The 143,583-nt window shown below is 48.7% G+C and overlaps 1 protein-coding gene and 1 long non-coding RNA gene across 4 annotated transcripts; one reads left to right on the forward strand and one right to left on the reverse strand.

Annotated features, from left to right (window-relative positions):
* Positions 1 to 350: 350 nt before the first annotated feature.
* FLI1 (Fli-1 proto-oncogene, ETS transcription factor) lies at positions 351 to 113,531 on the reverse strand. 3 transcript variants are annotated; one of them, XM_068555620.1, is made up of 9 exons: positions 113,465 to 113,531; positions 51,554 to 51,765; positions 42,527 to 42,681; positions 38,100 to 38,303; positions 29,925 to 29,990; positions 6,993 to 7,058; positions 5,269 to 5,328; positions 3,335 to 3,382; positions 351 to 2,271 (listed from the first exon to the last, which is right to left on the reverse strand). In XM_068555620.1, exons 1-9 carry the CDS (start codon positions 113,477 to 113,479, stop codon positions 1,742 to 1,744), a joined length of 1,356 nt encoding a protein of 451 aa, XP_068411721.1. In that variant the 5' UTR covers positions 113,480 to 113,531; the 3' UTR covers positions 351 to 1,741. The 3 variants fall into 3 exon arrangements, with proteins under 3 accessions (XP_068411721.1, XP_068411720.1, XP_068411723.1); XM_068555619.1 differs by lacking the exon at positions 113,465 to 113,531 and adding an exon at positions 112,620 to 112,967; XM_068555622.1 differs by lacking the exon at positions 113,465 to 113,531 and adding an exon at positions 81,145 to 81,204.
* On the forward strand, positions 113,413 to 115,692 carry LOC137771879 (uncharacterized). Its single transcript, XR_011075415.1, has 3 exons — positions 113,413 to 113,924; positions 114,130 to 114,280; positions 114,826 to 115,692. It is a non-coding gene; the product is annotated as an uncharacterized lncRNA (long non-coding RNA).
* Positions 115,693 to 143,583: the final 27,891 nt, after the last annotated feature.

Raw genomic sequence — 143,583 nt, forward strand, 5'->3', positions numbered from 1 at the left:
GCAGACCGGGGGACTTCTCAGCCTCTAGAATCACATGAGTCAAGTCCTCATAATAAATCTCCATATAAATCCCATTGGTTCTGTTTCTCTGGAGGACCCTGACTAATACAAACAACGATAAAAACCACATTGAGCCTATACTTTCTGCTGTATGTACATGTGAAAAAGTTTTCATGGTGCCAGAAGAGGTCAATAGGAAACTTCCCCTGGGAAAACCCTTGGACCTGAGGGGGGCAGGGGAGAGAATGCTGGTTGTAAATAAGAAAACGGTGTCCTTGGTTCTGAGAGAAAAAGGCACAATTTATTTAGTCAAATTATTGTACAACATAGTCTTCATTGACAGTTGTCAGCTTAACACTTAATATAGTTTAAAAAAGTCAATGATTACCTGCAAAATTATATATATTTTAATATCTAAAAAATATATTGCATATATAAGGCAGGAAGATCCCTTGTATCCACAAGGGAAAGTTTGGTTGTTCTTTTCCAAGTTATGACTGCTGCAGTTCGGTTATTTACAAACATCTCCAAAGCAGGAACGGTTTAAAGAGCTTGCCTTGATTTGCTTCTGCTCACTTGTTAAATAACAACACCAGTGATTCTCTTTCTAGTAAGTCAGTGACTTGAACGTCCTGTGTTCTTTTCCGCAATAAGTCACATTATGCTTTTCAAAAACCAGCTATAAAAAACATACAAACAGCCCAAATGTACAGATTGACAAAAGATGTACAAATTACATTTAAAAAAAAATAGCGACTGATTTGATAGTTAACATTGTATTTGTGACCGAGGTCAACTCGTTTCTTTACTCTTTTTCACTTTTTAATTATTTATTTTTAATACTGCGAGATATAGGAAAATAACTCTGCATAATTTATACAGTAAGTTGCCTTCTGGTTGGTGGACCCTGGACCGATCTGACAAGCGCACAGCACTTGCGAATCTGTTTGTGTTTAGAAGTCCCTAGGACTTTTCAAAGTTCTGGGACCCACTGTCATTATTTAAAAAAAAAAAAAGTTATTTAACTCTCCGGCTTTCAGGAATGTCTGCATTTGCATTAACATTTCTTAGTTCATATCTTGACTATTTCCAGAGAGAATGGTCAGCCTAGTGCATACTTACTGCCCACTGAGAAAGATTTTGCAATGCCCGTGGCTTCTTAAATACACACTTGTTCTTTCTCTGAAATTCCAGTTGGGTGAAAACTTCACTAGCCTTACAACCAATGTTCCAGTTTGCTATCCACTGAGTTAGGTCTTCCTAAGATAAGATGATAAGCTTCCTGCCTCTATTTTCACTAAGTCTCAAACCAGAGCGTAACTGGTTAAGTCCATGATTCTTTATCATATGAACCCTTCAAGGTCCAAGACGAGACCCGTGTGTCGATAAGTAACTGCTTTGGTCCTAAAAATATAAATCTACAGTTTCTTTCCCAGACCCATGACACAACTATCCCAGTAATCTAAATATTCAACTCGTAGGCTGACGGGAGATTGAGACTCCCGACTGGCATACTGGCCCATGGAATTATCCATCTCTTTGTTCAAGGTAGAGGAAGCAGGAGTTACCGACGTCAAAAAAAAAAAAAAAAAAGAAAAAGAATCGCTTTTAAAGAACAGGTATAAAGGTTCTATCCGACAAGAAAGAGCATCCAGTTTCGTTTTCTCTTCAAGGCCACGTACGTCCAACAAGAAGTGTGAGGAAGGGGACTTCAGCGAGAAGGCCACCGGTGAGGAAGCGGCTAGTAGTAGCTGCCTAAGTGTGAGGGCACGTGGGTGTTTGGGTGGCGGGGGACATTGGGGTTGGGGTAGATGCCACCCGTGGGAGAGGTCCAGTACTGTGACGCTGCCCCAAAGAGGCTAGAGGAAGTGACCGGCATGGAGGACGGGGGGGGAGGGACAAAGTTCACCTTCTGCGGGTGGGTGTGGTAGGAGGGCATGTAGGAGATATCCGAAGGGTACTTGTACATGGACGACTCGGTGGGGTGCGGCTGCAGAGCCTGGGCGATGCCGTGGAAGTCAAATTTGTAGGCGTACCTCTTGCCGTGCACTTTGGTCATAATGTTTTTATCGTAGTAGTATCGGAGGGCTCGGCTCAGCTTGTCGTAATTCATGTTGGGTTTGCTCTTCCGCTCCCCCCAGCGCCTGGCCACCTCATCGGGGTCCGTCATTTTGAACTCCCCGTTGGTCCCCTCCCAGGTGATGCAGCTGGCGTTGGCGCTGTCCGACAGTAACTCCAGAAGGAACTGCCACAGCTGGATCTGCCCGCTCCCTGCAGGCAGCGAGGCGCACAGGAGGAAACAGAGGCTCAGCCTGGGAAGTCAGAACCTAATTTCCTAAGGGCAAGGGTCCTCTCACCCTGGATAAGAATCCCTTGGTTTCTTTTTACGGTCAGAGCCCACTGGCCCCTGACGCTGGCGAGATCAGCAAGGTTAGATGGTAAGATAATCTGCCCTGGGCCAGGTGACATTCGCCCAGAACCCGCGGTGTGGCTTTGGGCGAGCCACTCCCCACCCTTCTGGGCAAGATACTGACTCTCTTCCTCTATAAAGGCCTGAATCACTGTCTTCTCTTTACTCAGTGCTGAAGTCCCTCAGAGTCCCTGGGGGAAGGTGTGACAACGCTTTAGGCTGATGGGACCTGGACTGCTCCTTAGCCCTCGTGCTTGGCTCTTGGCTCTAAGTTCTACAGACAAGAACTTGGGCAGAGAGGAAACAAGAGGGGAGGGAGCTGGTGGCTTCCCAGCCTTCTGAGCAGGGACGGCCTGGAGACACGGGCCGCAGGAGTTCCCTGGGTGCCCGTCTCGCTATTGCAAGGGCCTATTAGCTCACACAGGAGGTGAGTTTCGTTGAGAACTCGCTTGAGAGTTAGTTTAATCACAAACTCTTAAAATACACTGTCAAGTTTATTTTAGCTGCAACCTCTTTCATGTAGCCAGATAACGCTGCAATACTTTCTAAAGTCAGGACTAAAGCGCCTTTGGAATACGTATTCACTTGCGTGAGGAAGATTGCCATGAGCTGGCTGGAACTGTTTCCTGGTCTCCCACCCCCCATCTTTCCCTACTGAAACTTATCTCAACCTCAGTGCAGAGACACAGGGCTAAAATGTTTGTTGTCCAGAAGCATCTTCAGCTAACGGACATTATCACCACCATGACGAGTCCTGTCCTCTCCTGTGTGCACCAGAGAAACAGGGGCCGAACATTTCAAGGAAAGAAGCACATGCTACTCCCAGGTCAGGTGTCTGAACTGAGGACACCTAAGAGGTCCCTGTGACCTCACAAAGCTATGGAACATTCTGGAAGACGACCTCTCAAGTCAAAGGAAACTCACCGGGATTGGCTAGGCGACTGCTGGTCGGGCCCAGGATCTGATATGGATCTAAGGAAACAAGAAAGGAAATTTGCTTCACTGTTATTAAAAATATAGAAACAAAAGCGTTAACAATGACAATACCCCAAGGGTTTATTTACACTTTTATTTCAATATCATAGGAAAGCCTGATTTCAGAAAACTGCCCTGCCTTTTTTTGCAGACCTCAAAGATCTTGACCAGTTACGGTCCTTATCCCCGTAATTACAGAAACAACGTGAAATAGTATCATTTTTTCATACTTGGTGTCTAAAATTTGTAGGTAATGCTGTCATTACCTAAAACAGAAGAGTAAAACCACTTGGAAGGGAGCTAGCTAATATTCAATCGTCATGAATAAGGTGAAGTATGGCTTATTAAATGGGCTTAAAGAAGTCTAATGATGACTGGACTTTAATAGCTCTAACTATTACTGACAACTTTACACGTCTCTCTTTTTCTGACGTAGCAGAAACACAGGCCCAGAAATCAAGCAGCCTGGGTTCTAGCCCAGCAAAGTTATAAACTAAATAACTCATTGGACAATCTCTGGGTATCGGATTTCTCATCTGCAAAATGATGGGTTGGGTTCCTGGATTCCCCAGTTCCCTTCTAGTATAACCTTCTCTGATTTTAAGCTTGGAAATGTCAACACCAACCAGAATTTGGATTTTAGCTATAAAATGATGATTCTTAATATCTCAGTTTGCTTAAAACTTATGTGATTGTTATAGCCATAAAAGAAATCTTTGCAATATTGACTTATGTGAGGTTTATCTTCTTTATTTCAGGCGAAGGAATCACGGTAGAGAGCTGGATCGCAACTTGGCCATGCTATCGTACGTTTGATACTTTACAATTTTCATAATTATAATTGTTAATTTAAAAAAAATCGACATGATTTTGGGGGTTTTGCTTACAACCACAAATTAACTTGAAGAGTCCTTTTAAGCCCTCTTAGTCTACCCCTTTTTATCCACACGGTATGACAACTAAAATATTTTGGGCAGGTAATGTCTAATTTCGTTGTTGTTGGGGATTCTTTAAATCCCCTATGTCAAGTCCTCTCTGTCTGACTTGTGTTTCACAGTCAGCAAGTTCTCAGCCTTCCTGAGGAAATGTAGGTCAACTTTCTATCGCTTATCTTCAGTGCAGATGGAAAACAATGTCTGTCCATCCCAAGGCAGTGGCTTGTTTGGAGCTCACTCTTAGCTGTGTCCCACAGAGAAGACCAAGCTGGGCTTGGAAGGGGCACAACAGCTGTCTTCAGATACATGAAGGACCTTCACAGAGAATGGGAGGAAGACCTCTCCTGAGGGCAAACTGGGAAGCTCGAATGGAAGATACAGGGAGGGGGACTTTGGCTCACATGGTGGAATTGAGCCTAGCCAGGTAGTGAACTCCCCGTTGCTGTAGGTATTCAAGTGGAGGTGAGGTAGTCATAAGACGGAGATGTTACAGGAGGATGTTGTAGACCTAGATGTCTCTAGGTTCCCTTCCCATACTAAGAGTCTCCAATTCCATGGTTTTAACAGTTCCTCTGCCTTAATTGTTAAGTAGATCCACCACAGGGAACGTTTGGTCAAGCAACTGGAGAGTCTGGGATGGTAGCTCTAGTTCTCCCATAAACCAGCCGTGTGGCTTTTCGCAAATCACTTCACCTCTTTGGGCCTCAGTTTCTTTATTTTACAACATGAGGCATTCTACTCTTTAGGTTCCTTTCACCTCTGATATTCCACGAGTCTCTATGTGATTCCAGTGTCAGGTACCCAATTCACAGATCTATTATAGTGTCAAATATAGGATTCTATGAAAGACACAAATGCCGTATATTGTCTAAATCCTCCTCCGCTGACCATGTGGGACCAATGGCCACATAGGAAGCAAAGGAGGGTTCGCACATCATGGACAGGTACCTGGTTGGGGCCGCTGTTCAGTATTCTTACTCATTGTTTGTGCTCCTGCAAGGGGGGGACCTGCAGCAAGAAGAGAAATACGGTAAGTGGGGCCATTCTCCACGAGGGGAGGGGAACACCTCGTCCAACGCCGCCCCCCCCCCCCCGGAAGGAGGACAAATGTGCTTTCTCATTCATTCACTCGCTCACGCTACTCATTTATTCATTCTATTTTATAAATATTTATCCAGAATCTACTCTGTGCCGGCACTGCTCTTGATACTAGAGAACCCAGCACTGAACCAGTGGTTCCTGCTAGAACTTACGTTTTAATGGGAAGACAATGATACACAGCAGTAAGTATGTAGTAGAGCGTGTCTAACGGTATCAGGGCTGTGGATTTCATTTTTAATGAAAATTTAGAAAGGTCCTGAAGGAGAAGGTGACATCTGAGCACAGGTCACCTGCTCCTGCGTTTCCATGTTTGTGAGCTCCCCTCCGTGGCATCTCTTAGGTACACCCCTTCCGCCCCTGTCATCATGTCTCTATGTTAGAGCTGCGTTGCTTCTTGCACCGTCTACGGACTCATCTGACTGGCGTGCTCGCCACTTCTCTCTCTTCCCACCGACCCATCAGATGCTATTTAGCCAGTTTCATCTCCCTAAACCACTACACCCCACCATCCAAAAACTTTGGTGACTCACTGTCGACTAAAGCATTGAGCTCTATCTTCCTGGCATCTTTGCGCCCCCTTCCTTACCTTTCCAGACTTATTCCCCTTCGTGCATCCTAAACCCCAGGAGCCCAAGTCCTCCTGACTGTCAGACACGTCAACCTTGATGTCTTTCCCTGGCCCCGCCTCTCCTGGGAGGCCCAGTCCTCCCCACCTCTGTGGGTCCAAATCCTGCCTCTCCTTGCAGAGACAAATCATATGGCCCGAGGTCCACTTGGCCTTCCTGATACCGCCCAGAGGGAAAGAGTTGTATGTGCGCACGACTCCTCTCCCCTGCTTGAGAGATTGGTCCATGTCTGATTCAACACTGTGTAGCCCATAGGGCCAAGGGCTGGGGGCAGAGTAAACAAATAATGCATATTATTAAAAGGGATGGTGGTTATTGCTGGCATTAGTTTTAGTCCCAACCTCTTTCTTGAAAGAATTCCCTTCACCATCCATTTCTGTGCTTGATATTTTACTTCCTAGAGATAGCAAGATTGACACATTCTGGGTCAGGACCATATGAGTCAGTCTTTCCCGCTACTCCCTTAATGGGAGATTTTGGGTCAGATTTCAACACAAATTGATGTGTCAGACCCCTACCATCCCCTCATCAGGTTATCCTCCCTCTCAGCCTTTCATGAAATTGGGGTAGAGATGTTGGTATAACTACATCTTGACAATTAGAAAAGCAAAGCCATAGAGGGTCATTATCATAACTTAAGTGACAGAGTCCGAATCTGGTGATTTTTCATTCATACAGACCTTGTCATGAGAGAAACCTTCCAACTTCGAAAATTCTACCGCCAAATGCAATGAAACAAAACTCACAGGTCTGAGTGAAAATCCCATATCTTTCCAGAACTAGGTATCACTGACAGGTCCTACATTGGCAATTAATTCTGATGGCCATTCAAAAAGTAGGAAAACAGAATGCTCACTCCTGTCCTCCTTTATCTTATGACCCTGTTCTCCACCCCGTCCTCAGAAAAAGGTTTTCTTCCCAAAGAATAAAGTGACGTTTACTTACTTTTGTTGAGACCAGAATTCATGTTATTGCCCCATCCTCCTCTCCTGACTGAGTCATAGGAAGGGTCTAATGGAAAAAACAAATAGAGGCACATCAGCATCTCCTGCTCTTTAGAAAGGTTGCATGAAGATTATCGTTCAGGGACCTGGAGAATTCTGCAACAACTTTTCAAGCATCACTAAATTCCAGAAGTGCACCCTTCCCCTGGGGCAAAGGGGAATGAATGGAAGGAACATCGACACACTGATTGGGAGCCCAAGTAATGGAAAGAGCCCTGAATTTGAAGTCATAGGGCTGGTTCAAATTCTGGCCTTCCACCATTTGTTGTGAGACCTTGGACGAATCCAGACATCCTTGGGCCTCAATTTTTTAAAATATGGAAATAAAAATTTACATGATTTACCTACCTTACAGGGTTGTGCTGATGTTATCAACGGAATATTTGTGTCCCCTGCGCAAATTCACACATTGATGTCTAATCCCCTCAGTGGGATGGTATTGGGAGGCGGGGGTCTTGGGAGGTAATTAAGTCATGAGGGTGGAGCCTCCATGAATGGGATTAGTGCCCTTATAAGAAGTGGTCACAGAGGTAGCATGTCTGCCTGCTTCCTGCCATATGAGGGCACAAAAAGAAGTCAGGTGTCTGCAATCCAAAAGGGAGCTCTCACCAGAACCTGACCATGCTGGCAACCTGACCTCAGACTTCCAACCTCCAGCACTGTGAGAAGTTTGTTTCTTTTGTTTGTAAACCACCCAGCCTATGGTACTTTGTTACAGCAGCCAGAACGGATGGAGACAGGTAATGATCAAACGAGACAGCATATGTGAAGCATCTTATAAGGCATTCTACAAATACCATCTAAGTTTAGCAAGAAAAAAATGTCCGAAGCTGTATAGCAAAGCCCTTTAAGCAGCTCTGGAGAGACGGGCCATGTCCAGATTAAAGGCTCACGGGCAGACTGTCTCACAGCCCCGGCCGTGAGGACCCTGGTGGCGGCTCCAGCCCCTCACTCCAGCACACTGGTGCCGTGGGCACATCTGGGCTCTCCTCGGCCTCTCATGCTTTTCTGTTGATAGTGAAGAGGGCTGGGTAATGACCACAGAGAAAGGAAAAAGGCCAGAGGTATGGCTGGAACCAGAAACGAGGGGCTGGAGAGATGCTTCCTGCCTGGAAGTGCAGAGAGGTTTCCAGATCGCCTTGGCGGACACTCCATTGACATGGAACATTCGTGATCCCAACCCCTTTCTTGAAAGAATACACACACCTCCCTAACCCTGTTCAGAAATTGCTTAACCGACTGGCTGGAAACATCCTCTTTTCCTTTCTCATGGTGTGAGTCCCATTGAGACACGGAGCAGGAATAGCAGAAGAGCTTAAGGATACAGAATGATGACTTTCAACGTCTTTCCATGGACAACAAAGAAACCATAAAAAACATCTGAACAAATGGAGCACAGACCTCAGCAAACAACGGTCAGGCGGGGTGAAACGCAAACCATCCCCCTCCGCCCCTTCTGAGCCTCTCAAACGAATTAGAATGAGAACTGCAAAGACGGACCGGCTGGTCCCATGGCTTGTTCTTGTTGTTTCTGGCTAAGAGGAACCAAAAGACAGGAATGATTTCCTTGTGGAAAAATCCACGTGCGGATGCACATTCCTCCCGGCTCTGGAAAAGCCAGTGCAGTTTTAAAATTACAGTCTTTAGCAATTGGCATGAAAAGCAAAACAGAAAGTGAGGGGGATGCAGATGGGAGGAAGGGGAGGGAAGGGGGCAAAAAAGAGAGACAAAGCTCGGCTCGTTTGAGTCGTCTGTTTTTATTTTTCTTTGACTTGTTTTTTTTTCTCACAATTCCTCCTGCAAATAGATTCTTGTGCTTGCTTAAAAACAAAATAAAACAAAAACAAACAAAGAACCTAAGTTGTTTTCAAGCTGGGGATGCGGTTGTAGGTTCTCATGGGTATCTTCTGGGCTGTCTTGCAGGCGTCTGCAGAGTGTGTGCGAGGCTGGGGTATCCTCGAGGAAAGGCTGGGTTCTTCCAAGATTTCTCTTTGGTGGAGGGGAATGCTGGTTAGGCCTCCAGCAATTTATCTGGGACTGATTTCTGCCATGTATGGTGTGTTTGGTGGCTATACAGTGGATGTGAACGAATATGACACAAGTCCCCAGTGCTTGCCTTTAAATAGGAGACGATAACAGATTGTGAAGAAATACGGGTCATGTACCAAAGGAGTGCTGGAGATACTGGGGGTGACGGAGGGAGAGGCTAGTGTGACTGGGTCTGGGGTGACTTGAGCGAGGCCTCTTTGGGGAGGAGAGAGTGTGCATCCCCGGCGGGCATACGTCGGAAGTGAGCGGTGAGATGCGAACGTGTCGGGTGCGGGGAACCACACGTGGGGCTGTGGGACTGCAGCGGGGGGACACGGAAGAGAGGGCCGAGGCCAGGTTCATGGCCAGGTCCACGGCCGCTCAGCCAGCTTAATGGCTCTGGGTTACAGGCCATGGAAACCAGGAGAGGCTTGGGGCAGGTGGCAATACCATGATCCCAGGGTGTGGTGGAGAGTGCAGCTCGTGGTGATGTGTAGGATGGATGGATGGGGTGGGTGCCGGGGGAAGGAGATGAATCTAGCAGGAACGGAACAGAAAGTGGAATAGAAAGTGACAAATTCATGAAAGAGAAAAAGCAAATCGCTAAGTTCCAGGAATTGGTGTGTGTTATCTGAAGTTCTGACTTGTCTTCTGACTTACTGCACTGATAATATCTCTGACTCAGAGTTTTCTAATCAGAGTTTCTTCTCAATCCTTAGTTTACCGGAGGCTTCCATCCTCTCTTGCATCTTCTCTAAAGCTATGTTACATTCGTTCAGAAGAACCTGTTTTCTTAGTCCAAATTATGGCTTTGGCTATAGTTATCCTTGACCTCTTGCCAACTTTTCCTCCTATTCTTTTATTCTAGCTCTGGGGGCACTGCAGACAGGCAAAAGTTAGAGAATGCTTGGAAGAATTCCCTCTAACCAACAGAGGGCGGGTGGTGGCTGGATTTTTCTCTGAGTGCCCAATCATGTTGGAAGTTGATGCTTTATCAGAGAAGTGTCTGGCAGCCCCATCTTTCCCGTGATGCCTTGGGGGTTGGGGGGGAAGCCTGACCGGGAGGACTTTCGAGGTCCCAACCAATCTTAAAGTCCCCTAGTAGGTGAAAAAAGCAAGGGACAGAAACAGAGAGGCCACCAGCAATCAGCCTGAACCGTGTCCTCCTGTGGAGTTAACAGAACAATAAACAGCAGTGGGCCGTGCCGTGAGCGGGCGTCTTTAGCCAAGGGTCCCGGAGCAGAGTGTACAATCAGAGCAGCAAAGACCACAAGGCTCCCTCCCATGTGCTCTTTCATTCCTACCCACTTGCATGGAAAATCCTGCCACTGGCACCTGAGTCTACAAAGGACACCTGGGTCCATTTACTGGGGAGTTTAACAAATGCTCTCTGTGGGCCCTGGGGTTTGTGGGGTCATCTCCTAAATGGAAGATTGACATGAAAGCCAGTGTTTTTGGAGTAAGTCCTACTACAAGGACAAAGCTGAAGATGGAGAAGGCCAAGGTCAAGAGCTAAGGTCTGGCATTCTGCCTTAGAGATTGGAAGTACCGGGGCAGCCTTGCAGATTAAATTAGATATCCAAGCAAACAGCTGGCCCAGCGCCCAGCACAGCATCAAACTCGGTAAATATTAGCAAGTAACGTTATTACTGTGTTTGCATCACTAAATACCTTAAAATGTTCAGACCCAGAAACACGTTTGCCAGCCCTACCAAATACACATTAACCCCCCTCCCCTGCTTCCATCCCCCTTACCCTGCTCTGCTTCTTATTTTTCCACTTATCACCTCATTTAATCAATAATTAATCCATGACGTTTATTGTCCACATCTCCCACCTGAATGTCGGGTCCATAAGGGTAGGGACCCCTCTTTTGTTCTCTGATAGAACCAAGCACCTAGAACAGTATCCAGCCCAGAATAAGCACCCCATAAATATTTGTTGAATGAATGAATAACTGGGCCTATATTTTCTCCTTCTTGCTAAATATACACACCTCCTCTTGTCGTTCACTGTTTTCCTAGCTGGAGAGAATTCAAAGCCTCTACCCCAGCTGCTCCCCACTAAATGAAGTCTTCAGGGGATTCCAGTCTGGGTGACGGGTGATGGATGAGTATAGACTGTTAACCCCGGCTGCCCTCCGAGCAGAATGGACAACGGTCCACGTATGACAAGGCGTGGGCTGAGACCTGTCCCCACAGGAAGCCCAGCACCAGATGCCATTCATTCAAGTGGCCTGCTTTTTGTTTCATATATATTTTAACAACATCATTGTTGAAATGAGGGCTTGTTTTCCTCCTAAAAGTCATACAAGTGAGAACTCAGCAGTGTGGTCAGCTCTAGTCCCAGACACACAGACAGAAATATGTCTACAACCAACATGGAAAATCCTGGACCCGGAGCTACCCAACGACTCATATTCCTGCACAAACACTCTTCCTCCCCGGGCCTGACTCCTGGCTGTGCCAGAGCTCCCCGACCCTCGGCTGCCGGTCAGCACGTGGGTTGCTCTCCTGTGGGGCATGCCTGGCCCACAAGGCAGCCTGAGCATGCCCTGGGCCCCCCACCCTGAAAATGGTGCATACCGTCTGCTTTCTGAGAACTAACTTCTCAAAACACACACTTAAGGGAGTGGCCAAGGGCACAGAGGGCAAAAATGTGACCGTTAGGGACCCACAGAGCAGCTGGTCTCAGAACTTCTGGGTGGTGGCAGACGCTTGAGCAGCAGAAAATTACCCCAATTCTGACACTCACTTTTTACTTCAGTGAAGGCTGGTACCCCTGGCTTGATGACGAATCTTATTGTGATGCTTTTTCAGAGGAGTCCTCCCAGAAGGGCTTTGCGTGGAGCTTATGGTTTCAGGCGGTCCTGAGATCAATTTTTGCCAAAGCAAAGAGAGACCAGAGCCTTATTCTGGGGAATCTGGGCACTGCCAGGCATTGTGGATAATTCAGCTTCAAGTATATAATGGTCTGAACAGTATCTCCACCATGGGACGCCCGGTGCGGCTGACCTTGACCCTAAATGGCCTCTTAGATTCCAGGAGAGCCTCCCGGGGTGGAGAAATATGAGCATGGAGATTTTTTTCTGAAAAGTCCTTGTTGGAAGGGGAAAACTTTCTCTGGACGTGACTTTCTCACAGACATCCCAGTGTTAACTCAGCTTCTGTGTGGAGCTGTTAAACGGGTCCTGGAAACCTGGCCAAACATCTCAGGAAAGACATTTCTTTCTGTTCTGATGCCGACGGTTCACTGTCTGAAAGCCCAATGTCCCAGGCAACGCGCAGCCCCACACTTTGTCATGCCCTCACCTGGAGGCCAAAGATGCAGAGACACCAGCACAAAAGCCTCTCTCTTCATCCCGTATGACATGAGACCGTGCTCTCGATTACTGGATAGAAAAAGATGAATTTTCTCTGAGACTTCTCTTCAAATTTCTGGTTGGCAGTACCTAGTCCTGTTTATCCTTGGAAAGCCTGGCTTCTGAATGCAGACCTTTCAGCAGAAGAACGGGCAAGGCCACTCCTGCTCAGGGCAGAAACTTCTCTCAGTCCGATCCAGACCTCTTTTCTTGGAAGAGCGAGGGTGCCAAAGGAGAAAAGCTCTAACAAAGGGGACCCCGAACCCAAAGCCCCAAACTTCCCAAAAAAGAGCCAAGTCTGCCAGGAGGAAGACCCACCGCCCAGACTTCCCCCCATACAGGGAAGACTGTACATGGGGGCAACATCCTAGCTGTTGGCAGAGGACGAGCGAGATGGTCCTCCAAACCCCTCCTCCCTCTGAGGCCCTGGGTTAGAAAAGGCCCAGCCTTTGAGGAGGGCCCTACTGGCCACCAGCCCCATTCTGCTTCCCTCTGGGCCTTCCCTCCGGCGATGCCCACCTGGGACAGCCTGCCCTGCTTCCCGAACCTTCTCAGCTCAGGACCGGCCCCTCGTCTGCCACTGTCTCCCTACGACCCCTGCCGGCGACCACTACCGGATGTCTGACCAGCTGGCCTGGCCTCCCACTTCCAAAGCTGTGCAAAGGCGACTGGCACCCGGGCTGTGGAAGGGCGTGGAGGGCGTGGACGCCCTGGTGCAGACATCCTTCCTCTCTGGCAGGTCGGTGGTTACGATGTGGCGTTCAGAATCAGTCCACCCTGGGTTCAGACCCCAGCTCAGCCATTTACTCTGCCAAACAGTCTCTGTCAAAAGGTTCCTCTTTTTGAACCCCAGGTTCTGCTTCTCTAAGTTAACCTTAAAAACGCATTCCAATATACATTAGGTGCAGACAAATACCGTTTGATTCCACTTCTACGAGGTACCTGGGATAGTCAAATTCATAGAGTCAGAAAGCACACTGGTGGATGCCAGGGTCCCAGGGGGAGGGGGAATGGGGAGGTAGTGTTTGACGGGGACAGCGTTTCAGTTTGGGAAGGTGAAGAATTCGGGAGACGGATGATGGTGAGAGTTGCATAGCCATGTGAATGTACTTAGTGCCGCTGAACTGTACAGTTAAGTATGGTTAAAATAATATGTTTTATATTATGTGACTTTTACCACAATAAAAAAAAAGGATTAATAACAAATGCTTTATAGGATTGTTAAGGGGATGAAATAAGCATTCGATAAATGGCAACTTAAAAATATACACAGCATACACGTAGTCTATACCATCTTGCTTGCACCTCTAAGATGCTGACCTTGGTGAACTGAGGTTAAAAAGTCATTAGGGGAGGCCCTGAAAATGAAGAGAAGCGTAAAGTAGGAAGAATAATTCCTGTGCTCTGAGATCAGTGATTCCCAAATCAGAATAAACTCTGGCTCTCTTTTAGAAGAAGAAATGGATTATCCTGTATCCCAGTTTAGAATCGCCAGCCGGGAAGCTGGCGAGGGCTGGTGGCTCTGGCTGCCTGCTGGTATATTACCAGGCTGAGGGTTTACCCGGCATCCTTCCTGCTCCCCTGACTGTCAGCTCCCCCAGCTCCCTGCCCAGCCAGCCCTGGAGCTCCAAGCTGGGTCCTCACCTCCTTTCAACCCCGTCTATAAGGGCAGCTCGGCCTTTACCTCAGGGGCATCTTATGTTCTAAAGAACACCAGAGGATCTTGGCTTCCACGGAGATCTCAGGAGGAGGGCAATATCTAGGGAAGGCTTTCCTTAAACTTGGAACGCACAGAAAAAAAAACATCCTGGATCAGATTTCCTTTGCTCAAGGATCTTGTCCTGGAATCCAAACAGCCCCTCAGCCTCAGAGCCGGCCCCGCTGCGTGGAGGAGAATAAAACTACTGTTTAAGATATTCCACGTGCAAAGGGAAGAAAGGACACGTGAGGGAAATGCTTGAAGAATGGATGGCTTTCAAAGATGAGAATTTGGAGAGGCCAGTGGCACCCTTGTGGGCACAGACTCACCACGGTCTCAAGAGGTTCCCCACCAAGCCGGGACCCTCCCTTGACTTCGTCCCTCCCGTGGGCTCTGTGTCTAAATGACACACAAGTCTAAACGACCTCTTTATTTTGATAAGGCCTCAAAGTGGGATTTGGGGGCCAGCCTTGTGTGGAAAAGCACTTTATACTGACTCAGTTAATTGGGTGTTTGCCCAAACTCCCCTCCATGTTGGGCCATGCAGACGCAACTAAATTGCAGCCTTCCTGGGTCAAATCTGCCTCAGGTTTAAGAGGATTCTGGGTCAGAAAAAGAAAACCTAACAGCTGACTTAGGTAAGAGGGCTTGAAGATGAATGAGGAGCAGTCTGTGTTCAGCCCCCTGGGCTCTGCTGAGAGCCCGGATCTGACCCTCTCCCGTCCGCGTTCCTCAGCTGGGTTGCCCTCACTCTCTGGTGATACGGGATAGTCTTGCATCTGTTGCATGATTCAGCTTTTGCATCTTTTCCTTCCAGAGTTCTGCAAAGGCTCACCGGTGAAGGTCTCGTGTTTATTGCCCTCATCTTGTTAAGCCTCCCGGTGTAATTCTTTGTGCACTTATGCCCCTTGCTTGGTGAGCATCTTTGGGAAGAGACGGACTGTATCTTATCACCTTGTTTCCTTCCCTTGCCCCCAGGTTCTTCCTCTTCCCAGCACCAGCTATTGGGCTTAGCTAATACCTCGCATCCCACTCACATTCATTCATTCAACAACATTTTATTGAATGTCTACAATTGTGCTAGACCCTGTTCTATGTGCTGAGAATACAATGGTGGCCAGACATATATCCTTGCTCTGGGAGCTGACATTCAAAACAAATAGTAAGCGACATCGTATATAAGAAGGTGGTGAGTGGTATGGAGAAAAAGAAAACAGGTGAAGGGGAGCAGGTACAGGGAGGGACAGGGAGGGCCTCGCTGACAACACAATTTGAACAAAGACTTGACCTATCTAATGGTATGAAAATAAAGCTCTCCATAATTTTCTTATGAAAAGTGACTGGGTCGTCCAACACTGATTTCAAAGCCCTTCTGGAAAGGTAATCCCTTGTTATCAGTTCTTTACCTTGTTGAGAATTACTTTATGTTGGAAGACGAAAAAATAAGCTAAAAAACTTGACAGTATCGTTTTGATGTCTGGGTGAGAGATAGTAAAAGGCGAGATGAGCTTAGTTTATTAAAGAGTTCACCAAGTTTTGCATATTTAGAATCAGGGTAATTGCCAAATCTGTTGTCTTAGAATCACACTGACTGAGGAAGGCCATTCAAATGAAGAAACTTAAAATCCCAGCACTTCCTCTGATTTGTTTTTGACCTGCCTCTGAAGTGTTTTGCAGGAAAGGGTGTTTCTGAGGGGTCAGTGTGGTTGAGAAGAGGACAGGTGAGTTCTCCCTGAAGGAACACTCACTCCATCTTTGTGGCCTGGCAGTTGAGCCCTGGGACACTGCCACCTCTGTGTCCTGCACCCACACATCAAAAAGCACAGGAGTTAAAGACAACCATCAACTCTGGGCAGGTGGAATGTGGTCTCACTTATATAATAGAATCCGAGGTTTCTTTTCAGGCTGGAGGGGACTTCAGACATTATCTAAACCAGACATGCAAATTAGCACAGGCCTGGAGGCCCAAAGCCTGAGAGAAAGCCTATGTGGCCATATAAGAATTTTAATAGAAATTGAAAGTATGACTCATAGCAGAAAAACTGCCTTTCTCTCAACTCCTCTAGGATATTGGGCAGGCCAAAGACTTTTGAAGCTTGAAGTGTTTTCAAAGTTATACCAAGAACGGTTTTCATTTCTTTGGAAGAGGGGTACCTACATCTTATCAAGTCTAAGGTCATTTGTGGTGTTATTAAGGGCTCTTAAAGATTTCCATGGGAAGGAATTCCATGATGTCTCTTTAATCCATTCCAAACAGGGAAACAGTTCACTGCCATGGAAAAAACTCTAGATTGAGGTTCAGAACTCCTTGGTTCCCCTCCCATCTCTGCCAGTTATGAGCTGTGTGAACTTAGGCAAGTGACAATCTCTCTGACTCTGTCAACCTATCTGTAACAGGGGAAACATCGATTCTCCTAAAATTTAAGAATTTGGAAAAGCAAATAGCCTATTTAATCCTCCCAGGGTTCTCTTGAGAATAAATGAGATCATGCATGTGAAAATGCTTTACACACTCCAAATGTCTTCTAAGATTATAGCTGCTATTCTTTTCCAGAGTTTTATTCCTTGGAAAGAAGTTAATCTCTCTTGTGTCAACCAAGGCTAATTTCTTCTGGTTCTTTGTTTAGGGAAGCAGAAGGATTGAGTAAATATTTAATTAAATTGACAAACTAGATTTTCCTTCCCCAGTGAATCCATCGACTGTCAATGTTATTTACTGAATATCTACAGGGCTGGAAAAAAGGGATACAGGACAAAACTCACCATTAAAGATGACAAGATAAGCTGTAATTAGGTCCATTGACGGCTAGTGGCTGAGATAGGGTCCCGATAAGAGATTGTAGTCTTTGTGGGTAAGGAAAAAAAATATCCTGATGAGAGTGGGACTTGAATTGGGCTTTGAAGGATGTCCTGGATTTTGAAAAAGTAATAATCTCACGTAATTTACCACTTTCCCTTTAGAATGTGCCTAACACACGAATTTGAACTTCATCAGCGGTGTGTTAAACTTTTTATTGATCCTCACATGTGATTGCTTACAGATCCCTGAGGCTGGAGGGGAGAAGCCCACGTGGGTTAGTGTTTCTAACCAGAGTATTTCTTCCTCAAAGACTTTGTCTTCTCTCGAAAGGATATTTCATGAGAAATAATTATTTATTATCTTAGATATGGGCTTCTCTGAAGAAAGTATGATGTTACATCTATAAAAAGAACTTGGGAAAGGTTTTTATCTTAAGATAACAAATGGTGCTATCTATGCCTTGGCTTTTCTCTAGAAGATTCCCCAAGTCCCTATACCTCTGTCTGGCAGGAGAAAAGCTTCTCTCTTTCTCCGGGGTGGGGAAGGGGGGGAGGGAGAGAGGAGGGAGAGAGAGGGGGAGAGAGATGGAGAAAAATTTGGTTTATGAGCATGGGACTAAACAAACTTCTTTTAAATACTTTTCAGCAACTACTGACCCTCAAACAACCTCTCTGTAGAACTTCTAAAAATCAGTGTATTTTGCAAAACAAATGCATTTGGAATATTCTGTGTGGAGGTGGCCACCAGTGGATTACCTGGAGCACTCGTGGACCTCGCCTTTTCTTCCCAAAGTACTCTGGGACCCCACTCCTCGACACAGCTAACAGCGATCACTTCCAGTTTCTATTACAAACCAAGACCCTGCGGTCATGGAAACGGAGTTACATCAACCAAGGCCAATTTCATTTTGAGTCGGAGCTCTATAATCTGGAATGGGATGAAATGTCTGAGTCAAAGTGAAACCTGGTAGGGACGGGAGGGCTAACATGATAATAGTCAAGAGTCTGGAGATGAATTGGAAATGCAAAACCCAAACGGCCCACTCAGGAAGTGTGAAACGCCACTGACAGGTTGGTGGAGCTGTGGTGGGACTCCACCCCACGCACCGAGTGCCCACCGTCAGGACACCCCTCCCTGGCATCGGTGGGTGGAGCAGCTGTCTGGCCGAGTCCAGTTGCAAGGGTGCTCTGGAGGTCCAGTTGGCCCCAAATACCTTTCCCACAGCCTTGCACCTCTTCCCCTCCCCCTCTGAGGTTTACGTAAAGCATTTTTCTTTATTAAGGTGCAGCAGGGTTCATGTTTTCACTGTCACCTTCACTGATGTTGCAGAGCAAGGTGGCGCCTATCAGATTCTTCAAGGGAGCATGTCAGAGCAGTTTTGATAAACATGACGAAAGATGCCCAAGGGGGCAGGAAGGCCAAAGTGGGCACTTCTAAGCAGCCAGGAACAATACCAGGGGCCAAGATGCCTGCTGGCACAGGGAAGAGGAGAGACCAATGTTGCAATGGCAGAAGGGATTCCGACGCAGAGCAACGAAGGCACATTTTGTCTCTGTTAAGTATTCAAGTAAAACCTGGCTCTCCGTGGTGGGGTGATGTGTGGGGAGAGAATTTCAGGAGCAATGGGAGATGCCTACTCTCAAAACACTACGCTCCAACTTCGCCTCCCAAGGGCACCTATGGATTGAGAAGGGGGTGTAGGCTGGGGTGCTGGAGCAGCCTGGCTTGTGTCTTGAAAACGGTCCAGGTGATGCTGATATCCTTCCTATTCCTGGAGAGCCATGGGTCAACGAAGCTTATTGAGGCAAGGCTTTGCTCACCTCTGGTAATTTGAGGAAATTTCACAACTAGATTTATCGAGCTGATATCCACCGTCTTTGTTTTTTTAAGTTTACTGCAATCCTTATTGATCAACAGAGTGTTACTTAGGATAGCATTTCCTTTTCTAAATCTCTTCTTTTTTTCTTTGATTTTTAAAAATGTAATATTAAACACACAAAATGTATAACGTTGTGTAAATTATAAAGCACAATAATGAAAAGGACATCCGTGAAGCCACCTAATATACTTCTTGAAATGCAAGAACTGAGTACCCTGAATGAGGGTCCTAATTTGAGGACCACAGCAGAAATCAGTGAATCTCACCATATCATCTTAACAACTAGATGACATCAGCTTCCTGGAAGAAATGGGCCGTTCCATGGTGTGCTGGATGGAAGAGGGAGATGCAGTTGTGGGCCTGGCACTGCCTGGGTGGGGAGTGGGCTGCAGTAACAGGCTCTGTGCTGCTTTCTGATTCCTACTAGCTTTGCCATTTGAGCTTAACGTATCTGTGCCCCAGTTTTCTTATATGCAAGATGGGAATAATAATCATACCAACTACATAAGGTGGTTATGAAGCGTAACAATGAAGTGAATAGAAAAGTTTTTGGCACAGAATAAGCCCTCAATCAATGGCAGTTGTTATCGTTTTGGGGGGGGGGGCGTTGATAAGAAAGGTAAGGAAAGGAGGGTTGAATGAGAAGGAGTTAACCTTTCCTGCAATATGACTTTCCCTTGTCTTGGTCCTGCCCTTGGCCTCTTTCTCAGTGGCACCCATAGCAAGAGGACTCAAATCTGAAGGGCCTCCAAGGGGAGCCTAAGCTGATAAAAAATGGGGCAAAAGGGGGTGATGTGGAACCATCGCCTTGTTACTGAAATCTGCTCTCGGCAAGCTCTTCCCTCTACTTCTGGGTGGGACCAATCACAGCCTGGGAGGAATCACGATGGGGTCAAATGAAGGGGAAATTGTGGCAGAAAGGGAAAGGCAAGTCCTGAGCCCATCTTTGCAGTGGACGAGGCCAAAACATCACTCTTGGATTTAGAAACATCATGAAGGGTGAGTTTTACAGTAAGTCCTTGGGGAGTAGTTTAAGGCAATTTGTCTATAATTTCCATCCATCCATCATCCATCCATCCATCCATCCATCCATCCATCCAACCATCCATCCATCATCCATTCATCCAACCATCCTTCCATCCATCCAACCATCCATCCATCCAACCATCCATCCATCCATCCATATCCATCATCCATCCATCCATCCATCCATCCATATCCATCATCCATCCATCCATCCATCCAACCATCCATCCATCATCCATCCATCCATCCATCCAACCATCCATCCATCCAACCATCCATCCATCCATCCAACCATCCATCCATCCAACCATCCATCCATCCATCCATATCCATCATCCATCCATCCATCCATCCATCCAACCATCCATCCATCACCCATCCATCCATCCATCCATCCATCCATCCATCCATCCATCCATCCATCCATCCATCCATCCAACCATCCACCCATCCACCCATCCATCCATAACCATCATCCATCCATCCATCCATCCATCCAACCATCCATCCATCATCCATCCAACCATCCATCCATCCATCCATCCATGGCCTTTTCTAAGGCACTGTCCCTGCCTCCAAGATGCATCAAGTCTTGCAAGACCAAAGGCTGTTGGATAGACTCTGTCGGATGCTTCACTGGGAAGACAGTGGGTACAAGCAAAGCGCCGTGGGGCAGGGGTGGTTGAGGAGACATCGTCTGACCTGGGCCACCAAGAGCGAGTGTGGCTCATAGGGTGTGGATTGGGGTGGGAGTGAGACAGCCGAGGAAGGTATGTCAGGCAATGGGAGAACGGGAAACATTCAAAGTTCTGTTTGAAATGGTCTAGACAGGAATCCACTCACATTTGAAGGACACATTTTTTTGGTCGGAACCTAAATGGGTAAAAACTGTGCTGCTGGCCAAGCTGTCACCCCGCCCAGACCCCGAAGTGACCCAGGCCGCGCTGGACGGTGTCTCTGTCCATCCTGCTTGGTGGGACCTGGATGGCCTGCAAACATGCACACTCCGGAAAGGGCGGGTTTTGCCTCACAATGCCTCATGAGGTTGCGGCAGTCAACTGATGTGAGTGGCTGGAGACAGGAGAGCAGTGCCTGCTTTACTCCAGGGGGTCACCCAGTGGTGCCTGCCTGTCCCTAACCCTGGGGGCTCACAGCTGACACCCACCCAGCTTGGAATTCCCTCCCCGAGATGAGAGAGACCTATGGTGGTAGATTTCTTTAAAAATTATCAATTAATCGATCAAACACAGAAACTGAAGGGAACGATCATCGGAAGATATCTTTATACATATTTCAAAAAAAAAAAATCTTCGAAGGAATAAAATGTACACAATTTGAATTATTCCTGAGATGGAAGAGCTTCTCCAAATAAGGGGATTCGTGCCGTAACTGGGACTAAACAAAATGCCCCAGCGAAATCCCTCTACCTGCCTCTAACGAGCAACATGGAAAGCCGTTCGCATCGTCATCCTGGAACAAATTTACACTTGTCTTAGGAAACAGGCTAAGTGTTTCCAATAATTTAGAGAGAGTGTGTCCTAGTCGCTGTGGAACCCACACGTGCGGTAACAGCGCACACAGCACACCCGCGGAACAAAATAACAGTTCTTTTACTCAGAGAAAGGAAGGATAATGGTTACTTAGAAAGTGTCCCAGACAAGCTGTCAAATTGAATTCAGAGAGCTGGAGTCTGACTCCAGGACAGGGCTGGCTGGCTCCGCTCCCTCGGGATCGGGGTTTCCTGCCTGCTACAGCTTACAGACAAAGATTCTTTGTTTCCAGCCCTCTCTCTCTCTTTCTCTCTCTCTTTCTCGCTCTCTCAATCTCTCTCTGGTGAACACACACACACACACACACACACACACACACACACACACACACACACACACACACAACATGTAGCTCTCCAAAGAGGGTCAGATTGAAAGCAGACAAAACATTAAGTCTGGAATTTCAAAGGAAAACAATTAAAAAAATAATAAAACGGAGAGAGCAAGCTACTGTCTGTTCTATAATCATAAATCTTGCCTTTGGACACAGAAACAGCACACTCACACACACACACACACACACACACACACACACACACACACACACACACAGCAATCATCCCTGCTTTTGCTAAAAATGGATTAGGGGTAGTTCATCATAAAGGAAAAACATATCATGACAAAGTTCTTAACAGGCCCTCCTGGGAGGCCTGAATACCCTCAAATCTTAAGTGCACATTAGCGGACACAGACAGAACCTGCTTCATGAGAGATGTTATTTACTCCGTAAAAATAACAGGCGATTACCTCACAGCATTACAGGCCTTTTCCTCAGGCACACGTGTTCCAGACCAACCCGCACTGGCCATCCCGCACAGGGCAATACGCACACGGCCCGAGGCCCTGCCAAACACACGATCACCCCTTGAGACTCTGACTCAGGCTGCTGCCTCGAGCCCACCCCCCGTGCTGGGCCCCCAACCTGCCACCCTCATTCACTGCCACACGCACAGGGCACAGGAATCCATATTCTGCACGCATCTACATTTTCTCCATCAAAGCAAAACTTCTCGGGGCATCTTTTCAATCATGGAAAATTTTGAAGGTGTAGGAAAGCAGAGAGAAAAGTCTACTGCACCCCGAAGGGCCCTTCGGCTTTAACAAGCATGAACTCATGGTCAACATGACTTCAGCTGTCCCCCCACCCATGCCCCCTCCCTGCCCTGACTATTTTGAAGCAAATCCCTGGCTCCTTTGCTGAGCTTCCTGTCACACCGTGACACTATACCCGTCTTTCGGTTTCGTGTAAACCACTAAGAGTCCCGCCCAAGGCTCCCCCATCACGCTCGCGTCACACACCCGGGCCCCGGTCCTCCCAAGGGTACACTCAGGTATACCCACGGGAGTCCACCTGGTCCCGTCCCCCAAACCCAGCCCGAGCGCACGCAGCCCCCGCACAGGATAGACCCAGACATGCTGGGTCTTTGATGCCCACCTTCCCTTCATTCGATACCCATTTCCAGCACCACTGTGCTGGGTCCTTCCAGAGGCCTCCCATCTTTCACTACGACCTCTATCATTAAATCGTCAAGGACACCCAATAGGTGATGAAAATGCAGGGGAAAGTGGCGAGAGGTGGTGCTGTAGCAGCCATAGCCAATACACAGCACTGACTCACAGGCCCACCTGTATCTCTGACTACATCCTCTTGAGGGTAGCGCGCTGGGTACCACGTTTCCGAGGCTCAGCCTAGCGTCCCATACATGGTAGGTTCTTAATAAATGAAGACATGCGTGAACAGGCTGGAGGAGGGCACGAGTCCTAACTAAGGTCCTGAGAGAAGCTCTTCCCTTCCTGTGTGGTCTTGGGGGGACCCACACCTTCCCTGGCCTCCTATCGCCTCTGTTCCATGAAGGGTTCGGAGTGGATGGTCCACTTTAACATTTAATGATTTTTCATCTCTTCATTTCTCTTAGGGAACTTCTTGTAGGTCACAGGCATTTTTCTATTTGATTATATGCAGTTTCATATTATCCCTTAATCGTTCCATATGTGAATCTCCCGAATAAGATTTTAAACAACTTGGCCATCTCATCTACGGTGTTACCACGCCATCTGATATGGTGTCTTTCATAACCCTGGGCGTAGTGTCAGCATGTGGTAAACCCTCAAGAACATTCTAGTGATTTTGTGATAAAATCCTAATTCCTACTGTAATCCATGGAGCAAACATATTGTGTACTTACCGGTGCATCAGATACCCTGGTAAGTGATTTGTAAGTATAATATCACTCCTGAAGGGGCACTAAGATTGTCCTCATTCTATACATGAGGAAACTGAGGCAGAAAAAAGTAAGTGACTTGACCAAAGTCACACAGCCTGTTTGAGTCCAGAGCCTGGATTCTGAACCAATATGCTCTAAGGCTGAGATATGAGATAAATACCTGCCTTGGGGAAATGGAGAGCATTAATTAAAGAAGGTTTAGGATGTTTGTTAGATGCTTGATGCAAACTATTATATAGAGAATGGATAAACCACAAGGTCCTACTGTAGAGCCCAGGGAACTATATTCAATATCCTGTGATAAACCATAATGGTAAAGAATATGAAAAAGAATATGTATAACTGAGTCACTTTGCTGTGCAGCAGAAATGAACACAACATTGTAAATCAATTATACTTCAGTAAGATAAATTTTAAAAAAAGATGTCAGATGCTTGAATGAAATATGTGGAGATGATGAGGTGAGAAGCAGCCTGGAGGGAGGAGTGAACAGCAGAGACCTACGTTGGAGTCCTGCTCTGTCCTAAGACCTGGGTGACTTCAAATGAACCCTGTAATCCCTGTGCCTTGTTTCCATTATCTACAGAACGGGGATAATAATAATACCAGCCCTGCCAGCTCACAGGGATGGTGAGGGGCGCAAACGACGTAATAGATGTGCAAATGCTTGGCAGACAGTGAGGGGCTGCAGCACCGTGGTCCTGGCTACGTGCACAGGTCCCGCCATCTGGAAATCTCCTTAAGAGAAGCAGGGCTCTCATTAGCATAATCTTCAGCACCGGTTAGGCATTTCACTCTGAAGGACATGGAAAGGTGCTTTCTCCCCCTCTCTCTCCCACACTTAGCGTGCAAGAAGACAGGCTTTTTATCCATTAGCCCAGGTGACTGCAGGCCAGGGCTGCACCCACGGCCGCCGGCGGCCTGCGTGGAGGAGCGGTCTGCATTTCACAGCGGGTCCTGAAAGGCTTCCCGGGCGGGGGCTAGAGGCTCAGCCTGCACGGGCCGGTTTATGAGTTCCAGGAGTTAATAAACAAGGAGCTCAGTATCCTCTGACTTTTGGAGAGTCAGAGGTATTTAAACAGATCCAGCACGAGAAGCTAAGGAAATGAGGGTTTAGGATGCAAAGCAGCTCTGAAGCAGAGCGCTGCCGCCCGTCCAGGGGATGCGCTGGGAGGGCCCAGGGCAAGGCCGCCCGGAAACACGGTGGAGCTCTGACCTGCGTCCCGGGTGGACCCACTCGTCCCTGGGCGTGGAGGTCGGAGCTCGAGGTTTAGGGAAGCCTCAGTCCTGGCCCCGGGGCTCCTACGTATTGGGTTGGCCAAAAAGTTTGTTCAGTTTTAAGTAAAAATAAGACATCTTTCATTTTCACCAAGAACTTTATTGAACAATGTATTCATTAGCCGAACGAACTTTTTGGCCAACCCAATACTTGGAACGGCCATTTTAACTTCTAGAACCCCAGTGCTCTCCGGATAAGATCAGGTAACCGACACCAATCCCAATTACTATTTAGATACACACGATGAGAACAGATAAGAATGGGATTTCTGAGAGCTGAAGTGATGGACTCATGTAAAGCTGTCAGAATCAATATCAATAAAAATTATAACCTCATCAATGACAAGGATGAAAAAGAACGAATAATCCAGTGGTCAGTTCAACCTGCTCTTCCATTAGTATAACAAGAGGTCCTGCTCTTCCTTTTCTAGGTCAATTTGGGGCCAGGAAAGATCAAGATCAACCGCCCAGTGTGTCTCCAAGAAAACCTGGGTGGCCCTGAGATGGGTCTCCCTTTCCTCTTTCTGGTTCCTGTGTGCCGTGTAGCACAGCACTTCTCCATCTTGGCTGCAGGTTTAAGAGTCACGGGGAGAGCTTGAAAAAATTCCCAATGCCCAGCTGTCACTCCTAGAGATTCTGAATCAGTTGGTTGTGTTTGGGACCTTGGCATCAGTGTTTTAAAACATTTTTTATTTTTACTTTTGTTGTATTTTTTTCAGATATATATATATATTTCCCTGTATTATACAGTAAATCCTTGTTGCTATTTTATACATAGTGGTGTGTATCTGTTAATCCCATACTCCTAATTTATCCCTTCCCCCATCCCTTTCCCCTTTGGTCACCATAAGTTTGTTTTCTATGTCTGAATCTGTTTCTGTTTTGTAAATAGATTCATTTGTATTATTTTTTAGATTCTACATATAAGTGGTATCATATAATATTTGTCTTTCTTTGACTGATTTACCTCACTTAGCTTGATAATCTCTAGGTCCATCCATGTTGCTGCAAATGACATTATTTCATTCTTTTTTTACGGCTGAGTAATATTCCATTGTATGTATGTACCACATCTTCTTCATCCATTCATCTGTTGATGGACCCTTGGGGTGCTTCCCTGTCTTGGCTACTATAGCTAGTGAACATTGGGGTGCATGTATCTTTTCAAATTAGCGTTTTTGTCTTTACTGGATATATGCCCGGGAGTGGATTGCTGGATCATGTGGTAACCCTATTTTTAGTTTTTTAAGGAATCTCCATCCTGTTTTCCATAGTGGCTGCATCAATTTGCATTCCCACCAACCGTATAGGAGGGTTCCCTTTTCTCCACACCCTCTCCAGCATTTATGATTTGTAGGCTTTTTGATGATGGCCATTCAGACTGCTGTGAGGTGATACCTCATTGTAGTTTTGATTTGCATTTCTCTAGTAATTAGCGATGTTGAGATCTTTTCATGTGCTTTTGCAGTTTTTATTGTGGTAAAACATACATCACATAGAATTTACCATTTTGACCATCTTCCAGTGTACATTTCAGTGGCATTAAGTAATTCATGTTGGACAACCATCGCCATCAGAACTCTTTCATCTTTCCAAACTGAAACGCTGGGCCCATTAAACAATAACTCCCCATTCTTCCCTCCTTCCAGCCCCTGGCAACCATCATTCTACCTTTCTGGTCTCTATGAATCTGCCCACTTACGGACCCTCCTATGAGTGGAGTCATACAATATTTGTCCTAGGGCATCAGTAATTTTAAAAAGCTCTCCAGCTCATTCTCTGTGAGGTTAGGAATAGAGGGTAGTGCCAAGCAGGGATTACGTATGAATTCATCTTTGGGAAGAGAGGATAATGCAGGGATGTGGATGGAGATGATAGTAGAAAAACTGCAGGGACAGAGAAAAATAATGGAAAAAATTCACATCTCCGCCCACACGACATTTAGGCAAGGTATTGCTTTCACGAAAAGCCAGCTAGAAGGGAAAGGCTGTGTTTGTCCGGGAGACTATCTGAAGTAAGGGATTTTGAATCCTACACCCTGGGTTTGAATCCTTGTTCTGTTGTTGAAAAGCTGTGTGCCCTTCAGGGAGCCATTTAATAGTCCTGAACCTCACTTGCTCTGTCTGAAAAATGGGCCTAATTCAATCTACCTCTCGGGGATGTTGCCAGGCTTAAAAGCAGAGGCAAAGCATGTGAAAGTGTCTGAGGCATTGCAGAATAGTATACATATGACAGTGGTGGCTGCATTGAAAATGGGTAGCAGTTGCTTCCATTCTAATTTATTTTCTTAAGTGCATTAGCCTTGGTATCAGGTAGAGAGAGCGTAATTGTTCTAGCTGGGTCCAATCTGTGACCATAGAATATTTAATTTTAGAAGAAGCTTAAAAACTGCTACAAATTAATTTTTAAAATCTAGCCTTACTTCTTGGGCACCAATAACCCTTAGAGAGTGCAATTGTTTTCAAGCGACAAGCTGGAAGGATGATTGTGCCATTTTAAAGTAAAAAGACATACTCATTTGATAAGCACATTGAAGAAGCATTCATAGAAGCATTTACCTCTTCAACTCCTTTCTTTTGTGCTTGATGCCAGCACCTGTCCTTTGTGAAATAAACACGTACACTTATGCACACACACACACACACACACACACACACACACACACACACACACACACACACAGAGATCTGGTCCTCTTGTTGGACTCCGGGTTTGTTTGGGGTTGTGTGTGTGCCTTATTCAAACAAGACGGAGCTAAGGTTGCATGACGTCTTCTCTTTATTTTTCCATTTAATATTTTAAGGACCCAAGAGAGCTATTAGAGAAAAGCAGAAGGGAGAGGTGGGGAGGAGGGTGAAAAGCAGGGAGAGAGGAGCGTGGCTAGCTTTGTCTTGCTAATGTACTTTGTTTTGTGGATGATGGGCCGTGTAGACAGATTCAGACCACCTCAGGAGGGGAAGGCGACAGAGCAGCAAGACAGCTCAAGTGGAAAGCTTTACTGGGGACAAAAGCTGCACCTGCAAAGCGCAGACGTAACCGTTTCTGGAGGCCAGGGCCGACGCTGGGAGATAAATGCCCGGCACCACCTGACTGAGGGCCTTGCAGCGCGCACTTGCCTCGATACTGCAGTTCATTCATTTCAGAAGAGAGGCAGCTCCTGCAAAAGCCCCAAAGAGCCCAGCGTGGCATTACAAACGCACAAAAGGACTGAGGGAAGGAACAGCAGTGCAGGTAGAGGAGAGGCTGAAAGCTAGGACCCCTGGAGGAGTAATGAATCGTGTATCAGAGCAGTTCAACCCAGACAAACTTGCTTCTTAACGAAAATCTGTATTTTAAGTCCAATATCAGATATTCTCTCATTGGCTCTGCCCCCAGAGTCTCCCTGGTTAATCCTGGTGGTGTCAGCAGGTCTCAGCCTGCAGAACTGGAGGAGCTTTCAGGGATCTCCTGCCTGCCTTCCTCCCTTCTTTCCTTTCCTTCTTCCTTCTCTCCCTCCTTCCTTCCAAGACATGGATCCCTATCTGCAGATGAAACGAAGTTCAGTAAGTGAACCAGATCAGAGCAGAGGGGCCCTGGACGAAAGCAGACCCTCACCTACAGCAGCCAAGAGCTCGACAGTCAGGGGTGACTCTTACTGGTTTAGTTTGGCCCTTTTATTTGACAGGAAACTGAGGTTCAGGGCATGAAATGATTTCCCCAAAGTAAACCAGAGGTGCTCCGACCTCAATCTAATATGTTTGACACTGTAATACATTTTGTCTCTTATGGACGTTTGCAACGTGATGGTAAATGGGTCACCTAATAAAATGTGGCTTGGACCGTATGATGAGTCACTATGACTTCAGATTTTTTATGGCAAAAGCCAATAACTCTGACTTCGAAAGAAAACAGTAGCAGGGACTGGCCCAGGGTGGGGTAGGAGGTGAAGAAAGTCACAGAAAACCAGGAAAGTTTACAAACATATTCATTATGTTGAATTTTTCCTGCACAGACGTGTCTGGTCGTCATCTGATTATAAATTGTTAACAGGAAACAGGAAGTCTAATGTGATCGAAGGTGTGAACTTGGTCAAGACACCCAGGCTCACTGGGTCTCTGTTTCCTCCATAACCCAAGACAGTTTTGAACCAAATGTCTCTAAGATTCTTCCCTTAGAAGAGCTTTATGTTTCTCTGAAATATTATGCTGTGCTAACTCCATGCAACCAATACTGAAAACTTCTGCCTTCATTCATTCTATGCAGCAGGTGTGCCTTAAAGAAAAAGGACTGAAGGAGAGAGAGCCAAGGAAGAGAGTGCCCTTCATACTCCTACTCATCCTTCAAGACCCCACTCAAAATGCCCCTCCTCCATGGAATTTTTCTTCTGCCTCAGGCAGAATTTTTTCACTCACATTTTTTCTCCCTTAAACCAGGTACCATGAATTATTCACTTGTTTAAATGCCTGGAATCTAACAGTGTCTGGAGCAGGAAATCTCCACAACGTTGTTTCATGAATAAAGATGCTGAGAAATGTATTGTAATGTTTTGCTAAAACCCTCACTGGCGAAAACCATTTGCTGAGACCATTTTCTTTCTCTTTCAACCAAAGCAAAGCAACTAGACCAAATCTCCAAATCACCACTTTAAAAATGAATTGGTATCGCTTAAATTTCTTACCAACAACCCCCTGAAAATATGACATTGCAAGAATCCTTGAAATCTTCATTTCATTTCCTTCGACAAAGAAAGCCCCCGCCTTTTGGCTTTGAAAGTGAGCTGCATCTATTTCCTTCCAAGAGCAACACGCTTTCGTTCATGGAGTAACAACCTCAAGTCGCATCTTTATGGAATTATCACAAGATATTTTACAACCTTGTCATGTTTTTGCAATGAGTAGTGTAAGGGGAATCAGCTTAGGCTTCTAGAAAAGCTGAGTGGACAAGAGAGTTGGGACACACACCTGAGGTTCCCCCACCGCAGTCTTACCATCGTGGACTGTGCCGGGCTGGAAATGAGGACAATTCTACATGTGGGAGAACAGACTTACCTTCTTTGACATTCAGTCGTGAGGACGGGTCCGTGTGGGAGGTTGTGTTATAGGCCAACAGTGAACCTGAAAGGCGAAGCAAAAGCATCAGGTTATAACCAAGACACTCTTCCGAGATCAAGACTAGGAGATGGGATGAGAAGTGAGTGGGGAGGCCAGGAGACAGGGAGAAGGATGGAAGGACAGATGACTGACTCCTTGAGAGACAGAAACAGTTAATGTCACCCATTTGGGGGGCCAATCACGCAGGACCGTAATAGCTTCCTGGAGTTAGGGTCCGAGGAAGGTAGGACAGAATGCTCGTGGGCGGGACACACACAAGCCCTCCCAGCAACCACGTTTAAGGTTCTAGAGTTCTTGGGGTCCACACTGTGTCACAGCAGGAACACAGGGCTGGGAACCACGTCCTGGTCCTTCGACCGACTTCCCGTGTGACCGTGAATGAGGGACTTTACGTGTCTGGCTCTTGATTTCTTCACCTTGAACTACAAGAGGGGGTGGCAAACTTTTTATACAGACCAGATAGTAATTATTTTAGTCTCCGCGGGCTGAATATGGCCTCTGTTGCACATTCCTCTTTGCTTTTGTTTTGTCTTGTCCACGGGCCAGCGCTGGCCAGATTGGACTGCAGCTTGTATTGCCACGCCCTGGAGGAGAAGCCCGGCCACTTTCTTCCCACTGTGATGTCCTTTGGGTTTACAGGTGGGCAAGGTGCTTGGAGCCTCACGCTTGGTGAAGGGGGTGCTAGGAGCTGGGAAAGGGGTGGGGCTGGCAGTGCTCCCCAGAGTAACTTTTGTCTCCCTTTACGCATAGCTAAGAGAATCACAACTCAACGTGAGGCATAAGCCACTGAATTTTCTGTCATCACAGGGTGCTGATATACAATCCTTCAGAATTAAATGCTCATGCAGAACTACTTTTAGCAAGCACTAAAAGTAGTTCTAGTCTGGGCATTTTCTAGTAGATTTAGTCCGGGCATTTTCGAGGTTTTTTCTTTTTTTTTTTTTTATTGTTGTTGCATGTAAAAAAACTCTCCCTTCTTTCCTACAGCTAGACTTGTGCCTTTGTTTCCAGCAAATCCAAGAGCTTTATTTTGGAAAACGTAGGCATTTTTGTCATCCTCCTTGAGGCTCTCCCGTGGAAACTCTGAAGTGCGATCAAGAGGGCTGGGATCTGCTTTTACAAGCTTGACATGGGTGTTGGAAGCTAAAAAATCTTTCTAAACCATCCTTTGCCTGCTCCCTGGGACCGAGTGGACGGACTCGGGTGCCAGGGCTTGGAACAGGGAATGGGCTGTCAGACACTCCTATTTTTAGTCTCAAGTCCCGGAAGGGACACGGGAGTGGAGCGGCTGCCTCACCCAGCTGTGGGCGTTTGGTTGTGTGTGTGCCTCAGAGAAGCTGTGTGCCCTTCCGGGCCAGACGACGAAGAGAGAATTTTGGAAGAGTCATCCGACTGCCTAGAACCTCTGACTTTGGACTTGAGCAACTATTCCTTTTAGCTCTGCAACAGTTCCAGACAAAAAAAAGCAGAGGGGTGGTGATGGTACTGAGAGAGCTCTATGCCAAAGCGTGGCTGTGTGGAGACACCTTTAGAAAGGAGGCAGTCACGTGCCTGGAATAGCCGAGAACCAGATGCGTTTGGTTCTTCCATTCTCAAAAATATCAAGGACAAAGTGATTTTTTGCACTTCGTTTAATATAAATTTTTATGCACATGAGAGTTCAGAATTAGGCCTGCTTCTTACCACTTAGTAGCTTGGTGACCTCCATCAATTTACCCAAGCTCTCTAAGCCGTAGGGTCCTCCTACATAAAACAGGCTAATAATAACACCTACCTGAGAAGGTTCTTATGAGGAGTCAATAAAATAATACACACAACTGCTCGGAACAGACCTTGGCTCAGAATGAATGTTCAATACACACTAGGTATTATCACGACTATTTTTATATCTTTTCTCCCACAGACACCACGATGACACACAATGAACTCTTTATAAAAGAGCTTGCTGGGCATTTGCCTTGTTCTCTGGAATTACAGTTATGAATGGGTTCTGCTGCAATAAGAAATAATCCTCCATGACTGGAAGGAGGTTAAGAAATGGAAACAAGCGTTCCAAGGGAAGAGAAAACAGTCTCTGGAGTAAGACCAAGAATGTCTGCCTCTCTGTCCCTGACATTCTCGGCCTCAGGCGGAAACCTCACGGCTGGAGCAAATAAAGAAAAATGATGGTCTCGGGAGGACCAAACTGCCTGAGTCATTAGTGCAGATGTAGCTGAGAGCACGAAGCTTAGATAAACCGCACTTATTAAATTTCCCCCTCCGTGAAAGTTCTTCCTTGGGCACACGTGAATTCCAGAGGAAACTCCCAGAAAGCCAAGAGGAAGGGTCGTTTGACCTCTGCAAAGCTTGCATGAAATACATATTTCATGGTAACCTAGGAGAAGGATTTTGCCCTGAAGACTGTTCTTGGTTCAAGTTTCACTCCTAGAAGGAGAGGCTGCCTTCCCCGTGGAGGGGCTGATTTGGGGTGTCTGACCTCCTTCCCAAGCGACCAACTTTCCCTTCTCTCCTCCCATTTTTTACTTAACCAGTTCCTCGGGCTACAGAGAGTGGCAAGGCACACTCTTTCCTTAAAGGACTTCGTTCAGATGCAAGGAGGTCCTCCCTGGAGCCGGGCCCCTCACTCTGTGGCTTTGGATATCTCTCTCTCCTTCTTTGAGGCACTTTCTGCGTGGGGCGAACACCACCTTGTCAGAGGAGACAGGCTGTGATTCTAGGAGGGAAGCCAGCACTCTTGGGATGCTTGTCGTCGTGCGCCGGATGCTTTCTGTCTATTCGCTCACTTATTTCTCACACAGACGACGGAATCAACATTCAGAGAAGTCAAGTAATTTGCCCAGGATCACGCAGCCAGAAAGCCCAGGAGGCAGGATGCCCGTTCTGGTCTATCTACAAAATCTGCTCTCAGCCCAGCAGACCCTGCGGCCTCCAGGCTAAATCGAAGAAACAGACAACACTCACCTATGGTGTTGGAATCAAAGACAGTGGCTGCCTTTGGGGAGGAAGAGGGGGTGATGGAGGGGGGGCACTCGGGGGCCTCTAGTCTCCCCCCCTTGGACTGGAGGGACTCATATGAGTGAGCGGATTCACTTTGTGATAATTCCTTGACTTGTGCATTTATGATTTTTGCACCTCTCTCTATGTGATACTTTAATTAAAACGTTTGTTGACTTATCTGTTTATGTATTTACATACGCATGCGGGCTTCTACGCGCATCTGTGTATTTGGGGCCCCGAAAAGCACGGAGCAGCTGCTGCTGAGAACGGAATAGGCTCCCCAGTGTGAAAGCACAAGGACAAAATAATTTCCCACTGTCGCGTCCATTTGTCACTGGTACAGTATTTGGGACCTCACAGAGGATGGAAATGAACAGAGTGAAGCTTGCAGGTGTGGCTGGAGCCCCCAGCAATCGGGCTTTCTCCAGCTCCACATTCCCACGAGTGGACCTGGTCTTCCTCTGGGGCACCTGCAGACGAGACAACGGCCGTCTGAGCGCCAGAGCCTTTGTCTCCCGCCTTGCAGACACCTCGCCAGCCCCGCTGCCAGACTCTTGAAGCCGGGCTTCCTTTTTTCTGCGCTGCCATCAATGGCTCTGGCTGGAGGGTGCAGGTGGGCAGGGAGGAGGAAGGAGGCTCTGTGTTCTGAACAACAGGCCTGGCTGACGACTGAGTCCCGGGAAATCTGGCCTTTTGTTCTCCTTCACCGGTCAGACCCGGCCTGGAAGGGATAATACTTCACTGGCTTAATTGCCCGGACCCATCACCTTTGCCCGAACATCTGAGGCGGCCGGTGGGGACACCACAAAATGCAAAATGTGTTTTCCATTACGTTTAAATTAAAAATGGGAATCAAGATAGATACCTTTGCTGTGGTCTCCCTGTCACCCAATATATTCCATTTCTCTAGTGCTGCCACTACTTCCAAACGCATTTTCTTAGCATTTGTCACGGGTCAGAGGCAGACAGACAGACTGAACACAACTTTCTGTAAAATGAACAAAGGCTCTTTCCTTCTGCCTCTGGCTGCCCCACCCAGGACCTTTTGGGCTCCCAGAAACCCCAAACTCCCCCCAGCGGCCCTGGGTCTGAACTGCCGTTTGGGGACAGCTCCCACTTCCTTTGAGGTCCGTCCCAATCTTGCCTTGTGACACCCAATCTCATTTCCCGCAGCCCGAGACTGTAAATACGGCCTCTGCCTGCGCGAGATACTGATGGGGCCGCCCGTCGGGTCCAGAGTATGGGGCGCCGCGCGGAAGAGAGAAGGGCAGAGTTGGCGTGCAGATAGGTTTGGCTTAATCGGCCTCATTCCAGGAGGCCACAGGGAAGTTTTCGGAAAGCATTTATCTCTGGGCACAAATGAAAACAGAAAATGCCGTGGGGAAAGTGGCCTGGCCCCCCACACGGGAGCCCCAGGGGCGTGAGGCTAATTCCACAGCAGGGGAGGGAAAGACCGGGTGGCCCAGGTAAGCGGGCGCTGTCTGTTCGGCCTGGCCTCTGCCCTCAGGGCGTGAGGCTGTGGGCACAGCTGCAGCCCGGGCCGTAGGAGGCCTGGGTCTCAGACACCAGGCTGGTCTCCGGGGGCTGGGCACGTCTGAACCAACTTCCGAAGCACTCCAGGCCTCATTTGCTTTGGCTTTAAAATGGGGATTTATAATTAGTTGTCCGTGGCGTCCACAAGGGGGCATCCTGCCCGTCCCGTAAAGTGAATGACACCTGGGCAGAGGCAGCCTGAGCCCGGGTGTCCCCAGGAGACTCCAGAATGATCCCAAGAACTGTGGGCATCTCCCCAGACCCGGCCCCCGCCGTCCTCCTCCCATTTCAAGTGCGGGTGACATTACAGAGGGGTGGTATAGGGTACAGCCACTCGGTCTGGGCCAGCTGAAAAGCCAGGGGATGGAGAACCGGAGCCTCCAGGCAGGTAAATCCCAGCACGCCAGACGGGGGCTCAGGACACTGCTATTTCTTCTCCACCCTGGAAAATACATTTTTAATTTGAAGTTTGGTTTTTAAAATTTGAAAGTATAGCTCCTGTCCTGACAACCCGAATAAATACTCGAGCACCTTTGGTGAAAGTGTAAATCTGGTGTCAGAGCTTCTTAATCCTACCATGTCCTTTTTTCTACTAAAGTCCAGAAAGCTCAGACGCCTCTGGAGAGGTGCAGCTGCCTTGCAGTCTTCTGACCCGGGGCTAAGTTAGAAGGGCTCCAGTTCTCTCCTATCGACTCTCCTTAGCCCCACTGCACTTCCTCCCTCTGTGCTGAGGAGCTCAGCTCTTTTCCTTCCACCTCTTGCCAAAGTGGAACTGTTTGAACGCCACCCCCTCCCCCACGAAAGGACAGATGACATTGCACGAGGCTTAGCACCCTTCTCCCGGCCTCAACTCAGCTGCCCCAACCTCTCCCCAGAGCCCTGGCCTCCCTGCCTCCGCACAAAACATCCGCTGGAAGTAAGTCTGGAAAAACAATACAGTGTTTGAAGGCAAGTCGGTGGGCCTTGCGGGGTTCCCAGCGGTCCTGAGAGCAGACAGCTACCACGCACGTGACCTCCTGCAGGCGTCTCAGTGGACGCCACCCCCCCGCAACCGGGGGTCCCAGAGGCTGCAGCTGAAAGTGGACCCCAATTAACAAGAGGCATGAATCAAAAATTGTTTCCATGATAGCAGATCATTTTGTCTAGGTTCCTCAAAAGGCCTCTAGAGTAGTACAACGCTATGCTGGGGCACGTTTTTTTGAACCTTAATACAAGTATTTTAATTTTTGCTTTTGCAGGCAGACATGGTTTTGCATCGTTGCGCAGACCCCATTATATTTTGCTGTTTCACTCAACATTGTACCATATCTCTGCTTTGTCCATCTCCACTCAACTCTGGAAATTTGCTCTGCTAATAAGCTCCTTTCTGGAAACTTCATATTATTATTGCTTTGGGGGCATCTTCCTTAATGTCTACAAATACTCTTAGAAAGAACGAAGAGAAGAAATCCACCCTTTTTCATGCCCTGCTACATATACCCACAAACCCAACCCTCTGGCGTCCACTTCTTCCCAGCCTGCTTTTTCCTTTGCTCTTTCTTATCTGTTCTCCTCCGACAGAAAGTCTCCTCAACAGTTACCCACGACCACCTTATTAAATTCCTTGGCCTTCTGAGCAGAGGTTGGTCTTGCTTCAGGGTCTGTGGCTTGGGTTCTTCTGTGAGAGGAAGTCCCAGTGGGGACTTTAGTTGTTTATGGACCCGCCAGAAAGCAGGGCCTGGGATCACACGGCGTGAATGGGCTCTCCCCACATCAGTCAGAACGTGCTTGAACATTCCCTCAACAAGGGCATCTGGTAACTGGGCCCTTTCAGTGCTCCAAGCTCGCTGCCCACACTGCTGTCCATCTCTTCTCCCGCAAAGCGATTCCCGGACCTCCCGCCGTATGACACCAGGAGGGGCAGAAGGGCAGAATCGGTCAGCGTTTTTGCTTTGCTGGTCTCTCCTTCTCATGCCCAGCTTCTGTGTGCCCACTTCCACCTCCTGCCCTGCCCAGCTAGCATCACTGCGGGACTCTGTGCAAAGATCCTTTCTAAAAAAATTCTATAAACACTTAAAGAAATACAGATTGTTAGAAAATGCTCATTCTCCAAAGCTCAGAAAAACCGGGTGGAAAACTGCCCCCGTTTTTGAAATTGTCATTTCTTGGGCTGACCTCATGTTGCAGCAAGACTCAGACATGAGGTCATTCCTCTGGTGTTAACACACACTGCATCACCCACACAATCCCACTGCTTACCAGACGCCTCGGAGGGGTGACTGGGGAGCCCAGAGGCACCAGTGGAAACTTCCGAAGGCATTTTCAAATTTTTTCACTTTTACACCCAGTGTGTGTTGCCCCTACCCCACAGAGTGCACCGTTGCAGAAGGAGACAGAAGATTACAGGAACGGTGAGCTGAAGACCCACCGAACAACGGAACACAGATGAAGAACTAACCGACCCAGAGCCCAGGAGACCAGGGAAAGCGGCCCGTGGGCACTGTCCAAGGATCTCAGCTTTAAAGGACCTTTAAAATCATCAACCTCCTTCTTTCCGAAGCTGAACTCCTGCAAGACTCCCAGCAGCCACGGACAGCAAACACTGCACCCTGAGGCTGCCAGTGGATCTTTGGGCAGGACTGACTGTTAGAAAGCCCCCTTGTAGAATGAATCCACAACTGTTTTCCTGTAGCTTCAACTTGCCCATCTTAGGACCATCTTTTCTGGCCACAGAACAGTCCTTCGGTACTTGGGGTCACCGATATACCACCTGTATTTCTGGTGAAGGGTTAAGGCTGAGGTTATTAGCAGGTTTATCAAAATTCTGTTCCTATGTGTATGTTTCATATCAGATGAAATTCATATCAAATTGATGGGGCTTGGCAACAGAGAAGCCTCATATTGGATAAATCCTTTGGCAACTGTGCACTTTCTTTCATAAACTCTCCCTTTCCAAAGCTCTTTGCCTTCTGACTCGGCCAGGAGAAAGCTTCCAACAGATCCTAACCCACCTGTAGCATCTACTACACTTCCTGCTTAGTTGGGAGGGGTGTGTAGGTAACAGCGGGTAAAGGTGGGTTAGGGGGGTGCCAGAGTGACCCCAAGAATAAGAGGAACTTAACGTGTAAATACTCAAAAACGTAAATCTAGAGTTTACTGTAGGAACTTTAAATCATCGCTCAAGACAATACCAGCCAGGGTGTCCATCTATTTATAGTTTGGGGCAAAGTAGTTTCTGGAAAGTGGTTCTCATGCGAAGAGTGTGACTCGCCTCTGGCAGACCCCACGGGGCTGCAGCTCTCTACTTTTTCTCCATTCCTTGTTTTCCTTCCCTTGTCACGGCACGACTGGGTCAGCCCCCTCGCAGGGTCTCTGGGAGCCAGTGCGACCTTGGCAACTTGACACCCGGACAGGCTGCTCCTGTAGCATCTGCCCAGCATAAACCGACAGCCCGGGACGCTATCTCCTTTCCCTGGGTTGGCTCCGTGGGAACCAGTCTTCATCCTGCGTGGCTGGGCAGAATTCTCTCCCAGCCCTGGGGACTTGGGCTGCAGCCTCTGGGGGTGTTTTGCTGCCCAGAAAGGGAAGGGACCAGGCACTTACTTTCCCTGAGGTAGCTGAGGTGTGACAATAGCACTTCCGTGTTGTAGAGGGAGGTGGCTCGGAGGATATCCTCCTTGTTCAGTTTACACAGTTCCTTGCCGTCCATGTTCTGGAAGAAAGATGTGTCGATCTCCATCAAGCCGTACTCCTTTATCGCCCACTCCAGCCACTGCCTCACGTGCTCCTGCGTCCACAGCGTGGGGTCTGCAGGGGAGACGGGCTGTTAGCAAGGCTGCAGGACGCAGGGCTCCACCCCTCCTCTGTCTCTGCCTCTCTCCTCTGTCTTTGCCTCTCTCCCTCTCTCCCCATCTCCACCTCTCTCCCCTCCCTTCCTCTTCCCCTCCCTTCCCCCTCCTCAATCCCCCCTCCCCTCAGTGAGAAAGTGGTTCCCTCCCAGATGGTCCTCCCAGAATGCCCATGCGGCCCCGTCACATCTGGTGCTGCCTGAACCACTTAGCGCTCTGGAAAGGTTCTTAGACGCCTCACTACGCATCCGGACAGGACATTCTCTTTAAAGTCTTTGGAGGGCAACCGAAACCTCTGCCTGAGAAATGGTGGCATCAAAATGAAAACAAGCACAGTTTCCAACACGCAGGCACCAATGTCTCTGGAAAGGGCCACCATCCGTGTCTTAAGAACATCGGTGATTTCACGGAAGAACAGTGATGTCTCCGACGGCTGCAGAAAAGAAGATGTGCGTGGACACTTGGACCACAATTCCACGTGTGCAGTTGGAAAACCCAGTGGTGTTAGTCTTAATAACTTAACCCCAATCTGGGTTTTCTCCCTTTGGAGAGAGCTGTGTTGAAATTTCTTTAAAATCATCCTGACAAAGCTTTTAGGATATTTAAATCCCCAAAGATGGGAAATGGGGCATTCCCTGGTGGTCCAGTGGTTAAGAGTCTGCCTTCCAATGCAGGGGTCACGGGTTCGATTCCTGGTCGGGGAACTAAGATCCCACATGCTGCGGGGCAACGAAGCCCTCGCGCAGCAAAGAAGACCCAGCGCAGCAAAAAAAAAAAAAAAAAAGATGGGAAATGGTGTTGGAGGGAGAAAACATTTTAGCTCTCAAGTGAACATACATAATGTAAGGACTGAGGTTGTAAGGTCTCCACTTGGGACCCTCAGACTCCTCCCCAGCCAGGTGTGTGTATATGGGGAGCATGTGTACTTTGAGTGCTGGTGATGAGTTCTAGCAGGTTCCACGGTAGGTAGAGCCCTTATATCTTATCACACATCACCATGTCCTTCCTTGGCCCCCAATTATTAGAGAGTCCAATATGCAGTTAAATATGCTTATCATAGAAGAAAGCTACATGGGTCTTGCCCTTATGGAAGATCATCCACACGAAACACTAGGGCAGGAAAGCACGGAATTAAGCAGCAGATTTTTCTTGTGGCAGTTCAAGAACTCGTGGGCAGAAGGGGTTACTGTGAATTTGGAGTCATGGAAGGCTTCCTGGAGGAGGGGAGATTTGATGGTCCCCAACTTCTACTGGGCCTGTTTTATTGGACTGCTCATTTGGTAGGAATATCTGTGCTACCTCTCAACCACCTCACCCTCTCATTCTAAGGGTCTGTGAAGGCTCTTGGCAAAAATGGGAGCAGGTTTGAATGATTAGGAGGGGTTGTGGGGAAAGAAACAAGGTTCATACCAACCACCCAGAGCCCGGTAACTCATAACAGTCCAGATTTTGAATGCCTCCTAGGTGCCCGATGCTCCACGTGTGCTATTTTTCACTCGTCAAGAAAAGCCTGCAAAGTGGCTTTTCTCTTCGTTTTGCAGTTGGGAAGTGGCGTCTTGAAAGGTTAAGTCCCCAGCTCAACCTTCAGTCCCAGTCTGAGCTGGAACTCCAGTCAAAATCCTCCCAGGACTGCCCTTAAGTTGAGGGTCCCCCACCCCAAGCCTCCTCTCCTCTCCCCTCTCACCATCCTGCCTTAGCTCACCCGGGAGGTGCTCTGCCATCACCCCAAAAAGCGGAGCTACTCGGGGCTTCATTGTACAGGTCTGTATCTCTCTCTCTCTGTCTCTCAGATAAATTTCTTGCTTTGTCTTACTCTTCTGCTTTCCAGGAACAATCAGGCACGGACCATTGGTAAATGGAAATAATTTTGCACCATTTCAGAATTCTAAAGAAAAGTGTCCTGGGGGAACTTGGATTACGTAGCATATTATTTTTTTTTTTCATCAGCTTGCCTCTGCCTCTCCTAATTCCTCACTTTGAGTATCCAAGTCCTCAAATACAATTTTATACTGTAGATTTTATTTATTTTATTATTTCCTCCCTTGCTTTGGGCTCTGTCACAATATTATTTCTCTTCCTTTGCAGCACACTGAATTATAAATCTTCCACTGTGGAGCATGCTAAACTCTTCCAAATATATTTCCTGGATGATTTAGTCCTAGTTTCTTCCCATCTGAACCTGGAACTGGTGATGAGCTAGGGACCTCGTTTATACTTGTCTTAAAATCCCACCATAAATTCAATTGGTTGTTCCACTGATGTTTTATTGCCTTGATTTGTGGACTTGCCCAAATGAGACTTTCTGTTATGGCCAGAAGGCTGACCTGGAGGAAGCCAACATGTGTGAGGGTAATGCTTAAAGATCCAGCCAGAGGTAAAACAATGACGTGAATCCCTAGGTAGTGAACTCATGACACGAAGTGCTTTGAAAAACCCTTTGATAGGAATTTATGCTATTTTCATTATTACTGCTGTGGTTACTTTGGCCCCCTAAGACTGCCATCTTGATACTCCTTTTGAAAGTATTTCAACACCATTTCGGAGCTGAAGGGTCAACCAAACAGTCTGGTCATTTCCCCCCCCCCCCCCCCACCCCTTCCCTACCCCCGCCCAAAAGTGACTATGGAAATGAAATGGTGTCAACATTTGGTTCAGAGACAACCTCTGGCCTCCTAACTCTTCTGTCCTCAAGATTTCCTCCCCATGCTGGCCACTGTTTAGAGGAGCAGTGCGGAGGTGGGAGGGTGGGGTTTGATTCCACGTCAGCAAAGGCCTGGAGAGGTTCGGCTCCAATGGGGGGAGTCCAGAAGTTTCCCTCCAGGCCAGCTTTAGCTCAGCTTCATTTCTGCCTTCTTTCTGTATTAAAGGAGAAGCCACCGTTTTCTTGCCCCTCACAAATGCACCCGAGCTACACATGCCTAGCTGGCGTTCCCGGGGAGGGGAGATCGGACGTTACAAGATAGAAGTAGCGTCACAGGGATGAGGCCATCCGCACAGCGCCTGGCACCGAGAGGCACTCAGTATACGGAGCTATTCTTCCCCTTCCTCTCTGAGGTCACGCGCTTGTGGAGAAAGGAAATAAACATGCTTTCTGAGCGGTTTTCAAGTCCTGCAGGGCACAGAAAAGTTCCCGCTGGTCCAGCCCTCTCCTGCCTCACCTGTTCCCACACCTCCCGCGCCTGCCACCTTGAGTTTGGGCCAGGATACAAGCATGTGGCTGTGTTCCTAGGAGACGGTGACACACAGCTTCCCATGGAAAAGAAATACAAAGAGCCTAGGACGGAGCCGCCCGTTACAAAACCACACCTTCTAGACCGAGCCGCAGATTCCTTTGGATTACCTCAAAGAGACATCTAATCCTTGGCTCTCAGACACAACTGCATTTACACTTTTCCAAATGGAAGGGGTTGGCCTTCTTGGTAAACTGATTTTGGTAAGTCATTCACTTTGCTTCAGATTTGGACACTCTGGCTCCTTCTACCTGGCATGGACTCTACACCTGGTGGTTTTTCCTCCCTTTTCAACCAGGCAGCTGAGTTCACCAGCCGAGGTGGAGTGTCCAGCCAACGCACGGAAGGCTTGAACAATGATTTTATTTTCTGTAACCAAAATCACCAATACCTAGGAAAAATCGCCTATTTTTACCTCATGACATAACTCGCTGCACACATGTTCAGGCTCTCCTTTTGTTAAATATAGTTATTTGTGTTTTGAACCTGGAAGAGCTGGCTGTAATTTTGGAAAGGTAAGACCCTGCAGATGCCAGGAAGTGCATGCCTGATGGACGGGACAGACCTCGGTAGCCACTCTTCTCCTTAAAGGCAAGGGTGGGCACAGCTGGGTGTCCCCAGGCTTCCTTTTGGGTTCCGAAGGCCTTGCCTCTCCTCTCTTTGAAGGCCTCGTCCTGTGGAACAAGGCACCAAGGGTAGACTCTGTGATGTGACCTGTTTGAGGGCAGGGCTTCCAGCATCTGCGCTTCAGGGCTCTGGTGACATTTGGGAAACTGTCTTGGAGGGCAGCCAGGGAAGAAGGTGGGAAGTGCAGCTTTCCCAAGTCAGCATTTCCATAGAGAACAGGGTACCAGGTGAAGGTGTAGGTGCCCACTGGGACCTGCCCACTGGGACGACTAGCCCAGAAGACTGAGGACGCGGGTGGCAGCCAGCGAACTGGCTCCCAAAGTACCTGCGGGGACGATGACCCTCCTCTCGTTGGTGGTCATGTTGGGGGGAGGGGGGCCGTTCTTCTCGTCCATGTAGCTGTTGTAGCTCATGGCGTTGGACTCGCCTCCGCCCACTAGCTTGCCGCATTTGCTAACGCTGCAGTCCACCGGAGACTCCCTGGAGCAAGAGAAGACAAAGCCCAGAGGAAGTCATCAGTGTCACCGCCACCGCTGCCACCGGCACATCCGTGGAGCCGCTGCCCAGCCCCATTTGGTGGAATGACGCGGACGAGGGCGCTGCTGACGCTACCCTATTTCTATCCACGCGGCCACCAGAGTTTTCTCCAAATCCCAGCCCAATCCTATAATTACGGTACTTAAACACTTTCTGGCAGCCCCTCGCTGCCCTCAGACTGGAGTCTGGACCTCTGAGTTCGGCGCTGCGGCCCTCCCGCTCTGCCTGCAGCTGACGCTTTTAGCCTTGTGGCCAGGCGACCTACGGTCCCGAGGCGCGTGCACTACACCTCGCTCCCAGACAGGCCTTTCCCCGCTCCCAGAACACCCTGCTTCTGCCATGGCTCTAGGACTTGTCACATCATGTGATGCTTAGCCTGGCAGGTGCCCTCCCCCTGGCTGGATTGGGAGGTTCCTGATGGTGGTGCCATGACTTTTTTTTTTTTTTTAAGTTATTTTTTATTGTGGTAAAAGTCTCATAAAACATACTATTTTACCCATATTCAACTGTACAGTTTAGTGGCACTAAGTACATTCACAAGGCTGTGCAACTCTCACCATCATCCATCTCCCAAATTCTTCACCTTCCCAAACTGAAATCCTGTCCCTATCAAACACTACCTCCCCATTCCCCTTCCCCGCCCCCCCATCCCCCGGCCCCTGGCATCCACCAGTGTACTTTCTGACTTTATGAATTTGACTATTCTAGGCACCCCGTATAAGTGGGTTTTAGACAAATACACCTTTTTAAACCCCCTCTACAGTGCCTTACAGAGGGGGTAAGCCATCACTGTTTTTGGAGTGAGTTATTTCTGTGGCATGTATATCATCTTAACGTGTTTCTCACACCATGTTCTATTTGAACTTCCCAATCACCTGCCAGGCTAGGCATGGCAAGGGTTAATATCTCCTTTCTACGGTTAAGGAAACCAGGGAAGCACACGGCCGGGTTAGCCCCTGATACTTTACAGTGTGGGAGCACAGGGCTTCAGCTCAGCGACGAGCATCTGTCTGGTGACTGAGCTGACATCTCACTTGGGGCCTCCTGGTGCCCACAGCAGCCTGGCAGAACACTCTGCCTACCCCGAGCCCAGGGCCATGGAACTGCCCCCATCAGGCGTGCCCAGGCAGTGCCAACCTACCCTGCCCTCACTTCCGCTCAGCCTCTCCAGCAGCGGCAGGACTGAGGGAGATGACTAGAGGCCAAGGAAAGGCTGCAGCCCTGGTTGTCTGGAGCAGGAAGCATCAGTTCTGGCAACCTGGGAGACAGCCAGTCCTCGCAAGAGCTCCAAACCAGGCTTTCAGACCCAGGAGTTCAGATAAGGTTCAGATTACAGCCGGCCAACTCCAGGCCGCAGAACCTCGCAGGGCTTTCCAGAGGCCTGGCCGCTGCCCTCCCTCACTCTGCTGTGGGCAGGAACAGACCATCCCGAGGCCTTAAGGACCAGCGTTGTGCCAGATCGACCCGCCCGTCCTGCAAAGGCCGAAGCCCGGCGGGCAGGAGAGCAGTCACTGAGCCAGGAGAAGGGAGTAACAGCCTGGGAGGGCGGGGACTCGGCAGGGTGGGGGAGGCCAGAGCACATTCAATAAAGAAAATTAAATGAATTTGTTTCTTAATCTGAAAGGAAAAAAATATTGAAGATCACTTATCATAGCTGGGAGATAAATGCCCCACTGAGATATTAGAAGTCAGACGGTAATTTTTTCCTGATGTCTTACAGAGGGGAACATGGGCTGAAAATGAAAATAAGATGTATAACTTACACATGTTAGAATTTAAGGTTTTACTATTCGCCTACTGTTTTTCCAGGCAGAGAACCAAGAACCAGCCGTCAGAGCCCCAGATTGTTAAAAGGTTTAATGTCCCCATAGCAGTCTGAGAGGAGGCAGTAGCACATCGGGGCTTTGCACCAGAGTTTGGCCCTTTGGCTTCTGCTGGAGAAGGACTTGGCCTGCGATGAAGCAGTCCCAGAAAGACCCTGGTGCTGCGTCTGAGCTGAGCTCTTGCGGAGCTGGCGGGGTCTCCTTCAGCCTCCTCAAGGCTAACCGCAAGTGGGCGCATGCGCACACAGGCGCATACGCTACCCACGCAGGCACACGCACCCACGCACGCACATGCAGGCACACGCACCCACGCACGCACATGCAGGCACATGCACACATGCATGCATGCACACACACGTACACACACCACCACGGCCTGGCAGCCTTTCCCAGCATACTTGAACATGGTGAAACAACCCAAGTGCAGCAGAAGTTTGGAGGATTAAGTTGGCCTTTAACCAAGAGAGCAACGGTTTCATTGGCTGGGAACGCAGTGCAGAGGGTGAGGTTGCCAGAGCACACACTTCCCCTGGCGGGGGCCAGAGAACTTTCTGCGAGGGGGCGGTGTCGGGCGGGGGCGGGCGTGGCGGAAGGGGACTTGCCCTTCGCGGGCTGCGCCCCACTTTGGAAACATCGGGGAGACGAGTTGTGAAAATTCTTTTCCACGTCAGCTGGGCCTCTGGAGATTTCTGTGCCCAAAACGGACCCCTTGCCATGCAGAGGTGAAAAGTCAGACCTCAGAAAGCATCGCAATGAAATGACCCCTTATGCCATAGGTGCCTGGGGCAGGGCCAGTCCCTGGGGCCAGGAGGAGAGAAAAATAAATATGGAAAGAGGAATTGTTTGGTGAAAGCTGCCTGGTGTGTCACCTGGTAAGGAGCCTGAGCACTGCGGTGAGAGAAGCACCTGCGTGGGGGGCGGGGGGGTGGGGGGGCGTGGTCAGGCCAGATCCCCGGGGAGGACATCTGAACAGGGTCAGGCCCCGGGTTCTCCTGCTAGGGTGACCACGGGGGCCGGCCAGTAATGGGAACCTTCTCGTTTCCTATCACAAAGAAAGCGGCCATATTTCAGGGTCCAACCCCTCCCCCGCCCCGTGTTCGCACCTGCTCCCCAGCGGGGCGAGGTGATCTGCTTGCCCTGCGCCCGCCTGGCTGCTTCTCCTTCGGGAACAAGGCCCTGTCCTTGGTCCCAGACCCTAAGATCTGCAAATGGGCGCCCTAAGGGAGAAGCCCTGGCCACCACCCTGGCCCTCCTCCGGCTTCTGGGACAGAAGGAGGGAAAGCCACGCCCTCACCACCCACCTGCCGCGCTCCCCTCCGCGCTGGGGCTCTCGGCTCTGTGACTCTGCAGACAGCACAAGCCTGACTCGGGGCCTCCCCAGCTACTGCGAGGCGGGGGGCGGGGGGTGGTTAGTGGGGTACAGGTGAAGCACAGCATAAAGGCTGCTCTTTAGTGAGGCAGCTGGCGCCCGTGAAGAGGCCCGATGAAAACAAGGGGGGGCACGCATGGAGGGGGAGAGGTTTCGCCATTCAGCTGGCCCATACTGCTGCTGATTTGTATTGAGGCCTGTACTTACAGCTAGCATGGGGTCAGGGCCCACAGGCAGCTGACAGCACCGGGACAGGTGACAGGAGGGCCTGGGGCTGCCACGGTAGAGCGGGGGGAGGTGATGGCTCTGAGAGGGTAACTCAGAGCATCTCCCGCTCAGAAAAGCCACGCAGCGGAGGCCACAGCAAAGGCGTTGTGGACCCTGCAATCTTGTCCTTTATTTTCACCACTGGACATAGGCTCTTTACTCCTCTGGTTTTATCTGTGTGTGTTCAGGGAGCATTGCTTTAAAAAGGCTACTACTGGTTTCCAGAAGTGCCTTGCAAACTGTCAAGTGATTTAAAACAAGATGAGAAATCTTGAGTGTTTGGATAGAAGGAGATTTCAAAGACTTTGCCCAAAGATAACCCCTTCAGACTATGCAAACATCTTCTCTACCTTCCCTTTCAACTCAGAGCAACTTAACTCAGGGTATGTCATCCAGACCCACCGATCTGCAGCCCAGGCTTACTGTCAATGGATACGCAATATCCACACAGCTAATGTGAGGTCCCAAGGTCTACTGGAGCCCTGTGGTTGCATTAGGACTATCAGGTGTGTCTTCCACATCCTGTGTGTCTTCCACAACATGTGTACCTACACTGTGTGGAAATTAAACAAATCTGTGCTGTCTTTAGGATTTCCGTAGGAGCCATGCAGAGATGTGTGCATATGTCTTTTTTGTTTTTGAAAAGGAGATGCAATATGTTAAAAGCAAATTTCAAGACAAGAAATTGCCTGTAGTAAATCCATCACCCTGACTCATACGTAGTAGATGCTCATAGCTTCTCCAGAACCCTGAGTGCGCCTCCCACCCAGCTTATGTGTGACATGCTTCATATTGTGAGGTTCAGAATTTTAGGAAGCACCTTAGGAAGGCACTCTGCATTCGGAGGCAGAAGTGACAGGGTGTGTGGGGCTCGTCTTCCTGTATGTAGAACTGAAGTCTGTAGGTGTCTAATAAGGGCATCCGGATCCTGCTGGCCAGTCTAGGGAGCGTCGGGGCAGACTAATGCTGAACTCTGGTCCAGCAGGTCAGGCAAGCGAGTCTTTGCATTTCCCCTCTATAAGTTGACATATTATTTTTCCTTCATGGGATGTTATCCCCAAAACCTGTGGTTGGGACAGGATGAAGCTGAGAGTTAATTGCAGACCACAGCTTGGATCGAGATGCTGAAGTCTACATCCAGCACAGAGCCTATGTGCCACACTGTTTGAAGAGCAACTCATGCTAACAGATTCAACCACAAGGGGAAGGTACAGAGAAAGAGAGCGGACCTTCCTCAACGCGGGCAAGCTCGAATTTCTATGAGCTCCTCAGACCTCCGTCTCTCCACCAGCCCCTGTGACTTTGCCGGCGGCATAAGAAGCAAGAAGGGTCTTGTAGCTTTAGGTGCACAGAATACCTCCTCCAGTGACACATGTATCTGTGGGGTCTCTGATAAGCATCAACTAACTCAGAATCCCAAGTTAACAAAGAACATGGAGAGAATTCACAGTGAATCACGGGACGGTCCAAAACATTCTAGCCCAGCACTGTCCAATCGAAGGGGCCACATATATAATTTAAAATTTTCTAGTAGCCACATTTTTAAAATAAAAAAACAAGGTAAAATGAATTTTAATAATATATTAAAATGTATTAATATATTAATTCAATACAGCCCGAAGATGATCATTTCAATAAAATCAATATAAAAAATTAATGAGATATTTCACTTTTTTTCTACACTAAGTCTTCTAAAGCCAATATGTTAAAATATATTTCAAGCACATGTCCATTTTGCATAGGCCATAGTTCAGGGGCTCCAAAGCAACCTGTGACCAGTGGCTACTGCCTCGAAAAGAAAGCACAGATTCAGTCTGTGAGCCAAGAGATCCCAAATTTTACACTCTGGTTTTTTCATCTGAAGTTAGGAATTATCTTTTGCATTAAAAGTACCATCATCAGTGTTACTTGGAGGATAGAAGCACAGAGTGGCAGGTGAGAGATTTAAATAGGCCGGCATCTGTTTCATCACATTGTTTCTTTTTGAGTTTTCAAATAATGGGATCTGACGTGGTTCCATCTTAGGAAAAGACATTTTTCTGAGAATCCTTGCTCCCTGCTGCCCACAGTCCAGTTTCCATGTGAGCACTTAGAGGATATTTATGAGGTGCCAGTGACGGCTGTGCCTAGCCTTCCTGGCTCTGAGAGTGCACTGGATCTTCTTTGTTTCCCAGGAGGGGTGAGACTACATCGGTTTCAGAACCTGCTCTGTCACCGGCTCCTAGCTCTGGTCAAGACCGGCAGATCAAAAGCAGGGGCTGCTTTGTGTAACCAGAGCCAGGTAGATATCACGTCTGGTCTCTGGGGTCTTCACACAACTCGCCTCCAGCTGGCTTCTGGTGTGACCGGAGCCAGGGACGAGCTGGCAAGGGGGTTCTGAAAACCGATTTCCTTGGGGGGACCCTCTTTGCCCAGGATTAGTATCTTGCAGTGCTTGAGGCTTCCCTGCAGTAGGGGAGGGACCGGTCAGCTCACAAATGCAGGCTCACCTGAGCACAGACACAGGGTCTTGGGTCTTGGGTCTCTGTCCCGGCTTGTACACGGATGACCTACATGGCTATAGAGGAACCTCTTCACCTTTGAATCGCGTTAGCCACGTGTTCATTCACTTATTTAACAACCGCGTGTTGAACAGCCAATGATCACGTGCCAGGTGCTGCTCAGTAAACAAACGAAGCCCTGCCCGCACTTTAGTGAGGGGTGTGCCGAGAGCCGGGAAGGACCCAAGCAAGATAAACACTGGCGGGTGCTGTTTCAGATCCGGTGGTCGGAGAAGGCCTCTGAGAAGGGGACATTCTGGCAGAGACGTAAAACAAGTGAAGGAGAGAGTCAGAAGACCAGATGGAGTAGGAATGTTCCAGAAAGAAGGAACACATGTGCTTGGCATGCAGGAGCAGCTAGAGTCTTGTGTGGCCGGTGTGGATGGAAGGAGAGAGATGGGGGTGGAGGGCGAAGAGGGTGTCAGAGGGATGGTGAAGGACTTTGGATTTTTGTCATAAGCCATTAAAGGATTTTGAGCAAGAAAGTTAAATCTTTTGAAAGGAGGACTCTGGTTGCTGTCTGATGACGAGATTTCAGAAAGGCAAGAGGAAGTGGGAGGAAGAAGGTTGCTCCCAGGTGGCCTAGAAGGAGAGGTGCTTGGATGGGGCGAGGGCAGTGGAGGGGAGCGGGGGTTGGATTCAGGCTACAGCAGACCAAAGCCTGTCCAAGGGTGGATCTGGATTGTCGGCAAGCATCGGGAGCGCCTGTGTTCAGGCCAGTTTGGGAGGCCCTGCTGAACGGCCCTCCGTGCTGCGGGGTGGGTGTCGGCAGACACGAGACGGTGGCAGAGGCACAACACGCAGGCCGAGGGGGCGGAGAGGTGGGCCACGGGGCCAGAATCCGAGAGCCTGGGCTCCGGGGCCAGCACTGCCTCCTCTGGATCCTTAGGCAAGTCATTCACCACCTCAAAGCCCGCTTTGCCTCTGACGTCAACATGCAATTACAATATGGACCTCATGGGAGAGTGGGGGGGAGCAAACGGTAACGTGGAAAGGTGTTTGACAAACTCCGTCCTCCCTGCACTGGGGGCAGGTCATTACCCTCATTCTCTCTGTGGAGAGACACTCACTCACTGGAGGGGCTCCTGGCTCGGACCCCCTGAGCTTCCCTGAAATCCTAGAGGCTGGGGAGGTGGCTGGGATCCCAGCGGCTGGTTTTGGTTAGTGGGGTTGGAGTGTGTTGGGGTCGGGTGTTTCCACAGGCAGGTCCGAGACCAGGGCCATCTGGGGGGTGCCTCCCCACCATACGCGTACCCCTCCTCCTGCTCTCTCTAGACTTGTTTCTAGACTTGTTTCCTCCGTGACCTCATCCACCAGCTCAGTTAGAACTCTTCCACGATGATGCCCAAACCTAAATTCCAAACCCCAGTAGTATCTGAGCTTCGGTATCCAGGGCCCCGTAGATGTTTTGATCTGGATGTCCTACCGATTGCTCCCGACGCATCTCATGGGGAACGTTGACATCCCAACTCAAAGCGTGTCCTCCTCCTGCCCCCTGTGACTGCTGCTGGCACTGTCCTTCTTGGAAACATCCAAGCTTTGCCAATCTTCAATTCTTTCCTCTCACAAACCCCTCCCCCCAGTGCAATATTTATCCACCTAAGCCCCGTGAATTATACCCCGGATATGTCCCTCACGTGTCTTTCCGCTTTTATTTCCACAGTCAGTGCCATCACTCTAGTTCAGAACTATCTAATTTCCTACCTGGGATATTTCACTAACTTCTTTACTTATCTTTCCGACTCTCCTCTCCCCACTCTCTGTGTACAGTGATCCTTAGCTTTCAAGTCGCAGCTCTTATGATGTTCAGATGTCACGTCTATGTTTCAAGTGGGCGTCTGCATGTGGAATAAATTCCCTATTTTCTTAGCCTGTCCATCAGGGCTCTCTCTTAATTTCCATTTTTATCTCCCTGTGCCGTAGGCCCCTTGGCTTGCCTGACGTTTCATGAACGAGACTACCATTTTCTCTATTTTCGACCTTGGCTCATGATGGTCACTACTGGGATATCCAGCACTTTCCAAGTCCAGGGCCCTGTCCTGGGTCCTTTCTCCTACAGCATCAGTGTCGACCCTTGTAACAAGCCTACGGAAGAGTAAATGCTCCAGCTGTGCAGAAAGGAGGCTGCTGGTGCTCAGAGGGGCCCGTAACTGGCCCACGTTCAGAGGCAGGACTGGACCCGGGCCACCCGCCCCCCAGGTGTGCTCTTCCTCGTCCCTGTGATTTTCTTCTCGTCGGTCCTCTCCTGTCCTTCTCTATCTGCAAAGTCTTACCGGCCCCGGGCGGCATTAACTCCCAACACACTTTCCAAGCGTGACATGTCCTCCCTCGCACGGGGAGCCCTCAGATGTGTTCACCCTCGTCATCATCCTGGACTTTTACTCCAAGAATGGTTTGGTCATCTTTGCTCTAGTGAGACCCACCCAGAGAGGCCAAGTATCTGGAACAAGACACGGAAGAGTATCTTATTGCTTCGTTATCCCTAAGAGGGGCTGCACCCGGGCCTGACATAAGGTAGATGCTCCGAAAGTGCCTGTTAGTGTCGTGGGCCTGAGGGCTGCCTCGGAGCCCAGAGAGCAGGGGGGCTTCCGGCCCTGCTCTGCCCCAGCCCTCAAGTAACTCTCTCACCCCAGCTCTCTGGGGACTGGCTCGGGCTCCCCGGCCCAGCATCAGAGCCCCATCTGCTGCAGACACCCCTTGGTGCCAGATCTGCTGACTCAGCCCCAGAGGAGCGAGCTGGGGTGGGGGCGGGGGAGGGAGGGGGCCCAGCCTCCCCCGGCCCCCGACCCTGGGCAGCACAGGCCTGGTGGGCTTACCTGGACCCATTCATGTGGTCGTACTCCCGCTTGACACTGACCCTCACGGGCTGATTCATCCACTCCTGCTGCGGGGGGAGGGGGTTGATCTTGTGGGGCTGGCCGTAGTCGGGACTCCCGGAGGCGGTCATGTCGGCTTTGGGAAGATGGGCCGCCGGTCCGTAGGCGGAGTCGAAGAGGGATTGGTCGTCGCTCACCACCGACAGAGCCTCCTGGAGGGCAGATAGGAGACAGAAGCCCGGCGTCACTCTTCAGCCAGCACCGCTCCCCACCTACCCTCCCTGGGGATCGGCGGGCTGGCCCAGGGCTGCCCAGTTACGCAAGCTTGGTGGGTTCTCTGCAGGTTACCCTGGGTGACGAGGCAGTCTGGGCAGTGGAGCGGGGATGCAGACCCCCGGAAGTGTGTCCATCTGTTGGGTCTATAGGCTGGGACCCCCAGAAAGGAGGGTGGGGAGCGGGAGACCAGGAAGAATGGTTACACAGAGCGCACACGTGGGTTGGGGTGGTGCTTGAACCCCGGGCTCTCTCGGGATAAACAGAAGTGCCCCTTACTAGGTGGGGAAGCAGTCAAGCTACGGGGCATAGGAGTGGGGCCATTTCTTTTACAGGTGAGGCCAGTGAGACCCACCCGAAGAGGTTAAGTATGTGGCTCAAGGTCACACCAGGGAAGAAGGGTGAGGCCCAGGGTTGTGGTCCCCTCCAGTTTCAGTTTCCTTCTCTGCAGACAGGAATAAGAATAGCTTTTTCAGAGTCGATAGGTGATTGAATGAGAAGACCTAGGTACAGGTGTCTAGCTTGTTTGCTTAGAGGCACTCTAGGATGTGCTGGGGCATCTTACACATCTGAGATGCTGATGGGAGGCTGCCTGCCTCCCCGGGACAAAGTGCTCCGTCATCCTTTCCTGCCTGATTCCTTCAGATGACAGTTTCCAGTCCTAAATGTGAGGATTCAGCCTGCCCAGGAAAGAGGGCGGAATCCCAGCTATGTGGATGGAGGAGTCAGGGCTGATCTTCCCATGCCTACTGTCCCATCACCTGCCGGGGCAGGTGGAGACGGCGGACGAAGAAAGGCGGCAGCATTGCACTTTCTGGAGGTCTACCAACACAAGCAGGGTAATGAGATTCTCTCATCATCCAGCTCGGGGCAGATCACAGCGACCCAGGTCGTGGACTGGGGTGTGATGGTCACTAGATCACACAATTCCACCAAATTAAGTTGACCACGTTTCAGAAAAGGTAGTAATTCACCATCTAGAATTAATTATAATCAATATAATCTAAATATAATTACACAATCTGTAATCGTGGAGAGGTGATGTAATATTACAGGAGAAATGTCTAGCACAGTCTCTGGCACATTGTGACACCCAGTAAAGTTAGCTTTGATGGTTATTAGCTTCAAGTAAAGATTCTCTTAGGCCACCTGCTATGGTCTGAGTTGTTCCCTTAAAATTCATATGTTGAAGCCCTAACCCCAGTTCCTCAGAATCTGACTGTATTTTGAGATAAGATTTTTAAAGAGATGATTAAGTTGAAATGAGGCCTTTTGGATGGGTCCTAATCCAATATGACTGATGTCCTTATAAGAGGAGGATATTTGGAAACATGGAGAGACACCAGGGGTGGTGGGCACAGAGGGACCACCATGTGGAGAAGCAGCAAGAGGGCAGCTTATCTGCAAGCCAAGAAGAGGCCTCAGGACCCGCCAGCACCCCATTTTGGATTTCCGGCTTTCAGAGCTGTGAGAAAATACATTTCTGTTGCCTGAGCCACACTGTCGGTGGTATTTTGCTATGGCAGCCCTACTATGGCACCTTTACTTTAGCCCCCGCTCCCATACCTCTAAAATTACAATCTGCTCTACCAGCTAAGTGTTGCCCTTTCTCCCACGGCTGTTCTCAACCCCAGCAGGAGGACAGCCATACTTCAAAGGAAGAGGCTCTTCTGCAGCTGTTTCCGGCTGGGATCAGGAAAGAATAACTGGAACATAGTCCGGGAAGTCTGCTCCTACACCAGAAGGCTTTGCAGAGTATAGACATGGCCGGAGATGGCAGTTTCGAAGCTGAGCTGCCTGCACAGTATGGAAAGGACAGGGCGGGTCCCTTGATTCAGACCTAAAATCTACTGGGATCCTTCACTTTCCACCTGCTGCCCTGTGTCATACTCCGAGGAAAGCTGTGCTTCTTGGAACCATGTGTCTGTTGGTTATTATATCCATTGTCCATTTCAGTTAGGGATCCGCGCTGGCTCCACACCCCGAACCAGGGGTCTGAACTGTCATCCAGGCACACAGTGGTCCCAAGTTGAAAAGTGTGACACTGTCATCTTCCAGAGGCCTGAATCTGAGCCCATGAACCTCCTGGGGTTCTACACTAGGAGCGGAGATGCATTGCCAACTAGGACCCATAAATGCCCTTTTGGTGATGGATGAACAGTCACCAGTTCTGCTACAAAAAGAGACTACCCCTAAGGAATCAGGTATCATCTTCTGCCGTGGAGAGCGGCTTACATGCTTGCTTGATCATGCGCAAATCTTGGAGTTTCCAATTAAAGTATTTCTTCCATCTTCTTTCCTCTGGGTTGGGGGAGAAGATGATGGAATAACGGAGGCCAGGAGGCCTGGGAAGCAGGACCGGAGATAGTGATACTCGGGCGAAGATCCCTACCACCATTATCCCCAGAGATGGCAGGTCAGGGAGCAGAGAGGCAGGGTAGTCAAGTCAGAGGGACCAAGCAGATGGCAAAACCAGGGTTCACAGCAAAGAGGCTGCAACAGAGGCCAGATGAGGCCAAGCTGGGATTTCTGAAGGCTGACCAAGGAGAGACTTCTTAAGTAGATGAGAAAAAATACTTTACAGAACAAAGTGCAGTGTGGTAAATGGTACAAAACCGGTTTGAACTCATTTTGGGAAAAAGTTTCCTTCAGTTCACAATCAAAGGAAACTCCAGTCAAGGGGCCACATCACAGGAGGCGAGGACGCTGGTTTACTCCAGAACGCCTCTCCTTCCCCTTTCTGTCCAGTCCCGTCCTCGGCTCCCTCCGCTGTTTTGTTCAGACTCTTTCCTCCATGATCGAGTACCTAGTCCCTCACCCAGCCCACCCTGCACGTTCCCCCGACAGATCCACTCCCTTGAAAGCTGTAAATACCGTCATCTGCCACAACCCGGGCTCAGATCCCTCCGAGAGCACCCTCGGTTTCAGCCATCGCACATCTGTTCTCATCTGCCTGTTTTCCAAGAGCTCAGCTTCGCCCCGGCGGCCCACCATCCACGTCCCCCGTTCACGATGTCCAGGCTGCACCTCCTGCCCCAGGCTCGCTGTTCCCACTGCTGCACTAAACGGGCCTTCAAGTGCCCGCCTGTGTCCTAGACTTCGTGAGTCCTTGCGCTGGGACCATCCTTTCCTTGCCCCCTGCTCCGGACGCACATCCAATTCTTCCCATTTTGTAGGTAAATGAAATCTTCCTGATAATAATGCCCTGTGACTCATTTGAACTTTGAAAGGCCAAGTGAGACTACTGCTTGGGTAAACATACACATACACACACACACACACACACACACACACACACACACACACACACTTTTCTGTTTGCAGCCATTGTTAGGGAAAAGGCTTTTTAAAAAAGTTTCATCACATGGTTGAGAAAAGAATTGGTGGCTGGGAGAAGCTGGGGAGAGAGAAGATGCAAGAGAACGGTTCCTTGTCTGGCCTCCTGGACTGGGTCAGAAAACCTAACATGAGCAGGGGAGGGAGATGAGGACTGTTAAGTGGGAATCGTAGATTTGGGGAGACCAGGCCCCAAACAAGCTGCTTTGGGATCCTGGTGGAGCGTGAGAGCTGGGGAGAAGATTCACACTGGCTCCGAAAGGAAACAACGGCGTTTTGCCATGTAAGGCTGGAGCTTTGGGGGTGTCCCGAGACCAAGCCCACGGCATGTTCCCAATGGGCAGTGGCGAGTCTTTTCCAAACTGCTTTTGGGGCAGCGGCGCATTGCAGGAAGACGGGCGTGGGGCAGGAAGAGGCCAACAGGAGCGCGGTGTGAGGTGAGTGTGGCCATTGTACTTGTATGACAGAATCTTGTCCCCACTGGGGGTCCCGGAAGTCCCTGGGGGTGATTTGATGGGGGCGTCGGCACCAAGGAGCTGCTTTGCTCAGCTGAGAAGTTGTTGAGCTGGCAGACGGATCAACAACACGCCTGTAGCTTGTTACACGCTTGTGGCTCTTGTTATTTTCCCTATGTCTTAGAAGCTGTTTACTTTTACTTAAATTCTTAAAACTTATAGAAGTTTCAACATGAAACTCTTACTTGTACTTAAAACTCTTTATAGGAATGAGTACACAGTCGGGGTTCAAGACCTTTACATTGAGGGATGGTTGCTAAGTGTTCACCTCCGGGATGATGGGCTGAAGACAGAGAGAACATCAGCATAAAAGTTCACACACTGTTCTCAGGGTGGCTGGGTTCCTTCACTTCTCCTTTTGACTTTGGACCTGACACTGATCCCTTCATTCAGAGGAAGTCAAATGATCCTTTAAAGACTTGCTGAGTCCGGGTTGCTGTAGAGCACATGGCAGGGAAATTGACTTCAGGGGGAAGGACAGAGGGCGTGGCTCTAATCCCGTGTGGTGCTCAGTCTGGGGTCTCTCTCGGCCCTTGTCACTGTCCCTGTGAAGTCAGCCCTGACTTGCTTAGTAACTGGATCCTGAGAAGCACATCCCTTTGCTCTGCTGAGTGCTGGGAAGGAAAGGCCTGTCACTTAGGATGCTCTGGTCCCTCAGCCACTGAGACCTAGACCCAGAGGGAGGCCCAGGGCCCCTTGACTCCAAGCAGAGAAGTGGCCCAGCACATCAGTATCCCACTTGACCCGTTTACCAGAGCACTCAAGCAAGGGCAACTACTTGGATTGGCAGCTTGATTTCCGAGCTAAGCGGATAGTCATACTGGCCGTAGAAATGCTGACCAAACTGTGTCAGCTTTCCTTCCCAGGATGCCCTGCTGGCCCAGGGAGCCAGCAGATGTACACGGCCAATGGGCACTAGTCTTGGTGCTTCTTACCCAATTTGTGTAAGGTGCCTTTAACACATCACTTATAATACATCCCTGTTACCATTATAGAAGACAGATCGAAGTAGCAGACAATTATCATAGCATTTATGAAGTGCAAATCAAGTTTCCCTGAGCGATCTAATTTAATCCTCCCTGCAATTCTACGAGGGATGTACTGTTATCACCTCGATTTTTCAGATAAGGAAATGGATATTCAGAGAAGTGAACTAACTAGCTCAGGTGACGTAGCAAGCGAGTGTGACCTGGGATTCAAATTCAGATCTGCTGTCTGGGCACTGAACCATTACCATCCACCTCCCAGTTAGACTATAACTTCTTTGAGGGTGACTCTTCATGTCTGTTGAGATGTACACAGAGCACAATCTTTGGAGTCAGAAAGATTTGCGTTCCAGTCCAAGTTCCATCAGTTACTCATCAATGCACCACCTGGTGCAATTTATTTATACTTTACAAACTTCATTTCCTCATCTGTAGAATGGTGATAATAACAGTACCTAATCTGGCAGATTTTGAATAAATATAAAACGAGGTAAGTGAACTCCCTAATTCAAGAGCCTAAAGTTCTTAGGACACAGCAAACACTAAAACAAAAAAACAAAAAAAAGGTTTTTTTTAAAAGAAGCACAATGCTGAGAGATGCCTTGGGACCCTTTGGGTTGGAGATGGGGGCAGGGGGAGGGGAGACAGATAAAGCCTGAGAGATTCCTCCTTCTCAACTGTGTTGGTTACTTAAAAGTAACCAAGGTTGCCCAAGGTTCAAAATGAGCGGGTTTGAAGATAATAGTTGGATTTGAAATGCAGATTCCATGGGCTTCTAGAAAAGAGAACCTACTTCCTAATCTATGTTTCTCCTTCTCCTTGCAAACCATCAGATTGTTCTATTGCAGCTTCAGCCCTCTCTGTCTTTCTAGCTTCTGAATTCAGGCCTCTAGGAGGCACAGATAAGGCACTGAAATAATCCTGCAAACGATGGGAGGAGGTGGCCAGCGCCCACTCATCCTGCTGTTCCTACATCAGGCATGTGGTAAATATCAGAAGAATGCCACGTGCATAACTGTGAATTCACTAATAAATAAACTTCCCTTATTTTGGAATTTGCCATATATACTTTTTTTCCCCTCTCTTTTCCTTTTTTTAAAATGCCAGCAGATGTGTCTTCCACCATTTGTTTCCCTTAGATTAAGCAAAGGATATTTTCCACGCTCACATCAGTTGAGTGATGGGGGATGTGGTCAGAGCATGGCCACATGATGGCCTGGCTGACATCAGTGGTGAGCCAAGAACTGCATCTCTAAAGACCTTAGCAGAGATGCAGGCAGAGAGGGAAAATGCTGGAGAGGGTGCCGTGAGGATCTCCCCATTCTCTGCAGGAGCGCATGGAAGAAATGTCTGCCGTCGTCCATGTGCAGGAAGGACACACACGAGCCACGGTGATGGGCCAAATGGAGTTAGAGAAGGAAAAGACACAATTTTCCCCAACCCTTTCCTGATTCTTACAATTAGGCTGAGTATTTATTTCTAGCACAGGGAATGACCCAAAAGATGGGCCTGAGAAGAACTGACCCTACGTTGTTTCCTTCCCCTCCTCTCCCCTGTCCTGCCCCGAATCTTGTAAGGACAGCTTTCTGTGGCTCAGGAACTCTGCTGGAGCAAGTGAAAAAGATGTCAAAAGCGACCAAACTGAGTTCCCTGCCTCTGCCCCTGCTCAGTGGGTCCATGACTCCCAGACCAGGCCTCTGGAAAGCTAATCCCCGGGTCACCGCAGGGAGCCCATGAGCTGTGGCTTTTTATTACATTCTTTGCATAATGATGTGAAGTCCCTTCTCCTGGCAGCCAGAGAGCATACAAAATGCAGACAGGATTCTAGGGGGCAAAGTCCTCTGTCTTCTCTGTTTTGGGAAACCAGCAGGCTCTGCAGCAGTGTGTGTGTGTGTGTGTGTGTGTGTGTGTGTGTGTGTGTGTGTGTGTGTGTGTGTGTGTGTGTGTGTGTGTGTGTGTGTGGCTAGGGGGGTGGTCAGCACATTCTCATCTGAAGTGTCAGGAGAGGTGGCTCCTGTGAGTTTGCTCAAACCTTTGGCCTCTCCCTCCCTTCTAATCGCCAGCCCTGTGCCCAAATTTTGCCCGTTATTTCCATCCCACAGAGGGCAGGTGCCAAAGGGAAAAGGAGGTAAATGTTCTGCAAAGTTGGACAAGGAAGAAGGTGGAAACATTGATCAGTCACCCAACTTTAACTGAAAGCTCTTCTGCGCAGAGCAGCGCAGGTGCCCTGCTCAGTCAGGAAGGTTGCCTTTGCCCCAAATCAGCCACAACAGTGTTTCCAATCTCTGCCACTCCCCACTGAGAGGCTGCGTCTATTTCCCTCCCCTTGAACCCAGAAGAGACTTTATGACGCCTCAGCAAGTGGAAGGTGGCAGAAGTGACCTTGCAAGACTTCCAAGGCCAGGCGATAGACGCATTACGACTTCCACCTGTTTCTTGTTCTCTCTTGGGCCTCTAGCCCTTGGAAACCAGCCACCATCCTGTGAGGAAGCCCAAACCAGCCCGAGCAGAGAAACTACATGGAGAAGTCCACACACAGAGCAACTGAGGCCACCAGCCACCAGCCAGCTTCAGCCTCCAGGCCTGGGAGTGAGGGACCTTCTGCGAAGGTTGACAGAACTCATAAGCATAATAATTGTTTTTTGCCACTAGATTTGGGGGTGATTTCTCATGTAGCAACCGGAACATCTCCTATCACTTTAATCAGCAACAAGAGATCCATATCCAAAGGAGGCAGAGGAGGATTGTGTGAGTATCCTTCTCACTATGGTTACTGGCAGGGCCTGGCAGGAGTCAGCACCAGGACAGACGCCGTGGGGAAGCTGAGGCCCAAAGCCTAACCTCACCAGGTTCGCACAGTGAGGGAGGGTCAGACTCAGCCATAAGGCCTGACTCCTCTGTTAACCATGTAGGGGAATGACCCCAGACAAACAACAGTGAGAAAACAAACAACCGACAAGCAGGGACCACTTTTTAAAATTAAAGAATAGACAGAACAAGTATAATTTGATAACATGAAGCTTTCAAGGAACTTCTGCAACCATCACCTCATTTAGCCTTTAGGATGTGAGTTAGGATCTCCATATTATTGTAAAGAAAACTGAACTAGTGACTCTCCAACCCGTAGCTTGACTGCAAAGCCTATACTCTTCCCTCCAAACTGTTCCCAGTTTGCTAACTCTGTCTAATACTATCCTGGGCTCTGCCGCACAGCCAAATTGGCCCTGGAAACTCGGAGTGTTTGGCTGATTTCTAAAGTAGCTTATTGAAATTGCTAACCTCATCCCCGCCCTGCCCCCTCGTCCTCCATCCCCACTCCTTGTCACTTAGATCTTCACTAACTGGGGAGGGGGCTTCTGCTGTGGCCGGCCCAGAGAAAGGCAGCCAGCCAAGTCCCTAGAAGATGGAATTGGAATCCTTTGCAGATGAAAGTACTTTATTTAATGGAGTTTAATAAATTAAGGGAGTGAGCCTAAATGAGTTCAGAGGAGAGGGTCCTGGCGTTCCACAAAGATGGCCATGTAACAGAATCCAGAGCTGGAGGTCCCTGTTAATCACCGTCTCCCATTAGACGCTTCTCCACGTCTCCCGTGGGTATTTACCTTTGCCTGTTGACATTGAGTTTTCACAGTCACTTTTTTGACCATAACCACATTTAAAGGGCATCTCTAAAGATCAAAGTTACATTCTCCTCCCACAGAGAATGATTTTACTGCTGAAAAGAAGAAAAGTGCTGAATGTAGACACTAACAGGAAGGCAGATAGAGGTTAGTCTGAGCTCCAAGAAGGGAACATTTTACAGTGTGTTGTCCTTTCTGTTTCTTTACAATGGGACTGACCACTCTTCAAGCTGCTTTTTCTCAATGACAGTGGGGAGTGTGAAAAGGCCAGCCATGATCTGCTGTGTATAACTTGTTACATTTGACACTCCGGGGACCAAGCCCCTCTCTAAGAATAAGGAGTGACCTGACCACAGAGGTGGACCCCGAGGTTCCCAAGGGGCAGGGTGGCAAGAGGGTGGGATGTGAGGCCTCGCTGTGGCTGGGAAGCTTAGATGTTCTCTTCTGTGCAATCAAGCCCGTATTCTTCTGCCAGTTCTGACTGGCTGGAAGGGTTAAATAAAGCCCTGCCAGGTGCAAAGGGGTGATGATGAAGAGGGAACTGTCAACCATCAAAACACACCCCCAGATGCCATGGGGAGAAGCAGGCGGGCAAGGCGGCCGTCCTGGACACTGGACCAGCTGTAGTTCCCAATGGATTGCACTGCTCTTCCCTTGCACTGGGACGGTATTCTGCCTAGTTGCACAGCAGTGGCCGTACCAGTCACTAAAAATACAGGATGCTTCCTCACTGGTGGCTGAGTGCTGCTGCTCTGAGCCCCCTCCTGCCCTTCTCTGCCCCGGGATGACGGCAACTAAAGGGTCGAAGATTGGCACCGCAGGTCCTCCGGGACTCCGCTCCAAGACCAAGAGTTGGTGCCCTGGTGCCCCCGTGGCACTACATGAGTGGTTATACATCAGAACGTTTTCCTTGCCCTGCTTTTCCGATTGCGGAGGTGGTGGCATGAGAGGATGGCTGAGGATCTGGATGGGCTGGGAGCGGCCTTGTCCCCCAGAGGGTCCCTGAGCATGTCTGCTGCAGGGGGGGGTCAAAGACAAAGGGCAAAAAGGAAGCAAACCACTTCACCGCTCTCTTCACTCCATAGGGTGCCATTGTAAAATCCGTTCCAATAAAAGGCACAGGCTGCCAGCTGGGTCAATGCGGGGCTTTATCGGCTGTGCAACTTTGGGCAAATTACCTAACCTCTTGGTTCTTGGGAAATTTTAACTGTCTTCTACTGAACGTTTAATGCTCTTTGACGATGATGAATGGTTGCCCTGCCCTGATCACGGAGAGCTGAAAGCTTGGAAGAAGCATCCTGGTGGGGAGAAGCTGCAGTGCTTCCTCACAGAGTCTGAATTTCCCCCATCGCGGGGCTGATGGGACAGCCAGGGAGATGGAATGCAGTTCCTGAGACTGGGGAGTGGGGGGCTCTAAGAGTTTCCCTTGGGGCTTGGTCTTTATGGCTCTGGCCTGCTAGCTGGACCAAGACGAGCTCAGGCTGGTCTGTGGTGACAAGAGAGTGACGAAGGGAAGAAGGGGGCGGAGGCAGTTCAGGTCTGAAACGATGGGCTTCCCCGGGGGAAGCAGACGTTTGTCTACCAGTCTGATGACGCCTTCTGACATCTTCTGCAAGCGTCTGGGAAGGGAGGAAATGTAGATGGCATGTATCCTTGGGTGCTTCTCCAACGCCACGGGTCCTGGGAACTTTCCCATCCTTTCTCTCAAAGACCAGTTTTGCTGCTAGAAGCAGCCCAAAGAGAGGGACCACGTCAATCTTAGTCACTGTCTGCATCCAGCAGCTTGCACAGTTCCTGGCACCTAGTAGGTGTGCAACAAATTCTTTTGACAGATAAGAACCCCAGAGCATGATGGGAAACACCGAGAGCCTCCCTCTCCCGCCAGCACCTCTGCCGCCAGCCAGACCTCCCGCTCACTCTCGGCCACGAGACATTAAGCCTTGCACCCAGGCTTGTCCATTTTTTTAACCCACCACACCCAGTGACCGTTTCTTGTTCAAATTTAAACACGAAGCTACTGACTACTCCGGCACCACCCCCCCCCGCCCCCAAACAAGCACTTGAGGTCCTTTTCCTAGAAGCTGTGATCTTATCTGCCGATTTCCTCATGTGATGGTTTCCGTGGCAACGGGTGCCCTCATAATCACAGGAAGCCAGGGAGGAAACAAGCACGTAGGGGCCCTTCGATCTATTCTTCCAGCTACACCCAGGGAGCATCCTGGCAGGAGGGCGAAAGCAAAACTAGCCTCAAGAAGCAGGGTGTCCATATCTGTGAGCCCCGCTGGCCCTGGCCAGGGAGAGGGGAGAGTCCACTTCACCTTGATGGGCACCCGGGGCCCAGCACGAGTGACTCCGTTTGACCTCACTTTCTCCAGGGCGTTGGGCAAAGAGGATCCCGAATCCATTTCCCAGTGCTTAATAGCTGTTTGCTTTCCGTGATTCATGCCCAAGGAGCCACGCTGGGTGACCTCAGGCCCATCTAGCCCTGAGTGTGCAGGATTTCCAGCTTTCACATCTGGATGAGCTATTCTAGCCAAGGTGTTTAGTTCTTCTGTGGCCCCAGGGCATATGGTTACCAGATTGCTGCAGCAGCACAAGGATGGGAGTGACCAGAGGAGGTGCCCGCGGAGGTCCGTCTTCTGGGCCGGCTCAGCCAGCCCGGCCCCGTCTCTGCCCACCTCCTGGGTTTACTGTACTCTGCTCCTCCACTCCATTTGTACCTTCTGTTCGTTTTCCCCTTTCTTGTTCTTTCTCTTGCATTTTAATGTCCTGTTTTTTTAAATTAATTTTTATTGGAGTATAGTTGCTTTACAATGCTGTGCCAGTTTCTCCTGTACAGCAAAGTGAATCAGCTATACATATACATATATCTCCTCTTTTTTGGGTTTCCTTCCCATTTAGATCACCACAGAGCACTGAGTAGACTTCCCTGTGCTATACAGTAGGTTCTCATTAGTTATCTATTTTATATAATACAGAGTAGTGTGTATATGTCAATCCCAATCTCCCAATTCATCCCACGGCCCCCTTCCCCCCTTGGTATCCACACATTTGTTCTCTACATCTGTGTCTCTACTTCTGCTTTGCAAATAAGTTCATCTATACCATTTTTCTAGATTCCACATATAAGTGATACTATACGATACTTGTTTTTCTCTTTCTGAGTTACTTCACTTTGTATGGTAGTCTCTAGGTCCATCCACGTCTCTGCAAATGGCACAATTTCGTTCCTTTTTATGGCTGAGTAATATTCCATTGCATATATGTACCACATCTTCTTTATCCGTTCCTCTGTTGATGGACTTAATGTCCTATTTTAAATAGTTTCTCCTCTTGTTATATAAGACCTGCCACCCCTTTCTCCCCAGCACTCTTGGCCTGTAGACATCTCTATAATACAGATTTCTGATTTCTCTTTGCGTGTCTGCAAACACCTATCTGGACACCAGCTTTCTTCTCCCTTTGCTCTATCCAGATGTCCCTGCATAGACCCTTCCTCATCCCCTCTGCCTCATTGAATCTCAGCTTTTCACCAAACCTTTACGGAGGACCTTCTACATGTCAGGCATTCAGTACAGGGGATGCAAAGGTAAATAAGCCCCAAGGTGTTCAATCTTCTTCTGGGGAGAAGGTTGACATAAATACAGGGACTTATGTGTGGGGATGGGAGGGCAGTGAGTGACGGCCTTGGGGGTTGGCCTCCCGGAGGAAGTAGAGCCTGAGGTGGGTGGAAGGGACCTTCTAGAACACCTGGAGTTCCACCACGTCTTCCAGGAAGTTTTGCCACTCTGCAGCTCACCGCAGTAACCTCTCACTCTGCTGAAGTCTGTAGTACTTTCCATCTCACCCCTGATTCAGCACTTTATTCTAGACTGCCTTGTCACGTTGCTTTTATTTGTATTTAACTCCCTCTGGATACTGTAGTTTTTCATAGGTTGATGCTCTGTCTCTCCAGAAAGTAAATCCCGCATGGATGGATTTTCTTTGTGGTTTTCCACAGACGTTATGAACACTTACGAATACCTTGGTTTCCTCATCCCTAAAATGGGCACAATGACAGAACCTACTGCAAAGGGTTAATGTGAGGATGGGGTGAGGCGAAGGGCTCCCCACTGTGTCCTTGCTCTGAACGGCACAGTGCTGGCCCCTTAGAGATGTTGCTTCTGGTACCTCTTGTTAGTCCTGTGACTTTAGGCAAATCCATCTCTCTGTGCCACGGTTTCCTTTTCGGTAAAATAGTGATGATGACATTAGTATGCTGACTCATGCCTGTCACACAGCAAAGCTCTCCTTCAGCTTAACCTTCGTATTCTAATCCACGGGTTTTAAGATAGGAGAAGCACTTCATTTCTCCCGGCCTATTTCTTTACCAAAACACAGAAGACTGAACTAGGGGAGAGCAAGATCCCTGCCGGTGCTTCAGTCCTATCATCCACTAGTAGATCGATCCTATAGCCCCGTTTGCCTGCGACGGTCCCAACTGATGCTTTTTGTGCCAGAAAATGCTTAATAATGCCTCCTTTGACTCTCAAAATTCTCCTGGTTTGGCTGATGCACTACGGGGCTGCCCCGTCTATGGTCACTCAGAGATCGCGCTGTGCCTCAGCTCCAGGGGCCCACTGCCTGTCATCCTCGCCCTCCCCTCCAGGGAGGAGGTAAGGGGAACCGAGGACGGCCTGGTCTCCGCACGAGAAGCCAGGCATCGCTCCTCTTGGAGCGCAGACTCTGCCTCTGGAACACAGCTGGTCTCTCGGTTGGCAACCACCCTCAAAGCATTCACCCACTGGGTTGGCCTTCATCCTCGTTTGACTTGAGCGCCAAGCCTAGGCACTCTGGCACTGGGCCTCCTGTCTCTCGGCATCCATCTATAGGAAAAGCAGATATTTTGTGAACAAGTCCTGCCAAGGGCTTCCAATGAAAACATCTCAGTGGGATTACATGGAGGTATTTTCTTTGTCACTCTCAGTAAAGCTGGTTGAGCAGAAAACCCAGCTGAAGCCCCCTGACAGTTCCTAGGGACTTGGGACTGATTTGGTTACTTTCTCTATAAAGGGTACTTAGTGTTCGACTCTTGGAAGCTTCTGGAGGGACCGGCCTTGCGGCGTAGAAGCCACACCTGTCTGTCTGTCCCAAGGACAGCAGTCATGATGGCAGTAAGGCTTAATCCTTGACGTTCCAAAAACTTATGGGAAATGGGAAACCGCTCTCCTAGGTGGGAAAGCCGTGAGGAGGTGTCCAAAGCCTCATCAGAAAGCCTCTCAGCTCCTTTCCCTGTTTGGTTCCCTTTACTTCAGGATCCACTGTCGATGACTGTCAATTCTCATGCTGCTACTTCTGCTTGGGTTTCTTCACGGTTGGCATCTCCCACGTTCTGTAGGCCTTGGTGATTTTCACGAGAAGGCCAAAGCCAACAATGTCAACCTTCCCAACCCTGCGCTTCTTGGAACCCGTCGTCACCTTGCTCTCTCTAATTCCGAACCAAGAAAGGTTTCAGGTCTCCCAGCCTGAATGACTTTTAAAAAGTGTTAGGGATTGTGGAAAGGAGGAACAAGGGTAGGTATACTCTTCAACCTAAGTCTTGTGATAAACTCAGAATTAAGAAACAAAAACTGTTTACATAAACCTATGATCCTTTTACATAGAAAGAAACTGATCTCTTGAATTTGGTCCTTCCGACCAGCCCTGTCCAGTAGAACTTTCTTCGAGAGGAAACGCTCTCCAGTCTGCACTGTGCAATGCACAGGGCACTAGCCCTGGTGGCTACAAGCATTTGAAATGTGGCCCGTGTGACTGAAGAACTGAATTTTAAAATTTTAGTTAATTTAAATTGAAATAGCCACATTTGCTAGGGATTGCCATATTAACCAGCACAGGCTCTAGACACTCGGGCTTGGTGGCTGGTCTACGTACTACTCAAAATGTGTGACGGTCACTTTGGATATTTCTTGAACACGTCCTGTCTCATTATGGGATCGTGAAACATATTTGTCACAAAAAGCATTCCTTCTTTGAGGCATTCATTCATTTGACGAATATTGGTTGGACATGTGCCTTGCTCCAGACACTGTGATAAAAAGTCAAGTATGTGTCTGTGGAAAATGACATCAGAGAGTTTTAATAGCATTTGTTGATTGCAATGGAATTAGGAGATTTGTAGAAACTTTCCCTTCTGCTGATCTGGCTGTGTCTGTGTAGTGAAGTAAATGCCTGCAAGTGATCTTGTGAATAGAGGGTCCCCTGAGAAGTGAGCAGCCTCTCCAAGTCTGCTGTGTAATCACGACCGTGCCCAGGGCGGGGGAGGTGATGGTGGGAGAGGGAGATGGGGGAAGATCCTGAATTAAATACGGTAGGAATTACGGTATGTTGTGAGGACCAAATTAAAGAGGAGCGAGGTCTGCAAAAGAACTCTGGAAAGTGTAAGGCGCTGCCTTTTAACGCTACCGTGAGCTCATGCAAACCATCCAGGCCGATGGCTTTCCCAGATACCCTCGTGTAGCATCTCTGAAAGCGATAAAGCAGCTGAGCAGTGCCTCCCGAGAAAGAGGCAGGGCGTGAAGTAGACAGAAGGCAACTGCCAAGGCAGCGGGATTTCAGAGGAGGGGAGAGCAGTGAGCTGAGCAGGAAAGCAGCAGTGGGGGAGGGGAGGGTGTTAACACTCTTATCGCCTGTCAACAAATGTACGGCAGGGGCTTTCCTGGTCACAAATAGCCAGCTGGGACCTCACGGAAACATCTCATCCCGTATCTAAAGAGCACACAGCAGGGAGAAGGGGGCCTAGACACAGCACCCCGACCTCCCGACCTCCGGAGGCTTCTTCCTAAGGGATTTGGAAGGACACCGTCTCCCTTTAGAAAAAGGTTGTGGCTTTCACTGCAGGGCCTTCAAACAACACCTGGGTCTTGAGCGATCTGGAAGCACGGTGGGAGGACCCCACAGTAAGATTCCCTGCATCCTGGCAGGCTGCTCAGCCCCAGAGCCCAAGTCCCAGTGCGTGGTGACTGTGCTTTAAACCAGAGCTTCAGCCTGTGCACTCTTGGCCCCGTGACACATCACGGGTGCTTCTGGAATGCTTAGCCCTTAGGAGACCGGCAACTCTGATGGGTGCAGCCCAGGGCTGTGGGTGCCAGCTCTGCCTGGGAACCCTTCTTCCCACAACATCAACATTTGCATGCAAACAGGATCTTTGCCGCTGCACCTTCTCTCCCCTCCTTTGTGGCCACGCTGTCCCCATCCTTCCCAGGCCGTGGCCCAACCTCAGCTCAGCAACCAAACCACACACTACCCCAGCTCTAAGCGGTGACCCGACCATTAGGACGCCTCAGATCACCTAAGCCTCTGAAGGGAGGACCCTATGCCATGGATCCACTCCAGGTCCCAACTGTCAACATTTGATGGTCTGAGCTCATTGAGAAAGAGTTAATCTAAACTATTTACTCTTATAATCCAAAGAGACCACTACAGTTTTTAGAGGGGTTTCCCCTTCCCTCCCAGCAGATAAATCCTCTTAATAGTTTTTAATAGAGGCACATTTTTTTTTTTAAAATGCATCCTCTAAGCACACAGAAAACTAACTGGGACGATTAGGGGAAGAGGAGGGGGTAAAAGCATGGTGAGCCCACGGTCAGGCCGGCTGACAGGAAATCAGGTTGACCACATGCATGGGGTCTTGGTCTTTGACAACCCAACAGCGTTCAAGGATTTCTCTGGCTTCATTTCAGGACTCCCAATGGGCCAGTCCTTCTATAAACACCAAACGTGAGCGCCAAGGGGAAAAGGTAGGAAAGATGTCGTCTTTAGATACCGTTATTTGTTGTGATCGCAGATTTACTCTTTCAGACCCTGTGTGGGTCCCTCGACAGCTTTCCGAGCACACCTTTCAGATAGAGACCATCTGATCACCACCCTCCCTGTACACGTGCGTACACATATCCCGAGTACTTATTTCAGTATACAGCTGCTCTTCCCACTGCGGGTCAGAGGGTTTCTTGGGAGATTAGTCTCTGCACTCACGGAGCACAGCCATACACGGAAGCTGATGGCCAGGACGCCTCTGTTTCCCTCTAACACCAGAGCACGTGAATCAAGACCCACGTGTCCCTCACACGTGGGGACACGAGGCGTAGCCAGAGGGTCTGGCCAGACCTGATGCAGCTCAGACGTGGCCCTTTGCTCCTGCGGCAGGAGGAAAATCCTGTCAAAACGGCTTAAAGATCTTCTAATATTTCCATGCAATTAAGGCCACATCTGTCTCCCAGGCCCCCGCACTTCTTTGCTAGTTCACAGACATGAACCAAACAGTCTGTCTTGTCGATCTGGAAGGTAACAAAGAGCTCCATTCATAACTGTAGGCACTTTCACCAGTTTTTTTTTCAAAGTAAAATAGAGTTTTCACTTTGAGAATAACCTGTGTGGCAAGCGAGCGAAGGATTTTTTCCCCCCTAATAAATCAAATTCAACAGCCTAATAAAATGCTGGCTCCCCCCTCTCCCCACCCCCGTTCCCTCCCTCCCTCCCTCCCAAGGTCCCACTGGGCTGACAACTGCTCTGCATTGAGAGCTGTGGGTGCCCCCAAGGAGGTGGGGGAAGGTGAGCTGGGAGCAAATGAAGGGAGTTAAAACACCTTTGGAAGGTGCGGTGGGTTGTTTGGCAGATTAAGGTCTGGGTGGGCGCGGTGGGGTGGAGGGAAGGTGGGGGGGCTAGTCTGCCTGCCCCTCCCCAGCTTCACCTACTTTTTCAGCCTTTCAGAGCTTGTTTCAAAATATTCCTTTTCCTCCACAGCTCCCTCTACCCCAGTACCCATCCCTGAACATTGGGTAAACCTTCTGCTTCCCTCTTTTGCACGAGGAGGAACAAAAGCTCCATGTTCCGAAAGATGGAGCAAGGGCTCTGGGACCACACCTGCAGCCGAAGCCCTGCAGAAGCTTGCCCCTCCTCAGAACAAGGCTGAGAGATCTCCCCTGTCTTTGAAGCCTCCAGAGAGTGAGTTTGCAGGAGATAAGTGCTGATAAACATCGGGTTGGGTGCTTATCCGCAGTGAACACAATCTTTTGAGGTTCTCTCTGCACTCACAGGCCGTAGAGACTCTAATCAGAAAACAGAAGGGAAAATGCAAAACCAAGCAGTATTTGCTGCTGCTTTTTCTTCTTCTTTTTTGTTTTGTTTTGTTTGGTTTCAGTCTACACACTGGAAAGCCCAACACGGATGCTGTAACACAGGGGACTCCAGAGCAGAAATGCAGCCCTGGGTCTTTGCTTTGTTCGACGTTTTTGTTCTGACATCAATGGAAGAAATATTTTCAGTCCTGTACATAAGAGGATGAGTCAAACATTGATAACAATGATTATCTACCTCCAACATTTTCTTTTCCAAAGTGCTTTTGCAGGCGTTGTGTTATCTGGCCCTCATGACAGCCCTCTAAGGAGGACAGATGGTTTACAAGGGAAGAAAGTGAGCCTGAGCTTGGCTGTATGATGTATCCAACGCCACACAGCATGAAGTGGGGTGGCCGAAGGAAAACCCAGATTTTTCTGGCTATAAAGCTGGGTTCTGTTCCTTCTATCCCACGCAGTGGCTCAGTAGCTAGAAGATACTCAGAAATCAGAATGGCCTTGAGCCTGGGCATGGCATCTGGAAGGATCTGGAAAGCTTGGGTGGCGGTGGATGAACCAGGGTGGAGGGGAGCTCTGAGCTTTGCAGCACTTGAGTAATGCCAAAAGGGCAGAGACTTGGCCGTCCTAGATTTCAACGTATTGGTGATGCCTGATTTTTTTAGTATGGGATGTTAGCAAGAAGCCCACGGTGAAGACGCGGTGTAGAGTAGAAGGAACACAGGACCAGGGAATCCACAACTCTGGCCTCTGCTCTACCACTGACCAGCTATGGGGTCCTAAGCAAAGGTTGCTTCTCTGATTTGCCACTTCTCCTTCGTAAAATGAAAGAGTGGGACAAGATGGCACCTGATGCAGGAGGGTGGGGGTCAGTGAGGAGAGCACGGAGAGCGTTTTCTCCCCCACGAGCACATCCTCTTAAAAATCATGCAACCACAATGGCAATACTAGGGTAACATGTTGACAAGGCTTGCCAAGACTAAGATGGAAAGCTCAGTGGTAGAACCTGGCTATCCCTCCCAGCTCCCAAGTTCTAGGGTGATGATGTAGAAGTCTTTAGCTCAAGGACCCACAGATGGCTATTTATATCCATAAAGATAATGAGTTATTTCCACACAAACTTTGATTAAGCAATTCTGCACCTGACTGCCAAGCCCCAGTATCATATGTACTATTGACCATCTGCAGTTGGATAGAAAGTAAACTCTCCACAAAAACCTCACAAGTCACATTACAGCAAAAGTAACTGGAACTCAGCCAAAAAGAAAGTTTCCTAAGGGAAAAAGTGATATGTCATTTGTACAATGCGTCTTAGGCCCCTCGATAAACCCTCCATGGCCACTTCTAGGATGGGAAGTGAGACCGGGGTGTGGTCTCACCCCAGACTCAGGGGGCTCTGACTTTATTTGATTTGTTTTTTTTTTTACAGGAGTGTATTCGTGTTATTTATTTAATTAAAAATCAAATTGAAAAGAAGGGTAGAAAAAGGAACATCTTGTCCATGGCTGGATTCATGGTTTGGAGAGGAGGTGGAGGGGGTGGGGCTGGATGAGATCCCCACTTAGGACTGAGTCAAGATTGCTGACCCTGGGGAGAAGCCCGGTGTTGCAGAGGGCCGGTGTGCAGGTACGGTGGAGGCCGTCTGGAGAGATGCAAATGTGCCCCGTTTGTGTCTGTCTTACCAGCCTCACTCGTGAATACCTGACTTTGTGCTTCATAGTCTAGCTTTTCAGCTCCCAGTTGAAGACAGACCAGAAGATAATGCTGGGAGGTGGTCAGAGAGGCCCCCTCCCCGCTACAGATGCGGGGATGGAGCTATGCTGGCCCCAGGTCCTTCCCTTCCCTTGGTCTCTATCTCCTGCTCCCACCGAGAGCCCACACCATCATCACTACGTAGCTGGCTGGATTCAACAAGTTCAGTTAAGGGTTTTCAGAAGTCCCTGTCTATAGAAGAGCTAAATCTACTGCAGAAATATGCCTCTAGAACTCAGACCCCCATATTCGTATACATACACTTATCCTTTAGAATATGTTTGCTTGGGGTTTGGGGAGGGAGACTTATCTGGTTAGTATTACCCTTTGGAAACTGGGCTGGACTGGTCTAGGGTGCTGCGTCAGACTCTACCCCCAACGACAAGAGGCCTTAGTCTTTTTCACTGCCCTCCCCACACCTGCGCACGCACGCACACACACACACACAAACACAGATACCCACAAATTACAATGCATTTTGAAACTACTAAAAATTGAGCTATAAATATTTAACGTATGCAAATAGCATTACAGCAGAAAGAATGCACGTAGACAAAGTGGCAGTTATCTATCTCTTCTAGAATCAAGAAAATAACCATTCTTTCTAGTTTTCTTCTGATCATACAGTATTTGCTGAACATTTGCCCTGGAAAGCCAGTAAACAACACAGTTTATTGGTGTACTATTAGCCATAGGCTTCTGTTTTTAGATGACATACCTTGAGTGGAGATTTTTATCTGTACCTGGCACGTTTTGCGAGTGTCTGAAATGAGTGTGTCTCAAGAACTCTCTCCAGGTTCTTGCCTCTCCAAAGTTGGTCAAGTGACAAACCAATTCAGGGTATCAAGCCAACAATCGGAATTTTAGATGTGACGTGCCTGCTACAAGTACATATTCTAAGAATTTGTAATATCTACGAATTGCTAATATCACCATCAAAAGCTGTAGCTTATCAATTCGTATGACCCCTTTTGCTGGAAGTTTCCTGAGAGTAAAATTCCTGAGGGTAAGAATTATCACTGGGTCTTCTTTTTCTAACAACTTCTGATTGCATTGCATGAAATGAATGTACACATCTCACCATAATGAATGGAAAGCGAAGAACAATGTACTTATGCTGGGTGGGGTGGCAGGGGGGCCCTGGGGGGCGGTTGCTTGCTCAGCTCGAGCAGCTTGCACTTCCTGTTTAGTGGGGTTGGGTGAACGATTGAAGTAGGAAAGTCTCCGTGCTAAAGTAGATAGATGGCCTCCTTGGTGATGCCCAAGGAACTGAGATTTGGCCTCTGATACCAGATGGAAGCTTTAGTATTAGGAATCTTCAGCATCAACCAGTCCCCAATTCTAGCTGTTTGTTTCAAGTGGCCTTTGTCTTCCCTTAAAAGTGGAATTAAATAATTTCTCAGACCAGCACGTGAGATCCTTGAAGGAAAATTAAAAAAAAAAAAAATCTTATTCTTAATCCTATTTTCTGTTTGTGGGAATCAGATGAATTTCCAAGGGGATCTAGCACATAAGGGTGGTGAAGGCTCGGGAAGGCCTATGAAATTCATTAACATTTCACAATTTATTCTCCAACTACAGCCAAATTCAGACTCCTGGTTCATCTAGCTACCTAGGAAATCATAATCACACAGATGTCATAAAGTTACCTTATATTTGCCTCTCTTATCTAGACACCTAATAATACTGATAATCGCTATGATCATTTCTTGATCATCAAACTGACCTCTTAAGGAATTACACCAACTACACGGTCACAAAGTTCTACTAAATTGAAGGTCAGCTCCCTGAAAATTAAAACCAAATGGTGTCTTAGGAAGTATGTTATCTTCTTGGATTTCTCCAAATCTTAGACATGATAAGTTCATCTTAAATCTTTCAATACAAATGATAACCATGATTACCTTTAAATTATTATAGAGGAATTAAGCAAAGAGTGAGGGGCTAGAACAGAGTCCTGGGCTGGTTTAATTCCTGTACTCAGCTCAGTCTCTGCCCCTCTCTCTTTTTAGTGGAAATAGCAGAAGATGCATCTTCTAGACTGATTTCCCTCCATGCTGTTACTATAGCATTAATAATAGCTAAACCTTTAGACTATTTTATAGTGTAAGGCATTTATCCTAATAGAAGCCTTCCCACACCTATAATCGTATTTAATCACCGTAATAAACTAAAGAAGTAGGTAGTATTATTCCCCTCCCCCATTTTGCTGATGAAGAAAGGAAGGTACAGAAAGACTAAGACCTCATTTCTGGTCACAGAAGAATGTGAGCCCACCTTCTGGACCCCAGAAACCCAGCCCTCCCCGTGGGGCCACCCTTCCTCTGACGCATGCTTTGCCCCAAAACACTGTAGCAATGAGCACATTTATTATTTTTCTGTTAATGCCATTTTTCCTTCCCTTTTGATCTCGCGCCCTTGGTTAGATGGTAGGCAGTCTTGAGGCGAGATCTTTATCTCTTAGTTACCGTTTTAACTGGCAGTGGGCTCCTTGGGGGTCCAGAGACACTTGCTGATTGATGGCATGCACCGGACAGGAGGCTGCTGGCTTTGACATTTTAAAACTGCACACTTCCTGCAGTGACACAGTATGCCCAAGCGACAGGCCTCACTGCCATTTTCTCAAAACCAGGAAGTGAAACTGGCCACCAAGAGCAAATGACCACCAGCTAGAGCATTAGTGCAAACCAAGCAAAACACAGCAAGATGCAGACCGTGCGGGTCAGAAAGACAAACACATTCAATGTGCAGTTATCTTTGAGGAAAGGTACTTCACTTCTTCTCTCACCATGGTTTGGGTCACAATCACCCTCAACTTTTAACCAGGTTCTGTGTATGTGTTCTTACACAAAACTCATCTTTAGACCTGCCTTGCACAAAAATCTTGGTCTCTGGCAAACACCCAAGTACAGCCTTCCCTAAATTTTTTGGCTGAGTGTCCTGAAAAGGACAAGGCAGGGCTGTTGAATGTGCAGGAAAACACTGTTTTTCCTCACATTTTTCTTTCTGTGTCTCCTCTTCCCACCTCCGGTCTCTCTTTTAACCAACTCAAATCTCTGGCAAATTGGGCTTAGGAGTGACACCGAACGTGTTTTCTGTCTGCAGCTGTGGAGCACTTGGAGCTCTGGGGGGTTACTGGGGCCCAGGTGAGTAATCTGAACCTTGCCTCTCAGCAGCAAGCCCTGTCCGGTCACGTGCTCGGTCACCCCTCCTCGGGATGCTGATTGCAACCCAGATAGGAGGGGCCTGGAGAGTCCACCCCCCCACCCCCCCACCCCCGCTGCAAAGAGCCCCTTTCTCCAGCCTTTTTCCTTCTGTTGACCACGACAGGAGGGAGAGAAAATAAAAACCACAAACTTCTTTTGCATATGAATGCATCAAGAAGTGTCTTTCTGAGCACTTTTGTTCCATTTGAAAGCAAGGGAGGTGGCTAAAGAGCCAGGGCTAATTATACAGAGACAGGTTGGCCATCCTGCAGAAACAATTTTGCTGGACCCCGTATTTGCACAGCTTCAGGAATTTTCTATGTGCAGCATCGTACATATGCCACACATTGTATACCGCACACGTGTTCCTGCCAACCGAGTCCAAATGGCAAAGGTGGTCTTTGTAGCTCCACGTGTGACACCCAACAGATACTAGACCAAGGGCAAATTTGCTGTCCCTGACTTATTTTGCTTATTATTATTACTTTAAAAAAAGTCTATCCTGGCCCAATAACGTAGTTGTGTTCACGCAGCATCAACCAGATTTAAAGGAATACAGGGAGCCAGGAAGGCTGGTCACGGAAATAAGCAGAGCTGCTGAGATGCTCTTCGGAATTCTAGCCCTATTAGTTTTTCTCCAAGTGTGGTTCCTGGATTTGCTGCCTCAAAATCACTTGAGGTGTTGATGAAAAAGGAAGCTTGCCAGGACCGTTCTAGATGGAGTGAATCAGACTTTCAGGAGCCAGAGCCTTGAATCAGCATTTATTATTCTCCCCAAGTGGGTCTTAAGCAGAATCAAATTTAGGTTAGGTGCTCATCGAAAAAAATTGCTCCTCCATCACGTATTTTTGGAAAACACGGCAGAAGGTATTGCCCCTCTCCTTCCCTTAGAGATTCATGATCTACATCAGCGTGCGCAAGGTTCTGATAAGTCCTGAAACATAGGCAAGGTTCTGATGAGTCCTGAGACATAGGCCTCTGTATGTGTGCATAAGCCAGTACTTCCCACACTAATCTGAACACAGAATCCTGTTTGCATAAAGCACCTGTAAACATCTCCCAGACTCACTCACTCACTCCCAGCAATGATGTGCCCTAATAGGACTTTTATCACAAGTCATCGGCAGACCCTACCTCCTTGCGTCTCATTTTTCCCCTCTTTTCCTGCCATAAACCACCTCCATTATTGGGAGAAGGAGGCATGGTTCCCTCGGTAAAGACAAATGCACTTGAGCTCAAGAGAGCAATCATTTCTCTTTTTTTGGTAACTAGTTGCTTCTTAGAATCATAACTTGCTTTGGTTTTGTGTTGAAAAAGCAGTGATGCCTGGTCCTTCCTTCCATCTTTGTCATTTACATGTAAATATCCTATCTTCAGAGGGCCTTGCTGTGACTCCTCAGACTACCTTACATCCAGCCTTGAGTTCTTTCTCTCTACCCTTCTGTCATCACAGGAACCACATTTAGAATTAAATACTCATTTGTGCAAAAGTGGGATTAATGTCTCTCCCCCACTACACGGAACTTTTTGAAGGCAGAATCGCTGGTCTAGTCTGTTTACTCCTGCACCCAGGACTTAGCACCAAGCCCGGCAGACAGTAAGCACTCAGTATTTACTTGTTGCCGTGGTAAATTACAGCGTTTTAATTTAGCAATTCACGTAGAACATGTCAGGCGGAGTGACTGAGAGCTACAGTGATTCTGTCTGCACAACAGAACTTCCTGAAAAGCTTTTAAATAAATGTCAGGTTCCACCCCAGACCTCCTGCATGAGGAGCGGGGCAGTGCCCAGGAATGAGGTGGCAATCCCTGGCTTAGCAGATGGAGAACGGTGGGTCCTGGTGAATTTTATGCCGGTCCCTTCTCCTGACTTGCTCTAGGTTTGGGGCAGGTCTCTGCAATTTTGGTGCCTACATTTCACTGCTTAGTAAAGGGGGAGTCTTGTCTGCAGCTCCAAAATTACACTGTGAGATGTCTCCTCAAGCATTTGAAATCCTAAGCTGAGAGGCCACTCTGAGAGTCCAATCATGGCTGCTATTCCTGGCATTGTGGGTTTCTAGCACGTGGCTGTGAGCCTTGGGTTTCGCCAAATGATTTTTAATACAACCTCACTAAGGACGTTTTTACTGAAGCTGCCCCTTTAACAGAACAAGGGCCGCTCCATCTGTTACCACCCTTTCTTACTTGACCCCTTGTTCTGTGGTGCAGGAGTTACACAAGCAGACCGTTAGACACGCATGTTGGCTGCCGGCTTTTTGGTGTTTTTCGCACTGCCATCTATCTGCAGCGAGGCGGTCGGTACCAGGGAGGATGGGAGTGCAACTTGCAGACACCTATAGACACCCCAAGTCAGGTCTTGGGGGCTCCCTGCCGCTGGGCAGCTCTGAGCAGTGCTGGGCTGGTCCACCCGGGCAGTCAGCAGCACAGGAAGTAGAGGGCACGGCTAATGTACATGTCACCGTGTGGCTTATGGTCACGGCCTCACCCCACCTTTGCTGTACAAGCTGCAGAGCAACAGGAAACGGCCGCGGTATATATATAGCCACATTGTGTTTATCCAAAGGTGCTGTTTTGCACAGATTCTTATGCGCTTTTTCACCGGGAGAGGACATGGCATTCGCCTTTTCCTCGGGCCCTCCTAGGTGCTTGTAAAATTAATCGCTCCACCTGAGAAGGAAGAGGGACATTTCGCCTCTTTGGTTTCTTCCTGTTCAAGGTGAACAGACCCGTGCATTTTCTTTTCCAGAGGATTTCCGGATCCGTTCAGCTGAGGCTCAGAAAGGGTGGGAAACAGCAGTGGAAAAATGCAGGATTTCCAGGAGCCTCTAAATACAGCCCATCTGGGAAAATCATTCATTCCACAGATTGAAACTCACTAATTAGGCTTTGTTTCCTCCCCATGGCATCTTCCTGGCAAATAACTAAGCGCACCCCTTTGTGGCGTGTTCATCACACAGCCTTGGTCTAGTCCACAGAAAGCTAGCAGAGGCAGGGCCGACAGGGTAGTCGTGGTGTCAAGACTTGGGGGGTCCCCTCTGCCCTCACCCAAGAGCCGCCAAAGGGAAGGAGAAAGACCTCTCAGCCCAGGTCCGTCCTCTGAGCAGAGCCCCCTTCACCGCTTTGGAAGTGGCTTCCTGGGAGTACCAGCTTATTTATCAACCATCTAGGCTGAAACGCATGTTCTTGAGCCGGGCCATGGCTCTAGCAGCAGAGGTCCGCCCTTCACCACGCTCCTCTCCCCGCTGAATGAACACGGGACGAGTATTGGGACAGTGGAGCTATTGAAACACCCGTCCCACGAAGCATGGATGGAAATGTTTTGGTCCAAAATGTGCAATGGGGGACCTTGGGCAAGTTAGGAAACCTCTCTGAGACCAGGTTTTCGTCTGTAAAATGGGTATCACGATGTGGTGAGAGAGGATGGGTGAAGTTTTCAGCACGGGACCCATACAACCAAAGACATACACAGCAGGCAGAATGGAGACGGCAAGAACAGAAATCAAAGTGGGACTTCAGAGCAGGAGGAATCCTGCAGCGAACAGACCCTGATTTCAAGATCTTCAACGTTTCTATGACCCACACCTTCTTGCTCTGAGTCAGTTGGCTCAGCTAACACAGATAAACTCTGTGTTGGGAGATGAGAACAGCTTGGGAGGCCAGGTGTGGTTCAGTATAGCATCGCAGAGCTCTCCCTAGCAGAGTGCCACTCAACAAAGGGGGTTCCTGAAAGTCTTGGTTCTTCCTACTCTGAAAAGACGCTGAAGTTACAGATGCATTTTGAAAAACCAGGCATCCCTTTAGCGCAAGCATTCTGGAGAACAGTTTACAAGTTTCCCCCATCTCAGAGTCCCCCAGCCGATGCTGGGACGTGTTCTCCAAGCAGGTTCAAAAGAACCCAGCTCGAGAAGCAGAAGTGAATGCCTCTCGTTTCCATCCTTTAAAAAATGGTGGGAGGTATGTGTGTCTCCTTTGCATACTTTCTCCTCGGTACATGGAGGCAAAGTGAGTAAAAGACCTGAGTTGGATGCAGCCGGTGTTCCTACTTAGTGGGCCTGCATCTCTCATGGAAAGCCCCAGATCCCTCAAGCCTCCCCCGGTTCTTTTCCCACCTCTTTAGTTGTCCTGAGTCCCGAACCATTGTTCAGTCTCATTACTGAAAGTCAAGCACACAGTGGCAGGGGCCGAGGCCTGTGGCTGTGTGTGCCTGAGATTAAGACTTTTATCTGATCTTTGACAACTTGCAGAGGAAATCCTGTTCCAAAACCCGGACCCCTGAGTGAAAGGTTGCCAGCAGTTCCTCCCTCCCACCTGCGAGATGAATCAGGACACCTGAAATGCGAACATGGGCTCATTGTTTATAAATATAATAAGCTCACTTCCTGTCGCTCTATTAATCCCTCCCCCTACCTCTTTTCTTTTAAACACGGAGCCTAACAAGGTCTCTTGGCAAAGCCTGGCCGAGCGTCCTTCGTGTCCTCGTGCACACGGGGTCACAGAGTGAGATGCCGGCGCTAGGCAGATGCTCCCTGCGTGACACTCCGAGGCTGCCCATCTCTAGCGCCTTAGGATTCGCACAGGAGCCCAGCCACCTCCTCGTGGACCGAGACAGGCGCCGGCAGCTCTGCCATCACCGTGGAGCCCAACGCGGGTCACCTCGAGGAATAAGAGAACACCAGGCAGAAGACATGGCCCTGGGGGTTGGAGTACAGGTTCGGGGAGTGGTAGGTTTTTCCCTCAGCCCACCCCCCCAGCTAGGGGGCTAACTGACTGTGGTTAGTTTTCCATGGTTTGTTGCATCCCTCAGCACGGTGTAGGTGACGCAGGCACACCTGGTATTCAGGTAGAGTTGGTGATGCCCGCTGGGGTATATGGGGCGTGGAAACAAGATACTTCCGGTAACTGAAGGAAGGAATCCCAAGCCGGAATTTGCTGGGGCGTCTGCCCCGATTCTGCTCCTTTTCCCACCACTCCTATCACTCCCTTTACTGCAAACGGGAGCAGATCTGCTCCTCAGCTAATCCACGAGTCTGCCCAGGGCCGTGCTGGGTGCCTGCGGGGACCACACACACGGAAGAGGAGGTTTGCCTGAGGGAGTTCACACCTGCAGGGGCCACAGGAATGAAGGAAGAAGTGGTTGAGGAAAACACGGGCAAGAAAGGGAGGTCTGGGTGTAGACCCGCCCCAGCTGAGGGGGTTGACCCCGTCCATCCCCTCACCTGGCAGCAAGTAGGTACACAGACCATCCCTAAGACCATTCCTGAGCCACTTGCAGCTCTGGCGTCCCGGGAACCTGTGCCGGCTGCTGCCGGATAATTCACGGGGGACGAAGCCAGATGCTGCGGCCACTTCGCACAGGACATGGGTCCTCATCAGCTCCCTTGGTGGCCACTCCAGCTCAGGGAGCGCGAAGCAGGGGGGACGTTTGCTCCCAGAACAAGGGTGGTGGCTCTGGGGCCTGCACCTGCTGACCCCTCTTAAAGCAGAGCTGAAGGCCTCCTGGAGAGAGCGCTTGTTGTGTTTTGTTTTGTTTCAGCTTGTGAGGAAAATGAACTTGCTAGTCAGGATGGAAGTGGCCTGAGGGGAAGTGGGTCCTGGGAGGGAAACTTTACTTCTACTCAGTGGAGGACAGAGGAGACGGCAGGGATGCCGTTCTCCCCCTTCAACCCCTCACCCTCTGCTTGACAAACAAGAAGCAAAACCAGGCCGGCCCGGGGCGGGGGGGGGGGGGGGGGGGGACGGGCGCCCTTCCTGGCACCTGGATGGGGACGGAGGAGGCATGGATGCTGGACCAGGTTCCCATCGGGAGACCTCACCGCGCGTGTCTCTTCCCAGCCCCAGGTTCAGTGTCATTGCTGGCAGCTTGACGGCGGCCACGGTGGGAGCGTTGACACCATGGAAACAGGTGACACACCCTGCAGAGCTGGTCGTTAAACATGTATCAGCACGTGTGGGTGGGGGCGTCTGCTTCGCAATCAGACGGGACTTGAACCCTTGCCCCCGGGGCCTCTGGCTGCAACAGGCCAGCGTTTGAAGCTGATGTGTCAGCCCTGTTCACAATCACTGCTGTGGACCCAGCACTCAGATTGACTCAAATCTTGGCTGACTTCACCCACCGAAAGGTTGACACAGGGCTGACCTGCTGAGATGAGCAAGAGTCCAATTGCTTACACTCCCTCCCTCGGGGACTTCAAGCAGTTTTCTGTGGCTGCCTTTCTAATCTGTGAGCTATAAAATCGATACGACCGGTCACTATTGACTTAGGAGCTGCTCTTTGCCAGGTACAGAACCAAGCACTTTTTGTAAGTTATTTCATCGAATCTCATCCTCACCATAGCCTTATGAAATAATTCCCTCATTTTATAGTTCGGGAAGGTGAGGCTTGGGCGGTTCCCCGGCTTATCAATGGCAGAGCTAAGATGGGAACTCAGATGTCTGATGCTAAAATGTGCTCCTTCCGAAGTCTACGTTCTTGCTGCTACATCGCAGGACTATTGCTAATAAATCATTCTTCCTGCCTTGAAAATATACCCAAATGATATTAACTCTAGGTGGAACCACCAAGCGTGGCCCAGCTCCCAGGGCCACCAGGCAAGCAGCGTTCGCCCTTCCCAAACCAGCCCCTCCCCCCACAGGACACACTTCCTCTTCCCCCTCCTCTACCCGGGCCGTTGTCCCTCCCCTCCTTCAACCTCTGCTCAGAACCTACTTCCTCCTTGAAGCCTTCTGTCATTCACCCCACCCAGTGTTGATCACTTCACCAACTTCGCTTCTCCTCAAATACCGATACTCACACTTACCCTGGATTTCTCTGGCCTTGTTTTCACAGCTGGAGTCCACCCGGCTCTTCTGCACGGAGCGGTGCCTTGCCCCCTCTCTTTCGTCCTTTCCCACAGGGCCTGGCAATGAGTGTGGTCCTTGGGGGCCTCTCGGGGTTGGCCTCGGTGGTCTCTGTCTGTGGGTCTACGGATGGCCCGCTCTTGCCGTCCGTAGCACATCTCCCAGTGATCTGGCCAAAGGATGCGAGCAGCCCCTTTATTCTGGCCAAAGATGATACTGGTGTGGAGTCTGGGCAGGAGGTCAGGAGAAGTAGCCCAGGTCAGTCAATGTCACTCAGGAACTCTCCTGTCCAGGCTAAACATTCAATGAAACTTCTGAGGACTTCTTCTTCCAATCGTGGGCCAGAAAAGGACTTGATTGTCTCTGAAACGGTCTTAGGATTTTCCTGTCAGGTCCTTCCTACTCCTTTACCTTGAGTGGTAGGTTGAAACTAGCAACTAGAGTAGGAGTTTGGGGCTGGGTTTGGGGAGGTACCTTTCTGTTTAATCAGGGTGTTCCAAAAGGTGTGAACACATAGGTGAGTGTGAGTGGGTGTTAGCTGGGGATGATGGGACGGAGACAGGCCTTGGGACACATGTACAGGTGCTTCAGAAGCTTCCGAGTGGACTTAGGGTAGAAGCCGGGCCTCGGGTCTTCTGGAGGAAGGCGCCAGTAACGTGGTGGCAACAGCTGGTCTGATTTGCATTTGGGAAGCCGGACTGTTTCAGACAGTTCATCCAAGGCAGACAGCCGTTCCTGAGAGCCTCCCTGGCCGGTTAGGACTCTGCCCTCCTCCAGAGGCCTCTCCTGCCTTGTCCCTGACTCCCCCCGGGCCCTGGACACGTTACAATTCCTGCCACTGGGAAGACCCAGCCGTGATCTTCACGCTCCGTGCTACTGACACGTGAGCAGGTTCTCCTCCCGCACGGCCTGCCGCTTTTAGACTGGCACACACAGTTTTCACAAGACGGGTTTTTGTGGTTTGGGTTTTTTCCTTCATAAGTTTGCAGCTGCTAGTTTTGAAACCACCAGCCCTGAGGCAACTCAGTCAAAAAGAGAGCAAGAAGAGAAAAGAAAGAAAAGGAGAGAGAATCCAGAAAGGGAGGACAAGCTGTCTTTCTACAAACCGTGCACTACACACACAAGGTCTGTGCAGCAGTCTCGGCCTTGCTTGGCCAGCTCTGCAGGCTTCTGTTGGGGACAGGCTCTTAGGGGGTCCGTGGGCAGGGTGGATTTGAGGAAGTGGGCTCTGGATCCCCTGCCCCTGGCTGCCTGTGGTCACAGGTGAGTTGTGACAGGCCAAGACTTTCGGTTATGATCTGAAGGGGACCTGCCAGCTCCCTGGCTCTGCTCAAAGGTGCATGCATGTAGGGACAGCAAGGTGTGCGGGCTGGGGTGAGAAGGGGGAGGAGGCGGGAGACACAGGAAGACCCTGATTGAGTTTCCCAGTCCAATTCAGGGATGCTGTCCAGGCCCACCTAGTGGGTGCCTTTGCATATGCAAACAGAAGGATTTAGCTGAACACAGACTCCAGGCAAGAAGGAGAGCCAGAAATAAACGAATCCAGAAACAGCTATTCACATACAGGTCTCCCCCTCCCCCTCTCACATTCACGGTGTTTGTGGCAGCTAATTATAGTTTTATCTAAACCGAACGCCTAGAGTCCCAGCCTCAAGTCATGGCCCTGGGCTGGGCGTGGAGGCCAGTCAGGGCAGGGAACTGTCAGGCTTATTCTGGGGGGGGGCTTTGGGGAGTCCCCTATTTGCTGGCAGTCCGACCTGAACCCCACAGTTCTCTGGGGGGCTGATAAAAGCACTTATGCCGGAGGGAAGAGGGAGAATCCTGGGGCTATTACTAAGGAAAGGAAATGGGAAATGGTTGGGCCTCGAAATCAGGCCTGATCAGGCAGGGACAGATGGGGCTGCTGGGAATCTCTGCCTCCGTAAACCTGTGTCCCCTGTGGAACAATCTTGCATCTAAGTTATCTGTGCTCATTTCTCCTCACCCTCTCCATCGCTCCTCTCCACAATTATTGGGGGTCCCTTGAAGGCTGGGAATATGTTTTCTCTGAGTGACCCGTAAAGCTATCCAGCACAGTGAGTGAGTGTAGTAGGCGCTCTATAAATGCTTATTTCACAGAATTGAATAGAATATTGCTGGTCATACTCTCTTACAAAAACATGTACCGATGTTCTTGTTGTCTACAACATAAAATCCAAACTCTCTAGAGCCTGATATAAAAGTTACAGTTTTTTAGGGTCAGGCCCTAGCTATGTTCCAGCTTCCCCGCCAGCTGCGCCATGCCTGTGGCGCTCTTACTGGCATTCTTTCCTCCGTTCTTGTTCCCTCTCCCTGGAATACCCTGCCAGGTAAATTCCAAGTCACTTGAAAACCAACTCCATCGTGAGCTGCCCTCTGCGAAGCCCAGCTCTTTCCAGCAGAGTTGGTGGTTTCTTCAGTTGGTCTCTTGTGACATTTAGTACATAGTATTGTGAAAGCACTTGCCCTTCTTTAGAGTGAGTATTCAGGTCCGCCTGCGTCCATCAGGAGACTCTGAATTCATCAAAGATAAGGACCACGACTTATGCATCATTGCATTCTCAATGCTGCAAGGTGCTTGGAAATAGCAGATGCTGAATAAATGTTTGACGGTTAAATTAATGAAAGAAAGAATGGGTTCCATCCATCTATTCCTTGGAAACCCCAGCAGGGTCTTCCTGCACCTGTTCTCCTTCCTTCCTTCTCTTTCCCACATGTGGCCACCTCCTGGCGCTCAGCACACAGATGGCAGCAGGAACACAATTCTTTTATTTCCACTTCTGAAACGCCTCTATCCTTGTGCACAAGCTCCACAGAATGATCCACAGCCATTGCTGCTCACCACTGCTCACGGGCCGCCAAAGTCTGTAAAGATGTTGATTCTGGCCCTTTATTACCCAATGGTATAGACTCCCATGAAGATGAGCTTTTCTGGATCACAACACACCTCCTCCAGGAAGCCCTCCCACACTAGTCCAAACCCACAGGGACTTTCCTTTTCTTCTGATCTTTTTTGGCTTATCCGCTTATACTGCCTGATCCCTCACTTGCTCCTCTGTTCCCTTTCACTGTTCCACTGTTATTTTGGACTTGCATGCAGTCGTCAATGGATATGTCTTTTCTCCCGATTCTTTGGAGAGTCCCGCCACCACACTTCACAATACTTGATACACGATCAGCGTACAAAATGAGCGACTGCAGTATATGCTCCTCCACTGTTGACATTCACCTTCCTCAGACTGTGGGTTTTCCCAAGGGAACTTTACCTGGTCCGACTAGCCCCTCGTCAGGCAATAGTAATCAGCAACATCTCAATGACTCGTAAGTCCTGCGGTGGAAAAAATCTCCAATAACTGGCACGCTTTTGACTCACATAGTTGTGCTTTCCTGTGGAAGCCATATTACTTAGTCCCTTGGTTCAAATACTGATAAACATTGTAGAATCTTCCCCAGCAGAGAGAGCTGTTCTCCCTGGAGCTTGATCTGGTACGGCCCTGCAGAGTGTGCTGGGACCCCGGGGCCACAGGTATGAGAGGGAATGCCCCATGTGAGGGCCACCTGTAGCCAAGTAGGTCAGGTGGTTTTTCTGGAGTCTACACTCAACCACAGTGGTGTCTCCAGCCTGTTCTGTTCGTTGTCTGAACACCCCCTTCCTGTGCTCCCTTCTCTGGCTTGGGCCTCTCTGAAAAGCATCCCTGGACAACGTCTCCTGTTCTCTCCCTCTCCACACCCAGTCAAAATTTGCCAGGTTTGCCGTAGTCAAAGGACCTTGCTAAGATCAGCTCAGACAGTCATGTCAGTGAGTAAGTTGCATTTTGACATGAGCTTCCTGAGGCTCAAAGGAATCAGCTCATGGTGATCATTTCAGGCAGATGGGATACTGGGGATGGAGACTTTAGGGGATGGATCGTTCAGAGCCGCCCAGCACAGCTACTGGGATGCCTGCATCTAGGGCCAGCAGTGGACAGGGGCAAGGTCCCCGCACCCCATCCCTGCCTCAAGATGACCAGGGAGTCTCTGACTTTAAGGTCACTTGGGGGGAGTTCAGTCTGGAAGGGTAGGAAAGGAGGTCTCCCCAGTAGATACCTAGCCTGAGTCATCTGGTTTGGAACTCAGGGTTTGGAAAGTCACCCGAATGCCTCATTCCCAAGTCCGACCTTCTAGAGAGTCTGGAGCTGGCAAGCTTCAGATTCATTTGCGTCAACATGTTGTTTGGTTAATGCAGCTGAGCATCTAAGCCCATTTTCTTAGAAACAGGAAATCCCAGTGTGCCAAGAGTAAACAGATCCCAGCCCCCAAAGTTCGAGTTCATTTAGGAACTCCCTGACCACAAGGGTCTGTGGGGCTGTGCGCTTGAGCCAAGGCGGGCTCTCCTCCTGCCCATAACTGATCTCGCACAAAGAGATGGTCTCTCTGCAGCTCAGCGGCTGGAAGAGCTGTGTGCTCACGAGAGGCTGCGGAGGCGGCTAAGGGCAGGGTCCCAGTGTGAAACCTAAGACAGAGGGGTATCAAGGGTCTTTCGTCACTTGGCAGGTGTCTCCCCTGAGAGCCCCACCATAAACTCGTCAACTCTAGTCGCTTCCCTTTATATTCTTTGTGTCTTCCATGAGAGCAGGGGTCTGGCCTCTTTCATCCTCCATCCTGTCGATACTGTCAGCACAGTACCTGCAACAGGAGGCACTAAATACTTATTGGTGGAATGAATGAATGATGGACAAAGCAGCACCAGCTGAGTCCAGGATCTGAGGAAGGGCTCGGCTGGCCCAGCTCTGCAAGGCATCATGCTTGGGTGAAGTGGCATAGCTGCTGGTACTCCCAGAAAATTCTCCCTCACACACCTCCTGGCACCCAGCTGGGGAGGACAGATTCTCCGGAAGCTGCCGGAAGGTTCAAGCTTCTCAAGGCTGGCCGAGTGAGCTCAGGTTTGTAGGGGCTGGAGGAGAACGATCATTGGCTGGGTGGAGGGGGACAGGCAGGGGGGTGGCCAGAGGGGCTCCTGTTGCAGAGAGGTCCCGCTCCCTCACTAGACAAAGAGCCCTCAGAAAGCTACCTTCCCAACCTCCAGCACACATGGAGCGGGCGGGGAGGGCCTGGCCTCTTTCTGACAAGCAGCCCGGCTGACCCTACTGCTGGGAGGGCAGAGGTGTGGCAGACAGCTGCCCCAGACGCGGAGTCGCTGAGCAGTCACGGCGGGGCCTGACGATGGAAGAAAAGAGGCAGCTCTTCTATTATTAGTGGCTGCTTTCCACGTATGTGTAAGTCAAACAGCCTATGCAAAAAAGAGGCCTCATGGTAGCAGGAAACTCAGAGCTGTGGGTGTCCTGGCGCTATCAGCTCGGGCCCTGGGCTGGGCCAGCTTCCATCTGGGCTACGCAATGAGCTGAGCCCAGGCCCTATTTTCTGACTCAAGGGGGATCCTGTGGCTGCTTTAACATCCCATTTTCAGCATTTCACGTGGGCTCATTTCTAAAGCCCATCAAGAAGATTTTACTAAAATGAAAAGAAAGACGTCTAGCCCTGTTACAAAATGCCATCCCAGGTCCAGAAGTTGGGGAGCAGCAAGATGACACACACTATCCAAAAGCCCAGCACTTAACATTCATGCGTGGTTTAACCGTACATCCATTAGACATAGCGATCTACAATAATACCTAATGATATAGGAAAATGGCCATAATTTAATACGAAGAGAATAAAAGCAGACTACAAAACAATACGACTCTGGTTATATAAAAACAAGACATGTATGTCTATATATTTGTATTAAAACGACTGGAAGGGAATGCACCAAATATTAATAGGTTGTTTTCTGGGTTGTTAGACTGTTGGGCGCGCTTTGGTATTTTTCTATTGTGATTTTTCTGTATTTTCTAAATTTTATACAAAGATGACGTATTGCTTTGGAAATTATTGTTTTAAAAAATACGTAAGAATAAGCAATACATTTAATGAGTGAAAGAAAAATTTAAGCCAAAAAACAGAGAAGGAAAGAAGTAGCAGCCTATGCAGCATAGGCTTTTGCTAAGGCAGCTGATTGGTCAGCGTTGGGTGGATTTAATGCCCTTTACCTTCCTGTCCCTGACTCCCTCTCGCTCTCCCCTCCTTTCTCACCCCTACCCAGCTCTGCTCCTTCCAGCCAATGCCTGGGCAGGGCTCCGACAGCACCTTGCTTTCCTACTGCACCTGCCTGCCTGGCAATCCTGCTAGCTTGTTCCGGGAAACAAGAGGCCCTAGAAGCAAACGCAAATGTGATGAACCTAACTCAGCTTCCAAAGTCCAGAGTAAGTCTCACTTGTTACTCCAAACTGCCTGAGATCTTTCCAGGCCCTCAGAGCTCTCATCCATTTTGCATCCAGAGCCCTCAGTGCCTGGGTGTGGAGGGCCACTGGACAGTGAATTAGGGAGACCTCAGCGACCTCCAAATGCCACATCCATCAGACACTGGCTGCCTTAGACCCCTGGGGGAACTTATTCAAGGTATAAATGAATAATACATAGACACGCAGGCACACACACCTCTATTTGGTATACATGTACACGTAGACATGTATGTACCATACAGCCATATATGCACACATCATACACAAACATGTGAGCAAAGAGGAGAGAGCTTGAGCGTGCAGGTTTGCACGCACGCACGCACACACACACAATTTTGTCCTCACAACATTATGAAATGGTATATTTTCTTCATCTAACTGGTGAGGAAACTAAGTGTCTAAGAGGTTAAGTCACACGGCCGGAAGTGGCAGGGCTAGAAGCTGAACACAGCCCTGTGTCTCCCAATCCCGGACCCTTCAGCAGAGCGCCTTTCCCCCTCCTCTATCGCCATCCTGGCAGGCTGCTGTGGTCCTAGTGAGCCCGAAAGCTCCATGATTACTGGGTTGGACTTGGCCTCCAGAATAACCATGATAAAATTTGTGGAAATGTTCACAACAGCTCTTTACTTCCAGGTTCTGAGATCAGAAACGGAAGTTTCAAAATACCGAAAGTTCGTTTATGTTGAACACACTGCTTGGGTTAGAAGCAGGAAGTCCAAGAAAGCCTGATCTCATGAGATTTTTCAGCCCAATTCGGATCCACATCTGCACTGCCGGATTTTCCACTGAGTCCAACTTCAGCTGCTCTGCCGCTTCTCCCATTTCACTGACTCTCCACCTACGGGGGGTACAGATAAATAACACAGTCTGTGGCTATTAACTAAGATTGATCCAGAGATCGGCCAGTTGCAAGGTGGTGAGCTGGGGCAGGCAGTAGAGGGGAACAACTGAAATTTGAAAAATCTGCACGTTTCTTTCTGTACATTTTTTAAAAAGCCAAACCAAAACAAACAAAAGCTCCAAACAATAAGTCATCCAAATAATGGCCTCTGTGCTTGTTTCCAGGTGCAGGAAACAAGTGGAAAGGAATCCTGCCACCTACCCCTTCCCGCAGACCTGGACCTGGCCTCGCCATGGGTCAGACCCCAGCCGGGCTGGGAGAGGACGGGAAGGCGGTGGGCTCAGCAGCGGGCCTGGGTCACCAGCTTTGGGGAAGCTTCAGAAGGTGGGGAGAATCATTTCTGTATCCCAACTAGTCGACGGCAGGAGCTGGGATTAGAACCCGGGTCGAGGGCTTCAGGCTGCCTCTCTTTCCAGCTATACTAGCTGCCCTGGCCACCTCTCAGCATTCGAATGAGTGAACAGCATCACAGGGTTTTTAAGTGACAGAGGACAAAGGGAACATTAGCTGTTATAGTATTTATATAATGGGTGGTTACTACAGCCGATGCTATTTTTCACTGGGGTCCCCTTCCATTCCAGAGTCTCCTGGGGACGCCAGTATCTCTGAGACTTCCCTGCTGGAGGGTTCAGAGGCTCCCAGGGACACCTACCCTCAGCACCCCCGCGTCACTTCAGATGCCCCCCAGGGCAACATCTGGAGGACTTCTGCAAAGCGAGAATCCTCAGTGCCGTGTGGTCTGGCCTCCTCTGCTCACGGACTGGCGCACACTCTCTTGAAGTGCAACTTTGAATCAGCCACACCCAACTGAAACAGGCCAGGAGAGGGGCAGACCGCACCTTACAGCCACCCACTTCACCCCATTTTCAGTTTGAGGAGCTCAGGCACACGTGGGTCCCTGCCTCGCCTTGTGAATCTGTGCAAACTGGGTGCAGAGGAGGGGCAGCGTAGCAAATGTAGCCGCTGTGTGGCCTTGAGTGAATCACTGAACCTCTCTGGGCCTCAGCTTCCTCCTCATAAAATGCTAAGTGCAATATCCACCTCGTGGGTGGGTGTGGGCCCAATAAAGTCCCCAGGGCACACGTGGGCGCGGGCCCTTCCTGCCTGCCCTGCGGTCCAACCCCACCCTTTGGGGTAAACCCTGGGGGCCTAAGTGTCTTGGAAGCAGCCCTTCTGTGCTCCAGAAGAACTGCCAGAATCTGGAAGAAGAAGGCCTCAAATCTGCAGTGCACTTTTTAGGGGGAGGAATTTCCTACGCTTAGCAATCATTAAATAAATGCCGCCTTAGAGCACAACCTTAATAAGCCTGCTTATCTACTAGAGAGGGCCTTGTGGGCATCGCCTCTCTCCTTACACAGGTCCTGCTCTGTTTCCCTGGCCACATAGCAGGTGCACATCCTTCGCCGGGTACCCTGGCCTGGGTGCACCTGAAGCAGGATGAGGAAGGTAGGCTTCCCCATCCCTGGAAGCTGCGGGAAGGAGGACACAGGGCCTTTCATGTGGCAGGGGCGGGCGCTCTCCCCAGAGCAGTTTGTGCCCCGGAAGTCAGGCTGGTGGGCAGAGGCCGCGGCCGCTGCTGCTTCCTCCCCACCTTGGAAAATTACACAGAGTGCCACTCTGCCCACTGGCTGCCCGGAGATGCCCTGCTGCTTTCTGAAACGATCCCACCTCCTTAGAATCAAAAACAACAATGTGCCTGCAGTGACCAGCTTGCCCTTTCCTCTTCCTCCTCCCTGCCCTGGAAAAAGTACAGGATCTGTAAACAAGTCATTAGATTCGAGATCCTACCCAATTTAGACCTTTGTCTCAGTTTTCTCCAGAGTAAACTCGTGGTCACACCCACCCAAACCAAGCAAAGCCCAGAAGGAATGCAGAGTCCTGCGGCCAGGCTAACCACAGCCGACCACACCATGTCGGGGCTCGGCGCACTCCCGGGGCTGGGAGAGGACGGCGGGGAGGAGAGAGCACCGCGATCCACCAGGGAAAGAGGCGTGCGCTCCGACGTGCCAGTGGCTGAGACCTTGGTCTCTGGGTTCAATTCCCCAAAGCGGTGTTCATTTTGCAAATGCCTCCCCAAACTATCAAAACCCAAAAGTCTACCTCCTTTGAAGTCTGGCAAGAAAACCCCCTCAGATCAGCTTCTCTTTTATTCCTGTACTTCCCGTACAGGCAAGCTTCTAGAAAACAGAGGTTGGAGAAAATGAAAGTCAATGCCAAATACTAACCAGACAGAAGAATAACTGCTTTTCCCCACAGCCCTCCACCCCCAGCTCTGGCATTACGGGCTGGGGAACTGGGCCCCTCTCCTGCCGCCGTAGATCTGTTTATTCTGCACTCCATAAAGGGAAACCAGGCCCTTTGCTGACATTTTGGTTTGGAGGGGGTGGGGAGAGACGGAGGTCCAGAATTTAAACTCAAAACCAGATCAACTTCTCTAAATCTCCTGGTGCTTTTCCTGCAATTCCTCAATGGGCCACATTGTACGATTCAGGCTTTTAACCCTCCCAGCCCGTGCGCCCCCATCACTAACAGTCTGGCTCCGGACTGCGATGAATGCCATAAACTGCAGTGACCCCTTCTTGACTTCCCACCCCGTCAGGGCTCCCCAGATGAAATTCGGGAGCAGCCAGCTCACGAGGAGCTGGGCAGCTCCCTGATCTCACTGCACCCCTGGTTTGTCTCTGCCTCTCCTGCCCGCCGACATGTGCCCCAAACCTTGCTCTCCCGAGTGGACGGGGGCTTCCTTTGAACAATGAAACAGGGAATTTCCTTTGTCCTGGAAATGTTCCACTTGTCATCCACGTTATCCTTATCAGCAGACCACAGGGCAGTGAGCAAAGGCCCCTTCATGCTCGGAACCCGGGGGGTATCATTGCAAAATGTTTTCTTCACTTTTTCCTCTGCCTTGAATTCAAAGCCTGACCTTTACGGGTGGAATTCAATCAGGTCATCGCTCAGATTCCCCAGTGGGGAAATAAAAGTAGCACAGGCAAAGTCTATTGTTTCCATTTCAAGAAGGTAGAAATGTTGTCTTCTCCCTGGAGCATCCAACTAAACGCGGTGGGATGGGGGATAGAGGAGGTAATAAAAAGACCCTTAAAAATGGTTTAAGGTCTTGGTAATAAAATGTAGCCTAGATCCTCCCGTTCTCTCTCCTTTTACGCAATCTGTTCTCATCAAACGTGATTGACACCTCAACTTTGGTCCTTCACGGCTGGCTTTCACTGGTTTTAATGCAATTCATTTGTATTTGGACAAGTCTGAAAAAGATTTTTTTTTTTTTTCCGCTTTAAACAACAGGAGAGCAATACAGGCACACCTTGTTTATTGCCCTTCGTAGATACTGCATTTTTTTACAAATTGAAGGTTTGTGGCAACCCTGCATCAAGCACATCTGTCAGTGCCATTTTCCCTACACCATTTGCTCACTTTGTGTCTCTGTGTCACATTGGCAATTCTTGCAATATTTCAAACTTTTTCATTATTGTCCTATTTGTTATGGGGACCTCTGATCAGTGATCTTCAATGTTTCTTCTACAACTTGTTGCAGGCTCAGATCCTGGCTAGCATTTTTTAGCAATAAAGTATTTTCTAACGAAGGTCCTCAGACACAGTGCTATACACTTAATAGACTCCAGTATAGTGTAAACGTAACTTTTCTACACACTGGGAAATCGAAATATTTTGTGACTTGCTTTACCGTGATACTCGCTCTATTGTTGTGGCCTGGAACCGAACCCGCGACACCTCGGAGGTCTGCCCGTACAGTTAGGAAGAGGCATGTGGAACACCAGAAGGCCAAAGGAATTGTAAAAACAACTGCTAATGTTAACACGCTTGTCTTCCGGGGCAGGAATAATTAATTGTATATGTTTAGTCACTTAGCAACCCTGAGCTCTTATTCTGAAAAGTTCAAAATATTTCACATATGTAGGGAATAAAGTCTCTGGGATCAGACAGATCCTACGAGCTGCATAACTTTTGATGAGAAACTTGAGTTTTCTGTGCCTGGGTTCCTCTCACTGGTAAAGTCTAATGATAGATGTATCCCACGGGCTGTGGTGGAAACGAAGTGCTAACATGCCCTGAAGTGCTCAGGACAGTGTCTGGTTCATCTGTAACTACTCAATAAATAATATTAATAATGATATTAATAATAATACTATTATTGACATTACTGATATCTCCTGTGAAAATTGTTTCCAAGTAATAATAAGGTGAAGGACACAGCCACTCCAGGAAAGATCTTGAAGGCCAGTCCCAGTTCTTGTCTTCTATAACGTCTTAGATCAGACAGCTTTCTCTGAAATTCTAGCAAACACCACGTATAGAGAGCATGCCTCTTCAGTAGGCGTTTTTTTTTTTTTTTTTTTTAGTTCTTTTTTTGATCTTGCAAAATGCATTTACGGCCATCTTTATTACAACATGGCTTTGAGGTAAAATTATCATTGGCAGAATCTCCCTGCTCTGCAGTTGAGGAAACCAAAGCATGAGGAGGTCCAGGACCTGCTGAAGGGCAGAGAGCAGCCATACCAAAGCCAGCAAGCATGGCTTCCAGAGCTCTGTGTGCCAAAGAGCTGCCTCACTCTGCCAGTGAGGAGGTCCACCACGCTGAGAACAGGTCCATCCCAAACGCTGCTGAAGTCTTCAAAGATGGAAGTAAGCCTTCTGGACTCTTCTTGCCCTTGACATTTCTGGATGCACTGCATATTCAAAGCGTGCCAACCGATACAAAGGTACTCTGTGTGCTCAAACACTAGTCTGATCACGTCTTTGAAACTTTGAAAGTTACTGTCCTCTCACGATGTTCATTATTCCACTTTACTTGCCTTCACTGAAGAAAATGGCTTAGGGGCCCACAGACAATGCCTAGAGGGACTAAAGTCAGAGTCACAGGTTTGTGACACTCCATTTAGCAGAGCTGTAGGAAAGCAGCATTTCATTCACTCACTCATTCAGCAAACACTTCTCGAAGGCCTGCTCTCCTTCATGCCTACTCCTGCTTGTCACTCGGGGTTCAGCCCAAATGTCACTTCCTTGGGGAAGCCTTAGACCTCTGACACTAGGTTAGGTCCCCATAGTATACTCTCCTGAAGCATCTTCTATTTCCTTTTTCACCGAGCTCTTCGCACTTATAACTGGCTCAATATCTCTTTCCCCTCTTTGACTACAATTTCTGTCACAGCAAAAGCCTTGCCTGTCTTTTTTTTTTTTTTTTTTTTTTTTTTTTTAACCACTGTATCCCAGCACCTGGCACACAGAAGGTGCTCAATGAACACACAAATATGTGCTAGGTGCTAAGGTGTCACAGGCAAACTGGCAGAGTGTCTGCCCTCAAGGAGCTGACAGCAAACAATAGAAACCCACACTTTGATGCTCGCCACGAGGTACCAGGACTAACGGAATTGTCATGGTCACAGAATCGTATTCTACACACACTTCCTCCCCTTCTTCCAGATGCAATCTGAAAAGAACAAAGGTGGAAGATTTCAAACTGCAGAGAGATTTTTCTGAAAATGCATAAGCCCTAGAAATATCAGACTAATGACGGATTGTACACGTAATCAGCATGAGGTGATCAAAGACTCGAATTGGGCATTCACAGGGGCCTGCGGGTTGATCCATATTTTCTCCTTTCTGGTGGGCAAGTGTGAGCGAGAAGCAGGACCACAGTGGTTCATCAGTCCTGAAACCATCATGGAGAGTCAGACTGCGGGGAGCTTTGCCCTATTTTCTCTGTGGCATCTGTCCATTCTTGCTTTTAAGCAATTCAACTCAGAAATGCGTGCCACTGATTCAGTGATAGACGTAGGATGGACCTTCCCAGTGATGTCCAACTGAAGACTTCCAAAGCAAAAGCCACCAAAGCTCTGCTCATTAGAGAGGACTTAGGAAGGAGGTCCGATCTCCCCAGAGAAGGACTGGGTGTTTATTCCTCATGGGCATTCCAAAGCCGCAGCCAGTAGACCATGTCATATGTTTGATTGTCCACGGGTGAGGGCCACGAAGGAAGGCAAGACATTGCTCCACGTCTTGGACATGTCAAGCACATGGGTCTCAGTGACTGAGAACACTGCAAAACAACGCAAGCCCAGGGAACACTCACCGGAGGGAAACGGGTTCAAAGTCACCACTCTAGCTACTGGCTTGCTAAGTAAGTTGCTTTGCTCACATTTATACTTAAGGAGAAATCTACCTACAAGGAATTATAAGGATCTTGGAACTAGAAAAGCCAAGTCTCTGTTAATAGCATGGAATCCTCTGTAATAGGAAATCATATATTCACAGCAGGACAAAGCATTAGAGCTGAAAACGACCTTGAAAACAATTGAGCACAATGCCAGTATTCTACAAATGAGGAAACTGAAATCACCATGCTGCAGAGGATTCCCTTTGGCTGAGGTCATTTTCAATGAAAAGATCTACAGGAAAAGTCCACACCTTTCTTTGACAAGCCCAGTATACGTTTAATCATCGTTTGTGAATATCCCTGTGGCAGATTCCAAGTGCACCCATTTTATAAATGGGAAAAGAAAGCATTATATTCTTAAAGGTCAGTGTAGAATTGGTGATGAAGCCGAGAGACTAGATGGTTACCTTAGTTCCAGCTCCAGGCCAGCACTGGTAGTACCTGGGTAACGCTGGACATCCACCCTTCATCTGGTTTTGCTTTAATATGGAAGTGTTAGTCTCCATGTGGACCACACATTGCTGACTCAGATAAAAATAATCCACATAAATATACCTTCCAACTGAATTCAGATTTTAAGACGTTTTTGACCTGAAATATACAGACTTTTATTGTCTAATACGGGAGCCACTTGCCACATGTGGCTATTTAAATGTAGAATAACTAAGAGGAAATAGAATGAAATTAAAAATTTAGTTCCTCTTTGCACCAGCCACATTTCAAGTGCTCAGCAGCTGCTTGAATAGCTAGGCTAGTGGCAACATATTAGACGGCACAGAACAGGACATTTCCACCTTTGCAGAAAGTTCTATTGGACAGCCCAGATAATGACAGTTTTCTTAATCTTCCACTTTGCTTTGCCTTTAAGATCAGGTTAAGTAAGTTGAGTAGTACTGATGAAGTTTTCCAAATCTCTTATGCTAAAAATTGTACAAGAGCTACATCTCTCATGAGGTTTTCTATACATCAACACTTTCCAAAGAGAGATGTTTAAGCCTTCTACAGCCCAAGAAAATATCGCCCTCCCTTCCACCCAAATCAATTTAAAACCAGAAATTTAGTGTTACACGAAAAAGATGAGAAAGTGTTACATTAGCTATTTCCAAATCTGTAATACGTTTAGGCAAGACACTGGATGTGGTTAAGATGGTAGGATGAGTGTCCAGAACCTTTATACAACCAAATCTTCCAAAGATAGAGACCATTTGTCAAACAAAATGAATTTTCTGCAAGGCTGAATTAATTTCCATGAGCGAGATGTTCTTCATGGCTTGAAATATATATTTGAGACGCTCTCTAATCTCTTTACCTCCACTCTGTGGTTTTGGTGTAGAAAACACAGAATGCTCCTTCAGTACAGCGTACAGATCTTGGAGGTCATTTGTTTTCACTGAGAAAGAAGCAGTAGGGTGACCTTAGCTGGACTGAGGTTCCTAAAGAGCTAATAGATCAGTGTCTGAGCAGCTCAATGCCCTCCCCATGGACTTTGAAATCCCAATTCTGTTGGCTAAGAAGAAAACCCTAATCCCTAATTCAACACGTTCAGAAAAAAGGTGTCAGGAGGAGCTCTTAATCTCAATCCTAAATGTCTGGATCAGCACTTTAAAATGAAAAGAGTCAACTTCATTTTCCAGTTTTTAAATCTCATCATCATTTAGCTACTTCAGTGTGGGTAGAACAGGGGCAAATGTTCTTCCCCTTCACTCCACCTCTGGTCACACAGTCATACTGGTTGTGTAATGTCACACAGAAGACAGAGACACAAGCTTTCCTAAAATACTACTGATGCGGGATGAGAACAGAGACAAAGCTTGCCTGTCGAGTCTCCATACGTGGGGGAAGAGCCAGCATCATTCCTGCCTTCTGCCCCAGCAGAGGACCACCTTCAAGGCAGATGACTTCTTTCACACTGTTGCCCCTTCACTCACACTTAAGTAGGTTAAACCTTTTAGTTCCTTCCACACTTAAACGATCACATTCCTTGATCAGGACCGTTCAGTCCTACAGTCCCTCCTAGGTTGGAAAACTCTTCTTTCTGGAAGGGGATGGTAAAGCAGAGCACACAGAAGGGCTGAAACGTTAGCTCCCTCTGAATCAACCCACTTCAGGCCTTGCCCTGTATCCCCACAACCCATGACCACAAGGACACAGAGAAGACAGAGGAGGTGGCATAGGTGGACCACTGGGAATGGGGCAGCAGGTGTCTGGCTCGCTAGATGGGCATCTAAAAACCATTCACAAGGGGACGTGGTACAAGATACATGGTTTACATTCTAGGAGGGCTCTTGACTCTTTAAAGGCAGAGACAAAAGTAAAAAAAACAAAACAAAAAAACCTGAGTAGCATAGGTTGGACAGGAGAATTTTGTTTCTCTAGTGTTTTCAGTGTCCACAGCCCTCTTTATCAGCAGCACAAGCCTGGAATTCCTGAAGCTGCACTCATATCCTGCCATCGGGGTTTTACGTAAAACCCCCATTGATGGGGATGGGAGTTTCATGAGGAGAACAATGACCGGATATGAGGGAGGGGCGAGGAGGAATAGGTGATGTTTGGTCTGTACTGGTGCATTCATAGGGGAGAATGTCTATACTGGCAAAGATACGAAATAGCTAACTGACAAATTTTACCAAATGCAAGTAAGTCTTGGGAACCATGAAAACCAGAAAAAAGCAGCCCAGTGGACTCAATTTAAGCAACATTTATTATCTGTTATGTTCAAATGTCGACCTTAGAGTAATAACTACGATAACAATAACCAGTATTTACATAGCTCTTTACAATTACAAAGTGTTTTTCCTTCCACACTTATTTTGATTCTTATCATTGGTCCCTAAGGTAGGTGGAAAACTTAATATTACTTATTACGATCATTACTAGTCTTATTTTACAGATAGGAAGGGAGGAGACTAAAGAAGTTAATATCTGGCCCAAGATCATACAACCAATCAGCTGCTTTGAAACTGAGATGTTCACACTTCGAATTGCACAGGGCTTTCACAGAGCCATTCTGCCACCATCTCGATAATTTGCAAAACATTACAGCACCTCACTGCCCACCTGAATAAAAGTTTTGTGTCACCTTTCTTAGGCAAGAAGCACCACCCAGCACACAGCACCCCTGCATTACACTGTGTGAACACAAAGTTACATCTTGTAACTCTGGCTGAAGAGGGCTAACCAGCCCCTCACAATAAAGAGACAAGGGTGACCTCTCTTTAGTAAGATGTCCATACGAGGCTCAGAAACGGAAATGGGGCATGATTTACAATTGACAACAACAATGTAACAAGCCACCCAACTGTTAGTCAAATGGTAGTAATTCATTGATGCTTTTCTTCAAGAAATTCAAAGCAACTCGTCAATCCAGATTTTCACGAAAGCCACAGGAGAAGAGGTTTGTACTACGGCTCCTCTTCATCCTTTTGGGTGGATGGAGAAGCTGAAGTTAAGAAAAGGAGAGTAACTTGTGCAAGGTCACCCAGCCAGCCAGAGGCAAAGCCAGGAGCGGAAGTCAGATTACCCCACACCCTGTGCCCACTTCAGCACTTTAGAGGGACTGGTACAAACGTAGAACCTGGGACGTCTCCCAGGGGTCCTGGGGGACCCGCTTCATCAGTCTCTTCTGCATTTAGTGCAGAGGTGTGCCCAGGTAGGTTCACCATCAAGGCTTTCTACCGAGGATGAAGGAAGAGGCGGAGGACGCGGCTTGCTGTCACTGCAGACAACTGACTCCCTCCAGTCAGAAGGAAACTGGAAGCAGCATCAGCCTGTGGAAAACGCCACTCGACCCGGTCCATCTCTGATGAGACGGACTGCCCCACTGACAGCTTGTTGACGCTGACTGGCTGCTTTAAGAGGGACTCGTGTGTTTCCCATAACACTGCCTTGACCCTTCCAGAGGAACTGAGCTCAGAGCACGCCTCCCTCCCAGCGGTGGGCACACCAAGGTGTCTACCTTCAGCCATATTCCTAATTTTCCCACAAGAGTCACCTTCACCCAGCCATCCGTCTCTCGCTTTCGCCTCGTAAATGTGCTCGTTTTGTGCACATACAGTAAACATTCTCTCCTGTTTCCAATTATTTTGAACAGTTAAGCATGCAAATGTCTGAGCAACATTTATTAAACTTCTGTGGACTTTTAGGAGGAAAAAAAAAGATGAACCAACAAGAATCTGAATCATCAAAGAGCTCTTACAAAACCAGCATTTTGAGCCTTTAATTGGAAATGAATCAGAAACAGGCACGTGAAATTTCCCATGAAATACACACAGGGTTTAAATTTTTTTTAAAAAGGGTGCTCTGGGCAGAACAAAATCTGGGTTATACACAGTCCAAACTGATGGGAAGAAATCATTAATTCCGAGGTGCTCCAAACCCAGCCCCACTCTACAACATCTTCCCATGCAAACTCTGGGAAGGCAGGGAGGGAGGACCACAGTCTCCCTTTCTGGCATTACAGATCCAGTAAGTACATAGGGAACCACAGATCTCCAGAAGGAAGAGCTTAGAGGCCCCAGGGTCCACAGCAGCAAATCCACATGTCTGGATGCCTTTCCTGAGGCACCCTGGGAAAACTCTCCGCATGCCAGTTTCCTGAAACACACTTCCAGAAAAGTAGTCTGCCCTTTCTCCCTCCCCTTTCTCGAAAAGTGCAGAAAGTACAGGAGCCCCTCAGGTCCCTGACCTCTAGGGAAGTCCTGTGTTGCACCAGAGACCCCATTTGAGCAAGATTACCTATACCCATTGACCGAATATGCTCTTACTGTGGAGAAAACCAAGGTCAGCACAGTCGGCCCTTCTTTCGGCAGGTTCCTCATCCCCAGGTGCAACCAACCGCGGATGTAGTAGTATTTCTGACCCGCGGTTGGTTGAATCTGTGGATGGGGAAGCCGCAGCTACGCGGGGCTGACCGTAAGGGACTTGAGCATCCGCGGATTTTGGTATCCATGATGGAATCAATCCACCGGGGATACTGGGGGACAACTGTACCTATATGTTTTTCTACAGACAGCATTTTGTGCGCTGGGAGAGATAACGCATGGAATCTTCGTTCTAGGATTCCTGACTGGTCATGGACTTAGGTACAGGGCTGGCGGCAGAGTACAGAGCTGGGAAAAGAAAGATCTCATGCTCTTATGTATAGGTGCAGACATTCTAACCCTTTTCCCCTGCCATCCCCAAAGCAGGTTATGTGAGGCTTAGCACCTGCCCTCACGCACTCCCCTCACGCCATATAGTTTCTGAGTGATTTTCCTCTCTGAGATCACCTCTTCAACGCATTTACACCTAGAGATGATTCCACTGAGGATTGGGTTGGGAAAAATCAATATGAATTACCCATGATAATTCCTCTTGTCTTAAGAATACCTCTTTTGCCAGGGGAGCTACATTTCCGTTTCAATTGTTTTCTATTTCAAATCAGTGATCTTTGTAAAGAGAAGAGCTGCACTTGGGTGGTTGCGTGACTGCTTAGCTGCCTGGGTGGCTCCTATGGCAAGTGCTGTGTTTGATCCCACAGGAGAATTACACAATGGCCAGGGAATAAGACTGACAGGCGAAGAAAGCAGGAACGCCTGTGGATTCGATGAGTCTTGCTGTCTTTGCTTCTGGAAACACCCTTACGGTGGAATGTGCTGTTTGGGGGAACGGATACCCACGTTCTGCTGCCAGGGTCTCCTGCCCAGTCCTCATCTTTAGACACATCACACCTTGAAGACTCAGTTACCTCTTCTGTGCAATGGCCTCTTGTGTTCTAACAATCTCAGGGGTACTCAAGTTGGCAACTTGCAATATTTGCATTGGGGAATTTGACAGAGATACAAGGGGCTCTCTTAGTGTTATCTTCTTGCCTGGGATTACGCTCAAGGCCTTTCAGAAATAACGTGTAGAGGAAGAGGTAAGGCCAAGTGGTAGGGGGTGATAGGGCACCCTCCAGGCCAAAGGAGAAAGCAGCACCTTTATCCCAATTTCTGGAATGTCTTCTTCAGTTGCTGTCGATGACCCTTTGGATAGAATTTGAAGCTTCTTTGCTTATATACATGTTTCTAGAGTTAGAACTTCAAACACAAATAGGCTGAAATCTCTAAATAAGAGAGTTTCTTTGCTGATGGATTATGTTGAATCAGGGTAACAAAAGCGCAAACCCTATACACAGAGATATTCTATGGGACTCCTGAAGGTGTATGTGTGTATGAGGTGGGGGGCTCATGCAGTGTCAGTGAGGAGAACGGGTTAATTTTCCCGCTTTAAAAGAAATCCAACTACAACTATGATGAGTTTGAGTGCCTCCTTGACCCTGCCCATTGCACCCAGGGTCCACCATGATGCCATACAGAGTGCCAGGAAAAAACGCAAAGCCAGGCACTGGGCCTCTGCATTGAGAATGAAAAGTTTAAAATAATAGGTTCTTCAGTGCTAAATGATGTTTGGTTCCAAGGATCCTTGGAGCTATGGCTTTCTTTGTTCTGCCAAAGGAAAAAGGAAATACATCAGGAAGCTGGGCCAGTCCGCAGGAAGTCTCACTTGAGCTGATAAAAGGAACTGATGTGAGGTGTCTGGGGATGCAGTTATAAGTCAATCAGCCTTGAAATAACAAGAAATGCTATTCAGGAGAAACTGGAGCCTGAACTTAGCCTTTCTCGATGATTTCCTTTTAACCTTGCAAAACATTCCTTTCTTTGTGTTTTGTAGAACCCCCCCAAAACCAGGGGGTTGTTTTAGTGTGTGTAGTTAGTGTGTGTATATGAGTGAAAGGGAATGAAAAAGACAGCAAGAGTTAGAGCTGGAGGGAGGAGGAGAAAACACAGAAGGGTGCAGAAGGAAGTATTGTCAAGTCACAGAATAGGCTATTCTCTACTGAGCTACAAAGCTTTTTTTTTTTTTTTTTTTAAATCATCTTGGTAGCTCATTAAATTAAAACAGAACCTGTTGGTTTCATCCTCGCTTGCCTGCCCGCTCTCCAGTACACCTGCCAGCTGAGTCAGGCAGAGACTCTTACCTGGGGAATAGAGGGCTGAGGCCTTCTTCAGGAGAGGGTGTGGAGGATGGAGCGAGGCCATGAATCTGCCCAGTGCAGACTGAGGTTGGGAGTCACTTAGACAAACACCACCGCCACCTGCAAGGTCCTCAAGAGATGGGTTGGACGTGTGTGTGTCAAACCGGCTACAGATCACAGTGGCTAAGCTCTATGAACTTCAGAGGCTAACAGGATAAGGTTTAAATCATTGCTTTTCCACTTCCTATCTTGATGGCCTTGGGTAAGTTACTTCACCTCTCCAAAATGAAAAGAGTACATCCAGCATAGGGTTGTTACAAGGATCAAAAGGGAATATGTCCTAGAGAACAGACTTGTGGTTGCCAAGGGGAGGGGTGAAGGAGGAGGGATGGATTGGGAATTTGGGTTTAAGAGATGCAAACTATTATATGTAGAATGGATAAACAACAAGGTCGTACCGTATAGCTCAGGGAACTTATATTCAATATCCTGTGATAGACCAAAATGGAAAAGAATATGAAAAAGAATGTACACTTATGTATAACTGAATCACTTTGCTGTACAGCAGAAATTAACACAACATTGCAAATCAACTATACTTGAATTAAATAAATTTTTTAAAAAGTGAGTATGTCCATAAAGGTGAAAACAGATGTTGGCACATAGTAAGAGCTCGATAAATAGCTCCTTCTTTTTCGTCTTCTGAATGTGATTACCCGTCCTCAACGCTATTCCCCTCAGACGGAAGGTGAGTGCATCTCTTACTCTCAGGTGATGGGTAAGGAAAAAATGGCCTCAGCAAGGGCCATTGGTGCTCATGCAAAATGGTGGGTGATACGGTTTCAAACTGAACTGGGGCCTTTCAGGGTTGACTGTGTTTGCCCAAAGCCTAGCACCACTTCCTGTTTTAAGAAGAAGAAGAAAAAAAAGCCTCCCAGAAAACTCATTAAGAGGCTCAAAATTCTTCCTGGACATCAAATATGTCCTCAAAATAAAATATGTTTGTTTTTTTTTTAAAGAGTTAAGTGTAAATGAATCAAAACCAGACGAATTCAATTTCCCTTCAATTAAACAGAATTTTTAAATAGTCCAAGGAAAAGGCACTTGGGACCAAATGTGTTTTGGGTTTTAAATGAGACCAAATTTTGGGAAAGAGTGTAAGACCCCAAAGCAGAGTCAGGCCCCGTTGTTAGCTTACATTAATGCAAAGGGATTAACACAGCTCCAGTGTCACTTGGTAATAAAAACACCAGCTCACAGAAATTCAGGAAGCACCTCCTAAGACCCCCAGCCTCCAACTGGCTGCAAAAACACTCTATGACTTGTCCTTGGGATTGTGGAGAAGAGCCACATGGGCCCAGATGGAACTTCTGTGAGAAGTTCAGTCACCCACGCCCCCAAATAAGAAATGCTTTTAAAGCCTGCCTGGGATCAGAGTCTTATAAACACGGGAGCTAAAAGAAACTTTTGAAATCATACATTCAATTTATAGATGAGAAAACCTTTAACACGAGGAAATTTACACAAATGCTGATGGAGTGAAGTGACTCGTCTAAGATCTCAGAGCTCGTCTGGGGTAGAGCTGGAGCTAGAACTCAGGTCCTCGGATCCTTGGCTGGACAATTTTTCTCCGTATTTTACTGTGAAAATGGGATCCCCAAATCTCTGAGATCAGCACACTGGGGCTAGAATGATGGTGCTCAGCTTATTTTTTACAAACCTATTTCTAATTGTCCCTCTTCATTTTTTACATTAGTTTTTTAAATTATAAAAGTAATATATACTAGTGATCGAAAAAGCCAAATACCGCATGTTTATAGTGTGAAAAGTAAAAGTCTACTTTTCCCTGCCCAGACACAGCCACTGTTTAAAAAAAAAACAAAACAAAAAAACAAAACAAAGCAAAACATTGAAAACACACGCATATGTATGATTATTTATGCATAGACGATTTCTGGAAGGGTCTATCCAGAAACAAACAAACAAACAAATAAATAAATAAATGTTTTCAATTTTTTTTTTACAGAAATGGGACCACATATTTTGTAATTTGCATTTTTCCATGTATTAGTATACCTTGGAGAAACTTCTAAATCAGTGTATGTAGACAATTGATTTTATTCCATTCAACAATTGCATGATTTTTTTAATATGAGTCTTCTAAAATTTATTTATCTAGTTCCGTACTGATGGACGTTTAGATTCTTTCCAGTTTTTGCCATTACAAGCAATGCTACAATAAACATCTTGTACGTGTATCTTTGGTATCCGAGTGAACATGTCTGTGTGATACATTTTTAGATTTGGAATTATTATCAAATTTGTATAAGTACTTAACATCGTCATAATTGTTTCCAAATTGCATTCCAGAAAGAGTGTACCAAGTTAGAGTTCCACCAGCAGGGATAGAGAGCGACATTTCCCCTTATTCTTTCTAACAGGAGGCATTATTAAGCTGTTTTAATCTGTGCTATCCTCATAGGTGATAACTGTTGGAACTTCATTAATTTCATTTGAATATACACATGCTTGAGATTCTTTTCATATGCTTCTTGGCCATTTGCATTTCTTTTTCTAGCAGTTATTTGTAGCATTTTTGCCTATTTTTCTGCTAAGAGGTCTACCTTTTGTTTATCGATTTGTAAATAGTCTTTATTATCTTAGGACATGTGCCCTCTGTTTGATGTATGGGAAATATTCTTTCTCAGTTTCTCATTTATCTTTTCACTTTAGTTATGGCATTTTCCTTTACATTAATATACAGAAGAACTAGAGCTGAGAAAGGGAGAATAATAATAAGAAGGAGTTTCCTTGGCTGAAGCCCTGGACTTCCAAAAATGTTCATACGATGGACTAGTATTGCCAAGAATAAAGGGTCAATGGAAATTATAAGCTGGGTGTTACTCTTGGGAAAATGTGCCTACATTTCCTCATAATTAAAAGCCACAAATAAAGATTCCCCCAGTGAGTACTGCTTCTTTTGGAAACTCCAATAGTCAGAGCTTAAAATCAGTAAGCAGAGACACTTCTACTCTCTAGAAGCCTGGAAGAAACAGTGAAGGCATCCTGCTCTCGTTCGTTTATGTGGGGTTCTGTGGGGCACTGTGCCTCGCAATAGTTTTCAACACTTAGTTGAATGAGTAAACGCACGAGTATGAATTAAGTGATAAACACCTGAAGCCAAAAGGACTCTCAGGCATAAGAATTTTGATGTAAGTATATGCATCTATATAGACTGCAAAAGCACTGACAACTGACAAGCTGAGTAATTTTATAATATTAACCTGTTTGTTTTCACATTTCTGCTACATGAACAATATTGCAAAATTGTTCACTCTCAGACTTCTTCCCACGAAAAATCAGTGAATTCCCATATATTCGGACCTAACAACCCTGCTCCTGGTATGTTAGATTCCAGTAGACACGAGAAAAGCACATATGTCTAGAAATGCAGAGTTAAAGCTCCCGTGACACCTGTAATGCTGGCCGCTTGCATGTGTGCGCTGGGATGTGACATACCGTCTTTTGTTACCTGGGACGCATGGCACTGTCTGAGAAAATGGGCCCTGCTGTGGGGAACACACTTCACATTTCAAGTCTGCATTCTCTTGGAAGTGGCTTGAAAAATTACATACTCTGGAATTTTGATCATGATCTAAATGGCAGGCACATTGTTCCCCAAAGATGGGAACTGTCTCAAATATTCAGTAGTTTGGTTCGTTTTTGCGGGTATAAGCCATTTTGAAGCTGTTATAAAGTTGATCTGAATTATCTGAAAGTGCATCTGAACACATAATCTCTGATCCTACTTGGAAAGGTGGTGATAACTCTCTGAGTTTTTGGTTTGCTTGGGTGAAATGTCAGTATTTCTAAGTGAGGTGATGGGCCCAGCCAACCTATGAAAGTCCGTCAGACCTGTCTGAATTTCCATAAAGATTGGATTTGAGTTTCGGGGAAACAACTTTTCCTTTTGTCTCTTCTCACTTACTCCCTGCTGACTCATTCTCAAAAGGAACTAAAGTGGTAGCCCAGGATAGATGGCCCCGTTGAAAAGACAGCTTGTGGTGAAATCTCTAGAACAGCTACGAAAGAAGACACAGTCAAAGGAGGGAAAGGATAATCACATTTTTATGAGATCTGGTGAAACAGAGTTTCTCCTCCCTCTCTTGACTCCATATTTAATAAACAAACATCTTTAAACACAGCTGATAGCATGGTCTGGTGGCTGTTTATTTATCACTGTTTTTCTAATCCTTTCTGCTGCTCACTTCTTATGGCCTCTGATAAGTGATGGAGCCCTCTTCCATCTCCATTTCTTAAGGAGCAGGATGAGAATAGGAAGTCTTCTGAGATTTGTACAATTACCTAGATCATCCCTCTATTAAAAATTTTGTGATTCCTCCTTTCTATGTATTTGGTAAGACCCAAATTCTTTCTTACTGTATTTAAGGTCATCCATAATCTAATTCCACCCAATATTTCCACTCTTACCTTCTCCTTCATATGCTCCCCCAACAAAAGTATTCCACTTTCCTAGAAAGCCCCTGAAACCATATCTTCCTGTGCAAGTCCTACCCATCCTTCAAAGCCAAGAGGCATTGTGACTGGTCTGTAGAAAAAAACAAGTATTCTGGAAACAGAAACCCTGGGCTTGAAAACCAAATCTGTCACCTATTAGCTGTCATCTTAGGCAAGTTACCTAACCTCTCTGAACTTTCATTTCTCCCCAATAAAACAGAGATGTGATGATATTACTTCCCATAAGGCTGTTTTGAGGATTAAATGCACAGGTGTATGTGAAAGTGGTTTGTAAACAGAAGGGACTAAACACATAACTCTCGTTATTCGGTCTTTCTGTGTCTCTCCAGTTGAAATTGCTCTTTTGTTCCTTGAGGCTGGCAGAACACTACTGCATTCTGCTGTGCAAACACACACACACACACACACACACACACACACACACACACACACACACACACACGCATGGCTTCTCCTCCTGCTCTGTCTCGAGGGCGGCAGCCCTTTTGCCACCAACCTGGTGTCTTGATAGCATTTAATACCTAGTTCAGCCCCTGCCTAACAGGCATGCAGCAGACCTACTGGCCTGCATTGCTACAGCTGGCATCAGCTTACGATGCCAATGGGACTAAGGTGACAAATTCCCATAAGGCCAGCTAGCTTTGTACGGAAAAGGGTTATTCCATAGATTGTCTAATTCTGTCAAATGTCCAAGATATTGGTCTTACGGGTGATAATGTGGGGATAGACACACCCCATCCATTGCCTCTGGGGAAACATCTCAAAGTCCGTGGGCTACTGATGTTGGGTCTATCAGGTCAGTAGAAGAATTAGAGTGACATCATTTAGTAATACTGTCCCACTGATGAATTAGCACATGAATGGGATGAACACTATAGATAAACATCATTAAAGCAACAGAAAATGAAACAGTGTGTAGTCTTCTGCAGAGAGAAAGACACCTGCACAGCTCTGAGATTTCCAAAATTGCTGTTACGGCTGGTTGAAGATTTTGTGAGATTGTGTGTGTGTGTGTGTGTGTGTGTGTGTATAGATAGTGGCCAATGGCCTTTAGTCTCCTCAGTTTGTCACAAAACAACAAACAAAAGATAGACTTAGAAAGACTGTTTCAAGACAGGACAAAAAAAGAAAGTCTTGTTATTCAAAACAAAACAAAACAAAACAATTATTCTATACCTACATAATGCAACTGCATGTCTAAAATAAATGAAAATAGTAGGGGTTTTTTTCATTCTAACTCTAGACAGTTGGCCCCTAATCTGAAAATCTTTCTATCAAGTTTCAGGTAGAATGAGACTTCTCCCATAGAAGACGAGGACCTTGCCGATGGCCCGAGTGTTGACTTACAATTTGGGGATATTTTCTGACGTTTGAGGGAGGATAAAGGCCTCAGACCATTCGAAATCCTGCCTGGTGGTTCATCATCATAAAGTTTTCCCAACTCTTTTTTTTTTTTTTTTTTTTGGCTGGGGCAACTCAGTGCTAGCATTTGTCTAATATTACATTTCTAGAAAAGAGGTTTGGTTTAAATCAACCACCTTTCAAAACCAATACCAAATTAACTGGTTGACCCCAAATAGAAAGAGACATCGAAATCTTAAATCTTACATAATGTGGTTATTATTGAAGACCTACTTAATACACAGACTACATATCCTGGGCCACAAGATAAGTTCTAATGCATCTGAGTATATTTTATTTAAATAGTCAAATATTCAATTATTAAAAGAATTGAAATAGGAATTCAGCCCACCTGCCCCTGGTCTGTAGAGGGGCCTATTGGCTATTTAAGTAAAATACTCTATTTTTTTGTTGTCTCCTGATGATGGAGACCTTGTTTGTCTACAGAAAGAGAAGGGTTTTATTTTGGAAAAATAAAAAAAATATTATGTAAAAATCCTATCCAGAAATTTGGGATTTTTTAATGAATTATGGAAATAATTCAAGATGGTAGCAATACATTTTTCATTAAATAACAGAAGTGTCTTTAGTCTACAGAGTCAGAGTCTCCATGATATTTTTTAAAAGCTTATCTCTCTGTCTCTGTCCCTCTCTGTGCGTCTCTGTTTCTGTCTGTCTGTTTCTCTTTCACACACACGCACACGCACACACACAGAAACACACTGCCTCCAGGGTTCTATAACTCATAAAAATGTAAAGAAAGCAAATAAAACGTTCATGGTATAGTGGAAAGAACACTAGCCTGAGGGTAAGGAGCCTGCGTTCTCACCCTGACTCTGTCACTAGTCAACCATGGGATCTCGGATAATTCAGTAAACTCTGGGTCTCAGTTTCCCTTCCCATAAAAAGAGGATATGGAGCTAAATAATCTCTAAAGCTCTAAAGTTGCAAACCTGAAAACCTGAAGCTGAACAGCAGCCGAAGTGGTAGAAATTATTCACAAACAAATAGGATTCATCGTCTGGTAACTCGCCGAGCGAGGCAATTCTACGTGGTCACGGGACAGAGAAAAAGACACAGCCTGTTTCGCCCGGAGTTCTCGTGAGTGTAGGCGCTACGAAGGTTAATTAAAAGATGCAGGTGGGTGAGCGGTTCACTCTCAGAGTGAAGACAGCATCCACCTCTAATGACAGAAGTGAAGTCTTCGTTCCCGGGTATCCATCGCTCTGCTGCTTTCTCCCGGGATCCCATCCTGAAGTTTCCCGACTTGACATGCACTGTCAGTGGTAACCTGCAGCCTGGGCCAGTCTGGCTCACGGACTCTGCTGGTTTTCAAAGCCCAGCTGTCACCTCAACCCTCCTTTCCCGCTTTGCTCTCCCAGCACGTACTGCTTGTGTGATGCTGTGCTTTCCTGAGGCAAAGGGTGAAAGCTGATAGCATCTCTGCCCAACTGCCAGTTCACTGCAAGCATCCTCCGCGCCCACTCTGGCTGATACCACCGCATTGCTTTCTATCCCCTAACCTGCTTTACGGTTCTTCAGAAGTTGTATCACCCTGGACATAGAATTATTTATTTATGTGTCTGTCACCTCCGCCAGAGTGTATAGATTCCAGCAGGGTTTTGACCCCTGTTTTATCCTCAACACATAAACCAGAGCCTTGGGACATAAGAGACCCCTAATTAAGATTCAGAGCATTAATGAAATACCTACTATAATAAATCCATACCCATGATCTAATTTTCTGCCCAGTCGATCCCCACAAGCCCTGTTCCCAAGGAGAAATTCAGCTAATGCACAGTCAACGAAGGTACCAGACTTTATCGAATCCTTACTGTGACCTACGGCAAGGAGGTACTTTGGCCCCATTTTATAGATGAGAAAACTGAGTCTCCAGGAGCTTAGTGCCTTGCTATAGGACACACAGCAACTGAGCAGCAGAACCGAGAACGAACCCAGGTTTTCTGACTCGGAGTCCCCAGTTCATTTCCTTATTTCATTCACCAGGTCTGCATTTTCTCTGACTGTTTCCCCATCTTTAATGGTACCATGTGCATTGACTGAATCAAGCTTCCATAGATGAAATAAGTAGATTCAATTGAAGACTGCCTAGAACTAAGATGCAGTTTTGGAAACCAGGTCATTCTTAAAGCAGCAACCAGTATCACGTGCTTTTCAACAACTGATACCATCGCCGTGGGGAGCAGGGTGGTATAGGGTGTTGTTTAACATTTAGGTTAACTTATCTGTGGCAAAAGAACAGTGGAAGGCCTCCTGCAAATTTCGGTGCTCCCAGCATGATGCTCGGAGCCTTCCCAGGAGACATTCTTGGAGAGGAGAAGAGCGAGTAATACAGAAGGACTTATTATAACAAGGGTGATGAAGTTAAGATTTTGTAATCACACGAAGTTGTGCAAATTATGCACAAAGTAAAAAGCTTCTGCAAAGGAATCCAGACTTCCCTGGCATTCTGGACCAGACAGCTCCCCAGTGATGAGACCCAGAGATACTTTGAAATATAAGTATGCTTCATGTATGAGGAAGAAATACGCAGGTGCATAAAAATCACATCCCAGAATTAGTCAAAGATGACTTGTCAAGGCCATTCAAACTGGGAACACACATTCTGAATCTGTGCCTACAAATTCGACATGGTATGTGGTGTCTTCTGACCTCTCTCAGCCTAGAACTGGATTTCGTGGACACGGAGGTACATGTTCTCGCAAGAGCATGTGAGCGTGATATTTTAGGAACTGAACGGACTGGAAAGGCACTATTGTAGAGGTCATTTAGTCCCGCTATTTCACTTTTACAAAGAGTTTGAAGCTCATACCGGCTGAATGGACTGTGCATCCTCGCACAGAGACCTGGCCTCTCCTTGTCCACTGTCCTCTCCAAACACAGTGTTTGAACCAATGTGGGAGTGGGGTCTGGGAACCCCAAGATCCGAAGGTCACCCATGAACAGGAAACTGTGGCTTTCACACAATTTCAATACCAAAGTGTAACTAAACACTCAATCCTTCAGAACTCTGGGCAGTGAGGAAGCCTGCTTGAAAAGCCACTGCTCTGCCCACCGGCAGGGCAGCCAGGCAACCTGGATCAGAGACAAAGGTGCTCCGGGGAGGGTCTGGACGGGACTCACATGCTCCCATCACCCAGGTGAGAAGGAATCCTGTCACTCCCACCCTGGCATGAAGCGCCAGGGTCCTGGTCTAAGCTTGTTCTCATTGACGGCCATGCCAATCCCTGTGTGTGCATCTAAAGAGGTTAGCACATCCTGGGTTCACAGACCACAGCTTCCTCCCTGCCCTCAGGGCCTGTGCTGAGAGGTCTGAATATCGGGGAGATATTGCTTCACTTCTCCTTAGGGTGTCCACATCAAGACCCTGGAGCCATCTTACCACCCTTCCGGGTCAGCTGGGGGCCTTCTGGGTAAGTGGCAAGCATCCTAGTGAGGGGAGTTTTCTAGAGTGGAGCATCTTATTCCTAAACCAGGGATACTGAGACACTTGCACGCACCCACCAATGAGAAGAGAAGCTGGCATGAGATGACCGGTGGGTGGCCACCTCCCTGCAGGAATGCCCTCTCACCCATTCCTCACCCAAGCACTTTAAAGTGGAGGAACCCAGACTCACAGAGGCTCCCTTCAACCCAACACAATCAGTAATCTCATCTCCACGTTTTCAAGTTCCTGCTGTTGGTGCCTTTTACTTAAGTCAGCATATTTCAAACTTGCAGAGAAAAAAAAAAAACAACAACAAAAATCTTAGAAAATAAAAACCACTACCCCACCCAAATGATAAAAAATCTCCTGAATTCTCCGAGCCCGACATCTGCCTCCTCTTCCTCAGCCCTGAGCAAAGACTTGATTCCTCTGGGTTCCGGGAATGGCGGGCTCTGCCAGCCCCCACACCTCACCAGACTAATAGCTTTTCCAGACCGACTCGGGCTTGGTGTTGGGGGACAGCCTCGCAGCCAACTCCTGGTCCCATTCATTCCTCTCGGGCCTCTTAAGGCCAGTCTCATTAGGGGCTGTCCCTCCTCTCTGCTTCTGGCTCCACTTCCCCCTTCCAGAGGGAGCAGGCAGTCAACCCTCGTAAAGCCTGCGGTGAAACCCAGACCCTCACCCGTCCCTCTGGGCTGCACCTGGCAACGTGGACCCGGGCGCGAGGCGCGGGGTGAGGCTAGGGGCTGGGGGGTAGGGTTTGGCCGCCCGGCAGTCGTCCGGGCCGCCGGCTCAGGGCCGCTCACTTTAGGAGGAGCGGCTCCGCAGGCGCGGGACCCTCTTCGAGAGGCCGGTGGGAGCCCGGGCGCGGAGTGCGGGAGCCGGGCGTGCGGAGCGGCGCGGAGCGGCCGGGAAAAAGATGCCCCGGCGGAGGAGCGGCGAGGCCGGCCCGTTAGTCCCGAGGAGCCGGCAGCTCCCGAGCGCCGAGAGCCCGGCAACAGAAGTACCGAGAGGCAGGGAAGCCGGCCCGCGCTGACATGTAAACAGGGCTTCCATCTGGAGCAGCCCGCGCACACAGACCCCCAGACACACTCACTCGCACCCCGATCCGCCTGTAACCAATCCACTTGCCCGCCCCTGGGCCCTCCCGGCAGGGGCCCGGGCTGCTGGCGGCTGCCCGCCCGCCCCCGCCGTCTTTGGCCTCGGGGGAGAGGAAGCCGGCCGCCGGGCGGGTGCCCAGCGCCGGGGCCGAGGTGCCCGGCTCGCCGGGTGGGAGTGGTGGCCCCGGAGGTCTCCGGCCCCCGGCTGCGATCGGCGCCCGGCTCCCCGGGTTTCACGCCGCCGCCCCCGCCCGCAGCCCGGCCGGCAGCGCGGTGGGAGGGGGCCGGGCTCCGCTCCGGGCAAGGGGTGCGGGGGAGATCGCCCTCGGCGGGGAGCCCGGCGGCTCGCCCCCGCCTGCGAGACTCGCCACCCGAGCGCGGGAGGAGACGGCGCGAAGCCGGGGCGCGGAAGGAAGGGAGAGTGGCCACGTCTTCCGGGACCCCGGCGCCCCGCGCCCAGCCTGCCCGCCGCCTCGCCGCCCCGGCCGACCCCGGCGCTCCGCGCCCACCGCCCGGTCGCTTACCTTAATAGTCCCGTCCATTTGGCCAAGTCTGCAGCCGAGCCCCCCAATATTCCACACATTGACCCGGTTACAGCCTGACCTCGCAGCCCCTTCGGATTAGCCCGGCGCGGCCTCTCTGGCGCCCTGGGCCCTCCCTGCGTGCCCCCCGCGAGCGCCCTGCCCTCGCTCCCCTGTGCACGTTTGTTGTTGTAGCGGAGCGAAAAAGAGACAGTTAACCGGATGAAACTTTTTTTCAGCTAATTTTGGGAAGTGACTTCACTTTGCGAATGGGGAGGAAGTCCTATCTCTCTCTCTCTCTCTCTCTCTCTCTCTCTCTGTCTCTCGCTCTCCTCTCTCTTCTCTTCTCTCCCCTCTGCTCTCCCTCGTCTTCCCTCTCCCCCCCTCACACCCCCTCTTCCTCCCCTCCGCGGGTCCTGCTTTTCGCATCACACACACTATATAAATACACGCGGAGATGCCCAGATACATTCATGCGCTGCGCACACAGGATACTTGCTCCCGGGAGATAAGAGCGAGCTGGGAACAATGCCGGGGTCCACGCCCGGCGCCCGCGCCCTGATTCCCGCAGTCTGCACGCCTCCCCCCACACCTTCCCCCAAAGTCCAACACCGAACGCCTTTGGCCTCCTTCCTTTCCGGGGGCCGTTGGCCGAAGGTGGCCCTCCTGACTCATTCACTTTCCGTTTCTTCCCACAGATACGTTCATTAATGTTTTTTCCAGCCGGAGTCAAACTTTTTCGGGGGTGGGGGGGGGGGGGAGGCGGGGGGCGGGAGAGTTTACTCGGGCTGGGGACAACCTGGAGCCTACTGCCCGGGAAGATCCGGACGCGACCGAAGCCGACCAACCATTAGAAAGTGCATCCAATGGGAATTTTTCCACTCGGGCCCTCGGCTGCGGAGTCGCGCAGACTCCCGGAGCGGCTCACCCATCGACGCGGACTCGGGGCGGTTTCGGACGGACCCCGGCAGTCGGGGGCGTGGACTCGGCTCCCAGCGAGCTGTTAGCGGAGGGACGCACGCGGGGAGGAGCGCCTCGGCCCCTCCGCTCCCGGGGAGGTCCAGGCGCCCGCCGAGGGCCGGGACCTGCGGCACCCCAGGCCACTGCTCCGCGCCTTCTAGGGTCAACCCCCCGGCACATACCCCGACCCGATGGCCCAAGCCCTGGCACTCGGGTCAAAGCCGCCTGTGCAATGCCACCTTGGGCCCCGAGAAACCTACACTACGGCGAGACGATCCCTCCAGGCTGGCCGGCGGGTCTCCAAAGCACAGCAGGCAACATCCCCACACCGACCCAGACTTCTCCCGGGTGAGACCCCCGGGGCCGGGGCTCCAGACCATCATCCCCACCCCGCCGTGAGGCCAACCTCCCCTCGGCCCGCCTTGTCGGGCCCCGCCAGCCGGAGACCTCCCGGGTCCCTCCGCAGTGCCGCCGCCCGCTCCAGTTGGCGCAGCGAGGGGACCCCCGGGCGCTCTCGGCCTGACTCGCTTCTCCCCGACCTCCTCCGAAACAGGTTACCTTGTCCACGCTCTCCAGACCACGCTTTGGACTTTCTCACGTTTATTTAAGAGTCCACCCGGAGAAAGAGGAAAAAAAAATCCAGAGGAGATCCGAGTCAATTGGAAAGAAAAATTTTCAAAAGGGTGTCCACAGCGGCGAAAAAGGTGACTTATTAATCCTTTATTTCTTCAGGAGCAGTTGAGCCCGAGAGCTCGCTGGCCTCCCTCCCTCCCCCCACCCCCCTCTCGAAATTAGTCTCATCAATTCAGCTCCAATTTTGGGTTCGAATACAGACACGGGTCTGAACGTGACCAGACCTGGAGTGGCGGATGCAGCTTGCCAGCGATTGTGACTCGGTGCGCGTACGGGGGAGAGGGGTGGGGGATGGGGTGGGAGTGGGATGGGGGCCGGGCCGGCCCCCCCCCCACCTCCTGTCTGCTTCTCAATCCAGGGGTCTGCTCGGGGGCTCCCCTGGGACCGCCACATCTGGTTACCGCTAGCGGGGTCAGTCCCCCCCTTTGCCTGGGGCCACCAGTTCTGGAGTTCAATTAAAAGAAATCAGGCTTAACCCTTTCCTCCCCTCGGCCCCGACCCGCCCTCTTTCTCTCTTCCCTTCAGCGTTTCCACATGCTTTCCAGAGAGGAAAGAGGTTAAAGGGAAAGGAAGAATGAATTACATCCTTTCAAACCCCAAATTGTTTCCTTTTCAGCCCAGACTCTGCCGACCTTCAAACGACAACAAGGCTTTCAGGAGGGAGCGGGGAGACCGCTTCCCACACGGACCTGACCAGAAACCCGGCACCCCCGGGCCACATTCCCCCTCTTTCAGGCATAGAGAACTCCAGTCTACGGCCAGAGGCCCCCTTCCCGGTGCTGGGCAAACACTCAGGCCGTTAAAGGCCACCGCAGGCCAGCCAGCGTCTCCCCCTTCTACACCCGGTCTTCCTAGTACTTGAGAAGGCACCTCTGTGGCCAAACATTGGCCAGGTGTCTGTTCCCAACTCGTGTCCAGCCTGGCAAATAACAGATTGGCTTCACTGCTCTGATCAGTAAGTCACCCCAACATCTCTAGTACCCCCAACTCCTTTTAGCAGGAGCTGCCTCTCCCCTAGGGAGAACTCAACGTGGAACTAGATTAAAATGAGGACTTGCCCTCCTGCTTGAGCTGTGGAACTCAACAGCACTTTCTGTTTCTGCCTGTGAAACCAAAGCTTCTGGCAATTTCGTAATTTTGAAGATGGTGGGGAGGGGGAAGAGGCTGGCACTGGTACAGCTGTCACCCCTTAGTGACTCACTGACTGGCACTGGGGCCGCGGCTTTGAGTGTTTACCAGCCCCTCTGTCAGAAGCTCCTGTCCATTCACAAGGTCCTCCACCCAGAAAGAAGAGCCCCCCCCCCAACTCTGAAGAGCCCTCTGAGGGAAGCTGAGTCTCCCTGTGACCCGCACTGGCATGGCAGTGGGCAGGGCTGCCCACTTATGTAACTCTGGGTTTGATGTCCCACTCCACTGCTGCTGCTGCTGCTTTTTTAAATCCTGAAGGGGGAAAAAAGCCCTAACCAAACACAACAGTAAACAAGTCTGCCCTGTTTAATGTGGTTACCACCAGACATCTGGAAAGATGGTTTGATCCTGGCAGCTCACATTGTTTTCACGAGCAGCCAAAGAGAATATTTCGAATGTTTGCATTGAGACAAATTGATAGAGAGCCTGTGGTGAGGCGGCTACAGATGAAAACGGTCTTGGAGCTGGGGAGGGGGAATCCTTCCCCTTCTCTCTCCTCACCCCTCTTCTGCCCTCTCCCCTCCCCCTCCTCTCCCTTCTCCTGGCCCAGCTAGGGGCTTGTTACCCCAGCCCACGCATTTGCTCACACCCTCTTTCCTGGCTCACCAGAGACTGTCCTGCCTCTCCCTTTCCCAGACTGGGCAGGGCTGGTGACCAGGAGCTGATGCCCAGTACCATCCTGCCCACTCCACCAGCCCCGGCTGGCTTTCAAGTCAGGGGAAGCTCACAGCCAAGGGAGCCGAACCCGCACTGAAAACAAAAGCTAGCAACCGGGGGTCGGGGTGGGGTGAGGGGGACCAACAAAAGAGCCCACCACACATTTCTAAGTCTAAGGTCACTTGCAGAAAGCATGGCCACGGGGGCGAATACTCAGGAAACCTTTGGACTTGGAGCATTTTCATTGCAACTGTGGTGGGGCGACTTGCCTCGCACCATCCGCACTTGACAATATTTTCAAAGATGCGGAAGTCCTGCTTCCCCCGGGAGGGGAGCGGCGGGGTGAAACGTGTCTTGGCTCGCTCAATGTCAGCCCTTTTGACCCGGTCAAGACTTTCCAGACGCGGCTTCCCGGGCTTCTTCGGTCCCAGCCCGGGTTGGGGGTGGGAGGACGCGACAACCAGAGCCGGGTCCCTGGGGTGCCTCCAGACCTCGGGGCCTCCGGTCACTTGAAACCCCGAAAGATGCCAGGCTTGGCAGGGCGTCTCGGGCGGCTCCTTCCCCTTTCGTCCTCCCTCCTCCCGGCCCCTCCGGCCCGGCGGCCTCGGCGGGTATTCGAGCTGGCAAGGGGGGTGGGGGAGGGCGCGCGGGGGAGGGATGGGCGAACGAGCGCCAAAACTCCAGACTGCACAACTGCAGCTTCAAGTGTCTGGCCCCTCGCTCGAGGCCATAATTAATTTGAGATTTATTTTTATTGGAGAACTCGAGTCTCGTCTGACCTTAGCCAAACAAGGCAGCTCGAGCCGCCCCTGGATGCGCTTGAATGCCGGGGAATATTTCTGCAGGAAGGCTCTGCAGGCGCGCCTGCTTTGAATTTGTTTCTCAGACTTCATCGACTCACAGATTGAAGGAAGATTTAGAGCCTCTGCTGGCCCGGCCCGCTCCCCACCGCTCGTTCTTGCCTTAGCGCCAAGAGGGTTCAAAACGCTACGTGGGAGGCCGCGGCGGCGGGAGGGCCCGGGAGGGGGAGGGTCTCTGCGCCCCGAGCCCCTGGCGCTCCGGGGCCGGGTCCCCAGACCACGCGGCGTCGAGGAGGAAATCCCAAGGGAGTCCGAGACTGACCAGAGAGCGCAGGCTGACAAGAGGTGGAGACCAGCCAGGTGCCGGGACCCTCACCCGGTGGCGGCGCCTAGATGGGGGGGGGGGGGGCTTTGGGGGAAGGGAGAATTCAGCCTTTCCAAATCTCCAGCCGCCCTGCCTCCCAGCCGCCCCAAACAGCATGCAAAGTACAGACCTGTGTCCTTGAAACGCCGTTTCAGGACCTGCCGGCCAGATGCTGCCCCTGGGCCGTGCCGTTGCGAACATTCTGGGGCTACCAGCCTCTTTTCGTCTGGTTGGGGGGAGTCTCCCCCAGAATGCAGCGTGGGCTGAACCAGCACGCTGGTTGGAGGGGGAGCGAGAACAAGGAGTCTGGGAGACGCGTAAAGAGGGAAAGTGGGGGACCCTGCCAGTCTCGAGTGGGGCGGCGAGGGGTCTTCAGGGATGTGCTCCCGGCGCTGGGATTGAGAAGTGCTTTGCCCAGTGCGGGCACCTCGCAAGGACGTGGTCAGGGTTCCTCCACTGGGTCTCCTGCCCCTCCCCGATACCTGCAAGTGGAACGTCCTGGTTGAACATTCGCATTGGGAAACCCGGCTCCTTGGGTTTATATTCTAGCTCTGCACTTACCAGCTCTGTGGCCTTGGGCAAGTTCCTTAACCTCTCTGTGCTTCAATGTCCTCATCTGTACGTTGGCTTTATAATAGGATCTACCTCAAAGGGCTGTTGTAAAGATGAAGTGAGTGTTTAGAACTCGCCTGGCAGTCAGCACAACTTTGCCCTTATTGTTTGTATCTTGGCTCTGCCCCTTGTAAGCTGGGTTACGTTAACCTCTCAATGCCTCAGTTGCTCATCTGCAAAACGGACCACCTCCTAGGGTTGCTATTAATATTAAATAAGTTAGTACAAATACAATGCTCTCCCCCTTTTCACCTTTCTCTTGCTCTTTCCAGCCTCAAACCCGCCCTACGCTCTCTCCCGCGCGGTCCTCCTTGAGCACTTGGAACCCAGATCGCTGCCCGGGTGGAGTGGGCACCCTTGGTTCCCCAGGGCCCGGCTCGTCTCCTGGCTCCTGGGGCCCGGGCGCCTGGACCTGCCGTGTTTGTCAATAATATCGAAGCCGAGTGCTGAGGCGGGATGGCCGGGGCTTGGCGGCCGGGGACTGTTTGTGCCCCTCTGGCAAATGGTGGGCGTAGGGAGCCTTCGGAACAGACCCAAGATTGTCACCGCCCCGCGGACCTCCCGACCTCATCAATGCACCTCTTTGTGCAACAATACAAACTTTGTGGCTGCCGAAAAATCCATTTTTTCCCCTTGAAAGGAGCTCCTGCGGCGAGCGGCTCCCCTGGCGGCCAGAGCTCGTAGACTGCCGCCCCTCTCGCCCTCCCCCAGCGGCTCCCTCCACTCGCCGGGGCCCGTTTGCTTCCTCTCTGACTCTTGGCCTGGGTCAGGCTCCCGGGCTCCCACTTGCCCCCCTGGGTCAGCCTTAAGGTTTTGGGTCCCCGGGTGTGTGCAGGCTCGGGGGTCCCAGTGGATGGGAGAGAGACTGCAGCTCCCCGCCCCGGGGCCCTTCGCAGCCCTCGGGGCAGAGCCGGGAGTGAGAGCCGGGTCAGCTGCGCCCCGCGTCCCGGGAGCGGTGGGGTGGGAGCGGTTACCGCGCCCATAACCCCTCAGGAAGCCTCGACGCCGCGAACCGAGCTCGCTGTAGTCTGTGTCTGCTCTGCCACCTCCTGGGAGCCATCCATCCACCCATCCGTTTACTGATTACCCATCCATTGATTCACTCGTTTTTCATTCATTCATCACTGAGAGATTAAACACCCCTTCCCGGCCAAGCCTCCAAAACCTGGCTTCCCCAGAGGGACTATGGACTCCTTGAGACCACAGGCGGGGGAGGTGCTACTTGGTGTCAACAGATTTCCCTTGAGAGAAACAGCAGGAGGGCTGGACGCAAAACTGACGCGCCCAGATAAGACCCGAGAGTCCCCACGCCGTCGAGGTGCCCGGTGCCCGCAGACGGTCACTCCGCCAGGCATTCGCGCGTGCCGGACGCAGCGGAGGGGGGCAGGAGGGAGGGGCGGGGGCCTCTCGGGGCGGGGTCTCGGGAAGGAGGGGCGGAGCCGAGACCTAAGGAGGTGGGAGTTAGTGTGCCGAGCCGCAGCGGTCCTTCCTTTTCGGAGCTGGGGAAGGATCTGGGCTGCTACCCGGAAGGTGGGAGGTCGCGCTTGGGCTGCGAGGGGACCTCGCCGCGGTCCCCACCCCGGGCAGCTCCGCACCTTCGGCCCGCCCCGCTGGCGGATTTTCATTAAACGTGTAACCCAGATGTCCTGGCCTCGGTTTGTTTACATTCTTGGGAACTGCTGTGGAAAAGGAAAAAAAAAAAAAAAAAAAAAAAAAAAACCAACCCCCTTCGATATACCTTCAAATACAGGAATCTGCGCTTTTGAGGGGCCGGTGGAGCCGAGGAAGGTGGGCTTGAGGACCGGGGGTGTCGAACCCGTAAGAGAAGCGCGTCGCGATCACTTGCCCGCACCCACACGCGCGCGCTCACACCCTCACACTCTTGTCCACACAGACCCCTGACTCGGGGAACCTGCTGTGCACGGCGCGGCGTGGGCGCACGACCCATCGGGACCGGACGCCGGCCCGCGGGTCCCGGTGCCGGCGTCTCGGCTTTCCTGCACGGCCCTCACCAGGCTCGCCCACCTCCATTCTCCCAAACAGAAGCGGCCAAGAGGCTTGGTCCTCAACCAGGGATTCCCGAGGGTCTGCGCCATCCTCATCCAGTCTAGCTAGTGGCCCCAGCTCCACACCCACCTGCTGAGAGCGCGGCCCGCTCCACCCGCCTCTTTTCACGCGGAAAGGGGGAAGGAACCCTAGGTCCGGGGAGAGGGTCGGGGGGTGCTGGGGGGGGGTCATTACCTGTTTAAAGACGCTGTCATGTCTTACCTTGACGTAAGACGACGTGTCGGGGACTGTCTGAAACATCCTGGGTGGGTGAGGAAGGGTCGGGAAGGCCCAAGAACCAACCTGGGTGGGAGAAACCTCAGTCACCCTCGAGCGGAGCAAGGGTGAGATGGTGGGGGGCAGGGTGAAGTGGGAGAGCAAAAGAGAGACGACAGGAGGGCTGGGAGGCTCCGATCCACCTGGACCAGTGAGGGAGGGTGGGGTGCAGGTACCCTCACCCTTCCTGCGCCTCTATCCCCCAGGCTTCAGGCCAAGGGGTGGTGGTGAGAGGCAGCTCACACCGTTGGGTCTCTTTCCTACAGTCCTGTAACCTTCTATCGGCAAGCAACCGGAGATGCCCGTCTCCCCCAGGGCCTGCGTAGTTTCATACCTGGGGATGCAGGGGTGGGGATATGGGTGCGCCCTTGCCAGAGAAGAGAAGGTGGCCAGGATAGAGGTAGGTCTCCTCAGCTTTGCAGCCCGAGGCCCCAGGAAACAGATATACACAGAGTTGCCCACGCTGGGGCCCTCGGGGCACAGACCTTCTGCCTGACTCCCCTACCCCCCACCCCAGGGCTTCACTAGCGTCCAGCTGTCTCCCTCTTCCCTGCTGGGGGACCGCTTAGAAGGGCCCCTGGCTCAAGGTTCTGGAGGTCTGTGGAGGCCCCTTTCCCAGAGCGCACCCCTCACCGCCACCGCTTCTGGAAGAAATGGAGTTTCCCCAGCAGAGACAAAGACAATGAATGAGGTGGCCTCATTTCTAGTGGCAGGGGAGGTGGGGTCTGAAGTTTGAATATTTGGACTGGAGGACTCAAAAACTACCCTAGGAGGCCAGGTGCCTCTGCGTGAGTCTCTCCCCGCCTGGCCAAGTCTGGCGGCTGTCTCTCTCCTCTTCCTTCCCTTCCTTCTCTTAAACCATCTCTAACGTGGCAGGGCGCAGCTTCTACAGCAGCCAATGTGTTTCTGATAAAACGCTTTTCTCCCCACTAACGAATTCCAGCTTTTTGGCTCCCGAAGCCACAACAGACACACAAGTTCAGGGACCAGGTACGTTTTCTCCAGGCTCCTAGATTCCCATTCACTGTTCTCCCCTGGTGCCCTTGCCCTAGAGTCTCCCCATTTTCTTTGAAAGTTGGAGTGAAATTTGCAAGAAGAGTGAGCAGGAGGGAAAAAAGGACAGAAAAGAAAGCCTGGGAGAGAATGAGAGAAGGAGCCCCAGAAAGCCTCCAGGCTGCACCGAAAGCAGGCAGCCGTGACCCTGCATCGCCCCCAGAGATCCCTCGCAAACGAACACCCACCTTAGACACCCCTTCCTGCTCCGCCAGCAGGAGCTGGATTCCGGCAGCTCCAGGGCGTTCAAGCTCTTGGTGTGAATCCTCTGCCCCCAGACTCCTGATCCTTGGCAGAACGGAATTAAACCTGCTGGCTGCCCAGAGCCAACGTTTGCCTTTCTTTCCAGCGTATCCAGACAGGCAGCCTCAGCTCCTGCACATCCTCGGGGGCTGCAGGAACCACTCAAGTCCGTGCGTCCTGCAGCTTTCCTCCCCGCCGCCTCTCTCCAGCGTTCTCCGTCCCACTCCCTCTTCCTCTCTCTTTTCCGTCTCTTAATTTGATTTCCGTTTTCTTATCAATATTTCAACCGTTGTCTGATGAATTGTTCTAATACACAGCCACCCATCTGCCCCCAGCTGCTTTTCCAGAAGCCTCCCTGTGTTACTAGGAAATGTCAAGGATCACCAGAAACCACCATGTATCATAAATGTAAAGACACACAACCGAGTCAAGCCAGGAGGAGACGGAGAAACCAGGGCCTTCTTGAAGCTGATTATTCAGTTTCAAACGATTGCAGCGCAAAGAATTATTCTTCAAATTTAAATGATATGAGTGATGTCTACTTTGATTTTTCAAGCCCTTAAGTTTTTCCTCCTTAAAAGTTGCTCCTGGGCTTCCCTGGTGGCGCAGTGGTTGAGAGTCTGCCTGCCAATGCAGGGGACACGGGTTCGAGCCCTGGTCAGGGAAGATCCCACATGCCGCGGAGCAACTGGGCCTGTGAGCCACAGCTACTGAGCCTGCGCATCTGGAGCCTGTGCTCCGCAGCAAGAGAGGCCGCGATAGTGAGAGGCCCGCGCACCGCGATGAAGAGTGGCCCCCGCTTGCCGCAACTAGAGAAAGCCCTCGCACAGAAACAAAGACCCAACACAGCCATAAATAAATAAATTTTAAAAAAAAAAGTTACGCCTTTCTCTTATTTGGTCCTCTCCAGGCATCTACCTCCTGACTCACATTTTCTAGGCAGCATCTATAAGAGCAAGTAGATTGCAAGTGTCAGGGAACCAACACCATTATGGGGTTTTGATACACATACGTTTAAAAACACTCTTGCTGTAACACAACATTGTAAATCAACTATACTTCAATTAAAAAAAAAAACACTCTTACTAAGGGATTTTTTCTGGGTCCTCAGATTTATGTTTTCTTGAAATTTGGAATGTTGCTCATTTCTTGGCTTGTAAGCCACTTGTAGGCCTGGCCTTGAATGGGGCTCCGATCTGTGGGCCATGCTCGCACTGCCTTTCAGTTGCCCCATCCCAGGGCCATTCTCCACAGACCCTGGGCCCCCCTCTCCAGAGTCTCCTGTAAAAGGGAACTGCTTACCAAGCCCCAGACCAGAACTTTGGTGGGGGAAGGGGATGGCAGAGAGAAGAAAGCAGAGGTGACAGGTAAGAGTAGAGAGTGTGTGTCGGTTTGTAAGAACAAAACCGACCATTTTGTACACCTCTGATAATTAGTCTCAGTTTCTCCAGCCTTCCCCTCCTCTTCCTTCCTGGGGTACCCAGCTCTCTGGCTACTTTGGTTCTGGACACTGGGAAAATTTGTTTAGTACCTGCTCCCTCCTTTCCAGCTCCCCCTCTTCCCTCTCCTCCCCCTCCAACTGGCTCTGGAAATTTCTGACCAAAAGGCAATTGCTTGGATTCCATTTCTGGAGAAAGCGCACTTATCACCCAGATCTCCCCACGTGGGGGGTATGGGCGTCAGGGTTATTCATTATTTCCTTCTCAACAATATCCCAATTTTTCTCTCCGTCCCTCCCCCCAAAGCTCAACATATTGAAACATTTTGCTGCTTAATAAGAGCGGCCGGGAGAGCTGGGAGGTGAAAGGCCAGCCTGGGACCGTGACTGGGGCTGCCTGGGCTCAGTGCTGACAGCCGGGCTGCCCCCGCCCAGCACATTCCTGGCCACGGCTTAGGAAAACAAGACAGGGCTGGGGAGGGGAAGGGACTGAAGTACCAGAGCCATGGCCCCGTCTTTTTGTTCTTGGGATTCTTGGAGAGCTTGTCTTCCCTCCCAAAGGGAACAAACGCTATTCTACACAACCACGAGTAAAACAGAAGATGCTCATGCAGCAGATTATAATCCTGCACTAATGTCATGCATGTCAAAGGTAAGCTCTTTTTAGGAAAGTTAGAGATTTGAAAATGAAGGCTTCAGCTATCTCAGAGGAGATGAAAATGAAGCACATTGTCTAACTAATACCTCACCACCCAGATTAGGCTTTTCCTCCCTTTGTCCTCCCTTTATTTTCTTTTTCCCTCCCTCCCACTCTTCCTGCTTCCTCCTTCCTTCTCTTGAAGGTGATTTCTAAGAGATCCCTTGAGTACCTGCCCCTAGATTTTTAACCCTTTTCTTTATGTTTTCACAGTTGGTATTACATCCTTATTTGTTGACACATCTGCCTAAGGTGTGTTCCCTTCATTGGACTGTAAGCTCCCCGAAGGCAGGAGTTGAGTTTGTCTGGATGCTTACTGTCCACGCTGAAACGGACAGGCAGAGAAACAGAACGATTATTTAGCTACATCCCTCCTTTCTGAGCCAAAACTAAGGAAGGAAATACAGAACAAGCACACGGAACCATCACATTGTTATTAAGGCGAAACTGACAGGAAAATTACACCTGAGTGAGTGATCCTGATTCATTTTCCGCTTTGCAGGGTTACATGAAATCAGTGCTCATGTGCTGGCTGCATTTTTACATAAATGGTTTAACCAGGGAGCGTGTGATCATCCCTCTTCCCAAACACACTTCGTGTGGTCAGTTGATGGAGGTGTCCCATCTCCAGGTTCTGTACCAAACTCTTCAGGGTTCTGTGTGTGTGTGTGTGTTGGGGGGTGGTGGGTGCGCTTGAGCACGTGTCCTATTTCCTACTCTTCCGGTAATTTTAAAAGCCAAGAATGGGCGTTCATCCCAAGGGTCATGCAAATAATAAAATCTTGTTGGTCCTGGGAAAACAGATGAGCTGAGAATGAAGTGAGGAATAATCTGGAGTTCTTTTCAGAACTGGACATAGACCTGGAAGCCTGCCTTGTTTGTGCATGTATGAGGCAGGGGAGGGTTAGGGATGTCTCTGGCCTTGACCACGCAGTCTGGGAGCAGGGGTGGGTGGGAGTAGACACAGGCTCTCTATCCTCCAGGAGGATGTGACCAACTCCCTTAGTCACCTGGAGCCTTCGATTTGCCAGAAGACTGCTGAAATTGGTAACAGCTGCCATAAGAAGGCACAAAAGAGAGGAGGATGGGGGGGGGGAAAGGGGTAGGAAAACTCATGAAAGCCAGTGTATCCCTCCAACTGTTTCCAAAGGAGAAGGGGTGTGGGCTTTCTTGCTCCAGGTACCAGCCTGTACCAAGCTGCTTCCTTGGGCTGTAGATTTACAGTCCAGGGCCTGGGTGGCAGGTGACCCTGGTGTAGAGTTTAGAGATCAGGAGACTGGAATCCAAGAAAGGTCCCCAGTGGGGGAATATCTGGGTGGCACCAAGCTGGGCCATCCATGGGTTCTAGGATTCTAAGCAGGACAAGTCGGATCGGCTTCTTTATCTGGCAAACGAGAGAGCTATGATTAGATCATCACGAGACGCCTTCCAATCAGAGCGTGCTGTAATTCTGTGAGATTATTTAACCTGGGAAAGGATGTGAATCAAAGGCAAATTCACATTCTAGGGTTAGAAACTCTGGGTTCCAGTCTTGGTTCTGCTCCTGATGACTGGTGTTAGGGGCTGAATCGTGTCCCCCTAAAATTCATACGTTAAAGCCCTGATCACGCTTCAGAGTGTGACTATGTTTGGAGATAAGGCCTTTAAAGAGGTGAATAAGGTAAAAAAAAATGGGCCCTAATCCAAAAGGGCTGGTGTCCTTTTAGTAGAGGAGATAGGACACAGAAATGTGAGAGCACAGAAGGAAGACCACCATGTGAGGACACAGCGAGAAGGTGACCAACTGCAGGCCAAGGAGAGAGGCCTAGGAGAAAACAAACTTGCCAACACCTGGATCTGGGACAGCTAGTCTCCAGAACTGTGAGAAAATAGATGATTTAAGCCACTAAGACTTTGGCATTTTAATATGGCAGCCATCGCAGACTAGTACAACTGAGGAATAGTATTTTGCCAAGATCTGGTTTCTCCAAGCAGGCAAAAGGAATTGACTCAACATTTCTAGAACTTGCTATGATGATCAATGTCTACTGTGTATCCACACTGTTTTGGGTCATGTGTGGCCTTGTGTGTAAAGCAGTGTTTCTGTCTTTGGGGTTCTTTCCACCCCAGATAAAGTCCAAAACCACATTGAGTTTCAGTGTCCTCTATTTGCTTTTGCTCGTAATGATGGGGGAGGAAGGAAGGAAGGAAATTGCTCTTCCAAGAAGCAACTTCAGATTTTAAAGTGTAGTCAGCAAGGTGTCGCACTCCTTATCTCTCACTATCTGTGTCCTCCTGTGGCCCTGGACAGGCTGTAAACCTAGATTGGGCTCCTGGAAATTACAAGGAGAGGGAAGGGGTGGGAAATTTGCCCGGGGAGATAAGTCCAGGAAATAGAGGCAGTGAGTAGAACAGAACCCATGAGAAGAGCGGTCAGACGGGGGCTCTTTAGATTCCAAGATGTGTGTGACCTGATCAGTCCTTTGATTCCCATCACATACCAACACATGCGCATGCACACACACGCGCACATGCGCTCGCGCGCGCGCACACACACACACACACATTGGCACATTCATACATATCCTCAGTGTAAAAGAGGATCTATCTTAGGATGAGTAGCATGGGATGCAAAATAGGGAGCATCCAGAGCCAGGATTGAGAACAGCTGGGGCAACAAATCAGCAATCCAAACAGGTACAAGAGAAACGGTCCCCCCCAGCTGACAGATTCACCTCCTCGGCCCCATCTATAAATCTAAAATATGTAAAATTTCCCAGGATTGGGGATGAAGAGGTGAGGTTACTGGAGAATGAATGGGACTATGCATTAAGGCAAAGAAGTGCTCTGAAGACCAAAGATTTTTATATACTTTAGATTCATTCTTCTAACTCCCTAAGCAAGTTTTTCTCCCCCTTAAGTTATCTACTCATGGATACCAGTTAACTAATTTTATTTTATTAGATAATCCCGAGGCCTGTTCTAGCTTAAATTTTCGTAATTCTAAGGAGCATATTACTAATCTCATCCACGGTTATATTTTTCCAGGTTTTTGGGAGATGGACTCCATCCCTGTTCCTGTTGAAAAATTGTGGAATGTTTCCTTTGTAATAATTCCAGTGTGATTCCAGATAGGGTGATGTTTCTTTTGACTGAATGAAATTTATTTATTCATCCATTTATTTATTCATTCGTTTGCCAGGGGTGGGAGGATGGGTCATAAAAAGGACCTGAGTGGTATCATTTTGCTATCTCTGAGAAGGCAAAAGTTTGCAAAGACTATGTTATCTTTGCTCTATCAGTCTGGTCTTACTCAACCCTAAAAAAGAAGGAGAATAAAATTAAAAGAAAGCATCGGGTTCAGGACCTCTTGTGGAAAAAGTGGCCATCATAGTTTGAGGCGGAATGAATCGGTAACTAAAGGATTGAAAACATAAATACAGAGTGAGACAGCTGGTCCATCCACTGCAACTTTGAGGTAGAAGATAATTGTGTTAGTTGAAAAAAAACAGCCCTTTGAGACACCGCTGAGAAAAATGCCACAGAAATACTCTGGCTGCTGAGGATTGGAGAGGACAATAGATGCCATAGTATTTGCCCCCTTCCTTCCTTTTTTAAAATTAATTGTTATTGGAGTATAGTTGCTTTACATTGTTGTGTTAGTTTCTGCTGTACAGCAAAGTGAATCAGCTATACGTATACATATATCCCCTCTTTTTTGGATTTCCTTTCCATTTAGATCACCACTGAGCACTGAGGAGAGTTCCCTGTGCTATACAGAAGGTTCTCATTAGTTATCTATTTCATACAAAGTGGTGTATATATGTCAATCCCAATCTCCCAGTTCATCCCACCACCACCCCCGCCCCCTTGGTATCCATATGTCTGTGTCTGTATTTCTGCTTTGCAAATAAGTTCATCTGTATCATTTTTCTACATTCCACATGTAAGCGATATTATACGATATTTGTTTTTCTCTTTCTGACTTCACTCTGGATGACAGTCTGCCCCCTTCCTTCCTTAATGACCCCCAGTTTAAAAAAAAAAAAAAGAAAGGAAAAAACCCAGACAAAAGTCAAGCTGGGCCAATGCTAATTCTATATGACATGAAGGTCTTTGACATCTTTTTTAATGAAGGTGGTAGGAGTGGGGTGAGGTATAGGAAATGGTTGGTTGAGGAGAGGGGTAAACAATACTCCTCACGCGAATGCCTGAGGAGAGTCTTTTGAGAACTGAGAGGCTTTTGGCCGAGCGCTTCCAACTTCTAGAGGAAAAAGATGCTATGTAAATACTTGCCTGATCAAATACTGGTCTGATGTGTCATTATTATTATTTTGGTGACCTTCAGCTTTGACAGACAGGGGACAGCGGGGTCCTGGTGAGAGCATGGCCACTCAGTATCACTTCAGTGCACTTCACAGCTGAATGCAAAACAATGTACCCCACTTAACACAATAAACACTGGGGACCCACCGCCTGTCTTGTGAGTTCCTCTGAGGGAACCTGGCTTTCCTAGATAAGAGATCAAAAGTGGAGGACATGTTTTCATTTTCTTAGTGTGTGTTTTTAAATCAGACTTTGTGAAATAAGATGTCTCCTAGATCTTTGTCTGAGGGCAAGAGGGACATAGATTTATTCCAAATCCTATTTTCTCTTTGTAAAAGATCAGACTTGTGAGTGGCACGTAGAAGAGCTGAGTATTTGACTCTGGAATTCTTGTTGCTTCAAAGGGATTGGTAAGTTGGCTATGGAAAGGGTAGGAAATTATATGTCACTCTCTATGCAGCCTGTGTGCCGCGACTTTTGGTGGTGACTTTGGTTCAGTTTTACAAAAATTGACTAGAACAAAGGGGGTGGCATAGAGTGGACCTTGACGAAATAGGGCCCCCCTTCCATTGGGTAATAGTCCCCTCCTGCCCCTATCTCTCCCCTCCTCAAGTTCTGACCAGAGAGTGATTTGGCCTGGGCGGCGGTGACCGGCACTTGTTTGATTTTAATTGAGTGAGTCCTGCACGTCCTTTGTTAACTCAACTGGCCACCTCTGCTGGCTGGCTTGCCCTATGGAGGTCCCTTCCCTTTTCATTCCATGAACATTTTTATATGAGCCACGCAGCAGTGTGCCCACCGAACATTTCGCAGGTCAGCTGGGCAAGAGTCAAGTAGGCGCCACAGCTTTGACTGCTGGCTTGGGGACCAGATACCCCAATCTTTTTGCAGCGCCCCCAGGTGGTTGCAATGTGCAGCCACGTGGAGAGCCAGTCTCTTCATTTCCTTCGGAATTCCCCCGGCCAGAATACCACCCATGGTGAAAATTCAGCAAGTCGTTCGCCTGGTTTCCTCGCAAAGGCTGACAAGGGTGGGTGATGATCACATTTTTTCAGTTGGGTAGTCCTTGCGATTTGGAACCAAACTGAATTTTGGCCTGCATCTCGAGCAGAGAAACTGGTCATAGCTGTAGGGCCCAGGACCCAGAGACGATAAGGACTTGCAATCTTGAGTGCTTATCTCCCCCTGTATCTGGCCTTCTTGCTTTCATAAAGTAAATCGGGAAATCTCACCGCAACAGGCTTTCCTGTGAGGAGGCTGGCATTTCCTGCCTGCCCCACCGGGGACAGGGATGGAGGGTACACGTGGCTGATGCTTAGGCCACGTACTAGCTGATTTTCAACTGCTGGGGCAGGAAAAGTGGGCACCCACCGAGATCAACAACGGTGTGCGTTTAAGCTACCGAGGTGGTTGTTTTCCAGACACACTTTTCATATAGCTTTCTTACTCTTGGAATAAGAAAAAAGAATCCGTAGTTACTTGCTTGAACACACACACACACACACACACACACACACACACACACACACAAGCTCACTCACATATGTATGCTGCGTGGATACTCAGCTGACATTCTCGGATAAACTCTGGACCGTTAAATTGGTGATATTAAAATTAGGTCACATTTTCATGCACTGGGGAAACAGCTATATAAATTTCATGGCTTAACATTTTTCAAATTTTGTAAACAGATATTGCTTCTGTAAAGAGAATTGCCTCTCCTCACCTCCCACATTTATCTTTAGGGTAATTTTTATTCCAACCATAATACATGTGCTATTGAAAAGGTCATTTGTGCTAATAAAGATTTCACATATTACTGCTGTCAAAGAATGACATGAGCTTCCATAGAAAACTTGATCTTGTTCTACTATTATAACATTTACATGATATGTTTTATGTAGCCCTTAGAGTCATGTGTGATTGCAAAGGACCCTAGAGAAATTCATACTCAATTTCCAGATGGAAAAACAGAATCTGAAACAGAAATTGCTTTTTTTCATGGCAATATTTAAACGTGCTATTTCAGTAAGTGACACGATTACTGTTATCACCACCTTTTACTTGGTGAAAACTGAATCATAAATGAGAAACCCGAGTCTCTTAGAATCATCTTTTATACATTCTCTAAGTAATGTGTTTTAGACATTATCTAAGTAATTACATAAACAATTTGTCACACTTTGCCTGGGGAGCCGCAGGGCCTGGCTAGACCCCAGGCCTTTTAACCTCTAATCTCATATTCCCTTGCTGAGTTTCTATCTATGTGTCCATGAAATAGAGTACTTTCCATCTCCTTTAGGTGGTGGTGGGGTTGGTTTTTCACTAAGAATGCCAGTTCACTGACTTTATCACTCCCTTCTCTCTTTCCATGTTTAAAGCATCCAATGTTGCCTTCCACTTCTTTTCCCTTCATCCCCAGAGAAAGAGTCACAAAGATAGTAGAGATAGTTTGCATACCCTTCCCCTGACGTTCCCATATTACATAGCCATGGCATGACTATAAAAACTTAGCGTCAGTACGATACCATTCACAAACCACAGACTATTCCTATTTCATCGATTTTCCTTCAGTGTCCTTGCCTTGTTCCAGGGTCCAGTCCAGGACCCATGTTGCATTGAACTGTCAGGTCTCCTTAGCCACCTCCTCTGTTACAGTAACTCAGTCCTTCCTTATGTTCCATGATCCTGACATTTGGAAGGGCATTGGTCAGGTTTTATGTAGGATGTCCCACTGTGGGTTTGTCTGAAGCTTTTTCATGATTAGATCGAGGTTTTGTATTTGGGGGAAGAACACACAGAGGTGAGGTGCCTCCTGCAACTCATCATTCTGGAGGATCCATGACACTGACCTGTCTTATTACTGGTGATGTTGACCTTGAGCACTTGGTCAAGGTGCTGCTGACCAGGACACTTCCCTGTATAGTCACTATTTTTTCCCTTTGCAATTAATAAGAATCTGAGGGCTGCGGGAAGATACTTTGCAATTAACAAGTATTTGGGGAGGAAATACCTTGCAACCTTGAGACCTTACTCTTTTGCTCAATAATTTTAGCATTTGTACTTGGATTTCACCTTGAGCAATAATTACTGTGGTGCTCTAATGGTGAATGCACTCACTTCATCTACAGTTATTAATTGGAAATTTTTGTAAGAAAGAGTAGTCCCTTCTCTTCCTTCCCTGCCCCTATCTCCCTTTCTTTCTTTCTCTCTCTTCCTCTATTTCTTCCTCCCTCCCCTCCCTCCCCTCCTTCTCTCCCTCCCTCCCCTCCTTCTCTCCCTCCCTCCCTTCCTTCTTTCCTTCCTTCCTTCCTTCCTTCCTTCCTTCCTTCCTTCCTTCCCTCCCTCCCTCCTTCCTTTCGTCAGTATGGACTCTTGGGTATTTATTTTCTTCGTTGGATTGTAATTCATTACTATCATTTATTTTTTTTGTCTCAAATTGTTCCACTTGGGCCATTGGGAACTTTTTCAGATTGACCCCTGCATCCTTTTGACATGTCCCATCCTTCCTGATTTTTCTCCTTTAGCATCTTCTTACTTTCTGGCACCAGGATTATCTTGCATTTTCCCTGCGCAGCCCTGGAATCAACTGCTCCTCCAAGGATCCCCAGTTCCTTGTAGAGCAGAATGGTATTTGGAAACCAAGATCTGGCAATTAGCTGTGCTCCTTGCTATTAGGTGCTATTGCTTCTAGGCCCTCTCAGCAAACAGAGTAAGGAAATATATGTGCGTACACTAACCTAAGTAAACACACGTATCTGTATTCCTTTCTGTATCTTTCTTTTTCTTTTTTTTTTTTTGCCGCACCATGAGGCATGCGGGATCTTAGTTCCCCGACCAAGGATCAAACCCGTGCCCCCTGCAATGGAAGCACAGGGTCTTAACCACTGGACCACCACGGAAGACCCTCCATTCTGTATCTTTCTATTTGTGTCATAGTCTGCTAGGGTGGCCAAAACAAAATATCACAGACTGCGTGGCTTAAACATCAGAAATTCAGTTCTCATAATTCTGGAGGCTGGAAGTGCAGGATTAAGGTGGTGACTGGGCTTGTTTCTTCGGAGGCCTTGCTCCTTGGCTTGCAGTAGGTGGTCTTCTTTCTGTGTCCTCACATGGCCTCTCCTGTGTGCATACCCATCCCTCCCTCTCTTCTTATGAGGACACCAGTCATTGGACTAGGGCCCCACGCTTAGACCTCATGTAACCTCAGTTACCTCCTTAAAAGCCTCATCTCCCAGTACAGTCCTATTGAGGGTAGGGCTTCAACATATGGACTCCACAGTCCATAACCATCTGTATAGACGTATGCTTAAAAATGAGTTCATGCTGACACCTCAGATGCTGGTTCATACCATAGGGTCCATTCTAACCTTTCTTCTTTGCTTACTTGTTATTTCTTTCTCCAACAGTGAGAAATCTGACGTCTACTCTCTACAATATATTTATTTATTTGTTCAGCCAGAGTATACCTATGTTGTTTCAGGATTGCTAATTCATACCCTTGGGAGAAACAATTCGCCCAACTAAAATACGGAGTTTATGCCTGGTTCTTTTGTTTTTCGCCTTACAGTATCTGCTCAACGCAATGTTTCCCAGAATTACTTAGGTCATGTTTCTTCCTCAGCCCTTGAGTGTGGTTATGTCATTCCTTTGTAATGCAGTTAATTTCACTTGTCATGCCCTGCATCCCTTCTTGGGTTCCCCTGAAATTGGGGTTGAGTTTTAAAATTTACATACAGTAACATTCCCGCTTTGTGGTGTACCGTTCTATGTTGTTTACAAATGGGCATCACCATAGTACAATATAACACCATCACCCTCATCTTTACCAATCAGTTCCATGACCCTTAAAACTCTCTTGTGCTGCCCTTCCTCCCACCCTCAACCCCTGACAATTACTGGGATTTGCTTTCCATCTGCAGACCTTTGCCTATTTCACAATGTCATGTAAATGGACTCATATAATATGTTGCTTTTGGGTCTTGCTTCTTTCACTCACCAAAATGCATTTAAGATTCTTTCATGTTGTTGTGTGAATTAATAGCTTGTTCCTTTTCGTTGCTGAGTAGTATTCCATTGTTGAGTAGTACTCTTCTTGTGAATGTACCACAATTTATTTATCCATTCAGCTACTGAAGGACAGCTAGGCTGCGTTCCTCCCAGCAGGTTTGAGAATTCCACTTGCTCTCAATACTTACCAGGACTTGGCTGTAATTTGCATTTCTCTAACGACTGATGATGCTGAACATCTTTTCATATGTGTGCTTGCAGGAAAAGCTGACTTTATGGAGCCCCAAATCTTCATGATTTATAAGGATGAGTGTCATCCTACAGATTCTACACACGTGGACTCTTTGATCAAAGGCAGCACTAGCCACAGAAAAGAACCTTTGAGTGAAAGATGCTGGGAAAGTTGTCTCCATCACCACCTCCTCGGTGTTCTGTCCTTCTACCTACAGATCTGTACTCAGAGCTGATGAACGCTGGTGACAAAAGCAAAGCAATTTGCATTCAGATTCTCTTGCTTGGTTAGGAGCAAGGCTGGCACCACACCACCGTATTCATAGTCCAAAGCTTGGTGCTTTCCTTGACCCTGTGGAGTCGGTTTTTCAGGCAGCTGAGGACAGTCCCTCAAAGGTGACTGGGCAGTATCAGCTAGTGAGGACGCAGACACAGGTTAACAGGAGTCCAGGAAATGCACTGGGTCCCCTGGAGATTTGTTCAGGTGCATGTCCGGTGGGGCTTTGGGGACCTGGGAGAGCTTGAAGCACCCTGGGCTCTCCATGGTGGGTAAGCCCATGTCTCTCTTCTCCGATTCCATTTCCTGCCTCTAATGGCCACAGCTTGATCGTTGAGACTTAGCCACCCGTGACTGTTGAGGGAAACAGAGGGAAAATTGAGCTGCTGCATTCACCTCCTCTCCTGGCATAAGGGGCAAGGCCCAGCCAGAGCCCATCGTTCACTGTCACCTTCGGTTTTAGAACCATTCTATTAGGAGCCAGGAGAGAGATTCTGAGATCCCTGCAGAAGAGATCCTTCTGTACTTATTTTGTTTTCTTTTCTGAGCCTAAAGATGAGGAAGTAAGTCTGTGATGGAGAAAGACGAAAGTAATGCCTAATGAAGGGGCAGCATTTAATTCTAGGGAGGGAGCCAGCAAGCGAATATTGAGAAACAGAGATGAAAAATGATGCAAGTTGGAGTCTCTGCCCCAAGAGGTGAAGTTATCAAGGAATTGTCCCGTCTCGATCGTCCTCTCTGCTGTTCAATCCCTGAAAAATAATGCTGGTCACTCTCCCTCCATCTGGGCCTCTGTTTTCCCAGTCTTTTAAATGGGGATAATATCCACCGTTGAAAATGAGGTGAGAATAGCCATGGGTAGCAGAGGTCCTGAAAAACACACCCCAGGTCCACGTGGAGAGCACCACGTCTTACAACTTGATTCTAAAAATTCACTGATAGCTAAAAATACCCTGTTGACACAGGCCTGTCTGCACCCTCTGATTTTTTACTTTACGTGCAAAATTTATGTTTTTCCATTTGCCTTGGCTAGGGTTCTGTTATTTGAAGGTAAGGTGTGGGAAGTCCTTCAGAGGTTCAATGGGAGACAGGGAATCGGATATAGTTTTTCTCTCTGGAAGGAACTTTCATCGAGTTTTAAAGAAAAATGTTTAGGCTCTGCTTGCTACTGTAACCTCTAGTCTTCTGCCAAATGGCAATACAACAAAGAAATCCTCCTTTTCAAGTTCTGGTTAATAAAACAACACAACGCAAGACAAATAAACAGAAACAGAAGGCTTGAGCTCTCAGAACTTAGTGAGTCCATGTGTGAAGTGAAAAGGAGCCACTGTGCCTGGCCGGGCAGGCGACGTCTCCGAGAGACCATGGTACCCCTGACCCTGGTCCGAGGTCCGAGACCCACTGCACACGCAGGTCCCCAAACCAACAATATGGAGGGCTGGAAAAATCTCACCAACAAGCAGCCTCTTCTTTTCTCTCTCTTGCCCCGTTGCTCTTTAGCTTTGTTTTTTTGCTCATGGAGACTTGAGTTGGTGGCTGAGTTTCTGGAGGTTGTGGCTCCAGGCATGATGGTTGAGTGGATAGTGCTAGAAAGAGTGGATGTCCTGCAGGGGTCGTGGTGACAAGTCCTTTCGGGGGGTTTGCTCAGAACTTAATGGGCAGCTGAGTTATTGAAACTATAAGCTCAGCTTTCTCAGGCTGACAGTCTTTCCCCTTAGTGATATTGCTTCTTAGGGCTCAGCTGTGAGTGGTGAGGGCTTGGGGTCTTGTGCTAGGAAGGGGAGAGGCATGGTGCAGGGGAACTGGTGGCCTGCAGAGACCTGGACGGTTCATGCTGCTTTTGCAGTGTGGGCTCCGGGTGGGGAGGTGGCAGCTCAGGAAGCAGCGTAGCAACAAAAGCCACCCATCGCTTCCATGCTTCTCCCCTTCTCTTTTCCTCTTCTACCTGTGAAAGCACTCTCTCCCCTCTGCTTGCACTGGAAGCCCTCTCTCCACCTCCCCACAGCGGCTTTCAGCACAAGATTGAACATAAGCCCCAAACCCATGAGGAAAGCATTTCCTAGTAGCCGTCTTTCCTTGGCTCACAGGGAATGGTTTCTCAGTTCCTCATCCCTGTTCTCAGGGGACATCTTCAGGCCACTACGAGGCCGTATCTGTGGATCAGCTGCTGCTAAAACCTGGAAACAGAGCAAACCCCAAACTGGAAGAACTGCTAAGGATTTATGATGTTTCAGAGAAGAAACCGTTCATAAACAGCCGGCCAGCCAACTTCTCTGCAACGTGTTAAATAACAAACCGAGGATGGAGAGCTGCTTTTCGTTATTTGGAGCAAATTAAATGACAGGAGAGACCATGAAGCAGTTGGTGGGATGTCCTTGGAATTCAAGTGCATGGCATTTTCATCTTTGGGGGGATTTCATGCGTTTAGCTGCTCTTCCTTCAGACTCATTACTTCTCCTGTTTTTGATAAATGTCTCTAGGATATTTTCTGGGGTACATGATTCCTGCAAATCTTGCAGAACTCTCCCCCAAGCTCACTTCCTTGTTGAAGGTTTTATTAGATTCATCTACAACTCTTTTTTTTTCAAATATATATTTTTTTGATGTGGACCATTTAAAAAGTCTTCATTGAATTTGTTACAATATTGCTTCTGTTTTTTAAAATTAATTAATTAGTTTGTTTTTGGCTGCGTTGGGTCTTCGTTGCTGCGCGTGGGCTTTCTCTAGTTGTGGTGAGTGGGCTTCTCATTGCGGTGGCTTCTCTTGCGTGGAGCACGGGCTCTAGGCGCACGGGCTTCAGTAGTTGTGGCTCGTGGGCTCAGTAGTTGTGGCTCACGGGCTCTAGAGCGCAGGCTCAGTAGTTGTGGTGCACGGGTTTAGTTGTTGCGCGGCATGTGGGATCTTCTCTGACCAGGGCTGGAACCCGTGTCCCCTGCATTGGCAAGAAGATTCTGAACCACTGAGCCACCAGGGAAGCCCTGCTTCTGTTTTATGTTTTGGTTTCTTGACCGCGAGGCCTGTGGGATCTTAGCTCCCCAAACAGGGATTGAACCCACACCCCCTGCAGTGGAAGGCAAAGTCTTAACCACTGGACCACCAAGGAAGTCCCTCATCTAAAACTCTTTCTTGGGGGGGTGGGGGATGATTGCCACAAAGAAAGCAGAAGCTGGCGATGCCCCAGTAGGAAGCTTTAAGTTTTGGGCACCATAAAGGGCTTGATGGCCGCCTACCTGCCTCCCCATCCCTCCTCCTTCCTTCCCGAGTGAATCCTGGCAGCGGGCATATGCCTTCCCGCACTGCTTGAGTTTCTCAGGGACTGTGGAGCTACCCTCAGCTCCAGGGATGGGCCACGATTTGACTCCAGGGCAATTCCCTCCTTGAAATGCTTGGTTCAGAAGTGGTCATATGACCTTATTCTGTTTGAGGCAAAGATATCAAAGACTCCTGGGAACATTCTTTTTCATTTTTAAGAAGAACGGTAAATAGCCATTTTCTCTCTTTCTGCCTCATTTTCTGTCGGTGGCCTTTTTAAAGACCATGAGGGAAGCTGCACTGAGAACAAGGCTGATGCCCAGAGCAAGGCCTCTTGAGAGGATCTCAGGGAAACGTAGCCAGAGTCCTGATTGCATGTTCTTGGAAACTGGGCAACCTCTGGACATCCAGTTATAGAAGCAAATCAAATTCCTTATTGTTCAAGCCATTCAGTTTAGCTGAAATCATCCTAACTTGTCTAGGGGTGCAGACTCGTAGCATGGTGTAGAGTGGGCCCAGTGAAAGAGAACTCAGGTGGGAATCCAAGGCTCTAGCCTGGAGTTTTGGGCTACCGTGTACTAATTATGTGCCCAGGAGCAAGGCCAGTCAAACTTCCGTGCTCGATTCCTGTGTTAAAGGGGTGTGATAATCTCTACATCAAGGTCACAAGGCTGAGTGTGGATCAGATAAGTCAGAGCTTCAAAACATGCTGTGTAAAACGTTATTACCACCCTTTGTTGGTTCAATTCTTCCATTCCTCAGATAATTCTTCAATTATCCCATTATACTGAAAATAATAGTGCCTAACTTTATTGAGAGATGATTAAGCGTCAGGCCCTGTGTTAATTGCTTTAATGACTGAGCTCATTTAATCTGCATTGCAATCTTATAAAGTATGTTATTATGTCTCTGTTTTGCAGATGAAGAAAAAGCATTAGAAAAATTAATATTCTTTCAATATTAGACATCTGGTAAGTGGGGGAGCTTACTAGTATTTGGAGATAATGATACTTGCCTAAGCATGAGTTCAAAAAATTGTCAACTGCACAAAAATTGCCACCAGTCCCCAATTCTGTATTAGACTTGCTCCCATTTTCAGTGTTTTACCATTTATTCTGTGATTATCTAGCTTTCTGTTACTGCTCCCTAATCCTTAAGTTAATACAAATTTCCCTTTCACGTTAACTACTGTACTTACTTATTGCACTTGGAAAATAAGTAGTTTGTGCTGGGGTTGTTTTCACCACCGCTCTACAAGTGTGTGTGTGTGTGTGTGTGTGTGTGTGTGTGTGTGTGTGTGGTGCATGCGTATGTGTTGGAGTATTAATGGAAATAGTGAGTGCTTCAAATATTTTGAGACTGTTAAAACAAATGCACTTTACTGAGATGTCTGAGATAGTGGCTTACTGGTCACAAATTGTAGATAGTGGCTTACTGGCCACGAATATCTTGCCCTGAAATACTGGAGGTGGGTATAGATTCCACGTAATAAGGGAGGGCTTCCTTACTGGCAAGACCAGTAGTTCGCAGATGAAGACAGTTTTGCACCCTTAACTCCCACAGGGGACTGCTGGCGATGTCCGGAGATCGTCACAACTAGGAGGCGATGATGTGCTATTGACATCTAGTGGGTAGAGCCCAGGGATGCTGTGAAACATCCTCCAAAGCACAGGACAGTCCCCCACGACCAGGAATCATATAGCTCCACTTGGCAATCGTGCTGAGGTTGATAGACCCTTGTCTAGACATCCCCAGGGTCCAGTGCTGAGCTCTTGTTTCCATGCCATTCCTGCTTGGTTAGGAGTTAGGCAACCCATCCTGTTCTGGGGATCCATATGAGTGGACTGCTCACAATGTGATACCAACACTCAGGGTCAGCAAAATTCTGGAGGCTGGTCAAGGATCCTTCCACTGGCGGAGCCACAGGCCTTTTGCAAGAAACTGATGATGAAAGCCTCTTGCCCCAAAGAGTTGAGGTCAGCTGATGTGCACCTTTTGAACAAAGAGGGATGGTCTTTGGGCATTCAGTTCCTACAGCCCCCTTCCACCTCACCCCCTGCATTCAGCTTCCTAGGATGCTTGACTGTCTCTCCGTTGACGCCTCCCCCTCCTCCTTATTCCCTCAGGTTTATTCCTATTGTCTCGGCCCCTGACAAGTTCCAAGGTCCTGACCTCAGTACCTTTGCTCCACTACTGCCAACCAAGGGTCCCATCATCAAGTCTCTTTACGGCAAAGGGTAGGATCACTTTCTTTTCCTTCTGATTTATACACATCATGATAATACACATTATTTCCCATTACACTTAGGACCTTCCTTGTTGATTCACAGGAGCTTAGGTTAGAACTTTAAAAAGAACAGACTATTAGAATTTCCTTTCTTTTAATTTTCTTGTATCGAAGTCGAAATTTTTCTTATAGCCTGTAAATTTCTCTAAATAATGAGGAGAGAGTCAGGACACACAACAAAGAAAGAAAAAATTACAAAGATGAAAATATCGAGATCTTATTTCACTACATTTGAGATTTCATAAGTTTTTCTGTTCTCCCTACACTTTGGAGTTAGGAAGGAGGTAGTGGTGGTAGAAGATAGTTTTATGGGTTTAGCCAGATGTTAAGGACATCTGGTGACTGGATGTTTGTTTTTGAAGCATTTCTGAATGTTATGCTCAGAGGATGGGAACTGGGGGTTGAACGGTGGCTGCTCTGACCAGTCTAATAAACAGCATTTGCTTTGAGAGCAGAGATTAGGGGCAGGAGTAAGGAGAGGTGGCTTGGGCTTGGCAGAAGGAAAGTTCTTCCTCCATGTGCCTCTGTTTATTTATTTGAAGATGAGAGTCTGCCTGATATAATAACCATACTGAGTCTAGCTGTAATTCACAGAGTGCTTATTATAAGACAGGCACTGTGCTAGACCCTTTGCTTGTGTTTTCTTATTTACATCTAGTTCTCATATGCTAATCTGTGATGCTCTGGAAGGATGTCTTCTAATGCTTCTAGAATTTACATCATTCTTTTTCTCCATCATCTGGATAAATGTCATTCTTTAGACTTAAACATACGGTTCTCACATTTAGGAATTTTACTACTACCAATCCTAGCATAATATTGATGGGTCACCTTAAATTATCCACATCCATCAGTCCAATTTTCTTGGAGAAGGTGCCAGGTTCACAGTATTACTTGTGACAGTGAAAGTCTTTATGTGAAATGAACTTCCCCACCCCAACCTCAAAACTTGGGACCTTTGTTTGATAAACTCTAGGCTGCAGCTGGGTGAATCAATTGAAGAAAAGTCTAGATTTTCTGGAGGAATATCTCTTGGACTTGAGCCTTTTGGAGGAATATCTCTTGGACTTGAGTTTTTTGGAGGAATATCTCTTAGACTTGAGTCTTTTTTCTTTTTTTTAATTAAAATTAAAGAAAAATTTTTTGGCTGCATTGGGTCTTCATTGTGGCAGGTGGGATCTTTTTTTGTTGTTGCAGCGCGCGGGTTCTTCGTTGCAGCGTGAGGGCTTCTCTCTAGTTGTGGCGTGCGGTTTTTCTCTCTCTAGTTGTGGTGCGTGGGCTCCAGAGCACGTGGGCTCTGTAGTTTGTGGCACGAGGGCTCTCTAGTTGAGGCAGGCGGCCTCAGTAATTGTGGCACTCGGACTTAAGTTGCCCTGCGGCATGTGGGATCTTAGTTCCCCGACCAGGGATTGAACCCACGTCCCCTGCACTGGAAGGCAGATTCTTTACCACTGGACCACCAGGGAAGTTCCTTGAGTCTTCTTTCCATCAGAGGCAGCCTGAGGAAATAGATGGCATTTGATGCTCAAATTCGTGCTTCAGAAAAGGAAAGGCTGCTATAGGAATATACTCGGTGAGTGGATTTGAAGGCTTAGAGAAGACTGCAAACAGAATTCTACCTCTTCCCAAACACCACGGCTAACAGTGTGTGACTGTTGTCCCAGTGAATTGAGTTGTCTCCTGGTGCGAGATTTTCTAGAGTTGGGCAGAGGTTGTCAATGGCTGTAGGGAGAAGCTTCTGAGCTAAATAGTAAAGAAGCAAAAATGGACAACATATGTTGAATGAGACAAAAAATCCTGAGAGTCCTTCAAGGAAAAGAGCAGTGTTTTGGCTATGAGTAGAAAGAAAAAGATCAGGAAATCAGGAGGTGAGCAAAAATGATCTTCACATGGGAGCCAGAGACTAGTGGGCTAACTGGGGTCCAGAAGAATCTGGGAGATGCAGACTCAGTTAGAACCCTGGTCAGTGGTCCAGAGCTGGTCTTCCATATGCTACTCCCCAATCCTGATGGTAGCAGTGGAGCAACCCTGGAAGGACTCAGTGGAGAATCTGCCACCATCAATGGTAAAGGTCTGGGGAACTGGTGGTACAAATGAGCAAGCCTGCACCCTGAGGGCCGTCCTGACCTATAGGTTTCAAGAGGATCCGTCCGTTATTTGAAGGCTAGAGACTTAGCACAGCTTAGAGGATTTACAAGAGATTTGACGGCTGCATTGGAGCAGGCACGCTTCGTGTGCTCAGATGGGCACCAGCAGGCCCCGGCATCTCGTTTCCTTAAGTTGGTGGGAAGGATTTGATTTGTCAGGAAGGTCCTCAGCTTCAGAGAGTGAGGGGACATACAGAGTGGGATGAGTAGGAACAAGATATATAGTGGAAGGCAGAATGTATTCTGGAAGTTTCTCCAAACAATGATATACTCATACCTCCTCTGCTTTTAGGAAAGGAAGCTGATTTTAAGCAAACAAACAAACAAACAAACAAAACTAGTGTAGGGAGATTTGAAAAAGTTTATGAAGCAACTCTGAAGGCCAAAGAGACCCTAAATAATCCACATCTTACTTCTCTTTTTCTATGACTTTTGCTTTCAGGGTAGAGCAGTCAAATATATCAAGACGGGACTGTAAACCAGGACCCCTCCCTGTCACATCCTATAAAGGAGAAAGCTCTTTAAAAATTTGGAAATCTTAAAAGTAAAAAGAATAGTTTGTGAATGGATCCTTACAATAAACAAAGAAATAGAATGGTTACCTTCTATGATATCACATTTCATGTACGGTTTAAGTATCCTTACCAGGTAGGATCAACCAAATACTTTTAACTCTATAAAGTTTCCATTATTTCATTTAGCCAGAGAAATCTTCCAGCTAATTCTTTACTAAGTTTGGAAAAATATTAACTAGCCCTTTCCACATCTATCAAGTTCAGAGACAATATACTTCATGTACCAAACTGCATAAAGTTTAGTCCTAGAAATGTGGATTATATATATATATTTGGGGCTTCCCTGGTGGCGCAGTGGTTGGGAGTCTGCCTGCCAATGCAGAGGACACGGGTTCCCTGGTTTGGGAAGATCCCACATGCCGCGGAGCGACTAAGCCCGTGAGCCACAATTACTGAGCCTGCGCGTCTGGAGCCTGTGCTCCGCAACAAGAGAGGCCGCGATAATGAGAGGCCCGCGCACCGCGATGAAGAGTGGCCCCCGCTTGCCACAACTAGAGAAAGCCCTCGCACAGAAACGAAGACCCAACACAGCCAAAAATAAATAAATAAAATAAATAAATTATATATATTTGTTTTTTATATTTATTTATTTATTTATTTATTTTGGGCTGAGTTGGGTCTTCTTTGCTGTGCACGGGCTTTCTCTAGTTGCGGCGATGGGGGGCTACTCTTCATTGCGGTGCGCGGGCTTCTCACTGCGGTGGCTTCTCTTGTTGCGGAGCACGGGCTCTAGGCACGCTGGCTCAGTAGTCGTGGCTTGCGGGCTCTAGAGTGCAGGCTCAGTAGTTGTGGCGCACAGGCTTAGTGGCTCCGCGGCATGTGGGATCTTCCCGGACCAGGGCTCGAACCCATGTCCCCTGCACTGGCAGGCGGATTCTTAACCACTGTGCCACCAGGGAAGCCCAATATATTCTTAATATTTATTAAATTTTTTCTTTGTCTATCGGCTGACTTATTTTAGTCCCATGGGCGTGCACTTTTATTGCACTTATCATAGGCTTAATTCATATATTCAGATGACTCTAGCAACTTTCTGTTCATGAAGATCATTTAAGATGAAAGGCATCAAAATAAGGTAGACTTGAGATAGCAAAGCATCTGTTTAATATAGCCCCTCTTTATATTACTTATTTCTGGTGCTGGGCATCAAAGAAGAAAATGAAAAGTCGGCACTGTTCTCTTAAAAATACGTCAAGGGCCCCCAACTCTTTAACAACACAGGAAATGTCAAATATTATATGGATATAAATAACTCAGTAAAACAGGGTTACAAGAACATCTGGCTTTGCACAGTTCCATGCACTCAGCTGGTGCAGAGATATTTCAGTAATACTATCCAGTCGCTGGGCTGTGCGTGCTTGGGACACAGAAGGGAATTTGAGTGTCGAGTGAAAAATGTGCTTGTAAAAGGGTCTGAATTGTTATCTGTCTAATCCGTCCTAATCTGTTCAGTCATTTGCTCTGGGGGCTCCTAAGAGGGAATACTGACCCCCTCTGGAAGCTACTTTCTTAGACAGACACCCCCAGAGTCCAGGGTGAAGGGTGGAGGGTGAGAGGTTAACGACCCTTGAGACGCACGCTGCCCCAGTGATAACTGGAGAGATCATTTTAAAAGGGACATCTCAATCTTCGGGGGGAATTGTAAAGTAAAGTAAAGTAAAGCTTTGCTTCAGCTCTGACATTGTGGAAACCGTTGGGAGGGGAACGCTGGCGACGCGTCTCCTTTGTTCTTGCCAGTTTTGCCTCTCAACCCGCTGGGCTCTGCTGTGTTGTTTCCCTCCTCTCTCTGCTACTTCGTGGTCCCCACTGAAGGCTTCCCTGGGATTCGGATGGGCTAGCATCTGGGGAAGGCAGTGTGTACAATCTAAACCATTTGCTGTTCATTTCATTATGCACATGAAAAAAGAAAGTGAAAC

Source organism: Eschrichtius robustus, chromosome 11, assembly GCF_028021215.1.
Source record: "Eschrichtius robustus isolate mEscRob2 chromosome 11, mEscRob2.pri, whole genome shotgun sequence".
Classification (NCBI taxonomy): domain Eukaryota; kingdom Metazoa; phylum Chordata; class Mammalia; order Artiodactyla; family Eschrichtiidae; genus Eschrichtius; species Eschrichtius robustus.

Excerpts from the sequence above, each read along its gene's own strand:
- FLI1 (XM_068555619.1), bottom strand. Across the intron at positions 29,991-38,099 it reads CCTCAGCTACCTCAGGGAAA|GTTCACTGTTGGCCTATAAC; the intron begins GTAAGTGCCTGG and ends TTCGCCTTTCAG. Across the intron at positions 2,272-3,334 it reads CAGTCGCCTAGCCAATCCCG|GGAGCGGGCAGATCCAGCTG; the intron begins GTGAGTTTCCTT and ends CGCTGCCTGCAG.